Here is a 144,179-nt window from a genome sequence, read left to right as displayed (position 1 = left end):
TTACTCCAAAAGTTGACAGTGAAGATTGAGGCCAGAGAGGTCACGGCGAAGATAAGCTGAGAACTTGTAAATCCTGTCAATCTGTTTTCAAATTACTGCAGTAGCAGCATGCGAGGTGTTGTTTCCGTGTATTATGGTAATGTAATAGCTGAGGCAGGCCTTGGTCTGCAGCTCCTGTTTGTACGCAGGTACTGCGCTCGCTGCGTTTGGCATTCTGCTCCACTTCTCCCACTGAAATGAGTTCTCTCTCTCTCCCCCTCTAAACTTACAGAGGATGCGGCGCCCACACAGCTGTTCTCCCCTGAGCTGGCGTACATAAAACATAAAAGGCGAGCCTATATGAAAAATGCACAGAGCGCTGGAATATAATGTGCTTGATGCCCTGCTGCTGTCGGGCAGGCGAGAGATAAAGAGAGAGGCCTGCCCTGGATAGATTCCTTTTCTGCAGAATTCCTTTGACTGCGGGTTTGGATGGCTGCCTGTACAAACATTTACTCACCGCGCTCAATCCGTGGATCACATTACAAAGATTGATTGTTCACTTGTCTCTCACCCTCCACTGTTTCTTTGGCCAATATGAAATCAAATGGGACTCTTGAAAGAGGCGAATCTGAGGGGTAGAGTTGTTATGCACAAAATAAGTGACTGTGCTTCTCAGGCAGACGTGAACGAGCTGAATGTGTGTGTGTGTGTGTGTGTGTGTGTGTGTGTGTGTGTGTGCCTCTTTCGAGCAAATTCCTCCCATTGTTCTTGTGCATTTGAGATAAATTGAAATGCTGAGTGTCAGGAAACAAATCAAAATTATTGTAACAGTTGAAAGAGTGGCACATCGCAGCGTGTCTCTCTCTCTCACATCGCCATGTAAATTAGCAGAGCTGCCATGTGAACTTGCAAGGCAATTAACTCGCGACACACACACACACCACATTACACACCACACACACCACACACACCGACACACACACACACACACAGGTGCCTCGCTACCGGCGCGTAATTGCAAAGTTGAAAAAGCGAAATTAAACAAGGGAAACACTGGATTGCGTGTGCTCTCTTTGGAGAATTTGTAGTCCAATCAAAGCAGTAGGTTTGAATTGTGGTGGCGCATCCTGTGGTCGTGCCAAACCTTGGCTCATAATCATCATTTCAGATCGAGCAATTGCCAAATATTGACTCAGTTGTATGTAGGGCCTCCGGGTACTGTATCGAGAAGCCTAACTAAGAAAACAATTGTTCAGGAGGCAGAGCGAGAAGCGAAAACTCATAACAAAACAATCCCGGGTCCCTCGGTGCGCCGCCGAGAACCAGATCGAAACAGACATTACTCTCAGTTCAAGGTGACCCACGGCTTTTACCCCAGTCTTTTCCGACCAACTACACCAGCCAGAGCCAATCACATGTTCAACATGTCATTCTTCGCAGCTGGCGGACACGTAAGCTCGCCTCGCGTTTTAATCAATAGAGAAGTGAAAGCAGGTAAAAATGAGCACAGACGAGGACAGGAGGTGTTGGGTGTGTCAAAACTGCTCAAGTGGAAGTAAAGAGGCAAGATCAGGTGCTTTGACCCCGGGGATGGAGGGTCAGCACACGGGACTCCCTGATTTCCCCTCAGCTAACCTGCTTTCAAAATAACCAAACTGCTCCCAGAGACCCCGAGCAACAACAGATTAGCCCCCCTCGGATGCATCTTGTCCTCCCCTGCCAAGGAGCTCGCGCTCTCTTTCCCATTTCCCCTCGGCGTGGCTTCCTCCCATCATCATTTCCCTCCTCTCCTCTCCTCCCCTCCCCTCCCCTCTCTCGCCCCCTCACATCGTTAGCATTTAGATAGTTGAGAGCAGAGGAGCTTGGGTAATAGGCTTTTCCCTTTCCTCCATCCATCTCTCCCATCTTGCTCAAATCAGCTGAAGTAAGAGGGATTAAATCAAAAGAACAACAGTGATGATGAGAGCGACAGCGAGGGAGAGAAAGGAGGAATCAGGGGGGCGGCGGGGGTCCCGGTGCATAACGCTTGATCGGCTGTGAGCTCATTAACCCGGGCCTTGGCAGAATTGATGTTAGAGGTGATTGGAGATTATCACATTTAGGAGATACTTCATCCCCTTATCTCACTCAGCCCCCTCCTCCTCCTTCTCCTCCTCCTCCTCCTCCTACTCCACCTCCCCTTTAATCTTTTTTCTCTCTCTGCGTTTCTCTTTCTCTTGATTTTATCCAGGTCAGCTGTCCCCCGGTTCGATTTCCCATGCGCGGGGGGCCTTCGCGGATACCATCAGCGCCGGCTCCTGTGTCTGCTTGATCTCCTAATTCTGCTTCATTTAAACTTCATCAACTGTTCCACTGGACCGGAAGCGGAGAAGAATGAAAACAGCTTATGTGGAAACAGTTTTTTCTCCCCAGCTCCTCTTTTGTTGTTCGATCTGATATGATATACCCAAAGCTGCTGCTGCAACGCCCACACACACACACACTCACACACACACACACACACACACACACACACACACACACACACACACACACACACACACACACACACACACACACAAATGTCGACCTTCATTCAGTATTTGTGTCAATAAAGTCCTAAAAGTTACACAAATCTGCCAACTTGTTCCAGAAAGTGTGTTTCATTCTCTTGAAATGTAAACCTATCTCCACAGCGCTGCGGAGGAAGGTCTGACTACCCCACACATACACTCTGGGCTGTTTCTATGTCTTTCCACCAATCACAATAGTCTTGGGCGGCACTAAGCTCCGGAAACAGAGACGGTGGTCTCAGGAAGGAGCTTCTTAAGGTGGAACATTTGCACCCTGCAAAAGAAAACTTGCCATTTTCAGCATGTGGCTCGCTCGCTCAAAGTTTGTTGTCGTTTGCCGTAGCGAAAGGATTTTGAGAACGGCAACACACAGAGAGTGGAAGGTGAGGGGCAAAGTCTAACATCCGGCGGGTAAGCCACGCACCAGATAACAGGCTTTATCCTGGACATGTACTTGCGTTGATCCAGAATTCTTGAAACAAGACAGAATAATGGTGCATTCACATGCTCCTCGGATGGTCAAATTTCCCGAGTTGGGAAGTAGTTCTTCCGATTTTGGTGTGTGGAAACAACATGGACACTACAAAGCATGTTTTGTATTGTATTGCAATATTATTATTTTTTTCCCTGACTTGTTGCTTCACCAGTACATTCCCCACTAAAACATTGCTATACTTGACTTGTTATCAGCTAATAAATAACTTTTCCATCTAGGTCACTCTACGTGGACAGCAAACTAACAGTTTCAACATAATAGTATATTAAAAATGACATGCGAGCACAAATGCAATACCTAAATTAATTATTTATTAGCAATATATTTAATTAATTTCGTCTGCCATGTTTCTGCGTAACATGACGTCGACTCAGCAAATCCTGTACCAAAAGTTTCTTTGACTTTTCAAGTTGTTGTTCCGACTTAAGGGGCAGTTCACGTGAATTTACAAGTCGGGAACCCTTTTTGCACATTATCTGACAACACATAAATGCAGCATAAGACACTTGCTCAAATTAATAATCAATTATTCAATTTCTCTGTTTTATATCACTTCACATTGAATATCTTTGCGTTTTGGGCCATTGGTTGGACAAGACATTTAAAGAAGTCACCTTGGGGGGGTCAAGAAACTTGGTGTTTTTTTTCACTTGTTTTCAAGTTTATGACAACTCTTAATTTTTTTTTTAGGTTAGTCCACATTTTCTATCATGATAACATGTTATGATAACACTGTAATCAACACATTGATTGCTGAGATCCGTGAACGCAGCATCGCTACAACAAAGTCCGACCTGAGAGGTCAGACAATCAGCCCTTGAGGCAGTTTATCTTAACCAAATTTTATTAGGATGTAAAACTGAAAGTGAGCTCACCTGAAATGTCGGTACCTCATTGCATCATTGCACAGGAAATCTGTGTGTGCACAACTATGGCATGTACAGTAGGTCAAATTTGAACCAGAATATTGGTGTGAACGCAGACATTTTAGGTAATAATTAAACTAAAAATATTAGTTATAGTTAGTTGATATTAGTGTTAGTTATGAGCCTAATAATAAGCTTTTAGTTTTCTCTTCCACATAAGTTTGTCTACTCGAGTTTGTTTGCCACCCGTTTGATTTCTTTTCTGTTATGTCACTGCATTCCCAGATCTTAGCAAGTGACTTGGAGTACAATGTTATTATAACTAAAAGAATGATTGCCATAACTAGACAAAAAATTACCTGGTAAAATGGATGTTAATTTTTTTTGCCATGTGCCACCACTAGAACCCCGCAGATACGCATACAGATTGGGAAAAGTCACTAATCCTGCATGCCCTGGACGCCATGCACTCCCCTCTCTGCCTCCCTCCCTCCCTCCCTCCCTCCTCCCCTCACACTGGGAAATTTAGCATGCCCCCTCGGCTGAGGCAGAAAATGAGATTACTGTATTTAAATGACTATGGTAATGGCGAGCATGCTGCCGGGCCCCTGTAGGATAAGGGATTTCTCCTGTGCTCATTGTTAGCAGTTTTGCAAAGTGCCATCGTCCTGCTCGGGCTCACAATGGGGATGTCATTTAAAAGACATTTCTCTTTCGCTCCCCCCTCAGTTCTTTTTATGCTTCTCTGTTCCCCGTCAGCCCCATGTACCAGTCCCCAGGAGGGCCAGTCTCTGTGTGTGTGTGTGTGTGTGTGTGTGTGTGTGTGTGTGTGTGTGTGTGTGTGTGTGTGTGTGTGTGTGTGTGTGTGTGTGTGTGTGTGTGCGCGTGTGTGTGTGCGTGTGTGCGTGTGTGTGTCAACCTTCCAGACCCACCGGTCCAGACAGGAGGTGAATATTCTTCATTCAAAGCCGGACTAGAGTGATTGGACACGGTCAGTCTGTTTGGGAAGACATAATCCAATCTATGTTTGTAATGAAGTGTACTCTCTGAGGACTGACACCATGTGTCCACTGCAGAACACAGAGGCAGGTGGCCAATAGCTCAAGTGTTTGGCCTTACCTGCACGACTCGGAGCACTTTCCGAAGCCAGGGTATATTCTGTTGTGCTGCATGTTCACCTTTGGATTTAAGGCTTTGGTGTCAACTCATGATTCAGTATGATCAACGCTACACGGTTAATAGTTCATTACATAGACATCATATTTCTTTAACTAAGTTGGAATGAAACCAAACTCTGACCGTATGTAATGCATTATTCATTTTTAGGATTCTTAGGTGCAAAATCAGCAAAAACTGCCGTTTCAAGTTACTGTTGAAACAATTAGTCAATGAATCAATTAGTTAATTGAAACCATGGACAACTATTTTGATTATCGATATTGATAAAATGAACAATCTACCAGCAATAAATAAGACAGTGTGAGGGAGTTTTTTCATGATAATACATTAATCATTTTTATTATTACTATTATTAAGTCATTTAATGAGCTAAAATGTCAATTATTCTCAAGTTTTAGCCTGTGAAGTGTAAAGATTTGTGTTAACTCACTGGGAATTCAATTTGTTGGTATTTTGGACTGTTTATTGTACTTGTGATGAGCAATATTTACACCATTCCTACTTTTATGAAATTGCATTTTTATAGATTTAAGTCCAAAAATGTAAACATTGGCTTACGAGACATATATATTGTCAACATTTAAGGTAAATAACCAATGTCTGAACTTGCTTGCAGTCTCACAGGCTAATTCAGACTAATTCATACACATTTCTGGAGAAGGACATGCCTTTTTAAACCTTAGACAGTTCACAGTGTCAATGGATGGCAGTTACTTGTGCCAATGTATTTAATGTATGCAAACATGAGTTAGTACCTTTCAGGAATCACATATTGTTCATTAACTATAAAATACAAGTTTGAAGGATCAAACAAAAACTATTGCATCCAAAGAATATTATAGGCTATATAAAACAATTCAGTCATCAAATGACATGCTGAGCTATGGATGGATGAAAGGATTCAGAGAGGATGAACATGTGAGCAGGTTTGATAGTGACTTGGTGAGCTTGTGTCGGGGTCAGTGGTCTCACAGCTCGACGGTACAGTTTTATGTCAAACAGCTGAACACCATAAATATGTTCAAATCTCTTCGCTAATCTGGGCCGTAGCTGAGGTTACTGTATGTCTGTGGTATTTGTTATGGGAATTTGGGGTTTTAGCAACCTCGGGAAAGTCACTTCTACAATAAAAACCTATATATGGTGGGTCATTTACAGTATTTTTAGACTGAATTTACTTAAATTTGACTTCTCAAGGCAAACAAAATATGGATTTAAATGAAATAACTGAATTAAGGGCTGAGTATCATTGAAGTTTCCGTCCAAATTTCAAAGACTAGGAGTTGGACACATTGAGCTGCTGAACAGCTGGTGTCGCTAATTCTTCAGTCAGGTGCCATTAAACCATTTCAGAAGAAGAAGATGTAAGACTCGACGTAATTAAAAGAGTGACCTTTTAACCTTAAATGGTTTTCTTGCATGTCTGACATTTTTACTGAGATGCACCCTTTTTTCAAGTGTTCTATCAGTGCTCAATCCGTGTTAAAATGGACACATGAAAAACTCACTTCAGTGCTTGTGCAACTTCATTTGGATATCTAAATGCCTAACAACCCACGAAAGAAGACAACCACGTCCGTTTTATTTGGGCTGTAGAGTTTAGCAAACATGAGATTCAACAAGCCATTCAGATTTGGCTCCCCTTCCTATGTCACAACACGACCCACCTGACTATCTCCGCCCACGGCTAGAGAACTACCTTTGCAAAGGTGCGCCATATTTGTCTCGTAAGCCAATCAGAGCAGACTGGGCTTTTCAGGAGGGTAAAGAGACAGGCACTAAAACAGAGGGTGAATACAGGTATCATCAGACTGACAGTATGAGAAAAATAATGTTTGTACATTAAAGCATGTAAACTTGGTTTAGTAGAAACCCAAAATACAAATATGTAACTGAAAATGAGTAGCTTAGTCCTACCAGACTCTGCAGAAGTTTAAAACTATTGGATCTGCCCAGAGCCACTCTGGATCTGCCATAACCAGTCGCTAACGTTTGGTCGTGACGTCGGCTTAGCATCGCTAGCGTTCCCTTAGCCAACTCCTTCACCACTAATGGAGCGAGCTGGAAACTCAAGCCCAAGCCCGAAGCCCATGTGGAGGAGGGCCACAACATCATGGCCACCAACACAACTCAGCAAAGATTGTTCTTGCTCGGGCTTTAACTTGATGGATATTCGGCAGCGTTGCCACAACGGACCGAATGGCTTCGCTCGCATCTTTCTCCGCCGCCATTACGGAACTAGAACTCTAACTAGCGCACAACCTCAACGTCATCGTTCTCAGCCACTCCCTCTGTTCGCTGATTGGACCGCCAAAAATGTGACCGGAGAAAACCCGCGACTATGCCGCGAACCCAGACGGAGTACTGAAGGAAAATTAAAATTGAGGAGGAGGGCGTAGGAGGGCGGAGCCAGGCTACAAAATGAGCACGTCTCCTTTAAATTAAAGACCATGCCTAAATATAATATAGTCTAAAGTTAGAAAAGTTTAGTCGAGAGTCAAGCAAGTCCTCCAAACTAAATGACCAAAATTTGTTGTATTATAACTGCCCTACAGAATGACACATAAAACCATTTTCTCGTCTAACACCAGTAGACACAAAAAGAACTTGGTTAGGGTTAGGAAACAATCGTGGCAATGGTTAAAAGAAGGAAAATTAATTGCTGGTAGGAAACAGGAAGTGAACAGCGGCTCACAGTGATTAGTGGTAGACGCTTTGCTGACCCATCAAACCACTCCGACCTCCTCCCTCTGCAGCCTTTTTGGCTTTATAACAACGCCAAACTATGTCCTCCTTTGCTCCCCGACGGACAAGAGTAATTGGGGCAAGTTACACTCTTGACTTCAGTGTACTAGTAAAAACCTGGCTACGGCCCTGTTCCATTTCAGTGATCACAGGCTGCTGATCCAAGCTAATTGTGGAAATTATCCCTGTGCTAATGTTGAAATTCAGTCCTCATGGAGTTACAGGGAAGAGCTGTAACAAGGGATGGGGCTATTCATAAAGAAAAAAGATGAGAGTAAGAGAGACACAGAGGAGGACAGCGGAGAGAGGCTGCACAGAGATGGAGGAAAAGGCAGAAAGAGGGATGCGCTCGGAGGGACGGCGGGACGCCGACCGCGAGCTGTAATGTTGCTGTTGCTTTTCCTCTGCGTCACAGAGCACTTCATCATAGGTGGGTTTTTCTCCAGGTCCCCTCCCTTCCCATCCGACCCCCTTACCACCATTCCCATCCCCTGTCCCTCTCTGCCTCCCGGGCCCCCCGCCGCAAGCCTGATCTATTGGTTTTCAGCAGCGTGCCGAGCGATAAATCATGGGAATGGGGGCCGGTAATGATTAGGTTGCGGGGTGCAGAGAAAAGAGAGAGAAGAGGATAGAGGGGACGGATGTGTTGGAGGAGGAGGAGGAGGAGGAGGGGTGAAGGTGGGCCCAGCAGCCTTGTGTACAGCAGACAGGTTACTGATGGTGTTTGTTTCTCCCAGGCCTGTACCTGTGCAGGGGGCAGATTCTCCTGGGTGTTACATAAAGGAGCTATGGGTCTGCCGGGGCCCAACGCAGCCTCGAGGACACATAAACTGAGCTGGAATTACCCAGGCGCTGAGATATATATATACATAAGGACACGGCAGCATTGCTTATTCTTGCCAAGCCCATTATATCAGTCCTGCTCCTGAGACGAAGAGGAAGAGGAGGGAGACGCAGAGTGGGAGCGAAATGAGCCCATGGGAGCAGGAAATGTAGATTAATACTGTTGCATATTTTAGCACAATTAAAACTTCATTTGTCTAAATGTGTGGACTTTAGCCTCATTTAAGCCTCGGTGGCTTGGCAGTTTTTTTAACAGGAGAAATTAAGAGATTGAGCAGGCAACATTTACAGCTCGCCAGGAAGAAATATTTCAGATGATGTGTTGCTTCTGTGACATTTCAAAAATGGATTGTTACACCTTATTTTGCCCAACTTCTGGAAATTGAGCTCCCTGTCAATTATTGATAACCACCTTCCCCCACCCCCCACCCACCCCTACCAAATCAGATTATATAAATACTGGGAGGAATGTTGAGGAAATTTCTCTGGAACTTGAGCAAAACTTTTGAGTGTATTGCCTCATTGACAGAGATTTTTCCAGTCAAGCACCCTTTAGCCTGTCACCTTTTACTCAGGTAACAAATCTCCCACAATGCACCCAGCCGCAATGTCTGGGGCTGAGGAGTCGGGAAAAAAAAAAAAAAAAAAAACACGAGCAGGGATGATAATGAACAAGCTTGTGTGTGTGTGTGTGTGTGTGTGTGTGTGTGTGTGTGACTGAGAGTGTGATGTGCCACAACAAGCCCCCCTCACATTGTACAACTGGGTTTTACCGCTCGCCCATTTAATGGCTGTTCTCTGTTACTGTATGTTTCATCAGCGGCGCGCGGTGGCAGGTGGGAGGGATCCTGCCTTTGGAGGAGCGGAGAGGGGCTTTGTTTGCTTTAGTTTACACGCTCGCTCGTTGTTTGTTGCATGTTGACGTGCCAGCTCTCTGCCGTCAGCCTCGCTATCATCGAGTCTGACAGCTCCGCGGCCATGTTTTGAAGGGAGAGGAGGAATTAAAAGATAGAGGATGGGATGGGAGAAAGGAAGAAAGGAATCCAGGTGCTCACCTGCTAAGAGCTTACAAACTGATTTTCTATCTTTTTAGGATCACTGGTTTGAGGTTCAGGGTGAGGCTACAGAAGGCACCTTTAGAGCTAATGTGGGTGATTCTCTTCTTTTTCTTGGGTGAAGGGGGAGGGGGGGGGCAGGATTACAGAGATGATCCTGCCATTCATCCTAGCTCCAAACAGAGCCCCAGCTTCCCTCCCCAAACCCTGCTAATTCCCTTTTGATGAGGCGTGCTAAATAAATCCTATTTCCACGCCTTTATTCCCCACCGACTCCTGGAGCGTAGATCAGGGACGCAGATTTTAGGGGCTTCTGCCGCCGTTTGGGACCCACAATGGAGCCTGTCTGCATGGCGGCCCACACCGTCCAGTCAGCCTCATTATGCTTTCAACACATGCCCAGTGGCCCACAAACACACACATTTACACACACACACACACACAAGCTGACAAATTTACACATGTAGTTTCACACAAATACGCCATGATGGCTTTGTGCAATTGCTAGGACAAATGCCGGACATCATGTCATGTACTTCAAATTTGTGGTTGGAGTGTTAAGAAGATACTCCAGGTGACCGTGTGTGTGTGTGTGTGTGTGTGTGTGTGTGTACATCTCCCTCCTGTCCTGTCGGCCCTTCCGCTCTCACATGCTGAGCCCCTGCGCTCGGCTATGACGCTAACAAGCTCCTCCGTCTCTCCTGCTCTGTCTACACCGGGGCCCTGTTATTAATGGGGACCAGCTGGGAGTAGTGAAGGTACATGCACAGCCAGACAAAGCCCCATATATAATCATAAAGTCATAACAAACGACCTGATGTAAATGAGGATGGGGGGTGTTTTGAGGGAGGCAGGGTTTGGAGAGAATAGGGCCACGAATGCTGGGGTGCAGTAAATAAAGAATCGATGTGTCATCATTCGCCATCAAAATGGCCAGTGCCCTCTTGGCTGGCTGGCTGGCTGGCAAAGACCTGTCTACCTGACCTTTGACCTCCCCCCTGGACATAGCAGAGTGGGGGGTCAAGCCTTGAGAGGCAGCGCTGAGTGCCTCCGCGACGGCTCAGTTCTCCGCTGATGGGGCAGTTAGCCTGAGAAAAACGTCGCCTCCCTACGTGTCCAATCAAACAAAAGACAGCTTTCCAGACTCTTTGACATACGGCACCACCATAACACATGCTTCGGGACCTGGCCGGCTTGCACACGTCTTGGAATAAATTTTCCTATCGAGATAAAATGATGATTATGATGTTAGATTACAAGCGGTGAGAATCCTGGCCTGCTCATCTGGAGTGTGTCTGCATTGGCAAGGCTTACCCAGACACATGCTTCCAATTAGCTGGGCTTCTTCATGTAAATGCTCTATAAATTATCCCCCCTGCCCTGGGATTAGGTGCTCATAAAGAGAGTTAGCATCTCAATAAACAGCAAAGGTTGTGTACCGAGAGCAAATTAGAGGGACAGTGGGAGGGTAAAGAAAGAAGGAGAAAGAAGAAGGGAGGCTGAAACTGGGAGCTGGCAGTAGGTGTTGCTCGAGTTAGGGTGGGGGCGAACAGTCCAAACTGTATGTAGCTATAAAAACTGCAGGAGAGGAGAGATATTTAAAAGGTGTCTGGTTCCAGAAAAGTATCTTCTGACGTCCAAACTCTCCATATCGTTTAAAACTTGACTGGCAGTTTTATGGGCAGCTTGGTCACCTGCTGGTTTCTCATCTATTTAGGCTACGAAATGTCATTAAATATCCCCACTATTTCCCAGAGCCCAAGGCGACATCTTCAAATTGGCTGACTAAGATAAAGATATTAAATGTTGAATAGCATCAAACCCTCATGTTTGGTATTGTTATTGAAGGGACTTAAAAATGAGCAAAATTGTTGTTGATTCGGTTAACGGTCTGTCTGACTGACTACTCATTAAAGCACCAGTCGACCTTAATTTGACGTGTGTCATTTTCAAGCTGAAGCTAAACCTCTCAATACTTTGGTCCATACAACAATCAAACTGCCCACTTGTGAGAAAATACTTATGCAGAGCAACTCTCTCCTCATGTATAATACCACAACTTCTCCTAAACGGCAGCGGCTGTGTGTGGAATACGTGACTAGATCATTTGATAAAGCAGCGCTGCTCTGACCAGTCTAACGGATAATAGCCGGGGCATTACGCAAATTAGGCTGTTTGGTTTGTGCAAAGGTGTGGGGCGAGCTAAGGCTTTTTGAATTCTGCCGGGAACGTTAAAGCGTCTGTAAACACGAATCACAAAGAGCCTTAACGCACTAAACCTCGGTCCACACCGGCCACACAATGGACTGTCATATTGAATTGGCCCGGAGCTGTGGGAGAGAGCCTGTTTAAGAAGACCCAGGGTGGGAGTTAAGCTGAGAGAGAACCCGGCGTGACAGACACTTGTCCATGTAACAGCTCTGCAGAAACTCACGACGGGCTCTCAACAACACTCTGCTTTACTGTCGATCACCGAGAAACTCAGCAACACCGGCTGTCACCTATACATGTAATATAAATGCAATCTCACTTTTTCTCTGTGATATATATCGACCATCTCTGAGGGCCAGAAAGAGACTGACACACATGCTCAAACACACACTCACTTTTGAGTACACCACCATACAGACAGTCAATAACAGAATGGGGTGTGAGATTAAGCCTAAGCCCACCTTCTTTTCATGTGGCAGAGCAGCCGCTGCCCCGAGATCTGGCACCAGATGGCGCTGTGTTGGTTGGTGCCAGGAGATAATCGGGACAGATCGGGCCGCATTACTACCCATTATCTTCTAATTATTCTTGTGTGGAGCGCTGATCCTGCCGTTTGTGTAAGTGGATGGCACAGAGAGCCTGTCGCCCCCGGCAGCACGAAAATCCTCCCCACTTCCCACACCCCCTCTGGGGGATGGAGGGAGAGATCAGCCGGGGTAGGGGAGGAAGGAACGAGGAAGGGGAGGGAAGGAGGAGCTGGTGGGTAAGGCAGCCAACCTAATAGAAGGGAGATACGCCTTTGTCGAATATAACACAGCGCCTAATGTTCATGAAGTGACAGCAATGATGTCAGACTGAGGAGAGCTTTAAGGCTGACCTTTGACCCCTGCATCGGTGCGACATAAAGCAACATCTAGTCCCCGATGAAAACCAGAGCGCGAACAGCCTCTTTCTCCTCTCATGACTCTATAAAAGTGTGATAAGGATACAGTTCAAGTCTCCCAGGCTCCATTTGTACAGTGCCTGCGTGGAAACAGGCCCCAACCCCCCTACCCCAAAGGATAGCGCTTACTGCGCAGAGGCATATGGCTTACCATGTGCTGGGTCCCACGTGCACACTCTTAAGCACAATTCTACCCCAGAACATCTTCGCTTAATTATCAGCATTTTGTTCAGCATCCTGCTATTTTGCATATTAATATCTCTCAGCCCGCTATGTAATATGAGGAGATGGAAGGCTTAGGCTACGCTAAAACACCACCGTAAACACAGGCTTCACCGAGCGAGCATATACATGCTCAGCCGCATCAAGTCCCGCGGGGTGCAGAGTCCAAGATGATGTGTGTGTTTTCAATACCTTTTAAGCAGGTCTCAAGTGTGTCACGTATTGCATATATGTTTGTAAAATGTCAAAATCTGGGGGCGACGTGCAAGCTCTGTGTGTGTTTTTTTTTGTTCGTGAGTGTGTACCCGTCGCGCGCGCATCACAATCAGACCCACCGGTACACACGCCAGCATGTGCTCACACACGTGTGTGCCCATGGCATATGATAACCAGCCCTTCCGACTGACATGTAATAAAACACGGCATTGTTGATCAATCTCGCCAGAACCACGGGCCGCACAGCAAGGGCATGTACATGCAAATGAGAATAGCTAAATGCCACTGAGGGGGCAGGAGAGGGAGGCAATCACTTCAGCTGACAAAGTGTGCGGGAAGGGGGGATGCAGTTGGAAGGAGGGAGGAAGGGAAAAGCGGGGGGACTTGATATCCAGGGGGAAATTTTTAATGCAAGGGGATCCAAGAGAAATAAAGACAGTGGGCTTAATTACAGGAGGCGATGCGAGAGATGAGTTTATCTTCACCGCAGTTTAGAAGTACAGGTTAAAGAGAATCTTAGCATCTACTGTGCCGATCACTTTTGCCTGGTGAAAGATAAAAACGTGCGGTGTGTTTCTGTGTGTGTGTGTGTGTGTGTGTGTGTGTGTGTGTGTGTGTGTGTGCGCGTGTGTGTGTGTGTGTGTGTGTGTGTGTGTGTGTGTGTGTGTGTGTGTGTGTGGCAGTGACAGAAAACCACAGAGCTGTGATTAAAATGTAAGAGAGGCTGCAGCTAAGACGCGAACCATTCTCCGCCTAGCTGGGGTCAGGGAAACTGATCTGGGGGCCACTTGGGCAAATCCCAAACACAAACACGGCAGAAGAAAGGCACAGAAAGCGCAAGGGGGCTGTTGGTAAAAAGGACTGATAGAACGCGTCCATGGGAAGATGAACAGCCAGGGAGATCATGAAGGGAGAGCTGATTAACTGGCTTTTTAGATCTCTGGGAAATATCCAAAGGATTGTGCCTCCAGCTCCACAAATCCTGACCCTTAATGCCGAATCTATCAACCCTGGGAGCCCCTGTGCAACAATGAGAAGTCTATAAGCTGCTCCAAGCTGCTCCATTGACGGTTCATTAAGCAACAATGAGGACAGATAACCACTGCATTGCTGTATTGGTGGCTTTCGCTTTACGCCCAAGAAAGGGCTTTTAGTTCACGTCACCCCAGCTTTGAAGCAGGGGGCATTCCCCTTATGCTGAGCCGGGGTGGCTCATACGAGAAGCGAGAGGCAAAGATTGAAGCAGGTGTTTTTCTTCTCACACATGTGGATGCTGTGTTGCATGTTATAAATGTCAAACGCAGCATCATCGATATGTTTGTAATCGGCCTGTGGCGATGAAATGGCTGGACGATATAAAGAGGAGAGGGACGGGGGGTTGCACTGTAGCCCCGGGCTTCATCCCACTTAAGAGGACCTTTCCCCGATCAAAGATCCCAGAGCAGCTGGGTGGAATACTGGTTGCAGAGAGATTGTCCTGTAAATGAAGGCCGCAGGTTTGATCCCTGTAGTAGCCAGCATGCCAGCACCTGTCAACGGCCTGACGTTCCGAACAGTCAGCAGGCCCCTTGTGTGTCGTTAAGCATCAGTTGCTAACCCTTGCCGTAGTTTTGGTGATGTGTCAGGCACCGTTGGCCCTCGTCTGGCATCTCTTTAACTCAGCTACAAGATAGAGAATATACCAGGGACCCTCATGTACATATGTCCCTTGGAATAATATGACACAGCCTATTTTTTTTTACACTTCTATAGTTTTAGTTATGTGAAAGAACATCACTAGAGAAAAGTATTAACCTATTTGCAGATTCGAAGAGTTATTGATTTGTTAGATTAAAGGGCTCTAGGCTAACTTTTTTTTACTAGGAGCACTGTAGCCCCTAACTAAAAAAAAAGTGTTGGGGCACAGGCAGAAAAACCCTAACCCCCTAACCCTAACCTTAACCCTAACCCCCCTAACCCTAACCCTGCTACGCAATCTTTCACATTTCCCCCATTTGAACTGTTTTTACTATTGCTTTGGGGATAAATACAGAAACTACAATGTGCGGTTTTATTTTAGTTCACAGTCACGTTTTAATTGAACGGTGCTAAACAAATGCACATTCAGAAATGTAAACCAAGTATTATTGTAAATTTTAACATTATTATTGCCTCAGCCCCATACAGGGTCTTCCTCACTCCTCTCTGTCTTCATGATTTCTATGGAAACATGGCAGCAACAGCATGTGCGGACGCTGAGTGCGAGGCTACTAAAGCGAGACACGCGGGAGTAGATGACGTTACACATGCGGTTGACTAATCACTCACGGGCCCTCCCCCCTCTCAAACGCACTAGCCAACTCTGGCAGACTCGCTCTCTCCTCCTTGTCAACGCTTTCTTTGTGTTGGCATTCTAAACTGCGGTGGATTTCTGAGGACTATGGTTAACTGCTCCTCAGATCTCTGCAGGGTTCAAGTCCCAGTACGGACCAAAGTACAGAGTGTGGATTGGTAGCTGGAGAGATGCCCGTTCACCTCCTGGGCACTGGCAGGTGCTCTTGAGCAAGGCACCGTACCCCCCCAACCGCTCAGGGCGCTGGTCCAGCACTGGCAGCCCACTCACTCTGACATCTCTCCATTTGTGCATGAATTGGTCCTGAGCATGTGTGTGTGTATTTCAGGCCTGTGTGTAAAGATTTCTAACAAGCAGAGTGTAAATTGTAATTTCCCCACTGGGGATCAATAAACAATATAAATTATTATTATAAATAAATATAAATTATAAATTATTAAATTATTAAATCCAGACAGCTAGCTGGACTATCTGTCCAATCTGAGTTTTAAAAACTAAAACAACCTTTGAACGTACACATGTTCCACCAAAACAAGTTCCTTCCAGAGGCTATTTTGCGCTTAGCACCACCCATGACGATTGTGATTGGTTTAAAGAAATGCCAATAAACCAGAGCACGTTTTTCTCCCATCCTGGAATGCTTTGTGGACTAGCCAGACCCTCCTACGCAGCGCTGTGGCGGAAGGTCTGGCAATGCGAGACTAGGGTTAGACAGAAGACAGAAGACATTTTGTGACAGTTTGTCTTTGTTAGGACTGGCTCTTTAAGGAAGCTACATCCTCCACTTGCTCACATACTGCTAAGAAGGGCTGGGTATTGAACCTCAACAGGTGATGGTATCGAACAAAATATGTTTGTATCAGCTAGTATCAAAATATGTACAGTAGTACAGAAAGCATTAAATGCTCACTCAGATTCTTAATCTTGTTTACTTATTCTTTGATCAGATAGTTCTAGATTTAAGTCTTAATTTTGATGATTTTTGACTTTTTTTTAAGGCAAACATTCTTGTACAGCTGCTTGTGGTTAGATAACATTTAAGAACTTTTTGCAAATTTCTTTTCTCAAACAGTTTTTTTTGCACACAAAAAAATATATATTCCTCAAACTAAGGTATCATAAATTGTATTTCTTTGGTATTTGTACCCAAATGTATTACAATTACTACAGAAATATTTTAAATGATACCTAGCCCTGCCTAGTCTTTCAAAATAAGAGCCCTCTAAAATGCCAAAGCAAGCTATTCCTACAGTACGTGCATGTGCACTCATTGGTGCCCTTGCCATACATTACACGCTCCACTCTTTGATTTCAGGGCCCTGACCCCGACTCTACACCGCGCCAAGGCACACAATCGTTCACAAGACACCTGAGTGTCAGGTGAGGTTAACCTTCCCATGAGGCTTTGTGTTCACTCTAAGATCGGGGGTTCACGCGGAGCGGCAGGGTCCACCTCGCTACAAGAAGTCACAGCTTTTCCCTCTTTTTCCCTGCCGGTGAGCGTCAATCAGTGGCGAGTCACGACCCTGTGTGACAGTAATCAAAGTGAATAGAAGAGTGAGCCAGGTGGTAATTGTGTATTATTCAACTTGCGGGGAGCATGCCACACTGCTTTAGCCTGTTGATCGCTTATGTATAATTTAACGCAATCTGTGCATGTATTATAAATGAACAGGGTTTGTGAAGTGGCAAATAGAGTGCAATTAATGTCTCGGAGCTCAGAGCATGCAGATTGGCTGTCTTTAGCCTATTTTCTTTGCTCATTTCTCTCTTTTTAGTCCTTTTTATCTCTCTCCCCTCTCTTTCACTTCCCTCTTTCGCTCCCCTGTTCCCCAACCTCTGCTGTCTCCCTCTTTCTCTGGGAGTCAACTTTATAAAGGAGTATGAGTGAGAGCGAGTGAGTGAGCACTCTGGAGGCAGTCAATACCTTATCAACTCCTGCCGAACGCTGACACCTTGACGTCCCTGACAGCAAATTATTACTTTTTCATGACGCAACCAGGTGCAATTACAGCAACATCTTTGCGCTGTATCCTGCTGCTCCTGCAACTGTCAAAAGGTGTTCCTGGTGGGATCCTGGAGGAGCTGAGACATCAGTCTCTCTGTCCCTCCCAGATCTCTGCAAAGACAGACTGACAGACAGGAAGCCAGGTAGGTGGGGACGGAGCGCAAAGAGAAAATAGAAGGAGCCATTCAAACATGCCCAAAGATTCGGCTAATAGTTGCATTCGACTCAAATTCCTTTTCTGGGAACACTAAGAGGTTTGTTTAGAGGGCTGTTGACTGACAGCAACAACGTGACAGAGTTGTGTTGTTGTCGATGGCAAGACGCAGGCAGCGAGCTAGCTGCCGCCGCCGCCGCCGCCACTGCTAGCAGCCCCGGTAAACAACCGTGTTTGTAATGTCATCACACGCTGCTCGCTCTCCTCGCTTCACACTGTATAAACCCTGTAGGCTTGATTATAAAGTTTAACCACACTTGAACACACAACAACACTGAGGCAAAAAAAACAAAAAAAAAAACACACCAGGTAAACCTCAATTAAGACTTCAGAGTGTCACTTTCTCCCCGTAGCGCAGCAGCACAAGAAGAGAACACAAAGAGCCCACAAGCCTGTGATGCCACCCCTGTGAATATGGGGATGCTGGGTGGTGGTGGGGGAGAAACTTTGCCATCCTGGAGGTGGATGTTGCCTCATGTCTCTTTGTGTGTTTGGTGTGTCCCCTGGTTGGGAGCCGAGGAGGGGGGGGGGGGGGGAGGAGACATAAGGGTGGTGGTGGTGGCGGCGGTGGCAATAGTGTGTCTGTGTGTGTGTGTGTGTATGTGTGTTTGTTGCTGTGTATGTGTGTCATGGAGAAGAAGGACAGGTAAGGAACAGAACAAACTGTGAACGTGCTACAGAGACACCTGAGAGTCTCCTCTTTCATCTCAGACTCATCATCCACTGATCCTCACCCCCTTTTCTTTCCTTCCTTCCCCACTCAGCCAATTTCCTCAGTTCCCCTTTAACACTCCATGTGCCTGTCAGACACACACACACACACACACACACACACACACACACCTGACTTATGTAGGTAATGACACCTCAGTGAGCTGTTGGTTTTCCTCGGCCCTCTGTGTGTTTTTTCTCTCCTCCTGTCACCCCCACCCCCCCTCTCCCCCCCATCTCTCTTCAAGCACTGCCTTCTCTCTCCTTTGCTCCCTCAGGCCTCCCCACTCCTCCCCTCTCTTTTTTTTTTTTTTTTTTTTCCTGTGGTGTCAGACACAGATTTATTCTGCCTGTGATGCGTGTAGAGCAGAGGAGTGTGAGTGAGCGGAGTTGGGGGGTGGGCAGGGTCAACGGGGAGGAGGTGTGTGTGTACAATAAGAGATAAGATCATGGCTCCCCAGGGGCTTGTTTGGCCCTGTACCCGATCCATCAAACGCCGGCTCCAAGTGCCAAGGTCAACTCTAATGAGCATTTTCTGGGGTCTTATTCTCCACGCTGAACACCCCCACCAACACCAACACACACACACACACACACACACACACACACACACTCGCACAAGAACATGAGCACACAATCTCCAAACACACCTTGGACATACCTGCTCAGCTGTAAGATGGATTGTTGTGACACGAAATATAACATGCTTGCATGCATCCCAACAGGTATTTTACTCAGAAATCAGACATCGCTGCAGGAGAGCGAGACGCACGAGAGAGCCGGCCGAGGTGAGTGATCCCTGTCAGGTGTGGGGACGAGTATCCAACCTCAATAGTTTTTGAGTAGGGACCAAAATGTGTCTGTAGAGTCACTTATCGGACACTGTAAAATATCAAAAGCTGGTATTGGATGACTGGTCCCAATAACAGGTCTTGTCATAACTTTGCTATTTTTCTATATACAGGTAAAGTTACTGTATAGTCGCTTGTGTTAAGACAACATTGACTAACCCCTTAACACCCAATTTGCCCATTTATTTCTTCCTTAAAAAGGTTTTCAGGATGGAAAAAACATCTGGTTCTGCTGTCTGACTCGTATGACCTGTACTCTGTACCAGCTTGTTACAACTCTTCATTAAAGCTATATGATGTTTACACAGAATTCAGTATTGAAACCCAAAAGCATCATTCCCCCAAAGTTCACCCTGAAAAATGTGGTGTTTTTGGAAAATGTGGCATCTTTACTATAGCTTAAAAAACATACAGGTCAGTAAAGAGGTTTAACACTGATGCATTGGGAAGTTTGGAATAATAAAAAAAAGAATGGATAAGAAAAACTTATCCTCAAACTAAGGTATTAGTGCCAAAACTCGGGTATCATGTTGACAATGGTATCGAAATACTTGGTATGGTACTCGAATAATACTCAGCCCTAGGCTGGGTATCGTCTCATCTGCTGTAAGTTTTCAGGTGTGACACCCGAAAAACCCTTCCCACCAGCTTGCCCAGCTGTTTCCCCTACTCTCTGCATCACCAGGTTAGGCGCACACTCGGACAAAAATGGGCCACGCCGCCTAGGTAGGTGGGCTTTTAGCACAAAGAGTCCCTCATCATCGCCTCATCACGCACTGATCTGCCAAAAGTTGTTAGGGTTTGAAGGCTCGCGGAGCGTGGGTGTGCAACGGAGCATGTGGAGCATACTAATGAAGCAATAAAAGTCACTGCGGGAGGGGGGGGTGTAGGCATGTCGGAGGGGAAGGTGGCGGCGTGTGGAGGATTGGGAGCCTCTGACAGGAGGTGTGATAATTGAGATGTTGCGACCCCACATATTACCTGCATATTGGCCAAATCAGGAAGCAGGGAGTTTAAGGCCAGAATGGAACGCTGGAGCCCCCCCTGCCATGATCCATGCAGTGTGTGTGTGTGTGTGTGTGTGTGTGTGTGTGTGTGTGTGTGTGTGTGTGTGAGACAAAACCAGAACAAGGCCTGACATTTTATTTTCATTAACAACTGCTCAGTTAAGTTTAGGAGCAAAAAATGTGTGAATTAAAAAAAAAAAAAAAATGGAACTAGAAAAAGTTTGACTGTATGGTGTAGAGACGGAAATACAATTCACAGTAAAGCATTCACTGTAAATAGCCTTAAAATGTACATAATTATACAAACAACATCATTTAAGGTTTACAATTGTGTATGTAAAATTTGGCACAGGAAGCAGATCTGGGTAAATCAATATCTTAATAAGAACACAAATATGGCAAATGTATGCAAAGTTCACATCTATAATGACCAAACTGTTGTGTAAGTAATTGTAATAAGTAGAAGGCCTAAACAGGGACCAAGGCCATCTGTATTACTCTTGCATATGTGTGTGAGCATGTGTGTGTCCTGAGTGAGACTGATGATGTGATTCATGGAGGTAAGCACGGCCTCTTTCATGCCCCCACTTCCCCACATGGAGGGAGAAGGCCAAGGGCCCGCGCTGCCTCGGCCTCCCCTGGCAGGGTAGAGGGTAGGGGGCGAACCTGGACCCTGTGCCCCCCTCTGGAGCTACAGGAGCTAAAGGGGAAGTCTCCACACTGTCCACCAGCTTGTGTGTGTCTCCCTGTGGCAGCTGCAGGGGACCCCCCGCCCAATGTGAGCCCACCAATACATCATCACTCAGGGGGAGTCTCCATGACAGGTTAACATTGAACTATGACACCTTGCGTGGGGGAAAAACGACTCTTGTTTTGTGCTGGTTTGGCTGCTAAAACGCACCATTCACTGGTTCCATTTTATCAAATGGAAAAATGTGCTACCTTTCCGTTTCACATCATTGTAATTGAAAACAAGCCATTTGAAGAAGCCATCTTGGGCCACGTAAACTTTTGATGGGCATTTTTTTCACATTCCTACATTACTATATATAGAAGTAGAAACTATTTGACAGATTGATTAATATTGAACGTAAGTGCTACTTCCCAAGTAAGCATTCAATGTTTTGTCAGATTCTTGTTTACTTTATACACAAAATGGTCTTCAGTTGTTACTGCTGTAGATTGTTGGTAGTTAAAGGAATGTATGTAACGTTTTCCTGGCCAACACTTCTGGAAGGTACAAATGTAAGTCATTTTGGAAGGCAACATATTTTGTTGTTTAGTTTGGAGGACCTGTTGGCCAATATGATACCTGCTGTGGGACACTTTTTTGATTCTTTGTTTTGAGGAAGATACACACATTTTTCTACAAAATCCTGTTTTCATCAACCAAAATAAGCCAAACTTCTATATGATTTGTGATTAAAATCATAGTTTTGCTATTTAGTTTATTTAGACGTGCCTGTACAGCTGTTTGTGTTACGACCATAGTAACATTTTAAACATTTAAGAAGTTTGGCTTATTTGGTTTGATGAAAACAGGGTTTTGTAAAAAAAATGTGTGTATCTTCCTCAAAACAAAGAATCAAAAAAGTGTCCCAAAAAGTGTCCCACAGCAGGTAGCATATTGGCCAACAGGAGTGTTGGCCAGGAAAACGTTACATACATTCCTTTAACTGACAACAATCTACAGCAGTAATAACTAAAGACCATTTTGTGATGGGATCACACCAGCCCAGGTAATATATTGTTTTGTTTTTTATCGTCATCGCAATATCATTTGTCGCAATATACATATCACAAAAGGCTGCGACGTATCACGAAAGTCATTAAGATATTTTGTGTTAATTGAAAGAAAATATCAATAGAAAAATGCACTTTAACATGTCGTTCTTTTTTTTTTAGTGCCGTTTTATGTTCAATTCAATGTTCAATTTGTATAATAAAAACTTTTTGGAAATTATTTCCTTTCATTTGTATTAAAATCAACAAGCAATTTGTTGTACTAAAGCAGAATACAGAAAGCAGCTGAAATGCAGAACTGAGTACACTTTAGCGTCTGTTTATTTATCGCAAGAAATATCGTTGTCGCTATATTCAGCAACGTTATCGCATATCGTATATTTTCCTCATATCATGCAGCCCTACTTCCTACCGCCCCTACTTCTTGCGTAAAGTGCGAGTGGTAATGCTGTCGCGTTAACAAAATCTGGCTGCAGACAGACGGACATAAACAGCTGGCAAAGTACTCAAACTGCCACTGTGGTAGTTCCTGCTACAGTAGCTGTTTCTAGGACTACATTCTGCAAAGATGACACACACACACACACACACACACACACACACACACAATGTAAAAAACAAAACGAACAACCAAAGCTACCAGTGGCTAGCTGGCTGCTAACTAGACGCATAAGGCAACGTTTCAATTACTTTTGGTAGCGGCTAACTGCCTCCCTCCACCTCCCGCCCCGTCCCACAGCAGTCTGCCCACTGAGCGCACAGAGAAATGATATCAACCATCCATCCAAGCGCTGTTGAGATAGCAAACAAACCGGCCCTCAAATGGTAAAGTAACAAAGCGCTAGCAATGTAATATCTGAACTTTAAATAGTAATCTCTGACACTACTTAGTTAATGAAAAATGTAATCACATAACTATTAAAAGTTACTAAGTAATGCCTTACTGCCAAACACTGGAAATAGCTGTTACAAAAAGATTCATATTAGTGTTTCCTGATCTGGTTCTTGGTTATGTTTATCTAAGGAAACAACGTATTCATGGGGTTAAGGGAAACATCATGGTTTGGGTTGAAATAAGTACTTTGTTATAGTTAGGAAACATTCAATTTGGTTTGAAAGAAACCAATGATGACTGTTGAAAGAAAACAGCAAACAAATTAGTGGTGTCCCATATCCAAGTCACAACTGTTGTCATCCCATCCAACAATCCCAAGCTCCTCCATACCGCCATACTTCTGCCTTAGCTCCTGACAGAAGAGTCAGAATTCACACGGCTGCTCGTGGTCTTTAAACGTAATATACATGTGCTGTTTAAGGCATTAGAACACCTGGGATGGAAGTCCTGCGTGGAGAACAATTGGACTCATTGGTAATTAAAATAATAATCAGATGAAGCCCTACTGCTAATTAAAATACCTAACACTTACTAAACAAATCACTTAAAGCCAGATCCCCTCCATCTCATTCCTGGTGGCTCTAATCATCTTCTTGGTTTAGGCCCAAGAGGGTCAAAGGTCAGCGAAAGTAGAGTTGGCCCTAGTTTGAAGGAGCTGGCATTCCTCATTAGGGCCGGTTATGATGGATGGTTGTAGGCCCTTGTCCTCCCCCTGCCCACGCCCCTCCCCATTGGCTCCTCACTCACCTCTCCGCCTCTTGGCACCGTCCCTCCATCCCCTCTTATCCTCTGACCAGATGTGTTCGTTGAACTCTGTCAAGAATAATAAAACACTGGCTGCAAGGGGCACGCATGCCAGGGCCGACAGCGCAGGGCGGCTGGCTAGGTGCATATTCAGATGCATGTGTGGACCTGCAATTAGGAAATACACACACATTAGTCAAGAGAGCCAACTAAGGCATCCTAATTATTATAACTATTCATTAATTGTGGTCTTTGTGAGGCCGGGTTAGCTTAGTTGGTAGAGCCGGCGCACATGTATAGAGGTGTACTCCTCGACGCATCGGCCGTGGGTTTGACTCCGACCTGCAGCACTTTTCTGCATGTCATTCCCCCCTCTCTCTCCCCTGTCATGTCTTCATCTGTCCTGTGGAAATAAAGGCCTAAAATGCCCCAAAAAATAATCTACAAATTACAATAAACTGAAAGTGGACCGCTACAATTTACAGTATTCTCATTAACGGGTTCGTATATTTTACGAAAAAGTATTCACAACGATTTGTTTGATATCTTACCAAATATGACGTTCTATTTGAAATGGCTAACCGGTACGTGACCATCACCGTTACGGTTAAGTTTAGGCACCAAAACGACTTGGAAAAACGTTCGTGGTTTGGGTTATAATAAGCACCTTCGGGACACAAACACCGGCCCCCTGAGGGAAAGTCCTTTGTTTTGGGACCCATCCACCCGACTTCCTACCTATGCAGATTTTGGCGTTTTTATACTACGTCTCCTGATCTCCTTCTTTGCTCCGGCCATTAATACTACGGATAGTAAGTCCATGCCTCACAGCAAACGTCAATGTGGGGCTTACAGTAATAAATACTTGGATTACATTCAAATTACAGTGCATTACTTTTCATAGGCTACCTGACCAATATCGGGTCTAAAGCCCGAGACACACCGAGCCAATAATCAGCCGTTGGACAGTCTGGCGCGGTCAGTGACTCGAGTCTGTTCGGTGTGTTCCGTGCCGTTTTGGCCGATTTGACATGTATAATCGGCGGGGCGGGCCCTGCCGGCAGTCGGACTCAAATGATACATCTGATTGGTAGAGTGCTAACCCGGAAACGGGGAGCAGGATGAGCGTGACTAGAGTCTCTCAAAATCTGACGAAAATCTTTCAAACTGACCTTTGTCGATCTGAAATGAAGACAGATTCAGCAACTGCACGGCCTATTTCGAGGCACTTTTTGACCAACTCGGGGAGACTGATCAGTCCAGTTGGTGTGTCTGGGCCTTTAGTTTGACCGTGAAATTGTAATTTTAAGGTGCTGCTTCAGTGTCTCCTAGTGAAATCGCGAAAAGTGAATCACTCTTGTCAAAGTGCTCAATGGCCGATAGTGCTTTGTAGAGACTATGAAACAACCTAGATCACGCTTTAAAACCATTAAAAGTGCTATACGTCTCTACTGTGCCGTATATACAATAAGACCCGAGACGTGATGCCATCTGGACAGTATAGTTTCATTAACGGATGAAGATATTTCAGAGTCACTTGACATTTGGTTGACACTTCAATTGCACAACAACACATTGCAGCACCATGAATGCAAATATTTACTAGAGTGTAAGTGGCCCCATGGGAATCCATACGTGAGGCGGTAATGAGCTACATACGAGCTCCACCGTTGAAAACTGTCAATTAACACAGTGCTAGTGTGGATCCAGTTCCAAAAGTACACAGACTTCTCCAATTCTGGAGTCAAACTAATTATTTTCCCACAATGTTTAATCTTGCCTCTCCCTCTGTTTTCATTGTCAAAGAGCAACGATAAAAACATCCAAGTAGTCGTTTTGCTAAATACTATAACTGATTTCAGGCTTTCCACCGGATATTGGAACCTGGCTTCAGGGATTGCTCCCATTAGACCTGGGCAATATATCGATATTATATCGATATCGTGATATGAGACTAGATATCATCTTAGATTTTGGATATCGTAATATTGTGATATGACATAAGTGTTGTCTTTTCCTGGTTTTAAAGGCTGCATTACAGTAAAGTGATGTCATTTTCTAAACTTCCCAGACTGTTTTAACTGTTTTAATTTTATTTGCCTTTACCCATTTAGTCATTATATCCACATTAGTGATGATTATTTATCAAAAATCTCATTGTGTAAATATTTTGTGAAAGCACCAATAGTCAACACTACAATATTGCTGCGGTATCGATAACAAGGTATTTGGTCAAAAATATTGTGATATTTGATTTTCTCCATATTGCCCAGCCCTAGCTCCCATTCAGCCACACGAGCATAAGTGGGTGGGGGTCCAACACTGGCTCTGTTCAGACTTGGCGTTAACATGTACCTTGGGTGATCCGGTCCCAAGTGGACAGCTTTTAGTACGTCACATGCATCTTGAGTGACCAGTTCCGATCAGATCTCACTTCACGGATCTATATTTTAAATAAATCATCATTTCCGTTTGCAAAGACCAAATGCGTTGTTGTTGTTGTTAACCGATGGGAGGCAGCAAAGCACTTCCCCTGCCTAGTCTTCTGGAAATTAAAAGCAGAAAAAGAAAAATCAAAAGAATTGACTGGGTCAATTTATTTGCGTGTTCCAGGCAAACCAAATCGACCCAAGATGTTTGACACACTCAAAATATATTTCTACGGGCATTTACATTTTTTGAGATGTCCTGGACAAAGCCAGTTTATGTGATGTGGTTTGCTACGCTTACGCAGTGGACGCCACATACGCACTGCTAAAACAATGTGCCAATATGTGGCCCAGACCAAGAGCGATTGGATCTCAATGCGTCCTCAATGCGTCTTGGGTGCGTTCGCACCTGTACTCTGTCTGTCTACTTGTGCTCTGATCACCCAAGAAGCCTGCTAATGCCAGGTCCGAGCAGGGCCACTGATGCTGGCTGATAAAGGCTTGCAGTCAGTGATCCAGTTCAGCCCAAAGGTGTTGGATAAGGTTAACGTCAGGGCTCTGTGCAGGCCAGTCAAGTTCAACCTCTTCAAAAATAACTTTTGCTTTGACTTTTAGAAACAGAAATTCCTGATGTACCTGCTCTTGAATGACAGTAACAAGTTCCCTGCCCAGGTCAAATCAACAAAACAAAAGAGAGGCTACTAATTTAGGGAATAATTTGAAAGCTGGATTCAGATACACTGAACTACTCCTGAACCCAAACCTGCTTTTGTCTTCATTTCTGCCTTATATTCCATTTGCACTTTAACATCAATTATTTTCACATTCCCCAACATTCAGCAGATACATCTTTAACGAGCACACAGAGACAAAGCAGACTATAGAGACTATACAGTCGCTTCACTGTGACATTTCCTCTCACGGACAGATTAAGTTTAGGATTCACCGTTTCCTCCGGTCTCAGTCGACGGAGGAGCACGGGAAATGTCAAACATCGCCCGTCGTGTTTTGAAAGGCCGGCATCTGCGGCAAGAACCCAACTCCGTTGATGGAGGATGAAGAGAAGGGGAAAGATGAAGAAGAGGGAGAAACCGTTCTCTGCTTTGATGTTGCTGTTCGGAAAGCCCTCTCGGGACAGAAGCAAAAAAAACTTGGCTCTCCCCCCTGAAACCCTCTCACCACGGGGCAGCCGGTGACCACCGGCCCCCAAAGAGCAGCCAAAAGATGAGAGGGAAGACCAGGAGTGATGGCGAAGATGGAGGCCGGGCGAGGACATTGATGGCTAGAGTGATGATTTCCTTCACACACACACAGACACAAATGCCCCCAGTCATCCTTATACCTCCTCCCACCTTCCCCTGGCCCCGCAGGCAACACACACACACAGACACACACACACACACACACACACACACACACACGGTTAGGCCTCCAATTAAATCAAAAGTGGTTTGTTTTTATTGGTCTTTTGCGCTGACAAGTGGGCTATCATTCTGACGGCTCTACCTGTCAGCGAGCAGCTGAAAATCCTCCGTTGACAATGCCCAATGCTTCCAATTAGGGGAGAATCAGACTCCTGGCGCGCTAGCCATCTTTCCACCCCCCCAGGCCCACCTTCCCTCCCTTTTCTCCTCTGCACTCGCTCCACGATCCTCTACCATTCCCCTCTTTCACTCTTCCACTCTTGCTTTCCTCCTTAATATCTCCCTCCTCCTCCTCCTTCTTCCTCTCCTCCTCCTTTCCACTTTCTCTCCAGGAGAAGGGGGTCTGTCTCCGCTGCAAATTACCGACACAAAACGAAGGTGGTGGCGGCGCTGGCGCTGGGAGCTGCCGGTCCAGGGCCCTGTCAGCATTAATGAGACGATGAAGGTTTATTTCGCCCGCATGCATGTGCTAAATTCTTTCTTGTGTGACAGCTGACTGGGAAATGTGAGTGTTAACCTTATAAAAGATTCAGCGAGTTCTCATTATTTTCTGTCAACTCCAGTACCTGATGGCGTTAAGGTGCATCATTTGCATCCCTGACTGGTCCAGGGTGCAGCACCAGCTCCAGAGCAGGCGCCTTTTCCTTTTTTCTCTGCCGTTTTTTTAATGCTGTTTGTTTGTTGAGAGGAGTCATCTTTTTACATACATCCCCCTCGAAAGACACGCTTTACTCGATGTTCCAAAACGATAGAGATGCCAAAGTTTACTCAAAGGGGACACACATTTTTACAAAACATACCTGGATATATATTTAACACACAGGTCTGCTCAATCGAGCAAGTAAATAAAATCTAGCGCAATGTTTTCTCTTCTTTTACCCCCACAAAAGCCCAGGAACATAAGGAGGCCCAGCAGGCATTATTAGTAGGAAAGCTTATGGACAGGATTCCAATAATGCAGAGAAACAAATAAAAACTAAATAAAGCAGCACAGATATAAATTATTAACACTGACAGGTCAGCATGGACTACGATGATGAAACTGCACCTGATGTTTTAGGCTTTATATTATTGATATTTTAGTAAATATTCAAAGACTAGTAGCCGGATCAGAAACAATATTAATATCAATAATGGTCTTAAATACATGGAATTAAATTCAACTGTACAGCTGTCAGCCTAGCCAGAATGGCCCAAGGGTTGCTCAAATGTGAGCGGAAGGTGTGTTTAATGCGGATCAATAATAAAGTATGATTTCATCATAAAATCAGACGGAAAGAGGGGTGAAGAGGCAGACAGCAATGCACCATTCACTGACCACTTCCTGAAAACATTCCTTCATTTCTTCTCTTTAACATGGATCAATAGTATCCTCCCACAACATCAGCGTGTGTGTGTGTGTGTGTGTGTGTGTGTGTGTGTGTGTGTGTGTGTGTGTGTGTGTGTGTGTGTGTGTGTATTGTGGGTGGGTATTTCATTATTGGGGTAACAGTTGCACTGGCCCTCAAATTCAGACCACTTCCTGGAGAGAAAAAAATGGAGCTTCGCTTGACCAGAGGGACACTTGTCCAAAATAAGCACCAGCATGAGCCAAATCATTACACACACACACACACACACACTCACGTCTGTCTGCACTGTGTTCTGCCAAAACAAAAGAGAGAGATTTTAAAGGATTCATAAACTTTACCAGAAGCCTAAATAGTTACATTTCATTGAACAAAACCATGTTATTTTAATGCACCTGTACACTCTCAGTCTATTAGTGCTAATAAAACAATTATTTGTTTACTCATTTTTTTGACGAGGCAACTAAACAGTTTCTCCAGTTAGAGAATTTGCTGCTTTTTTTTTATGAATTGAATATTTGGGTTTTGGACTGTTGATTGGACAGAACGAGAGACATGCAGACGTCCTCTTGGGTACTGACATTGTTTTTACTTTTTTCTTGACTTTTCTGACATTTTAAAGACAAAGCCATTATCGAAAATATTATTAACAAAATTAATTATCAATGAAAATAACCCTTAGTTGCAGTTTCATTCTATATAATGTAGTCTAAAATAATCACACATGCTATGGCGTGGTGGGGCTTTTATTTTTTAAATCTTTCAAAACTAATCATTTTATTGTGTCAACCTACTGGTTGGTTTGTCAGAAATTTAAACCAGTTAAATATCATGTATCCCTTTTTTATTTTACCCACATTTGTGACATAAAAGTGTGGGGGAAATTAAGAAAACTCAAAGCCGTTTGGGTAATAAATTAACAAATTAAAATCAAATAAATTAGGACTGTCTGGTTCTTTCAAGAAACAAATGAAAATAATGAAAGCTCCTCTATAAGTTGTACAGGCGCTGTGATGATCACGAAGAGGAAGAAGCCAGTTTAATCCCCGTATGATTTATTTAGGATGGTGCTGGAGCTGTGGTCATGCGGCACAGCGAGGATAAAGACAAGAAGACAATAAAAAAAACTGTGAGAGAAAGCATCAAACCACTGCTTCTTTTCATGCACCAGCAGAGGAGAAAGAAACAGCTAAGTCAGGGTTGGTGTGTGTTGCCTTATATCTGTGTTGTCCCCGCCTCGTATGTGACAGCTTGCAGCCGTGATGGGACCCCATGGGAGCGGGGAGCGGATTCACTAACCTGCCGGTGTCTGAGACCGACGCGCGCCTCCAATCTGGTGGTCTGTGGTCACATGGGGTGGAGAAGGAGGAGAGGGGGTGGGGGTGTCGATGATGATGAGAAGGGGGTTAGTTAGATTATTAGGGGCTGTCGGGGCCGTCGCGCGGGGCAAACTGTTTGTGCATAGTGGAGCTAAAAGTGCACACAATGGTATTTTACGCATGTTAAGGTGCGCACAATGGCAAACGCGCCTTGAAGTTTTGCGTCACGCTCTGATACAATTGGACTATTAGAAGGTTGTTATGCTCTAAATGATGACTGCTCTGTTCCTGCTCAAAATAATTATAATAAAAAAAAATAAAAACTTTTTTTTCATTAGCCTATATTTACGAATATTTTTCTTTGACCGATTTTCTTGAAAGGCACCATAAAAAGATATTGTCGGGGTGTATGCAAAGATTGTTTGGGGATTTGGACTGAAGGCAGACGATTTTAAAATAATAAAAAAATAACATTTCAATAATAACAATGTTTTGCAATAATAATAACAAATTAGAGGCCTCTACAAATTAACATAAAATAAAAATTATTTTAACAATAAAATAGGCCTAATAATAAAATAAGAAGAATTTGTCCGTTTCGTCCATTTTGCAACATCAAAACATTTGCACCATAACAATGTCAAATCTAATAAACCGACAAATAAAATATAAATAATGAAATGTGTGGTGATGATAAAAAAAAATAAAAACATTGAGTAAAAAGAGGAGCTGTGGAGGTGGGAAACAAATCCAGAGAAAGAAAGGGAGTCGAAAAGAAAAACAGCGAGCCGCTCCACATAATAAGCCCATTATAAGCCTCATCAATGATGTAATGAAAGCAAACAGTGGGAAAATTGCCTGTAAACAGTTGGATCTGAGTCTCCTGATGAATTCAGTGTGTCTTTTATCAAAGTGAGGATGAGCCAGGGAGACGAGGGGAGGATGGGGGAGGCAGGCAGGCAGGGAGGGAGGGAGGCAGAGAGAGTGGGCGTGTAGGGAGGTCCACTTCCAGCTCCACCTCAGCCAATGAAGGCTTGTCACAGGGGACTCACGTGGACGAGGCGCTCTTAAAACCTAGCTCCTGACTTTTCCTCAAGTTCAATTTTTTTGGGATTCCCTCCCACCCCTATCACATCTCGTCCGTTTACTTGCCAGTTGTGACTATTTAACCCACTTTACCTCTCCTTTTTTCGATTCTGCGGCGCGCATCGCATCGTCCCGAGTCTTCCGCTTCTTCCTCTTCTTTTCCTGTTCCAGCTCTCGGACTCCTCTCTCTCGCTCTCTCGCTCTCTCGCTCTGCTTCGTGTTTGTTTTTTTACGGTTTTGTTTGTTCGACTTAAAGGAATGCGAACAGTTTTTCCATCTGTCGTTAGTGTGGCCACATGACGAGCTGCCCTGAACATTTCCCCTCCGGTCCTGTCAGGTCTGACGCGCCTGTACCTGTCCATGGTGCTGAAACGCTTTCCTTCCGAAGACACGGGTGCGCTGCTGCTGCTGCTTCTGCTCCCAAATTTCCAGACAGAGTCATTATTTCCGCATCTTTTCGAGTCCTGCAGGTGAGATAATTGCAGCATCTTCCCTGTGAGGCGTCTGGACTCAAACAGAAGGAGTTGGGCCAAAGGGAAGCAACAAGAATCGACTGTGACTCTGCCAAAAGAGACTACAGCGGCTGCATCGACTGCAGGAGGACTCCTCTTTCTACACTTGACAAAAAAAAAAAAAACAACCAGAGAATCGGATGCATGGACGATTGTTGTAACGCAAACTTAGCCTGGAGATATTTACTCTTTAGGGAACCAGTTGGGAAACTGGAAATAGCGGAGGAATAATCTTCATTTAGCGTACCCATAAACATTTGTTTTTCTTGGTGCGGGGAGGGGGGGTACTTTCTCCTCTGCTGGATCAACCTAGACTTAAACAACCCCCCCCTCCCCCCTCTCCCTAAAATAAAACTTGTCCTGAATACCAAATGGTAGTTTGAGGAGGCCTCGATCAAGACAATGGAGTCGTCCGCAAACGGGTCCAATTTTGGCATCGACTCGCTGCTGTCCCACAGGCCTGGAAGTCCGCTGTCCAAAGGGGACAGCCTGGCGGGGGAGTGCCGCTCGCCTCTGGAGTTCAGCCCGAGATCAGACGTGGAGAGCGGTTGCTCGTCGCCTCCGTCGCCGCGGAGGGAGTGCGTAGACGAGGCGGCCCAGAGGCAGGGTCACGGCGTCGGCCTGCCGCCGCACCTCCAGCACGCGCAGATATCTGCGGGCTCGCAGCAGAGGACCGTGACCTCTTCGTTCCTCATCAGAGATATTCTCGCGGACTGTAAGCCCCTGGCCGCATGCGCGCCGTACTCCAGCAATGGCCAGCCGACTCAGGAGGCGGGGAGGCTGGCCTCCAAGATCGCGGAAGACTTTATGGAGAAAATCCACAGCAACTCGTCGTCAGACAGCGAATATAAAGGTAAGGACAGACACGGGGAGGGAGCCGCTCTGCTTTGGGAGTTGAGATTGGAGGTGAAAGTGATCTGGCCTTCAAAAAAATATTTGCTCTTTTGAAAAGTGGTTCTGGTTGTGTCTGGAGTAGCTCCCTATATTTACCTTTCTGGGTCTGTCGTTTTTTATGTTGTTCAGCTGCAGCTTGTCTAGTCTTGGTGTTTTTTTTTCTGTCCTAATTTCTAATTAGGCTAACCCAAATAAATACTGATTCAATAATTAAAAAAAAAAAGGGTCAGAGAGATAAAAGTAAAAAAATAAATAAATAGCTGTGCAAGGTGGAAAAAAAATAGAGCATGAAGTTAAAACAACAATAAATTGAATTTCAATGAAAGCCAAACTGCTGTTCAGAATATAATGTAGCATTTAGCGGAGCTGGGTGATGACAAAAAAATAAGACATAAAAAAAAAACACAAAAAATAGGTAGCCTATTTTAAAGGTGTTTAGGCCTTTTCAGATTATTTTACAAAGATAACAATAATAATGATAATAATAATAATAGGCTAATAATAATAATAATAACAACAACATTAATAACATTAATAAGTAGGCATAGCTTAGTGTGTAAGAATAATATTTTTCTAACTCGGCTTGAATATATTTATTTTTTTTGGGGGGGGAGGGGGAGAAACTGTAACATCTTTATCAATAAAGTGCAATAGATTTCATCAGTAGCCGGCCACCGGAAGCCATCACTAAGGAAACTCCAGCCGATCCTGTGCTGCTGCACGGCGCTGGTGGAAACACGAGATGTGACCCTGCACGGTGACAGGCTAATGACTCCAGCTTTTCATTACCTTTTCTACATTTAAAAATCAGCGGCTGGCTGCGTGCATGCGCGGCGTTGCGCGTTTCAAGCTTCGCACTATAGCAGAAGATCCAGAAAGCATCTGTTGATGTCAGGGAGGCGAAGGGTGGGAGAGATGACAGGGTCGCCTCCAGATAAATGCCATCAAGGGCCTCTCTGTTTCCAATCATGTCAGCCATAACAGACATGTCACCTCCATTGACAGTTTAATGAAGCGGTGCCTGTAAAGAGGCCGACCGCTGTAGGCTACGAGGGGGAATCTAAAACGTATACTCCAGCCAACATCCTTATTATTTCATTAGTTGGTGCTTTTGAATTTTTGTTGTATCTACTTATAGGCTCACAACGGGCTTCTTCCCAATTCACTTTTCTTCAGCTATTGATACGGCGTCACGTCATCGATCCGTTCGACAAAATTCAGTGCGTGCGTGCGTGTGTCCGCGCGCTCCCGCGTGTCACAGTGTGGATGGAGATGCTCATCGACGCGCTGATTGATTGAGGAAGCCGCGGGGCCCACAGAGCGCCTGTGTACGGCAGCTTTGATTCCCACCAATCCGCCTCCTATAATATTTCGGGGATTTGATGCAATTTGTCCCCGGCGCTAATCAGATTTGTAACCGCGCGAGGGCCGCCCGGCTCTTGATTTCCACTCATTTCCACGGTCCTGTGAAGTTTCTCCGCTCGCGGTTGAAAGGCCCGTCCTTCCCTTGTGGCTCAATTAGGCGGATTATTGTGCTCCTTGAGACGATTCAACTATTCAACTACCAAGATCTCTCGCCTCGCTCGGTCCCCCCCCTCCCAATCTCTCTTTTCTTTTCTTTCTTTTTTTTTTCCACAGAATTGACTATAAGGACTGTATATCAATGCTCGCCCTGACATGACACCACGCAGTGGAAGAACAAAGACTGCGGCTCTGCTGACGGGAAAAAATGTCAGATTGGAAGTGCGAATATTGGAAGAGCTTTTCATAACAATTTAAGAGCGAATCAAATAGCTCCATATAGCCCATAGGCCCTGTTTCTAGTGCCGTGATTTCACACTCAAACACTCGAAATGAGCTGTTCCTCAAATGTAGATGAATACTTACAAAAACCCAGCATGCTGTTAAAAATCAGACTTTTTTTAAATTATTTTTTATATTTTACCAATACATGTTTGAAGCGTTTTTGCCACTTTCATGAAAATCCGCAGTGAACAAATAGTAGCCTTTGGTTTACTTGGGTATTCAAACCAGTGATTTAAGTTATTCAAAATAAAATTCACGGATTTATTTTCACGGATTAAATTAAATTCACAGACCTTTAGATTCGATTTAGATTCTCTAACACTGACGTAGGCTAAAACTTAATAAAATGAGGTGACATTTAAAAACAAAGAAGCCCCTTTTAGATCCAAAGTTGGGCTTTATCGCGTCTTTTGAAAGGGGGAGCAAGATTCTTTTAATTATTATTATTTTTATTATGGGCTAATATTAAATCTAGCCAACCAATTAAGCCTCTATTTATATATAGCACATTGCATACAGGACATGCAGCTCCAAGTCATTTCCATTTAAAAGCACAGACATTGAATGTTAGTAGAATTCTGGTTTGCCTCCTGATGTTTTTTTCCTTGATCCAACTAGAGTTTTTCATATTTTACATATTTTATGAATTAAATGCCTGATTAAAAGCAAGAAGCGTCACACTAATGAAAAGCTACAGGGCCATAAAAGTGACCTTATATATATATATATATATATATATATATATATATATATATATATATATATATATATATATATATATATATATATATATATATATATATATATATATATATATATATATATATATATATATATATATATATATATATATATATATATATATATATATATATATATATATATATATATATATATATATATATATATATATATAGGGCCATAAAAGTGACCTTTTATATATATATTCCTTGTTTTAGTTGACACAGTTAGGCTATTTTGTCAGCCTGCTGCATAGATTTTTTCACGCCTCCGTGTATCGAGGTTGAACGTCCACACAAAGATGGACGTATAGCGTTACTTGACGCAGGATGAGGCCTTGGCTCGGTTTTCACCTTCTTCTGTTCTTTTTGTCTCTTTCTTTCTTGCGTCCGCCAGTGAAAGAGGAGGGGGACAGGGAGATCTCCAGCAGCAGAGACAGCCCGCAGGTCCGGCTCAAGAAGCCCCGGAAGGCCCGGACGGCTTTCACGGACCACCAGCTGGCCCAGCTGGAGCGCAGCTTCGAGAGGCAGAAGTACCTGAGCGTCCAGGACCGCATGGAGCTGGCGGCCTCCCTCAACCTCACCGACACACAGGTCAAGACCTGGTACCAGAACCGCAGGTAAAGACACGGCTGCTACTGCTGCTGCTACTTAAGAAGGGGGTTTCTCGCGGCTGGCTCCGGACTAGATGGACCCAGGGACGCCATGTTTTCCTGTTTTCCTTTCACCCTAAAAGGTGGCATGAGTTCATTCACTTAACTGCACACGAACAGCTGCCACTAGGACTGAAACATAACGTTATTTTAGTATTGATTAATCGGCCGTTTTTTTCTCGGTGAATTGATTAATCGTATGGTCCATAAAATGTCAGATTTGAGTGGACAACCCCCCCTCCACCACCACCACAGTTCCCCCAAAGCACAAGGGGAATTCATTCAGAAGAAAGTCAATACTCACTCACAGTGATAAAGTGGAACATTTTGGCATTTTAACTTAACAATTGATTAGTTATCATAATAGTTTCTGATTTAATGTTCTGTCAATCAACTAGTCGATTAAGCGTTCAATTAGTTTCAGCTCTGACTGTTACTCCTACATCAGGTAAATTTAACAGGAGCAATTATTGATTGGTTTATTTGTATTTTTTTTTTTTGGCACCCTTGTTTATTTCGATTATAGCTCTCTGTTAAGAGAACAGAAAACACTACAAGAATACATGGAGACATACGTTTCTTTCGATTAACATAAAATCCGATTTATTGGGGGTTTGTCCAATGTCAGCCCTGAGTTTATTTCGTCAGTTTTCAGCATCTTCCTGCAACAAGAACGACTTTTTTAAAGCTCCTATCCGATTTCACTTCATTTCATACAATAACCCTGCAAATAGCTTGAAAAGCGAGGCGTCAACGTTTTGTAAATAAATTAAAGTCCCATGCATGCACCGCGTAGAGAACCCGTCTCCCGCAATATTTTCTGCAGTTCGATTGAATTAACTTTGAGCATTTAGTTGTCTGCAGCTTTGACTCTCAGGCAGCTAAATGACATAAATAAATATAAAACAACACTTCGGAGTATGAATAATGCATTGTTGCATGTGTGCATATCAATAATTCAAACAAACCACTATATCTACTCAATTATCTTTATTATGAATTATTCACCTGCATGGAGTGCATACTGCCAATCTGACAGACTTATGGGTGTGAATACAAGTGGCAAGCTGGAGATTTGGGTGATTTAAAAAGAAGAAGAAGAAGAAAAAAAAAACAGATGTATTCCTGACGTTTAATTGGACCGCAGGTAAACAGATGGGAGTTATTTTGCTAGGTGTCAGATTCAAACACACTCACTTAATACTAGGTGTATTTACCGCTACACAGAGGCTAAAGCAGCGGGTTCTCTCTCTCTCTCCTCCAGGACGAAGTGGAAGAGACAGACCGCGGTGGGACTCGAGCTGCTGGCCGAAGCTGGGAACTACTCCGCCCTGCAGAGGATGTTCCCGTCCCCGTACTTCTACCCGCAGAGCCTGGTGTCCAACCTGGACCCCGGAGCAGCCCTCTACCTGTACAGGGGCCCCTCGGCGCCCCCGCCGGCCCTACAGAGACCTCTGGTCCCGCGGATCCTGCTGCACGGCCTGCAGGGGGGCAGCGAGCCGCCTCCGCCTCTGCCCCCCATGTCCGGCGTGCTTCCTCGGCCAGCTCAGCAGCGGTGAGCCGGCTGCTGCGCATTCCTTTTCTTTTTTTTTTTTTTTTTTTGTACGGCGATGGCAGCTCGGGACTCAGAGGTAGAAATAAAAACAGAGACAGAAGAAAAAATAAAAACGTGACGAACAAGAGAAGAAAGAAGAAAAAAAAAAAACAGTTGGAGGCCTTTATAATGGTGCGAAATGGCCGATTTAGGCTGAACCCTGTGGACGGAGCTTTTGGGACTCAAACTGTCTGTGTGGAAGGATTTTTTTTTTTTTGGGGGGACATGAGCTTTATTTATAACTTATTTATTTTTCAATATGAATCTAAGTTATGTATTTATTTGATACACGTTGCAGTATTTCCAGTGTTTTCAGTTCTTTTTTTCTCCATCAACAGATACAATTGTTGGTGGCACTTTGACCTACAGTTCAATGCCAATTAGATCCCCTATTATTATTATTATTATTATTATTATTATTATTATTATTATTATTATGTAGGCGTTCATGGATAGTGGCAGAGGCAGAACATCCTTCCATAATATGAATATAATGTAATTAGAGGATCCAAAGGAACAATGAGTAGCCTAAATCTGTCATTGATTTTTCTTTACACGTGAAGAACAAGACGATCAGCAGTCATAAACCTGTAAATAAGAATATTTTGCATTTTATCCGAAAGAGACTGATTTTAAAAGAAACTTGTTTTTTTTTCCTCCTGTTGGTTTGATCCATTAGTGCGTCTTTTTCAGACCACGGTGATCCAGTTTAACGTATTAGGCTAGATTAGCCATCAGAAACTATACAGGCGAACGAGTCAGAATAAAAAAATAATAAAAATAAGCATATTTGTCGGAGAAAGAATGCCTGGACCCACATTAAAAAAAAGGCACAAACACGAGAGCTACGGAAAGAAAGAAATCTATATAAAGTCTTTTTCTTGTTCTTAGTTGGAAGTTTTAGCGAAGTAAAAATGTCAAGTAATTTATATAAAAAAAGCAGTTTTATCCCTGCAGAGGGGGGCAATGGGAGACGCAATCACCTCAGTAAGGTTTTTTTTTTTTTTGGATAAACAAATGGCTCGGACCCGGGTCCCCGTCCAGGTGGAACTGCCTGTTGGTTTGCTATAGATGTATTTGAACAGACGTTGTGCATTACTTATGTTACTTCATATGAAGCCGTGATAACCCTTACTTGTTCTACTTCTCCTTTGGTGAAAATGTATATTGCAGATATCAAACTTGTGGAGTGGTTCTCGTATATTTCCTGGATCGTTTTTTTTTTTTTTTTTTCATTTCTATCTTCCGTTCCTCTAGCTTCCCCTAAACTCTCTCTCTCTCTCTCTCTCTCTCTCTCTCTCTCTCTCTCTCTCTCTCTCTCTCTCTCTCTCTCTCTCCCCATTTCGTGAAGTTCATTTTTTGGGGGGGTGAAATTCACAGCAACAGTTGGACAGAAAAGGAGGGGGAGGGGAGGGGTGGGGTGGGGATTTGATGTAAAAGAGAATTACTTTTATAAATGTGGAAATAAAAGTCTTTCATTTAATCACGTGGCTGCTTGATCATGTGTGAAAACGGAAATGCCGCGGGGCCTTTCAGGTGGAATCAACACGTGGATGTACGCTGCAATAGACCCTTTCTTTCACGGCAGACATGTTGACATGTCATAGTAGGAAAAGCACAGGTGTGTTCAAAACCATTAATGATGGCTGCATTCCACTTGGGAGAGACCCTGGTATTGGGCATGCTGATTCACTGAAATAGCTTACTGGGACACTAGATGGAACTGAGCCATCGTTAAGGTTATCAATTTCAGCTGGGCTTTTCCTACTATGACAAGTCAAAATGTCTGCCGTATAAAAGGTCCATAGGTGGACAAAAGAGCGGCAACCCCATATCTCTGTAACAAAGTGTTGGTTGGCCTAATGCAGCTCTAGCCTTAAAGCAACTCATTTCTGGATAACCTTCCTATGTTGAATCCCACAGGTAACATGTGGCTATACAAAAACATTTAGTTTAACATCATCTCGACGCAAAAAGAAAATATTTGGTGTATAAAATGTATACATTTTTTGATATTTTAGCACTCTGTTTGGTGCCAAAATGAACGCCATCTTTGACCAAATGAAAAGAAGAGAATAATCGAGTATTCATAGCCAAAAAAACAGAAAAATAAAATGATAAGAGGCCTGCATGGTGTTTTTTGAGACAGAGGGCTTGACTGGCCACTGTAAAAAAATAAATAAAGTGTTTTTAAAGTGCTATGGACACATGTCGGTGCCAATGAGCAAAGGATGACGAGATGGCTGCTGTCGCTTTAATTAAACAGCGCCACTTTTCTGGGAGCATGCTCGAAAATCAACACCATTTTTAGGGCTGGCGGCGGGTTTCTATTAGAGGAAAACGTGTTTCAGTGAATTTGAACATGTCTGTCAGACGGCTTCCCCCTCCTCTGTTTGGTTTAGTGTCGTTGATTTAATTTGTTTAATGTTGAGATGAAGGGCGTGGAAAAAAAAAAAAAAAGTTAATAAGAGCGTCAGCAGTGGAGCAGGTACTTTAACATCCGTTTGGTAACCTTTTCAAAAGAAAAGCGGAGATTTGCGGAAAGATTCCACAACTAAGTTCAATTCGGACAAATGTTAATGTTATTCTGTGTTAATTATACAAAACATTTTGACTTTTATTGGGCTTCTTATACACTTTATTTTTTTGTACTTTTTGGAAAAAGAAGAGTGCATGAACACATGAAAAGGGGGAAAAACGTCGTTTGATTGGAAATTGAAAGCAAACAGCAATCGCGCACACACACACACACACACACACACACACACACACACACACACACACACACACACACACACACAAAAGTGCAATCAAAGATCAATTCCAGCTAATGTCTTTAGAGAAAGGCCAACAAAATTCTCTTCTTCGCCATTCCCACTTCCCTAAATTAACAGCAGTAACTCCGATTCGTTTTCCATAAACAATGCAGGAGATGAAATATTAATGTGATGTGCGCAATTGTTTAAGTGCCCTAAATGATCCCATTTTGAAATTGATTGTTTCCATCCTTCTTTTCCTTGAGGGTGCTGGATGTGGGCTCCTCTGCCAAACGGCCCCAACAGCTGGTGACCGGGCTGGAGCTGACTACAGACCGGGGATCAGCGTGGGGACAGCTGGTCAGCGGCTCCGCCGCCCCTCCCTCCCTCCATATCCAAGCACCAGCCTCGCTCTCTTCCCCCCCCTCCGAGTCTGCGAGGACCCGGGTTATCCGGCCGTGGCGCGTTGGGGGTTAAAGGAGTTCAGGCTGACGGACAAGACTTGGCGTGTAGGATGTTAACGATTAGACAAAAGACTTTAATAGGTTTTAATTGAAAGTCGATAATGGGTTTGATAGCCAGCTCCCCCTGCTGTCATCCACGCATGGCACCTGTTATCTGGGGCCCCCACTTAGTGGCTGACCACGCCGTGAAATATCAGACTGACGGCCTGATAACTGGCGCGTTTATGATGCGTAAAATTGCATTAAAAATACAGTGCATGTGCCGAGCCGAGTTTTGACGACTGGGAAAGTGAAGAGGGGAAAAAGGGAAAGGGGGGGGGGAATCAAACACCTCCCAACTTGCCAAGATCATTATAGTCCCATCATGAGGATCCGTGACCGATTCAGATAACGACGACCCTCTTTATGAAAAGGGGGTTATTCTTGCAAAGTGCACAGCTGATTATATAAGGAAAAGCCCCGTGTGTCTTGTTGGGTGACTCGGAGAGTTTTTTTTTTTCTTTTCTTTGCATGTGAAAGGCTGGTGGTAAATCCCCCGGCTCTTACCATGGATTGTCCCCGGCTCAGGGTTAATGAAGTGCGGATGGAGTCTCGTTGAGCTCCCGACAGACAAAAAAAAGAAAAAAAAAAAAAAAGGCTTAGGCCCAGAGGATCAGTGACTCTGCTTAATCCCGTGGACTCCTAATAATAATAATAATTCAAAAGAAGAAGAAGAAAAAACTAAACAAAAAACAACCTTTTGATGAAATTAAGAGTGAATCAAAGCGTCATTTGCATTGTGCTCGTGGTGTGAAAGCTTTTATATTTCCTTTCATTCCTAGCAGTGGACCAATGAGGCAAATCTGAAGCTTGCATTAAGATTGTTTCAATCCACTGGCGGCGGGTTTGCTTACAAAATCCGGGGGAAGATGAAATATAGATCAATTAAAATGTTCAAGAAACGCATGGCCTATTTTGCCGTTTTTCCTGAACAATAGCCATAAACGAAAAGAACTAATTCTCTTTTTTTTTAACAGTTTTTTTTGCATAAGCGAAATGTGCCTTTATGGACTAGTATATCTGTTATTCACAGAAGAACTTAGGTTACATCAACTTATTCCCACATGCCCTCCATATCCTACACACTACCTATTTAGGGCCGTTTGGAATAACCTTTGAAGCCATAACGTATTTCAAACAGAGCAAAACCACTGTATTACACACATGTACCCTCATGGGTAATACTCACAACAAAGTGTTTGACTTTGACTTTTTTGGAAATATGGCAGTGTGTTGTAACTAGGAACATGATTAGGGTTGGGCATCGTTTTGATTTTAACTATTTTGATTCTTCCTTTCGATTCCGGTTCTTATTGATTCTCGATTCTGATATTTTTTTATTTATTTTTTTGGAGGGGTGGAGTTGAAACGGGTCACAGGCTTATTTTACAGATAAGAGGAGAATTTTATTTTGATACCATGGTGATTTACAGTTTTACTGGGCTTTTTCAACGGAAGATAAAGCCACACGACACAACGCTTCGGAAACCAAAACGTGCACGTTAAATTTGGAACCGACGATCGGATTGGAAACCAAATTTTCCAATCGATTCCAAATGATTCCAAGTTGGAACCGGTTCTCGACGCCCAATCCTAATCGCGATGCTTCACATGGTAAGAGAATGTAAATAGCTTTTATAGGCTACAGTTGGATGTTCAGTTTATGTTTGCTGCATAGAGTCAGGCAGGGAAAGGTATAGGACACATTGTGTGTAACCTATTGACCCTGGCAAAGTCCAAAAAAAAACAAATTCCAACTAGCCCATAGGCCTATTTTATTTCTCCTTCATATTAAAATCTAAAATGAAAAAGTCACCCAGCTCCATTCACCTAACCAACATTTCCATGGCTCGATAGCTGAAAATAAGGAAGAGAAAAGGAGGAGAGAGAGGGAGAGAGAGAGAGAGAGAGAGAGAGAGAGAGAGAGAGAGAGAGAGAGAGAGAGAGGCTGGCGTTAAAATTAATCTGACTCAGCAATGAACAGAGACATTTAGAGAGATGAAGTACATGATAAAGTATCAACGAGTGTAGGGGGGGCGAAAGGAGAGAAGCAGCCTCCCGGTTAGAGATCCGCTCCTTGCCTGGAGGTACGGGGGCCGTGAGGAGGAATGAAAGCCTCGCCGAGTGGAGATAACCCCGCTAATCATTTCCCCAATATGAGGGGGGGGGGGGAGGGGAGAGACACGACTACAAACTTGGGTCAGGGGCGCAGGGATTGACATCCCAATCTCAGCAAATAATGAAAGCTTTCCTCTCGGATCAGAAGGAGGGATAGGGAGGAAGACAGGAGAGGAGAGCGGGAGAAGGGGGGATAGACGCGGGGAAGAAAGAGGTGGGGCTGCTGCTTCACAACCACACACACACACACACACACACACACACACTTCACTGGAAAGCTCTCATTCCTTTATTTCTACTGGATTGCATAGGACGGTGAATATCCAGATTGACTGAGTGAAATTAGCATAATATACACAGGTCATCTAGAAGCTGTTACATATTATGTAACAGCTTCTAGATGACCCACTCAGGCACCCATAAAACTGCCAAAAACATGACATTGATAAAATATATAGAAGACAGAACTCCCAGCTTTGAGAAAAGTTTCCCAGTGTCTTACATAATACCTAGCCTATTAACTGCAACTTTTGAGACCATAAGTCAAATTTGTCCAAACAAATGGCCTACACATGTTTCAGTACAGTCAGCCTCGTCTGGCTGAAATGATTTCATTTGTTCAGATGGCATAGCTTAGCTAGCTAAGCTAACAGTGCTAACATAGGTAAGCTAACTTAACAGGTAGGCTAACTAAAGCAATGTTGGCAGAATGGGAACAAAGGAAACACATTATTCCAACATGGCTACTCCAATTGCGACCCTAGTATCAGCTAAAGTCACAGAATGTTTAATTAGCTTTTTTATTTTTATTTTTAATAGCATTTAGGCCTATTACAAAACAGTAACAAACCAAAAGTGTGGCTACAGCTGCCTTTCAATTAGCGGAATTGAATTAGTGTTAATGTTGGATTTTAGTAAGAGGTTACTGCCAGTGATGGTTTTGTTGACACTTTTGCAGCTCATTTTGCCAAACGAGAAACATTGTAGCTGTCTGAAATTCACAATATTTCCAACTTGGAATAGCAACAGGAAGACTGGTTGAGAGTTTTCAGTCTGAGTTACAGTCTGAGCTATGATATTGAGGAGACATTTCTACATCTCTAACTGATCATAAAGAAACAGGATAAGCCTGCATATTTTTCGTAATTTCGTTTAGTTAGTTTTCTCCTGAAAGATGGATCACTAATAATAGCTAACATTAGGCTGAAATGTCTGAGAATATATGGTAAATACGACACCTAACACTCAGTACTGTGGTGTAATTATGTACTGTACATTTCATATTGAAATTATTTATTGGAATATAAAAATTCAAAACCCATTTTTCTTTTAACAAAGGAACTGTGCAATGTTCTTAAAAGAAGTGAACAATACTAAAAGAATTTGACTCAGTGCTAACTTTTGATACTTTGATAGATCTATCTGGCGCCCATTTCAGTTGATACCCCAAATAAGGACTCAAGTTCGATAACCTGTCCTGATAACGGCACGGTTTACTTTCAACGGTCACCAAGAAATCAGAGACCTGTTGTCACCCTGTGAAGCAACTAAGTCGAGTTTTGGCTCGATACTGGCAATACACAAGTAATAAAAAAATAAAAACAACCTTATTGTTAAACATGTATTGGGTTGGTCCTTCGTTACAATTGCCGAATAATCCTTTCAAGCCACATTTAAAAAGCATATTTTAAGTTCTTCTTTGAGTTCCTCTTGCTATGACTTGCCTCCACTTTTCCCAGGGAGGGATGAAAACTGTGTAGTTTGCAGTGGGGGGCTGTGTAAGCCACATCACTATCAGATGACACAGAGATTATTCAATCAATACCTTGTTGTGTTACGACAGGCTTCGCCGCCTGCCACACTGCGCTCTCAGCAGTCACTTTGACCAGACGACAGGCAGGAAAAACACACACGCATACGCACACACACACACACACACACACACACACACCCCCGAGGCCCTGACCCCCACCGGCCAACCAGCCCTGGAAATGCCTCTGGGACCAACAACATCAGGCAATTAGTAAATCCCACACTGATCTGTAAATGACTTCCAGAAAGTTATTCATCTGCAGAAGACACAATGGGATAAATTCAGCAAGAGCAAAACAATAAAAGGGCTACATAAACTGAAAAATAACAACTCTGTGTGAAGCCCCAGACTGTTTGATGTACGCGTACGAAATTGGTTTGACTGCTACCTTGTGATTCACCGTGATGCTAAATGCATCTGATGGAGGACTCGAGGCATTTCACAACTGCATCTTAATTGATGTTTTTGTGATTTTCACATTTCTATAAACTGAATGGTTTACATGGCACTTAACCGATTGAAATGACAAGTAGTTAAGACTATTTAAAAACACATTTTAATCCCATTATACATCCAAGGTTAACAATCTCCTGTTAACGCTGAAAGAAAAAAAAAAACATATTTTTCTGGAAACTTCACAGTGTTCAACACAGCAGAAATGTACTATTTATAGGTGATCCCCACATGCAGCTTATAAATGTGGAAGAGTTTCTATGATCTGGTCTCATTTGAAAGGCGGCTAAATTAAAGGGAACAGGCAGTTTCTTGGACCCCTCGGTGGATCCTGGGGGGGGTCACTGACCAGGGCCACAGGGAGGCCTCTCACCTCATAAACATAAAGGGAGGAGAGGCCATCAATAAATGATGAGGAGTGGTATACATGTATTTTTAACGGTGCTTCCGTGTGATGTCTGGGCAGCCCTCTCCCACTCGGTATCCTGGTGGAGGGCAGAGAGCAGAGAAGGACCACGCATTTTTTGAATTAGGCCTCCCTCTCTCTCTCTCTCTCTGTGTTGGTTGGGGTGAGGGAGGGGAGGGGGCTGAGTTAGGGGGCCAGGTGGTCTTTGTAAAAAAAAAAAAAAAAAAAAAAAAAAAAAAGGTATCGATGGCTAACAGGTTCCTGCTTTTGCCAGCAGGGTCATTGCTGTGTGTCAGTGTGCATGGGAGCGTAATAAAGCAAAAGAGAGTGTTTTGATAGAGATGGTTTTTAAAAAAAATCCTAAAGCCATTAAAGATGGGCATCACAAACACTTTGATTATGTAACCAGGACTGAGATATGTTAGTAGGGCTTGGCGATATGATTGATATCAAGATCACTGGGTCAATATTCTTCTGACATCCATATATGTTATGGCAAATATGTGACATACATCAGACAAATCCCTTCACACACACACACACACACACACACACGTAAAAACAAACTTAGGGCTGCAACTAACAATAAATTCCATTATGGATTAATCTCTCAACTATTTTCTTTTTTCTTTTTTTACAGTTTATGGATTGTTTAGTCTATAAAATATCAACAGAAACAAAAGCAGCCAAGGAGACTCATATTTAAAAAGTTAGAACGAGAGAATGTCTGACCTTCTTTCTACTTACACCATTAGCAGATTTACTCATCGATTAATCACTTAATGTTACGGCACGACAAAAAAAATAAAAATTCAAAAACTTTTTTTTTAAAACAGCATGCTTGAATCGTCAATAAGAAAATATTATTATATATATTATATTATATAAAGTTATTATTAACAAGCCCTGCATGTAGGAGACGGAGGTGGAGTATTAAACAAATCATACATTTATAGCCAGGATTTTGTTTTTTTAAATTTGGTTATATTGAGCGTTTTTTCAAATCTCAATACTACATATAAGTTATGGGAAAGTTGCCGAAACGCCAAGGAAGCACCACTGTGGTTTCTGGCAGGAAGGAAATGATTGATGCTGCTTGTAGCCTACAGGGGAGCAAGCAAGCACACGGCAATCGATTCAATCAGCGATGGCAGGCCGGAATAACAACACAGCCTCAGTTTGATTTACACGGCAAAAGGTTTCACGGAATCATTGTCCTCATCAGAGTATAGGGGCGGGCATTAGACTACTAATACATCTCTACCAGCACGTTCAGGTGCTAGTCCTGACCTCTACCCAATTAACACATCAGCTTTCGATTACCTCCGAGTGTGAGCAAATGAACGCAATGTCCATTTATATTCACAGCTGTGGGAATGGTCTCAACCGATCAGGTGGATCGGAGCTCTGTGATTGGATGAGCCACTCACCAGTCAAGTCTGGTCAACTGCAAATAACTGTCACCGACTTATCGCATTACTGATTAGCCTCTGCAGTACCGGGCTCTGCAAGACTTATCACAAGTTGACGGCAGCATCTTCAAATTGCTTGTGTTGTCCAACTAATTATCAAATCAAGTCAATTCATGAGTTTAGAACAAGAGTCAAGTCATTCTATTTGACTTTAATCAGCTATGTATGTCCTTAAACTACTCGAATGTGTGCACGAGTGCCCGCATGCATGCACAGACAAGGCCACTGCTATTTTGTGTGTGTGTGTGTGTGTGTGTGTGTGTGTGTGTGTGTGTGTGTGTGTGTGTGTGTATGCTTGTTTGCCCACACACAAGATTGATGTGTACCTGTGCTCTTGCAGGGTATCAGGTGTGTTCGTCTAGAGGCCAGAGATGTTGGAGTATCAGTCAAGAGTGGACTTAAAGGGGGAGGGAGGGGGTCAAAAAGCCCCTAATTGGACAAGTGAGACTGGTGTCGCTGAGGCTGACTGTGGGGAAGACAATCTACCTCAGTGACCACTCCTTGACATGCCATTTGCCTCTGAGGACCCCCAGGGCTGGCCGAGCAGCTGCCCGACAGAGCCATAACTCCGGGGCCAAGGCGAGGACCTCGGGCTAACAAGGCGATAACGAAAGACTAGTGGAGCGTGAGAGGCAAAGACAGCAGAGAGCGGCAAAGCCAAAAGTAGGACTAGACCGAGAAGTCAAGAGGAAACGCGGGTGCGCCCCGACACTTTTCTGCTCGCGCAAACTTCATTCTCTAACGCGCACAGAAGCCCGAGATCTGTTGCTGCTGAGAGGATGCCTTTAATCGCAAAAGAAGCGGCGTGGTTTCCCTGTCTTGCTCCGGATCCTAATGCTCATTTCATCATCAGACAAACTGACACCGATATATTTACATGGAGCAGGAACGGCAGAGGAATTTGGAGGCATGTTGCCTGGGAGATCAGAAGCCTGGTTTATAGAAGGGAGGCAGCACAAACAAACAAACAAACAGTAAAGGCCCCCGGCTCCGCGCACGCACACACACACACACACACACACACACACACACACACACACACACACACACACACACACACACACACACACACATAAACACAGACACCCACAGACGCCCACGACTATATACACCTGAGTGGAGGAAGACACACTCTCCCAGGTTTGAAGTTTGTCTGGAGTGGCAAGCCGAATAAAGTGTGTGAAGCGTGATGCCAGGTAGGAGAGAAAACCAGCTTCAAACGGTTATCAATACAATTGGCTGTGCCAGGCGCAGCAGTTTAACCTCTTTAGCGCGCCGGATGTCTGCTAACTGGATGTGACGCCTTCTCTGGAAGGCGCCTTCTGTGGTGTCGTCTTCACAAAGACTCACAGGGGCCCTGATGGGTACTGAGAGTCCCAGTTTAACTGTGTAGCGCCTCGTCCCTTTGACAGTCCCCAAACTCGACTATAATAACACCCCAGGAAAACACAACAAATTCTCCCACTTGCCAGAGAATAATAATAATAAAAAAAAAAAAAAGAAAAACACAGGTTGTGATGTGCAGTGGAAATTTGCAAAACAGTAAATAGTGATTCAAGTGCTTCTCACGACAGATGTCTCAAGTTAGCCTGTTTATGGGAATCAACTTTTCCTGACTGCTCTCATAACACTTTTTTTCCCTAAGAATATCAACATCTTCTTACACACTGTAAAGGACAGACACCGGGAGCCACACAAAAATAATTCTAACATATTTGTAAGCATTGACACAAGTACAAACATAAACAGGCTCCCTATGAACAAAAAAAACAAAACAACCAACAACACATCAAAACATTATTCTACACAGCACTGCTGCATGATTTATATGCTGCAAGTCCATCTTGTTTGTTGTACTTTTTTTTTTTTAAATATATTATGCAATTACTTCCAGTGTAATGACCCATAAAACACACGATTTTAGCAAGATTTAAAGGCCGAGCGGAGGATCACTGGTCAAACCTCATCACCGAATGGCATTAATGCGTGTCACATATCGTGAGGCGTGAAGAGGAGAACGCAGGAATAAAATCTAATTCAGAAGGAGGAAGCTTCCGGTTTTTGCTAAGACAGAAAAAGCTGGGGAGGAAAAAAGGGCAAGGGGGCGCAGCCTGCCAAGGATGTGGCGGAGGCATTAGGGATTGCAGCTGGCGCGCACCCGGGCTGGCTGGGCGCGGCAGCAGCAGCAGCCCCGGCACCCCTTGATCCTACGCAGAGGCAGGTCTCAGCAGACCTGCTGGGTGCCAAGACACCGCCATCCCAAACCTGGAACCATCAGCCTCCACATGGACACATGAAAACAACAAAAAAAAAAGAAAAAGATATGCACACGCGTCTGCAGTATGTAGATGCATGCAGGCACACAAACATGTCTTCCTCACTCCCCCACACACACACACACACACACACACACACACACACACACACACACACACACACACACCTCTGACAGGCCGTACACAGATGTTCCCGTGATAACTATGACAATGTCAACACATGCTGCTGCCTAACTCACATCCTAAGTCATAATGAACTAGAGGCACTGAGGCTACATTTCTTCTTCTGGGTTTCTCTCTGACAATTTGTAGACTGCTGCCGGCTCCAGGTTGCATTCCGACCTCCGGGAGGAGAAAGAGGAGAAGAGGGAGGAATGGAAAAGAGGCTCAGACAATAACAGCGGCTGGGTATATATAAAAAATGGAGACTCCATTTTTTTTTGCGGTGTGTGACCCTGCAGACCGGCTGTCCTTTTCAATTAGGCCTGGGAGAGGATTAGCAGCGAGGGGAGGCAGGGGGGAGGAGGGGGGGTGGAGGAGGTGGACAGGTAAAGGAGCGGGGGGGAGATGGCTTGCAGAGATAGAACTGTAACTGCCGCCACTAACGGAGTATTAAAGAAAGGGGAGGTTGAGTCATAAGATGCAGCGGAGGGAAAGGTGAGGAGTCAGCGGGGGGTGGGGAAGATAGACCGGCTGATATGAGGACCCAGGCAGAGTTTGGCGAGGAGGCACACGCACACACACACACACACACACGCAAACAATACAGAGGAGTAACTATAGCTCCGCTGCATCATGTTCTGCCCAGCATGCTATAGAAGCGTGACACACGCATGTACGCACGCACAATTTTGTGTAGGAAACAAGTCCTGTGGTGGGAAAGTTGTAGTGTAGTAGTAGGGTTGGGTTGTTCCTTTCAAACAGGGTCCCATATTACAAGTCATTTGATCCATACCTGCTCAAATATAAAAAATAAAATGTAAAATCTATTTTGAGTCACTATGTAGCTGTAAATGTAAAAGCTGGATCTAATGTGCAGAGGATACAGCCAGCAGAATCACATCAACAAAGGAACCTACTGTATTCCCAAACTGTATCTTTATTAGTTTATTTGGAGTTTCGGTGTGTGATAAAAAAAATAAAAATACAAAAATAAAAGAAAAAAAATCTAGACAAATCCTTTGTTTCACCCCATAAACCTGGTTGATGCTTTCAGATTTGGTGTCAAAACAGTTTAGCGATTTAATTCAAGTCAGTTGTGGCAGTACATTTTCTTTTTTTAATAATGACATGACAGATTTCTCCTTTAATTAGCCTGTGCCCGATACCTGAAAAGTAAAAAAGATACTATCACCATTTGAAAATCAGATTAGTTGTTGGATGTTTGAGAATGCCACAGTCGGCTAAAACACCTGTGAGGCTTTGAGTATCGGAGCATCGGGTGCTAATTTGAAATATTTCACAATGAAAACACAACCACGAATCCTGTTTATTTAAGCACGGCCTGAGAAAAGTGAGAAGGAAGTGACCTTTGCCCTTTATTCTCACATTTTGAGCTCCAATCAAATAAAGCTGTTGCGACTCTACCCTGAAGAAAAGCCAACAGGAAACGACAGCACACTGCTTCTGCTTTCCTGCTGCTCATCTCCATTACGGCGAGCCTCGACCGCGATTACCAACAAGGGAGCGCTGCGAGCCCTCCGCGCTGAGAGAAACGGCTCTGACAGCTCCACTAAACGAGACGGAGAGGATGACGGAGCGAGAGAAAGCCGAAAAAACAACCACTGTACAGATTCCAGCATCATACGCATGCACACACAGTTAAATCAACTGCTGCTTTTTTATTTTTTTTATTTTGACTGCCTTTCATCACTTTGGAGCGCTCACCTGAGCTCCCCTGCAAGCTATTAATTTTAAGCCACAAAGTTTACTGCCAGTGCATCATCGCCTTACATTACCGCCTCCGCTAAGAGAGGGGAGGGTAGAGGGGAGGGAAAAAAAAGGATAAGGCAAAGAGTAAGTTATTGTTTTTATATGAGATCTATTCCCCCGGTGTTCTGGTCAATAATGACTTGATATATCAGTGACTGCCTTGCTATTTGCCCTGTTTTGGGGCGTGTTTTCTCTGCCTGTGATTGAGCGGAGCTATTTTCACGCGTGGAGAGAGGCGGCTGAGGACCAGGGAGGCTAACGTCTGTTTGAACAAAGTTTATGGGAAATTTTCCCGGGCTCGCCGGGGGAGTCGCTGTTTATGAACTGTAATAAAAAGAGTCATTTTAACGGCGTGACCCCGTTGCACAGGCAAAGGGGTGGGGTGGGGTGGGGTGTGGGGGTTTGGTTATGTCTCTGTTTGCAAGGAGGAGGGTCCTCTCACAGGCCGTGGAAAAAGAGAGGGAAGGGTGGAAGGTAGGGGAATGGAAAGCGAAAGCAAGAAGTGAGGAAGAAGTCACAGGTGAGGGGCTGAGGATATGAGTTAAGGAGACTTATGGAAAAAGGATAGAAAGACTACCAAAAAAAAAAAAGGAGGAAGGAGAGAGAGTGAATGGGGGAGGGGGGGGGATTACACCCCCGTGTTGTTTTAGCAGCCAGCCAACAGCTCTTAATGAAACACTTTGGTTCAATTCCTGATCCATCTCGCACAGCGGGCTCAGCTCTGTCCCCAACAATCCTCCTCTCATCCGAATGTAACGCACGGTAAATGAGAAAATTAGAACGCACGCAGTGCTGCAGACGACTCTCAAAACGGGAGGACAAAGAAAAAGGAAAATGAACGCGCCGTTTTTCCCGCGCCCCTTAAGTACGTTATGAGAAAACGGCACGTCGATAAATACGTATAAATAGTAACCCCCTTGAGAAAAATCAAATAATGTTGACCTTTCCCGGAGTCGATAGCTTGTAATCCTGCGTGCTCCTGGCTGCCTGTGGAGACACTTGAACAGTATCACACTTTTAATGAAGAGATGATCGGTCTCCAGGTTGAAAAGCTTACAGCTGCTGGACAGATGCTCTCCAAAAAGGCATACTAAATGATTAGGTTAACGTCACATCAGCTATTCCTCTCGCAGGATGAAAGCAAACCTTTATTTCTATCCATCTCCGGCATTTGCCAGCTTATATATGGCAAACTGAGCGAGCTACTGCAAGGGGGCTTTCTTTTTCTTGACTCGTGCACTTCAAATTAAAGATTACAACCCAATGCAAGAAATCCATGAAAATTCTAATGGGATTGATCGATACACCCGCCCTCCCCTCTTTCAGCCGATGTTCAGCGGAGGTGGAATTTAAATATTTAGCAGCAGGCGTTAACAGACGAGACATTGCTGTGCCACTGTGCTCGGCGTCTCTAAATAACCCCTCCCCGGGTCAGCAGGAGAAATCACGGCGTGATCCGGGGGGAAGCTCTGCTGTGACAACACTCCTGTCTAGTTCCTGTCTGAGACTTATCAGAGGTTTTCACAAAAAAAAATCAATGCGGCTCGCTGTCAGAAAAGATCACAGCAAACACTGGAAAGCCATCAGCGGTAATAGCCGTCTCGACACGGACGGGGGGAGAGAAAGAAAGTAAAAGAAAGAAAAAAAGGAAAAGAGTGTTTGTCAGAAGTAGCGGCGAATTACAGAAAAGAGAAAAAACACACGAGACAATGAGTTGACATGTACAACGTGTTTTCACATGACACTTCTTCTGTCGACGTAATGAAGGCCGTTTTGTTTAAAAAGATAAACTCCTGGATTTCAGAGCCAGCATAAGATTCCTTTTGTGCGTCTATAGGTTGCACACGCGTGATAAAGACATGTGTGTAATGTGTGTGTCCAGGACTTCCTGCAAGCCCGAGCGCACACACACCCATCACACAGAACACCTATGAGGTCTGTGGCTGCATCGCACACACACACACACACACACACACACACACACACACACACACACACACACACACACACACACACACACACACACACACACACACACACACTCTACACACACACACACACACACAGGATTATTGAGGTAGTATCAAACAGGAATAATAAAGCAGGTTCTTAAGATTTTAATAAGAATAAAATGAAACAGTAACCACCGAGGGGCCAGCAGGGTTAATCCCTTCTATATTACTGAAAATAAAAAAAGGATAAAAACAGACAGGAGGGCAGAGCGGGAGCCGGAGAAGAGAGAGACAGGGAGGGAAGAAGAAGAAGAAGAGGAAGGAGAGGAAGGAGAGGGGGGCTGTGTGGAGATGAAATATAAGAATAGTGGTCGGCTGCTATCAAAAACAGGGATAAGAGCCAGTTAAAAAGGGATTGAAATTAACAAGCAGGTTTAAAATAGCACAAACGGGATTATAATAATTTTACCTCTATTTTATTCTCTGACACGCACACGCACACACACACACACACACACACACACACACACACACACACACACACACACACACACACACACACACAGATGACACTGTTTGACTGGGTTTAGACTTGATGAAAGCTCGGTTCATTCCCAATGCGTTGAAACACCCGTGTCGGTTCAGCAGCATATTTCCAATGTCAAAGCACGTGCGCCGGCAGCAGATGGCATGAAACAGTTGGCAAGAGTGAGCGAGCGTGAATATCTGTTTACTAATAACCCTTTAATTACTTCAGATGGGCAATGGGATCAAACATCCAGAGCCACGCAGGAATTAGCCTTAAATGAGACTGGACTGAAAATCTAGGCTAACCCCTTTATGTTGCCATAAAGACCTTTGCTGTGAGGATTGGCGCTTAGAAATAACCCGTACAGACAGAAAGCTGAGATCACTTTGAATATTCTCTTTTCCACTTAGAGGCGCTTTCATTTATAAGAAAACATATCGGATGATTATTTTCATTATCTGTAGATTTGTGTGTTTTTTTGTTTGTTTTTTTATTCATTGGTTAATTATTTAATCTATAAAATTTGTTAATCTATAAAATGCCCATCACAAGTACCCAGAGCCAAATGTGACGTATTTAAATATTTTTAACCGACTAACAGTCCAAAACCCAAAATGATATGAAACAAAGAAAAAGCAGCAAATCCTCGATAAATGACTTCAGAGCTGCAATTTACAATTATTTTAATTAAAAATGGATCTGCTGATTATTTTTCTCAGTGCATCAATTCATCATTTGGTCTATAGAATAGTGAATAATAGGGCTGTAAGAAAAAAAAAACATACACTTGAGTATCGCGATATTTTATTTTGCATTACTGTTTCAATTTTCAAAAAGGCAATATTGATTTTCTTTTATTAAAAAAATGTTTTATGTTAAAAAATATTCATGTAGGACAGGGGTTCACGTTTATGTTGTGATTAAAACCCCTACCGCTAGATGGCTATGCTAAAACGTACCACTGGTGTCCCTGCCTAACAGTGCATAACAGTGCCTGACTTTTTGCTAGAATCTAACAATGTAGCTATGGCTACTTTAGCATACAGTAATAACATTAGCTCACTAAGAACCTGGGAACCACAACCTCAAACTGGCAGTTTGTTTACCTAAAGTAAACTTCTTTGACTTTTATGAACATCATGTCATTTTTTAAATATTAGTTTTTCTAAAATTATACTTTAAAAAAAAATCCCAATATATCGCCTTACGTACAGTATCGAAATATATTGCAATATATTGAATCGTAACCCATGTATCGTGATACGTATCGTATCGCCAGATTCTTGCCAATACACAGCCCTAGTGAATAATGCTCATCATACGTTCCTAAAAGCAAGGTGACATCTTAAAATAGCTTATATTATTATTAAGCAGCAAATTCTCACAACTGAGAAGCCAGAACACATAGTTTTCTGGGAAAAAAAGGGACAAATAACCAAAATTGCTGCCGACTAATCAACTAATTGTTTCAGTATACTGTTGGTGACGGGAACTTACAGAAAGGACACCTTTGTCTTTCACAACCTAAAGACATAACCATTTCTATGGCCGCCCAAGAGACTTGAGGGTTAGTTATGACTGAATTCCAAGCCGTATATATACTGGCGGTGTAATCTGTGTCATGTCCTGCCTCCTGCACGCTCCAGGGAGAGGGAGAGAGCTCAATGGTGTTCAAATTAAGTTTGACATTATATAGGGCATTATTTTATCAGTTTATTTTGTAATGTTATTTTGTAATGTTAATGTTATTTTGTATGTCGATTTGTGTTGAAATAAATATACTTATACAAGTAGTTAGCCTGCGCCTCCCATGATATTGGCTTGTCCTCTCATGGACATAATGCACGAAAAAATAGATATTTTAATATATTTGAACCCATGCGTTTTTTTAGAAGGAATATAATCGAACGTCATTTCCGGCCAATTTTGACAGAAATAATAAACGCAAAACAAAAAAAAATAAGGATTTCTTATTATTCTGTTATTTGCTCATAATTGGTTATCATGACCAACAGATACTAAGCGGTACATTTAACAGCTGAAAAGTGAACTTGTCAGAGCTCTCTGGTGGACAAACGCTGTAATGGCGACGCTGGTCGGCTCTACACTTTCTTATTACGTAATGGCCAACATACACAGTAGTACACAAATACCAAGCCCAAATATGTGAAATTCTAAAACCAACCAACTGATTAAGCTAAAAAAAATGTAAGCCCCCTATGTTAACCATTTCCCACACATTTCTTTAAGGTGCAAATTGAGCAGATTATATCATTAAAAGTGTGTATCGCTTCCTCAAGAGTCTGTGCTTCCTGGAAACAAGAAGCAAGAAGGAATTTTTTGTAAGCTTAATACATATGCCACTGCTCATATGCTGCGTAGTCGAGTGTTATGAGGGTGCTCCCAGGGAGAAAATCCCCGCTGTGTGTAAATGTCAAGAAAAATGCCTTCATCTGCCAGAATAACGTTAACCTTCTCCATTTTGTTCCACTGAACCCACCTCTCGGGCAAATGTGTTACAAAGACGTGCAGCGTCTCCTCAGCCTCCAACTCCTTCTTGCTTTACGCCTTTCATTACGTGAACAGAGAGGGAATGCAGTTCGCCGGCTGACCTTTTTCGGTTCGGTTGCATTGAGAAAGCATACATTTTAATGACGGGACCTTTACTTTTCAACAACGGTGAGGAGGGAAGAAAATAAATTGCTGTTCAAAAGGAGATAATACTCTTGGCATTGTGGGATTGCCGGGGATTGGGCAGCTGTGTGGCAAAGACCCCTACGCTGAGACCAACCCGTATAAATTAAGATATAAATAGCCTCATCTAGAGTAGTATTACCAGGGGTGTGCTTGAGTGCTCCAGCACATGCTTAATATATGCATGTAGGTGTGTGTGTGTGTGTGTGTGTGTGCACCCTCATGAGGGAAGCAGAGAGAAAAGGAGCATGCATATGTCCATAGTACAATCTGGTGGCATGACAATAGTGCGAGTGTGTGTGCGCACACACATACTTGTGACAGAGTGCTGGGGAAACCTAAATCCCGCTCAAGTGTAAGGCAAACAGTGGTGGCAGTGTGTGGTTATTGTATTTTCTTTGCTTGGATCCCAGTAAACACCCCCAGGCCTGCCTGCCTGTCACCGCGGCCATCCTGCCATCAGAGGCCAGCTTCACGCTGCAGCCAGAGCCCTGGCGCAGGCCCCACAAAGAAATTAAAAAGGGGATTAAGGCTGGCTGACACTTTGTGGCCGATTACTCATTTATTTTTTGTGTGTGTGAGAAGCGTAGGGTGGCAGAGTGGGGTGGCATCTTGTCTTGGCTGGGAGGAGCTGGGTGGGGCCTGGGGCCCAAGTGTCATAATTTATAAAACAACGCATCTCACGCTAACGTCAGCATCCTTAATAAGGTACGAGGGCTGGGTATTGTATATAGTATAGTAGATGTTTTGGTATCATTTTTTTTAATCTATTTTTGATTTAACAAAAGAAATTCTGAAATGTTAAATGTTGTGTAAACATAAGCAGGCGAACTTCCACTGAATAAAAAAATGGCCTAATGTTGAATTAAATCAGGAACTATCTGTTCAAAGAATAAGTGAACATGATCACATGTCTGGCCAGACATATGACGCCAACAGTGGGTGCTTGACAGATTTTAATACTATTTATGAATAGGCAGCCCTATTCTTTACCAGTGAGGGGAGAGAATTCAAATCCTTAAAGAAAGTGAAAGTGCTGCAGCTATACCAAAGTGCTGTTACAAATAAAAAGTACTACATCTAAAGTGTTCTGATTTAGAATATTCTCTAACCTCTTTCTGTTTCTAACCCTTTTAGACCATGTTAAACAAAAGCACTGGGATTGAAAACCAAAAATCAAACGTTAACATTTTTAAAACACAGTTTTTTCCCTCTGACAACAGCATAGTTGAGATTATCTTACATTAATTGTAAAATTTGAATCTGCAACTCTAGCTTGACTACAGCGGTCTATGCAATACAGTGCAATACAATATTTCCTTCTGAAATATATTGAGGTACAAAAGCGTGTGCATAAGTACATAAGCAGTGCTTAATTAAAAGTGACTTCCCACCTCTGTCCTTTGCTGATCTTACAACAGATCATCTATCCTTTTGAAAATTTGGATTTGCCCTTTATTTGGCCTGTGTGGCGCATGATCCTGGCATTAAGTATGCTTAGCAGCAAGTCCCCTTTTGATTGTGATGCGCGTCGGGCAGCTCAGGTTTACTGCCTCTTTGTGTTAGAACTCAAGATCATCGCTGCAGGGAAAACAAACTGTACAGATGCCAGTGTTTGGTCTGCTAATTAGCAGTTTGTATTAGTAATTAATAGGCATTACCAGTCAACCGGGCTCCTGCTCGGCAGCCTCCAACAGCCTGTGAAGGAGATCCAGGCAGCGTGCTGCCCCGCAGCGCTGCATCGTAGTCAGGACGAGGGAGAGACTGTGTCTCCTATCTGAAGGCAATCGTCACGAAAGGGATAACGCAGCATAAAGCCAAAAAAGCCTGGAAGTTAGGGCTGGGTATTGACTCAGTACTTTAAGGACTGGTGTCTGTAGCCTCAAGTATCAAAAACTGTCAAGCAATAGTTCTTAGTCTTAATTACTTATTCTTTGCTATATCTTGATTAAAAAAAAAAAATCATTATTTTGCTAATTTTAGCCTGTATTTTACTGGTTTCTGTGTTACTTTGTTAAATGGAGGGGTAGGGCAGGGCGATATGGAGATAATCAAATATCACGATATTTTTGACCAATTACCTCCATATAGATACCGCAACAATATTAACTATTGGTGCTTTCACAAAATATTTACACAATGAGATTTTAGATGAATAATCATCAGTAATGTGGATATAATGACTAAGTGGGTAAAGGCAAATAATAGAACAGTTACAACAGTCTGGTGAGTTCAGAAAATGACATCACTTTACTTTAATGCAGCCTTTAAAACCAGGAAAAGACACTTAAGCCATATTATATAAGTCGATATCTAGTCTCATATCACGATATCGATATATTGCCCAGCTCTATGGAGGGGCGGTTTGTAGAAAAAAGGTATTCATATTGTTCAAACCAAGGAAGGATTTGAATAAAGTATTGTTATAACATTAGTACTGAAACTAAAGTGCTGTATTGGCACCGGTATTAAAGAAGACAGAAACTCAACACACCATTAAGTCTGGTACATATTTTTCACCATTGCTTCTGGTGTGAAAACGCATTTCTGCAGAGCAAAACAACCTGGCAAGCTTTAAAATCTGTACAGTAATGTGTCCACCACTGATGTGGGTAGATGAGCTGAGGGCGTTTTGGGCGCGAGGTGAGGCGAGCTGTGGTGGAGTGGCAGAGTTATCAATTATCCAGGGCGCAGTGGCACTCTGGCTTCCTCCAGATCTAGTGTTAAATTAAGTTGTCAGCGCTGTCTCTCCGATTTCCCCCATCACACAAGCAGACGGTGATAGCGCATGACGGCCGCTCGCCGGAGCTCCTCGCCGGCTGCCGCCCCGCATCTCGCCTGCAATTCATCAGCTTCTGAGCACACTAGCCCAGCCTCGATCCACGCCAACGCACGCCGCGTTGCACCAGAGCCAGCCAGCCCGCCAAGCGCAGTGGCAGAGGAGAAAAAAGGATCGGATCACCTTCCAAAAAAAAAAGCGCCGTAGAGGACAGGGTGCAGTGGACTTTTGGCCCCCACGTCTGGGGCAGGAGTGGACGTGGTGCGTGTTTGAACTTGGAGGGGTTGTTTTGTGTGGGTGTGTTTGTTATGTTTGCGGGAAAAAAAAAGAGAAGAAAAGAAAAAAAAGTGTGGAGGGGACAAGTGTTAAAAAACGGTGGAAGGGCATCGTCTTGGGGAGCGCATAGTGCACAATAAAGCCTCTGGCCCTGCTGTCCCGTTGGGGGCAAGGCCTCAGGTGAGGGCAGAGAATATGGGACACAAAGCAGGGATGCTTGGCACATGGGCACCAGCCACCAGCTCCCTCCCAGCACACTACTGAGTTGAAGGGCACCGGAACATTCAGTCACAAAAAGGGAAAGAGCTCCAGCGAGGGGAGGAGACAGGAAAAGGACAACCAGGTGACAGAAATAATGGATAACTGTAAAGCAGCGGGGTGCTAAGCTCTCAGTGCTTAAGTATTTATTTGTGATGAATAGTAATGACGGCACACTTACAAAGCACTTGTTTAATATGGAGAGGGCTCGAGAGGGGCGAGGGATCGTTCCCGCGCTCCTTTAACAGGGCCGGCGTGCTCTGAGGCGACCGCGGGGAGATGCCAAACCCTGCCCAGCCCTCCACCTCCCATCTGCGTTCAAAAACACTTGCCGTCCCTTAACACTGTCCCTGCCTCGGTGCTGAATAAAACATTAAAAAACACCATTCTGAGATATTAACCTACTTATTGAAAAGAAAAAAAAAAAAAGTCAGTGAATTGTGTCGATTTTGTTGGCTTTCAATGCTGCCCAGCTGTCACCGCCGAGCCTGTAACCTAAATTACCCAGCGATGCTCTTTCACTGCAGTTAAGGGAATAAGCACTCCTTTAACACTTCAAAAGGCCTGACTGGGCTAACTTAGAGTTGCTTTATTTTTTTTCTACACTTCTTAAGTTCAGTAATTATTCAATCTGGGTGATAATGAGCGCGTAGTTGACCTTGCGGATAAAGAATATTTTCTTTTATGTTTATTTATGCATGTTTTCCAGGCTAATTAAAGAAAAAACGTGCTTAATCTTTCACCAAAAGCGGCGAAACACCGGGCCCTCGGATTCTTAGCGGCGCAGTGGGAGGACCCCTGCGATTAATAAGCAGCATACAGGCCCCGGTGCATGACTGGCAAAGGGTTCGGCAGCCATGGATCAAACAGTCATAACCTCCTGTTCCAAAGATAAGCTGCAATCAGATCTGTGGGGGATCTTTAACCAGGGAGGAGAGAGTGTGTTTGTGAGAAAAAGAGGCAGAACAGACGGGGGAAGTAAGCATGAAAAAGAATGCGAGGGTGGGAGGAGTGTGTATACATGGGAGTGTGTGTGTGTGGTTCATAGGGAGGATGGCAGCCCGCTCATCAGTGACGTGCCTGAACGGAACCCAGAGGGGGACCCGGACTGAGCCCCTGCGCTTAATTGGGCACTCAAATGTTACCAGGTCCCTTTCCAAACGACTTGGAGGTGACACATGGACAAGTGAGGGAGTGGAGAGGAGCTTGTGGAGAGAGGAAATGGAGCAGAGGGTTTAGCACCTCCTGTGGCCAAGTTTCTTTCTTTTTTCAGTCAGGACGGTGGACGGCGTGAGTGATAGTGCATTTGGCCTCTTGCTGTGCCAAGGATGACAGGGCAAAATGAACCCCTCAGTCATCGGGACAGATGGAAATGAGGCTAGTTTCACTTTCACTTTCTCGTTTGTAGCCGAATGAACACATTCATCTGTTGCAGAGGCGAGAGCAATTGTAGAAAAAAAAAACAAAAAAAAACACATAACCTCGTAAAAAAATCTCACCCCTGAAAAACAAATCTGTACTTTGAGAATGGAGTGTAAAACGATATTCAAAACTCACTCTCGATTATTTGATCACGGCGAAAAGCCGAAAAATAAACTGCAGTTTTCATTTAAAAAGACAAGGACTTCAAGAGTGTACTAGATCAAGATGGGAGCAAATTCATAAATTTTTTTCCAGTTCATCAAAGCCTCCGCCGGCTAATCCCTTTCTTATATAAATAGCTCTTTTGGTGGAGAGGGTAGCTGCCGCATAGAGCTCTAACCCTTCTGTCCCTGAAGCTACAGCCAGGATAAGCTGAGTGTTGGATTGGCACATCGGGCTGCCTGGGGCCTGCTGCTGCGCTGGCCGCCAGTACAGATGGAGGGCAGGGCTGGGCAATGCCAGCTTGTCAGTCGGATTAAAACGACTCATTTATTCACTGAAGTATCGTGCAAAGCGACCGGGCCAAAGCGGGGTGAGGCGAAAGGGGGAGAGGAGGGTCGAACAGCGGCGAGATGGGGGCAGTTGGATGTGAGAGAGGGTCCTCTGCTCTCTGGCCCTCGGCCCTCCCTCACTCTTCATCCCGCTCTCCTGCCTTTTTTTGCCTGTTACTTATCTTTCTAGGGCTGCCAGAAGCCATTACCGCAGTGTACGGAAGGCGGCCGGCAGGGTGGCTTCTCCTAGCGCCCGGGTGACAGATTGCCGCTCGGCATTGGCGGCGGAGGAGGTGAGGGGTGGAAAGCGATTGGCTCCGATGGTCAGGAAGTGGGCACCGAGGGCTGTAGAAGGAGGAGGAGGAGGGCCGAGAGTCAGGGAGAGGATGACAAGACCTGGCTGTGTGACCTTTGGTATGGCAGGAGTTACTTAAAGGGGCGCGGGCTCTGCTTTTAAGGGCATGCTTGGCAGTGGTGGCCGCCGTGGTGGATGCAGGCCGAACACGGATGCTAGGTCAAGAAGAGGTGCCCTCGATACGGACTTCTCTGGTTGTGCCCAGGACCCCGCTGTCCCTGCGAAACCTCAGTGAGGATAAGTAGAGGACGACTGGCAACTTCGGCAGAGATAGCTCACTGTGGACAGACTCACCTCTGCAACTTCACAGCCGCTGCCAGCATCGTTCTTAGAGAGCTCAAAGTCAGACTTTGACCCAAAAGAGAGACAAATCCTTCACCCAGAGAAGAGTGCTCGATATTTTACAGAGGCCAATATAATCAAAGTATATAAGCCCCTAATTTCATTTTAAATGAAATTACTTGACTAACTGTGAAGACAAAGATCTACATTAATAAAAAAAATTTGGTTTCTCAGGGCCTGCAGCCTTCTTTCACAAAATGGCACACACTCAGGTCACTGACAGGCCAAAGCTGTGTGTGTGCGTCTGTGTGTGTGTGTGTCAAGGGGGGTGAGGCTTGGAAGGGTTTTATCGGGTCTAATTACTCCCGATAGCTGTAATTTACAGGTTGACAGCAGCGAGAAATCGGCAAGATTCACACTTCTGCGGGTCAGCATCTGTCGCCATTACTGCGCGGAGCACACTGCCGGCCAGTCGGCGAGCAGGAGGAAACGGTAAACAACAAACGGTGTGTGACAGATTAGCAGCGCGGGCTAAAGGACCTTCCACTGACACATCATTTCTCTCGCTCCGCGAGTTTGTTTCGCGGCAGCTGTCACCAATAAAATGGAAAAGCAGGAGATGGGGAGGGGAGGTGGCGGCGGCTGAGGTGGCTTTTGTTCCAGATCCAGAGAGGTGGGTGGTGGAAGGAGGAGAAGGAGGAGGAGGAGGAGGAGGAGGAAGACAGGGTGGAGGTGGAGGAGGAGGATGAGGAGGAGGAGGAGAGAGAGAAAGGTGGAAGAAATGGAGAAGGGAGGGTGGGTTAGTAAAGGTGACCTGTTTTAAAAGTCTAGGCTCACTTTTTAATGGAGTATTATGGGGAAAACCAGGGCAGGCCAACGTCAAACTGTATTTTTCCGCTGACTGCAATTAGCCTCACTATTTCTCCCTTTTTAGGTCTGCAGTACAAATTGCCAGTGTCACCGTGAAGTGGTAATTTTAGTTCCGTTTGCATCAATCTGTGTGGTACAGCCAGCAAGGAGCACAGAGTTATTCCAGAGGGTAAGCATTATCTCAGTGCATACAGTATGTGAACACATTTGTTAACACTGCAGAGAGCTCTCCTCCCATCCCACGTGGCTCTCCTTCTCCTGGTCCCACGCAGCTCAGAGAGGAGCCAGGTCGGTCCGGTGCCAGAGAGGGCTGGTGGGCTACACTGCTCCCCCCCCCCCCCCGTCCACCTCGTTGCCTACACATGGCCTATCTGGCCAGCTCCTGTACACAGGGCTAACACCGCGTACATCCTGGCAAACAGATTTTTCCTTGACCTCCAACTAGAGGACGTTCCCCAAGTTGTTGGCTAAATAAGCTGAACTGGGTTTTTTTTGTCGACCAGCTCCACGGAAATGAATGTGAGGCCTCCTCAGAGTAGTTACTGCAAACGGAGCAGGAAGTCTGACTGGAAATGGTAGCGTTACTAAATAACGTTGTGCTGTGTCCACATACATTTGGCACTCCATACAGTACCATGTAGTTTGCATGCTTTTTTTATACTTCAGAATCGCATTGCATTTGTTGCAGCATCGCAACACCAGATAATTGTGTCGCACGTTGTCTGTCTGTTTCATGACCAATTATTACACAGTACACCCCGCAAATAACGGCGTTTACATTCAAGGGGTGGACGACTCCGAAAATGTCACGATTCAATTCCGATTTTTAGGCTCACGATTCGATTCAACATCGATTTTCGATTCAAAAAACGATTCACATTATGTACATGTAGTTACTTTTCCCATGTATGTATGTATGTATCTTATACATCCCTTACTACATTCATGTGGAATTTTTATTTAGTTTATTTAGTATCTTTTATTGTCCATATTATTCATGTGGATTTGTTTATTTGTTATTTTAACATCCTGTTATGATGTATGTGTATGTTGTGTGTGATGTCTGTAAGCTACTGGGACCTTGAATTTCCCCTTGGGGCTCAATAAAGCATATATCTATCTATGATGTGATTGCAGTAGACATACAATTAAAATAAAAAATAAAAAATATGAATAGATTTTTGGAATTCTATGAATCGATTTTGAATCGCGATTCGAATACAAATAGATTTTTTTGCACACCCCTATTACATTCTTTCAGTCCCTTTGGAGAAGAAAGCAACAATGGGAAAATTTGCCTTGTGTAGCTACTGAGCGGGAGACTATTTCTGTTCAATCATTACTAGCCAAAGTAACCGTGTTTACATTCTATCTTTCTCCGTGTCATGGAGAGTTAGGATTGTAGTGAAAAGATTTGCCGTGGAAATGGCATATATGTCAAAATATTGTTAAGAGTTATTAATAGGGAAAGGACTATGGAGCCTTTCAACATTATGTGTAATTTTGTCTTCACTATCAACAGTATCTAATGACAAACTACTGGAAAACTCTTTAAGACGCATTTTAGCGTTTGTGCAGATGACATACTCTTACTCAAGACCAAAACCACATTATTCTACTCACAATGCTTGGGTTTTTCCAACGGTTTGTGTCCCGGTTTTGGTTTTCACACAATAATGCTTCAATCAATCAATTTACAACTTCAAGAGGTGAAGTGGTAAATGTTTGGCAATAATGACAAATATAAAATGTATAGCTGATGGAATAAATCATCCAAAAACAATGTTATGGTCCTTTCTGGGCAGATGGAAGCCTCTGGTGCAGGTGTGTCTCGATCCCCATCAGCGAGCACATCCATAATGCTTGGTGGCCGTGGGGTGATCACGTAGGTCTGGCCCTGTCCTGTTCCATTTCTAACGGGAGACTGCCTGGTGACTCCACATGCCAACCTCCAGAGTTCCCAGTTCTTCTCACAAGTGCCATATGGGCGGCCCAGCCCCATTCCATTAGCGGGGCCTGAGCAGAGGCAGGAGCAGGCCTGGACCCCAGCCCTCCTGGCCTTCCCCTGGCACTGCCACAGGGCATGTCCAGCCCACTGCCAGCTGCCCACACTAGGTCAGAGGACGCAACAGCCGTTGCCTACCTGAGTCTGGCAGCAGCCAGCTGCGGGTTACAGTGAAACAAGATGCATCAATGGAGGAAAGACCATCCAAAAAAAATCATAACCAAGACTGAACTCACAAAAGGGAGCCATCTCACACCATCAGCTAAATAAAGCAAAACAAAACCAGTTCCTGCATCATGGACCAACCTGTAACCACTTGTTACAGTCAACATATTCTACTTCTGTGCCTCCGAACAGACCCATGTCCACTTCTAGCTCTCAGATAATCCAATTGTATTGTTACATCATATCAAATGTATATATTAAATCAAAACCGATTCTCGTTAACTAAAGAAACTGTGTAGAAGTAGTGCTAAAATATCCAGAGTAACTAACCTGTATGATGGTTTCTACAGGGTCTCTCCACAAAATGGTGGTTAGGGTGATACAAATATGTGTTTGCAAGCATGTCACTGCAGCTCTGCACCCACTAGCAAACAAGTTCTCCTTGCGTGGTCCATTTGTGTTGCAGACTTATACCGAGCACTACCTATCATTTTGACTAAATCTGCAACTCTGCTTTAACAGCAGTCATTGGATTTCGTTTTGAAATCCACCATTATACACATGACCTTTTGAACAACAATAAGCCAAAAATGTGGAGTTTGAGAGATCCATCATTTAAATTCACCGACAGGGTTGTGCTGTTTGACAATCTACTATTGACAGTTGAGGATACCTTTTTTTTTTATTGCTGATGCCCCTATCAGTTTTAAATGGGGTAAAATGTGATGGGATAAAATGTATTTATGAATTGTTTAAAATCTTAATCCGTCTTGCTGTGGGAACCTACTGGAGTACCAACCCTGTTACGCTGCATCTTTCTTTTCAGTCAACGCATGGTAGAATACAAAACTGCAACATACAATACACACTTTACAGTCCTATAGGACAATTATGCATCATCGCATCTACATAGAGCCAACTGAAATATCATAGACCCCACATAGGCTAAAGCACGCCATGAAAACTATTTGAACTTGACCCCCAGTCTGCGTTTACATACGATTAGCAGGCCCTAGTCTCTCACCTCTTGTATTTGTGAATTAGGTTAAAGTGTTGGGTGCACAGGCATGTAACGTGTGTGAGGGCACTTTCCCTAAAGACGTGCAGAGGAAAAGCAGGAGGAGGGCGGTGGAGGCAGAGACATCCAGCACATCACATGGGAATGTCAGCGTGTGCCTCGGCAGCCTGTACCTGCCACAGGACCTGGGGCCTTTTTTAATTAATCATTACACAAGATGAATAATTCAGCCATTATCGCTGGGAATAAATAGAAAGGCCGGTGTTACTCCTGAGTTCCACCCAATCAGTTTGCATGTTTCACTTAATAACCCACAGATTGGGGCCTGGCCTCCAGTAAACATACCCCCTAGCTAATGGTTAGTGGCAAGTTTTCTTGTAAAATAAACAAATAGTCCCTTGATTCAGCAGTTCTAGAAAGTTACTTCTTAGATTTGAGAGTCCTGTGGAGAAATATTAGCATGCAAAATGACCACAGGTGATCTACTGCTAGGCCAGTGCTCATCATTTACCATTTGCATTTGTTTTTATAGGGAAAGGGTAGTTTTAAACTTAGTTGTAGAAAAAGATCTGTATTACAAGACAAAAGACATTTTTGTCTTTTTTTCATTTATCAGTCAACTAACAGGCATTTGTTTTGATATGTCATTAATATGAAAAATAACAAAGCTCCAATGGCAAATGTATGCCATGTTAAACGCACTTTGGTAGGCTTCCTCTGTGGAGTCCAATAAAAAAGCGTGTCCACAGTTGTTTGGTGGTTAGAAAGCTTGTGAAAATGGTATGTGAGCAGCACCAACAAAGGACACAGCAAGTGTTTGCACCAGTGTTTGAAGAGAGTGACAACAATATTCTTTCCAAAACTGCATTTGACGCCAGTTATTATGTGAAATGTACCATGGTGTCACCCAGAAGCACCAACCACTTTGTGGTCTTTTTCCAACAAAGCACCTCCAAACATTGCACGGAATACACAGTGCAAGACAGTCCCTTCTTATGCAGTGATACGTTTCCCACTACGCCGATACAACAGGTAATCAATTATTTGAAAAGTCTATGTGAAATATTTTTGACATTATGACATTATTTACATTACATTATTATTTGACATTATAATGTCATTTAGCTGACGCTTTTATCCAAAGCGACTTCCAATTAAGTGCTTTCAACATTTCTACAATAACTTACAACCACAAGTAATCAGCATAGCTACTACCAGAAAACACAGCACATCTATCTATAAATTGCAGGAACGTCTGTCTGTCTGTGTGTGTGTATGTGTGTGTGTGTGTGTGTGAAAAACTTCTTCTGGGACATATATACCGGTGTGTGTGTGTGTGTGTGTGTGTGTGTGTATATATATACACACACACACACACACACACACACATACATACTGTACATATATATGTACGCAATAAGGCGGACTATAAGCAATAAGGCGGACTATTTAAATGTCATATATATATATATATACGTATACACACACAGAGTTATCTATGTCATAGAAGAAGTTTTTCACACACACACACACACACACACAATTTCTCACTTACCATGCGGATAGCTTTTAGTCCAGGGTTAAATCATTTTGTCAATGAGATTTCGGCCTAAAGCCCACTACAACGGAGGTGAAGAAAATTCTATTTAAAAAATTCATAAGCAATGTGTTTCAAGAAGCTGCCGTCATTACTACTCTGCATTATTACACGCTATCTGTCTTCGGTAGAAAGTAGTTTCTCAGTAAGGTGTTTTTCATGGGTTTTATTTTACGTGTTCACTTTGAACAATCGTGATATAGGCTATAGCGTGTGTACAACTCACATGTTGGCTTTCACATGTGACTTTCTTCTCCTGGTCTAAAACCATCATCTGTGCTGATTTTGTCTGTTGACACTGTAAACTGAGAGAAGTGGCCGTTTGCCTCTTTTAATTAGCCTAAGTAAGCAAAGAGCGTTTAGATTTTCTTTTTTCTAAATACTAAAAAAGTAAAAGTAAATATGCTTATTCTCCCTGCATGAGGCAGATGTTAGAGGTTTCCTTTGCAATATTAAACATTGACAGAAAAGTGATCACTGGTTTCGTTGTGGCCTATGGTCTGTTAAAACCGTTCCCAGCATGTAGGCTACCATTGTTCCTGCATTGAAGCCTTCCCTCTGATCCTGACATGCTATCATCGTGACCTTTAACAGGTGACTGAACATCCCAGAGGGGCGCTAAATAAAAGACCAGCACTGTGTTTCCTGCTGATGTCACTGATGTGATATCAATAGTTTCTGATTGAGAGGAAGATTTACTATTTCTTCTCAGGTGTATGAAGCCCAGTCCATCTCTGAGCACCGCCTGTTAGAGGCTGTCAGCATGTATAAAGGGAGAGGGGAGGCTTTCCTTGTCCCTTCCTACTCCAAGGACAGCATGGGGGGGGGCAGAGGAGCACTGATTGAGAGCAACACCTGTCAGGTGAGGCTTTCGCAGTTGACGGGGCAGAAGGAGCGCCAAGTCGACCGCTACGACTGCTAATCTGTGACGTGGCAACCTGCCGGGCTCTGCCAGTCCCCAGAGGGGGAGCGCCGGGAGCCCGGGCGAGCGCCGAGGCTTTTCCCGGTGCCGCAGTCCTGCTAATATCTCCCGAAACAGAATGAACCACGCTGATATGCTCTAAATACATTTCATTATCATCATCATGATTATATCACTAATTGTGTGTACTTGGTAATGTGGTGCAGCAGCCCCCTCGTGGGAGGTTTCTGAGAGACTGAATGATTAAAACATGTACGATGAACCATGCATCAAAACGTCCCTGCGGGCTCCCCTCACAAGATACATGTAAGCAGCTCCAGTGACACTCGGGAGCAAGCAAACAGCAGAGGATGTGGTCTACCGAGGGTTGAAAGGCTGAGGAGGAACCTGCGGGCAATAACAAGACAGCAGGAGGATATTAGAGAGCAGGGGATTGACCTGAGCTGACCCCATCCATATCCATAAACCCACACTACATAACCTATACACCTTTAGACATGACTCCAGCGCAGCCTAAATAATTCCACTACAACGCAATAAGTAAACCTAAGGCTTAAGATCGAAACACGGCTGGGCTACTTTGGCCTGCGCAGGGGCCTGTTTCCGTCTTTATGTGTGGTTGACAGGAGAGGATAAAGTTTTTGTGACAGCATTTGATGAATGTTTAATCCAACATTCATACATGCCGGCCTGGGATTGAGTCCCCAGTCAAAACCCACCAAAGACACACAGAAGGTGTGTGAAATATTCATTCACTACACACTTCATTAAGAATGAAACATACCATGGTCCCCGTTCTTTTATTCATTTCGATTATCGAAACAAAAGACGGAAAAATGAGGGATTAAAACATGGTGGGCGCGCTATTCTATATTTGTCTCACAGATTTGTACCAATTTGTTTTGTGACAAATAACTCCTGCCTGTTGAAACCCCGCTGTCATCTTGCTGAGAGTCAGGCACGCTACTGCGAGAGGAGCTTTCATGTGAGGGCTGTAACAAATCACTGTCTGCCTGGGAATCTCCAGCTCTGCAATCCGACTGCAGCAGTTTGACCTTTGACCGGTCCAGGAGCGGCCGGTGACTCATCGCACGAAGCCTGCTGATACATATCTGAGCCATCAACGGCGGACGCGACAGTATTCATATTTTTATTAATTAACGATGAAATATGAGAATTAATGATCGCTCTCTCGGTGACGAGCGGCTGCACCATCGGATAGATGAAATGACTGATGCCGTGCCTGTCAAGGATTGGGCTCATTCTTCTTTTCTCTCCGACTGGTGAATAAAGTCATTGTTGAGTGCCAGTGCTGTCTCAACATAAACCTAATCTCGTTGAGTGAATGTGTCACACGGATGGCAAAATGTCCCTATGGAACACATTAAAGTTTCATCTAATCTAATCTAATTAAAACAAGGATGTGCAAGTCCTGACACACTGCCCAAGGCTGAATGGGCTGTTTTGCTCCCAGACATTATGGCTTTGCCAGAGTCAAAACACACGTCGCTATTCTGTATAAAACACACATGGAAACACGTTTCATCATTTCATTAGAAATGTAATACATAGTTTTTTTTAAAAGATAAATATGCCAACAAGGTATGTCACTGTTGTTAAGTAGTGCGATTACAAAGGTATATGTGATGTATGTTTATTGTTACAGGGAATATGGTGCTGTCCTTCTATAAACAAAGAAATCTATGGAGACAAATATTCCAATGCAAATTTTGCAGGATGAAAAGTTTGGTGGCATATCATAGCTGTGATTTTAACAAATACCAACCAACAAATACCTACAGTAGTATAATTCAGTTAAACCTAATTGTCATAGCATGCCAATGCAAATTATTCATTGGCCTTTTGGGGTGTTTTTCCTATTAGTTGTAACTACAAAGACACTCATTAAAAAAGTAAAATATATACATTGCCAACACTGTGTGCACAGAGCGGATGGGTAATTACAACACTCATTAACATATGTGAGCAAGGTTATTGGTTGTGATTACTTTAGATGCATGCTGAGAGTCTGTCGGGGGGTAACAGCAGAGTGATTGGCACTCAAGAGAAGTGGAGAGTTCAAAGGGCAACATTTCAGAGATCAGAGACGGTATTTTCCACATTTGATCCAGTGCTAGTTTTTCTTATGGCTACAGAGGGTTAACGTACAAAAAACTGCAACTGAAAATAACCATATGGAGGGATGACTGTCAGATAATGACTGTAATATCATCACTACTGATCACACCGTCTCTTTTCAAGTGATGGGAAATAATTTTTGATTTACAATCAAGTGTGTAAAACCACAATATGGAATAAATCAGTGGTTACCGAACTTTTTGGCTTATGACCCCTTAAAATTAATGAATGTCCCATCATCACAGGTTATGGCCCGAGTGCACAACTGAGTTATGAGCAGCTCAATATTTTATAAGAAAAGTAAAAATCACAGAAACGTCTGAGATCTTAATATTAATTATATTTTTTTTTATGTCCGTATGTATCCCTTTAATCATTATGTGACCCCACAGGTTTATCTTGGGTTGGGTTGGAAAACACAGGAATATATGGGTTAAACTCTACTTATAAAATATAAACATTAGAAAAGAGATGAATAAATCTGAAGTTATAGTCTTCACAGAGATTCTGTGGATTTCTGTGACTGAAAGCTTCATGTAGCTATAACTTTAATGAAATGTATTGATCTGGCATGAATTGACTGACACCCATAGGGCTGGGCGATATAGAAAAAAATCTAATATCACAATATTGTTGACCAAATACCTCAATATCAATACTGCTGCAATATTGTAGGGTTGACAATTGGTGCTTACAAAATAATAGTTACACAATGAGATTTTTGATAAATAATCATCATTGATGTGTATATAATAACTAAGTGGGTAAAGGCAAATAATAAAAGCTAGAACAGTCTGGTAAGTTCAAAAAATTACATCACTTAACTGTAATCCAGCCAATAAAACCATGGACAGATAACACTTGTGTCATATCACGATACTACGATATCCAAAAACTAAGACAATATCCAGTCTCATATCACGATATCAATATAATATCGATATATTGCCCAGCCCTACCAATAACTCATATTTGCTTTACAGGAGTCCACCTAACTTAAATGACCATAGGGGCCTGATGTAACATTTATTGCTGTTGATTTCATAGCATAGACTGTTAATATTAATATGCTTCATACTCATTTAACTCTGCGGAGGAAGTCCCTCCTTCCTCTTCTCCCGCGCTCGCCGACGTCATTTCCACCGCAGAAAAAACATGGCGGCTGCCAGTCCCTCAGATTCGGCGCTTTCACTGCCCAGAAATGTAGTCATCAAGACCGAGCCAGAATCTGAGGATGATCTACTCATCAGCCCGGCGGACGTGCCGGTTAAGCGGGACCCCGTCGTCCCGCTCCTGTCCCCGGTCAGCGGGCTGCAGCCGCTCGCCTGGTCGCAGGATCACCGCCTGGCTGTGTGCACCAGCAGCTCCATGTCGCTGCTGGAGCTGGTGTGCGATGTCCACAGCAACAAGCAGGACCTGACGCTGCACCGGACCTCAATTCCGGTCCCGACCGAAGCGTTAAAACTGCGGGTAACTATCCACCAATGTTCACCTGTTTACGCCGTAATAAAGGGAAAAAGCATGGAGCCATGTAGCACTGTCACGTAAGCAGAGGACGTGCGGCTGTTGATAGAACTTTGGCTAGTAAACATTGAGGCTGTTGGCTCAGCCTGGAGCCTCAACCTGACCACTTAACTTACTGACTAATACAGACCGAGTAGCTACATCTCAGGAAACAACAGCCGATATAGCACTACCTCCCTCTCCAGCTGTCAGAGACTAAATCACTTAAAGGGGAGTTCCACATTTCATCCATATTTTCATGAACTGGCCTCAGGCTTTCTCCTTAGAACCCAGAGCTGTTTTATTTTTTACATGTATTTAGATGTACATGTAATGCCTCCAGCTGAAACCATATTCAGTTAATTAGGTCTTAAGTAAGATGCTACTGGGATGTGAAATCTCTGATTGCTGTAAGTGGCACTGGTTTTGCTCGTATGTAAACTGTCACGTTGACACCAAATAGAAAAAATGCAAGTTTGTCACTGTAGCATCTTAAACACGTATGAGGCATAATCAGTCAGTGAAAAAGTCTGGGTTTGTCTGTATGTGAAATGAGAACCATCCAGACATGTATTAAGACTCTAGTCTACTAACTATACTCTCTTTTCAACATTTATCAATGTTCAGTTTAGGGCTGGGCGATATGGACCAAAAGTCATATCTCGATATATTTTGGCTGAATATCGATATACGATATATATCCCAATATTTTTTTCCGCAAAGTGAGAGCAGTTCAGTCAAAGTCAAAGCCAAATATGACATGTCACAAGTAGTTTCATAGAAACCAGCAGTGCAAAATCAAATGAATAAATAATAAACAGGTTTCTTCACCTTGTTCATGATTTAAATGCTCAGCTGTTCAAATAACAATATAATGTAAACATAAATACTGTATAACAACAGGAGTACCTTTTTTTTTTTTTTTTTTTTAAATCAAAGCTCCAATAAGGTGCACATTTAAATAAAAAAAAATATCTTTAATAAAAAGCCTATAAAATAAAAGAGGCCAATCCAAAAGGAGTCAGCAGCTTGCTTGGAGCAAGGATGAAATTTGAACTATATTAATATATGTGACATGGTCTAATTTCATATCTCATTTAAAAATATATCGATATATTTTTTATATCAATATATCGCCCAGCCCTACGTTGACTTTAAGACATCAGCAAATATTGTATATATGTCGTTGGTAGGGATGGGCGATATGGAGAAAATCAGACCTCACGATATTCTTGACCAAATACCTTGATATCGATATTGCGGCAATATTCTAGGGTTGACAGTTGGTGCTTTAACAAAATATCTTCACACTTAGTGTGAAGATATTTTAGAAATAGTAGAACAGTTACAACAGTCTGATAAGTTCAGAAAATGACATCCCTTTACTGTAATGCAGCCTTTAAAACCAGGAAAAGACAACACTTATGTCATATCACGATATTACAATATCCAAAATCTAAGACGATATCTAGTGTCCTATCACGATATCGATATAATATCAATATATCGCCCAGCCCTAGTTCAGTTATCTAATTATCCTTCTATTTGAACTGGAGGCTTCAAGTTTCCACATGGCTTGTGTAAGTTGCATACATACTGTACCACGATTGGCTTCCAAACTAGATGTGATGTCACAAAGTCATGATTGGGGATACACGTTAAGCTCGTTGGAGATGAGCCAGGTCTGCGCAGAATCGATCACCGGCGATCGCCGCCCAACGCATGTCGGTTTGATTTGTGTCCGACTTGATCCCGACGTGCTCGGACGTCATGCACACGTGTGCAACGGTAACCTCACGAGATCAAGGCGGCCGCAGTTCTGAGACGCAGGCAGCGCAGTTGCTTTCCACCGACTGCAAGACCCAGGCGGTCCCAGGGCATGCTGGGAAACGCTGGCCTCTGGGCTGATCTAACAGAATCGACTCAACATGATGACGTTTTATATAAACTTTTTATTGATTTTGAGTTGGAGGGATTTTAACTATTTGTCTGATTTTAAAAGTTGATTGAGATAAATTCCGAAACAATCCCCCCAACAGCAAATGAATGTGAAAAACGGCATTTTTGAGTCAAACTCTGCACATTCATCCTTCTACACAGTAAAGGCCAAACATCAAAGTGAAGTAACATTGAGCAAAACATGGTTATAGTGGAGGCTGGGGATTTTAATCTTGAGCTAATATGGAAAAGTGAAGCTCAGGATCATAAGTACTGAGTAACCAGTCTCAAGACACAAACCCTTTTTACATTTTTAAGTGGTTGGCACTTCCTTGTGTGAAAAGATTTGCACCAAATTCCCAGTGGTTGAGAAACTTAAAAAAAAATAAAAATAAAAAAACTGAACTGAAAGAAATGCTGTCTTATCTACAAAAGTAAAGCCTCAATCATCAGCTGTAATGTCCTTAATTTGATTGTCAGTTTAACAAAGTTTTTGGACGACATTGCTTGCAACAAAAGTGCCAAGACATTTTAAGGTAGTACCACTGTTAATAAGTAACACAAGTGTTTAAAGAATATCTAATTACAAAATGGCATCTGTGAGCCTATTGGAGTAGTGTTATTTGTCTACTTGTTAAGCAACCTGTGTAAACATGCCTCAGTAAGCCGGCCAAGCTACTATCCACTTGTGTGCTATTAATTTGGCAGCAGTGGAGGGTTCTGTTGTTTCAGTATTTACTAAACTGAAAAAAAAGATAATTAAAGCGATGGAATACAAATGTTGATAAAAAAAAAAAGAGAAACTGAAAAACAATGTCTCTGCGCAGCTGCTCTGGTGTGTGTGAACATGATTGTTTATAGGTTTGTCTCCACTCCAAAAATCCACTTGGCAGATTAAATACTGGATGGAGCGGAATTTTATAATCCACTAGGCCCAGTGGCAGACGGGCAAAGTTGCTTTCCTGCAGTCATTTATATATATATATGATTTACTGCTTGTAAATAGGGGGTCGACGGTGGCACGCCAAGACGCCACATTCTGTCTGATGATAACTGCTGCATCACCCATCCATGTGTTTCCATGGCAGGGGGCCTGAAACCTGAAGAATTGCATCTATCGCATTTATTTTATTAAAGGGGCCGTGCACCGCAAAATCAAAAGGTCATATTTTCCCTCTTACATGTAGTGTTATTTATGAGTCTAGATTGTTGTGGTGCGAGTTTCCCAGTGTTGGGAGATATCGGCCGTAGAGATGTCTGCCTTCTCCGATGTGATGGGGCTAGATGGCACTCGGCTTGAGCTGCTCAAAGCTGGGTGATAAGTAGGGCTGCAACTAACGATTATTTTAATAATTGATTAATCTGTCGATTATTTTTTCGATTTATCGATGAATCGGATAAAAAAAAGCATTAATTTACATCAACTCAATACATCCATACTTATTGTTTTAGTTAATAGTTGTGTAAAGGTAAGTAACCCAAATAGCAGATACAGACCAGACAGACACACACACACACACACACACACTTATTCATTAAATGATTACCATCATTGTAGTAAGTGCAAGTTAAGTTCGTTTATACACCACACAATATTATATTTGTCAACAATAACTGATATGGGACAAAGCACATAATATATACATAACAGATGGCCAAAAAAGGCGAGTGAATAAAACAGTGTCTTTAGTCTTGCAAACTATACCACCCCTGCTTTATTACTGTTATTACTGAGCTAACGCTAGCTTGTCATGCTAGTCAGCTGGATAACGAGTAAACAGCAGCACCAGAAGAGCTACTGGAGGGACGGTACGTTCCTCACTTCAGAAAAGAACAGAAGTAGGATAGTGTAGTGACTTTACCCTGCTGTTGAACTCCCTTCCTCCTCACCAAGGACTCCAACAGGTTTACGTTTTAGGTGCTGACTCATCACCGCGGTGCGCCCGTGCCATGCCGTGTCGCTTTTGCTTATCTTGCAATTAACACGTTTTTGATTTATTTAGTGTGAAATGCTCCCACACCTTGGATGACTTGGGTCGTACTGATTTCTCTGCCTCCGCCGAGTGTTTCAGAACAACGTTACGGGTCTGTCCGGTCTCTCTCCGTATTTCCTCTACCCCCGCTCTGCTCTTTTTTCTTTTCTTTCGCTCCGCGCTGCTCTGCTCCGCGACTAGGTGGCCTAATAGTTGCGCGACACAACGAATCGATAATTATATCGTTGCCAACTTTTTTAGTAATCGAATTTTATCGATTTTATCGATTCGTTGTTGCAGCCCTAGTGATAAGGTTGGCAGGTGTATTTTGGTTGAAGAAAAAAGTTCCAACGTGGAACTGCTCCCAACCAGGTCTGTGGATTATCTTGAGTAACCAAGTCATGATTTCATATGTTAAAGTGGCTATATGTAACTGTGACCAAAGCGGTAGTGTTTTTACCGCACCGGCTGTCGTAAAGGTCTTCACTTTACGGTGCTGTATTACCCACTGTATTACTAGTGTTACCGGGAGAATGTTTTGCTCAGACAGAGAATCATTAATTTACAATAAGAGAATACGTTACAGATGCATCGTTGCATTTCAGGTGTTACATACGGTAACTTAGCCTATTTTGGACGTCTCGTCATCTGTGTTACGAGCCAAAGCATTAAGAGTTTGTTGTAGCAACCAACGCAGTAATAACTGAGATTAATATAGCACATTTCATGGAACCCAAGGACGCTTTACACTAGGGCTGTCCTCGACTAAAGAAATTCTTAGTCGACTAACACTTATAGGATTTTGTCGACTAATCGATTAGTTGATTTAATTGAGAGAGCTGTGCGCTTTGAGAGGTGGTTAAGACTAGAAAAGCACAATATAAATGTAGTTAATTAACCATCTGTAAAATTGAGTTTCTCCACAATTAATCCTGCAAATGCACCACTTTAAATCTTGTGTTTACCATAAATGTGCTCAGAAGTTTCTTGGAAATGAGTAATTAAGCATTAATAAGCATAAAAAATGACTAATCGACAAAAAATCTTCTAAGAAATCTTAGTCGACTAAGACCAAAACGACCGATTAGTCGACTAATCGACTAAGAGGTGGCAGCCCTACTTTACACAAGTAACGTTACAGGGGGACCAGGGAACAGAAAATAGTAGGCCAACACAAACACTGACTCAAAGGAATAAAACGTCCACCCTAAATGGAAAGGGGACGTCATTTTGTCTACTGATGTACAGCCACATCGCGCATTGTAAAGATTTTATGAATAAAATAGAGTTCTTACGTACCCGAGGGCCAATTTGGGGTCAGTTTTGAATCATTTACAATCCTGTAATTATCTCCATCTGTTGAAAGCCCGACTGAGATTGATTCGGGTTTTGCCCGTCATCTTTCACTTTCCCTTTTTAGCTTTTAGTTGTTCTACATTTAATTTCCTTCTTTTCTGTGATGGTCCTGCCCCAGTATCAGCCATAACTACAGCAGATAACTTCTAAAATAAAATTAAAATACAGCTAGGCCTATATAAGGCCTAAGAAATCTCCTGCTACCCTTTACCCGACTGGATACGATAACGCAGGCTTTTCCTGCGTTACGCCAACATTTGTGACCCGTCAGAGTGTGTGCTCTGTATCGCCGTGTACCTGCCGTACCATTTTGTGACTTTGTGGGAAAAATCTGACCCGGGCAGAGGCAGTAGTAAAAACCACATAAAATTAGCGTTCTTTTCACTGTTGTTTGCTGTTGGAGGTCATTTATGATCGTGAGGATTGAAAATTTAAAAGTTACATATAGTCACTTTAAGTGGGTATGTATGCTGAAATGACCTGACCTTTCTGACCTGTTCTTAAATATTGCTTTCATCTGTGCTTTTGTCTTTTTTAAAGGTGGGACCGGCAGCAGAGCTAGCTCAAGCGAGGGAGAAGTTCTCGACACATCCGGACCCCACAATAAGGCAAGTTTTTCTTGCCGACAAAGATATGAACCCATCGATAGGACTGCACAAAGGAATACAATATGCCAGTTGGTCTCCGTTAGGTTGTGACTCGAGCGGGCGCTGTCTGCTCGCTTGCCTAACGCTTGACCACAGACTCACCATTCATAACAGCCTCAAGCGTCTCGAGTGGAACATGCTAGTCGATCTCACCAAAAAGTACAGCGAGAGGCTAAAGGAGCGAGGCTACTCCAAGAAGGACGGCAAGCCTCCGGAGGCAAACCTGCAGGACTTCGACGAGCTGCAGCGGCGCTTCGGGATGCAGACTCCTCTGAGGATGGAGTGGTCGAGCGTTTACACCACCAAACAGGTTCAGCCGGACAACACGTGCAAAGACATGGAGATGGTGCTCCTCGCCGTCTTAATGGAGAACGGCGACCTTGTTTTGTGGAAGTTTGTGTTGCCCTTTTTAAGAGCGTCGGATGTCGCGTTTTATGACATCGTGGAGTCCGGTGTGACCCGTCCCAGTGACTTGGCGTGGTGGGAGTACGAAAGCGCAGATCGGCGGATGAGCGGCCTGATCGTCGGCAGCGAGGTGGGACCCGTCAAGATCATGCCGGTCAGCCTGTCGGGAGTGAAGGGCTACTTCACCCTCCGACACCCCGTCATCCTCTGGAAGGAGTGCGACGAGATCGCCGTCGAAAACCTCAAATGTGTCCCGATGATCCACCCGATCCAAAAATCCAGCTGCAGTCTCATCGTGGCCTCCCGAGGCTGCTACGTCTTTTGGTGTTTGCTCATGATTTCGCCGGCCGGACTTAACGTACACAACTCTCACGTGGCCGGGCTGCACTCGCTCCCCGTGGTCTCGCTGGCGATCAGTCAACACGGCGTCGCAGTGTACACGTGTTCTGTAGACGGGTGGATCAAAAAGCTGACGCCGACGTTCACAGAGAACACTTTGATTTTCAATCAGGAGGATATGTTGCGACCCGAACACCTAACGGGGAGGAGGATACACGGGATCGCGGTGAGCCGCAACGGCGCGTACATTGCGCTCGCGAGCACGCAAGGTATGATCGGCGGCCATCATCCGGTCAACCGGACCTACCAGGTTCACTTTGTGACCTTGAAAACGTCGGAAACGGCGGCGGCGCTGCTGCTCAAGTCCCCCGCGCAGAACTTGTACAAAACGGCGGACCTGCTCGACCTCGTCAGGTGGCAAATTTTGAAAAACAAGTGCATCCCTGCGTCGCTGCTGGAAGAACTCGATCAAAAGATCCAGGAGGTAGACTCGCCCTACTTGTGGCGTTTGAAGCTCTTTCTGGTGCGAATACTCCACCAGTCACTACAGACGCCTCCCACGGACCACCGCTGGAAACCCACGCACACGGAGAACAAGGTGTTCGTGAGGGACGAGGACGAGGAGGACGGAAAGGACGGAGAAGATGGCGAGAAAGAGGAAGATGAGCCGGGCGGAGTAAAGAAGGAGAATCGGGAGGAGCAGATGGAGGAGGTGCAGGCTTGGATCAATGCGGTAGAGACCCACATAATGAGAGAAAACATGAAGAAGGTGCTGGGGGTGGTGTACCTCAACACCTGGATTGCCCAGAACACCAGCATACCCTCCTGTGGCCTGGTGGAGTACCTCGCCAGAGACTCTAACGACAGAGCTTCAGAGGTAAAACTCAGCGATTCGCCTCAGCTTCTTACCACCAATGTTGTGATCTTTGCTTTCTAGTTTGTTTTTTTTTGCCCTGATCAGAGTTTGTGTCGGGTATATGGTGACGATCCCAAAGTACACTTAAAGCACATTAAAGTGAGTACATGGACAAAAGTACGTTGAACACTAGAATATTACAACCGTATGTGGTTGTCGAACATTATATGCTGCCGTAGCATTAACATTTCCCTTAAAGCTCCCATGAAATGGTCTCATTAGTTCCTTTCAATCAAATGTGTAACCCAGTGGGCTGTAAGTTACGTAGAGAAGGGCAGTTTGATGTGATTGGCTGAGCAGAAAGGTGGGGTTGTTGAAAACTTTCTGCTGGCTTTTTCCGTTTTTAGTAACTTTTTAGTAACACCCAGTAGTGCGCCACGGTTATCCCGGGAAGTGGCCATATCATGGGATCTTAAATTAGAACGTGGAGTATGTGGAGTGTCCACATAGCATAGGCTTCAGCATTTACCAGCATCTCATAATTGCCACCGTGGCTGCTGTTCAGATAAAGTTACATAGTTTGTTGCTTTTTTGTTTACATTACATTACATGTCATTTAGCTGACACTTTTATCCAAAGCAACTTACATTTTCTATATATGTCAGAGGTCACACGCCTCTGGAGCAACTAGGGGTTAAGTGTCCTGCTCAGGGACACATTGGTCGATGTATCGCAGTGGGAATCAAACCCAGATCTCCACACACCACAGGCATCTGTCCTATCCTATGCGCCATCACCGCCCCGTTTTTAACAAAATGACAAAGTAACAAACTACAGAAGTCTTCCAAATTGTTCTTGCATTTATAAAAACGTTGAACCTGTTTTTCTCTTTAAGAAGCTGTTGAATTTTGTTGAGAGAAAATCCCGCACACTGACCATTACGCAAGCAATAATTTATTTAGAAAAATACAACGTTTCGGTCCCAGACCTTCATCTGGTAAATTCACACATTCACCTCAACCATTCATCATTAAGACGCTATCGCCAAAAGGTCTTAATGAGGAATTTAATCTCAACATTATGTTGGGCTAATTTGATATTGATATATATGTCCTTTTTAACTTCCTTTTTTACTTCCTTTTCTTACTAGTTATTATTTACTAGTTCTTTTTTCCTTATTAGTTTATCCTCCATAAACTTCTTATTGTACATGAGAACATGGACTGTTACAATATAGTCTAATTAGTGTGATGATCCACTTTTGAATGGACTATGTCCTCCTTGATTAAGTGTAGAAAAATATTGGGCTAGGACAATGTACTGATCATCCATTGTTTTCAAATGTATTGAGTGGTACTTACTTTTTTCCGCCCTCAAAGTTTGTGATGGGAGTGCCACTTTTGTGAATGGATGACGTCATTCAACGGCTGGACTCGATTGGTCCTGATTAGTCAACCAAACTATTTTAGGCTACGGTTGAGGTGAATGTGTGAATTTACCTGATGAAGGTCTGGGACCGAAACGTTGTATTTTTCGAAATAAATTATTGCTTGCGTAATGGTCAGTGTGCGGGATTTTCTCTCAACAATTTTTGATCCGTTACCTTTGATCATATCCTACGCACCTGCCCGACCAAAGAGGTGTGCAAAAAAGTTTTCTCACGAATTTTTCACTTTAAAATGATTTCAGCCATTTCTGTCTTTAATGAATGCCTGTTTATGACATATAGTGTACACCATCACGTGACGATCCTGTGCATTTGGGGAAAATCCACCAACCCTTTTTTGATTAGACTTTGAACTGCGACAGCTGCTGATCGGCTCTGACATTAGTGCTTTAGTTACAGCCTTTATGAGATTAGCACCAAACTCCCATTCATGCTGTCTTCTCTGCAAACATGACACAAGTTAGATTGCCTTCCCTTACACCGTCTGGCTCTGTGTGTGTATGTGTGTGTGTGTATCCTCCTTTCTCAGGTCCTGATTGGCCACATCAAGAAAAAGATGAACAAGCAGTCGTTCTCGGAGCGCTGCAGCCTGTGTCAGGCGGTGCTGCCCTTCTCGGACCACCGACAAGCAATCTGTGAAAACGGCCACATGTGGCTCAGGTATAAGAGATCCTTCTCCTCCACAAGTTCAAATCAAATCCACGAAAGATGTTTTTTTTTTATTTATTTTTTTTATTTATTAGCTTTAGCAGCAACGTGCCTGAGGGGACATGGATTGAATCTCAATGCCAAACGCCTTCTTTGACGGTTTGTTTATCTTCACAGAGCAGTAATCAACCCTCCCACCTTTTGATATTTACCCATGCACCACTCTCATCGTCTCAGAAATATCGGCTGTCAGACATTTCGCCTGCCTTCTCGCTAGCGAGAACGTGGTGCCTCTGGTGGGCACTGGGAGGGAACTGTGTGCCCGTCAGTTGTACCTCAGTGCTGTGTGTGTGTGTGTGTGTGTGTGTGTGTGTGTGTGTGTGTGTGTGTGTGTGTGTGTGTGTGTGTGTGTGTGTGTGTGTGTGTGTGTGTGTGTGTGTGTGTGTGTGTGTGTGTGTGTGTGTGTGTGTGTGTGTGTGTGTGTGTGTGTGTGTGTGTGTGTGTGTGTGTGTCTGAGCCAGCCCTCTAATGCCTTTCTCTCGCTCTCCTCCAGGTGTGTGTTGTCATACCAGGCCTGCCAGACGCTGACGTTCAAACGTTGCCTCCTGCTGGATTCCATCGCCAGACTGCCAGAGCCTGAGGGTAAGCGCCACTTTCCATCTCTCTCCTCCTCCATTTCACAGTCCCACTCTCCATCAGCCATCCCCTCCTGTCACCTTCAACGTCGGCCTTTATCCCGCTCCGCCGCCCAGATCCTCGTTTGACATTTTTGGATTTTGAGTCTGTCAATGAACGAGATTGTAGAAATTAACGGCTGTTTTTGCGATGAAGGCTGCCTTCGACAGTTGAAACATTGGTCAGAAAGCTCAGTCCCCCCCCCATGTTATACAAATGTAGTCTTGTCCCAAATGTCACAAAGTTCAAAGTTTTTGTTGCGCTCTTAAAGCAAGTTGAAAAGTAAAATGCAAACAATTTTGAGAAGTTTCATTATTATACTTGACAAAAGCAAACGTGCACTTGAAACAAGTACGCAGCCCTAATTCAGTTGCCATGCCATTTGGGCAGATGCACAAAAGAAAGATTCTCATGGATTTCAAATCTGTCTCATTATACTAACTTTTCAGAAGGAGAAAGCCGATTTCTTTGCCAACCGGGTTTCTAATTGGCTTTTCTGCATGTGCATGACAAAGACTTCAGACGGGGGAAGTATCTGGCAGGATGACAGGAAAGATCAATACACTACACGTAGCGATACATCCTTGTGTTCTAAATGATTCCATCCATAGTGCACTACAGTAACAAGGTTACTTAAGTGCATGTAAACGCACTGTCCAATCATCTGTGTAAGGCCATATAACTGTTTGATCTTTAAATTGGCCAATACTGAAATGTTACGTTGAATTTGGATTTTAGCATGTATTCCCTTAATTGACTTACTTTAACAGACATATTCCACATGTTTTCTGACATCTTTACTCTGCATTTGTCCTGCAGCACATCATTCCATGACACATAATGAATTTACATCATACGCGTGCAACATTGGGTGCAATCACATCCATCTTTGATGGCAATAACATGCAGTATTCATACATCAATCAAGTATTATGATTCATACTGAAAGGCTTAGGGGCTTAGAACTAGAGATGCACCGATTGATCGACCGGTGACCGGAATCGGCCGATTTTCACGTCATCGGCCATGACAGGCGACCTGCCGGTCAGTCTGACATATGTCAATTTTATGCCGGTCAAATTCACTCGGGCGCCGCATGATTAACATCGTGCAACATTAGCACCACACGTGCACATGCAGGGTTTCCACTATATGCATGTAGCAGCAGCGCACTGCCATTCAATCAGCTGTTTATGAAATGTCATAAAGTCATAATTATACACGGCTCTGCAGAGCCGTCTGCTCTACTGATCTCAGGCGAACAGTCAGCCGCTCTCTCTCCCCTCTGAGGCTGAAAAACTGGAACATGAAAACCGCACTCACGCGGGTCCCATGAAATATGACCGCTACAGTTTATTGGAAAATAGCGTTGGGCACACTGATTTTGATGAATTTACTGTTTATCAGACCCCAGATGAGACAAGAAGCTAACGTTAGCAAACGCCGTGGTCCCTCTGATGCCTTGCTGGCCCCTGTAGGAGACACTGTTTAAAAAAACAAAAACAAAAAACAGACGCTGTATTCCTCCGACACGCTGTATTAATGTTACGGTTTAAAACGCTTTCCAGGTTAGTGGGGATGCATGTGTGTGTTTTGAGAAATATCTTTATACTGCATTAAGGCTATATTTATTTTATTTTTATTTGTTATTTATATATTATTTTATCGCCATTACCTGTTTTCTCTGTTTTCATACATACAGAAGTTTAGTTTGCTAAATATATAAAAAAAAAATGTAGTTGGATATTGGATATGAAAAGAAGGAAATGGTTCTTCCATAACATTGCACTTTAAATGTGTGTTAATTTCCCACACCACGAGTAATTTATAATATAGCGATCGATTATTTGTTCAAAAAATGTTCTATGTAAAATTTTCTATTAAAGAAAAGATAGAAAATAAATATTTGTGTGTGCTGTAAAGTGGTTAGAAAAAATGAAATCGGAATCGGCTAAAATCGTTATCGGCTGGCCTAAGTCAATGAAAAATCGGAAATCGGAATCGGCCTAGAAAGTTGTAATCGGTGCATCTCTACTTAGAACCATAGATCATGGCTTTGTTTCTGAGCTTAAAAAAATGCCTAAGGCCGGTTACACACTGCCTGCGTGACACACATGTCTCAGACGAGGCTAAAGCCACGCCATAAATGCGTGCCTGCTAGAAATAAAACCGGCGCCTATTTTTCACGCGACATGCAAGCGTGTTGGAAGCGTTTCCAGGCAAAATAGAATAGGAAAAGATTTTTGTCATTTAGACACAACTACATATTACTAAATGACATGTTGATGTTTGAAAGTCTCTAGGTTTTGATATAAAAGCAGATATAAATGTAATTTTTAAAAAGAAATCGATTTTCTAATATTGCACCTGTCAATACAGAACGAAATATCCTGGAGCCTATTTTTGCCGTCAATACTGCCGACGTTGTCTTTGCTGTAATCAGATCAGTATATATTTATGTTTTAACATGGTATTTCATTTTATCAATGGGAAACATACATGTGTCCAGACAAGGCTAGCAGCAGACACGTTTCTGGTGTGTAAAATCAGCGCAGCTGACGCAACAGAAACGCCACGCTCGCGCCACGCAGCCAGTGTGTAACCGGCCTAACAAACGAAGGGGTCCGGTGCCTACAATGGACTTCCTGCAGTTAGTTTGATGCTACGTGCATCCCAGGTCTGGATCAGTCCTCTGGTCATTCCAGCCTATCTGAGCTACACACTGACAGCTCTGAGCAGTTGTGGCATTTGTCAGAATCAACATCAACCCAGCTCCTCCAAACCTTTTTCAGACATGGAACATGGCTGGCTTCATTTATCAGTAAAAGTAATAGCTTTTTGGGCTCTGAAACCTAGATGGCCGTTACATAAATGTTCTGTTATGGCTGTATTCAAACCTATTTAGAAACCTTCGGTACCAACACAGCTTTTTTTTTTTTTTTTTTTTTTTTCTCCCCGCAGATCCAGAGTGGATAAGGAAGATACTGCAGGCGCCCTGCACGCTCTGCGACTCGCCCATGATCTAGAGCTGATCGGTGGGAGGAACCTCAGGGCTTTCCCTGCGTCCTTCAGAGCTTCCCACTCTGACGCAGGGTCCACTTTTGTCAGACATCACTGCTACGATTTTTTTTATTTCATGTACTTTGTTCATGTATTTTATTGCTTTATATTGGTATCTTAAAAGTTCAAATAAAAAGGTTTTGATTATACGTTCTAACTCTTATTGAGTGGAAACTACAGAGAAGCTGCTTCTGCCATGTCTTTTAAATTAATCAATTTAAATGTACGGAGGTAAAACCTTTTGGACTCAACTTTACAGATATCTTTATTTTCTCAATCTAAAATAAATTCTGAGGGTGCAAAGAAATAAGTTTCAAATGTGGTTATATGTGGAGGTTTCTATTATTCAGTAGGACTGTAGAGCACCATAAATAAGCTCCCTCATTTTCCTTATGTTGACTATATATTTTTCCCAGCCTTTGGTGTAGTTTTTATTGCAAGTCAATAAGTGGAACTTACTCTGCTAGTCCTATTTTAGTGAGTTTTTTTTCTTTTCTTTTTTTGAGCGCAACAAATAATACACTGAATAATCCATACTCTGGAAAAAATTCAACATACCTACTTTAATTGGCACTGTAAAACAATTTCCAATGTCTGGGAGGAGGAGGAAGAGGGGGAGGGGTGGTGGTGCTCAGTCATTCTCTCAGATGAGGACTTCCGCTAATGTAAACGCAGAAGAGAAGGAGCGGCGAGGCACATGAGATGAGCAAGCGGTAGGAAGAAAGCGAAAAAGTGTGCTTAAAAACCCGGCGCGCTCCTTCCCGCGGGAGCAGCTTGTAATGAGATTCAGCAGTAATGAGGGACAGGACATGGCGCCAGATGTGATTCTAATTCTAATCAAGGAGGAGAGGGTGGTGGTGGGGGGTAGAGAGCATATTGTTAAATACAATTAACCCTTTTCTCATATTTGGAAGGAACAAGGGCTGAAGGGAGGGGATACAGGCTCAGCGGCGTGTTCCCGGCCTCGGCTTCTTGTTTTGGAGACATAAAGGTCGGTGGCCCGCTGATCAAAGTGGAGCTGGACCTGAGAGACGGCGCCGGCAGCAGAGCCTCCTCCATCCAGCGCCGCCTCTCATCCCCTTGCATCAGCAGGCCCCGGCAGAGGCGGGGTCTGCCCTCCCTCTGGTGTCACCGGAGATGATAGCCTGCCCCGGGGCGAGGAAAGAGCAGGGAGCTCAGCTCCAAACACACAGCACTTCATGAAAGGGGAAACTTCCACATTTCTCTACCCAGTGGTGGCATTTATTGGCCCAAGACTCAGTGAAGTCCTTTCGGGGAAGAAAGGGATGTCTCCCGCTTTGCTAGAAAGTGAATCATTTATCACATTATCCTGTGCAGAGCGATAGTGGAAAGATTATTAAAGAGTACAGTTGAAAAAAAGCATCCATGAATGAGCAGGCAGGGGTGAAAACAATACCAGTGAAATATCCTATTAAGAAGATTTACTACTTGTTTAAACATAATGGTAATTTACTGAAACCACCCACTGTTTTTTGTTAGTTGATCTGATCTCTGTTAATTCATATTTTTTAGTGCAAAGATTTCATCCGAGATGTGCAAAAACAAATGGCACCCTACGTGGCTTTTTCTTTTAACAGCACCTCCGAACGAAAACGCTAGTAAGTGTATCTTGAGTTTTTAAATCACGTCAAATGATAAAACTATCATCTTCCTTGCGATAGCCTTCGTGATTTCCTGGCTTTTTACTTTTAGCTGCACGCTAAATTGTAAAAACTGACACGTCGAGCGACACGTCTCTGTGACTGCTCCCTTCCCCACCCTAAACCAAAACAAGTTATCACAACCTTTGCCAAAATAATGAAAGTTTATGTTCTCCCCGTGGCGGCAATATTTGATTAAGAGACATTTGCAATCTAGTTACGGGAAAATAGAGTGGTGTGTGTTTTTGCAGAGGAAGATATGAAAGCAGGTGGTTTCCAAAGGGTCCAACTGATTTGGTTCAGTGATTCTCTCTGAAGTGGCGGCCATCGTAGCTTTCATAAGAACGCTTTCTCACAGCTTTGCAAACAAAGGAATAGAAGTTCAAAGGAAAACATGAATCCTCCTGATTGGGCCAAAAACAGCAACCTCGCTGAGTTCAGCACTTCGTTAAAACTGCTCAAAGTTTAGTAACAAGTTTTACTCCAAAAAGCGCAAGTTAATGGGAACCTAAAGTAACTAAAAGCCGCGTAATGAGCTGTTCACCCGCCCTGTCTGTGGGAGGTTTGCCGTGTTTGGTGCCTTCATGGCTGCCGGGTTTGTGTTGTTTTTTATTTTTTTCCAGCCGGGGGGGAATTTGGTGCTCCGCGTTACAGTTTGTCAAGTGGAAGTGGCTTCTCGGGTTGTAATGTTCCTGTCACTGATAGGTGGAGACCAGCACTGTTACAGAGGTTAGCTGTGTTTGGTTGATCCTCCTCCTGCTTTAATATAATAATCCGTCAAAGTGCAGCTCCTCCAGTAATTACCTGCTTCCCCTCCCTTTCTCTCCCACTGTCTTTGCTCTCAACACTTCAAACGGGGGATTTTTCTCTTTGCATACAATATTTATACCCTTTATGTCAGTGGCTGGCTGGCATAAAACATTCATGGCACCTTTTCACACCGTAATTTCATGTGATATTCCTTTTGTTTTGTTTAGATTAGATTTTTTTTTTTAACACGATAGTCTCTCAAGAGCATCAATTCATCGCTGCTTCCGAAGATTCCAGTTGTACATTGTGAAACGTGGCAGCTGCTTCACCGACTCTGACATGTGAGCGCGTCACCTGGTGGGATCGCGGCGGTGTTTTATAGGCCTGCTGCTTTTAGGAGTCTCCTGTTGATTTGTCTCACATCTGAGTAAAGATGGGGAGTAGTTTAAGACGATGAAACGCCAGGAGACAATACGTATTTGTCAAACATGAGATGCCATTCTGTCTACATCGGGGTAGCTTTCAAAACAGAAATTCCTGGCCAGTTTATCAATCCGACAGTTTCTCAATTAATAATAATAATTAAAGAATATGCCACATTCTTTATTTTGATACATTCTGGTTGTTTCTTAGGCTTTTCTCTGAAATAAATCTCCATCATACCAGTATGTTAGGTCTTCTATTGAATCTAAAAATGTACAGGTGAGGTGACATCTGTCTCTAGATTAGGCTTGATAACCGGTGTGCGGCGATCTGTCAGGAAAACTCTTCGAAGAAGTGAAGCTCACGTGCAAGATTATCCTCATGTTTTGAATGACCTTTTCCCTTAACGGATTCAAGCTCTTTTGGAGTGTGCTGAGAAGGCTTGATATTGAGAATTATGCAATTTCTAACAACAGAAGTAAACTTGCATGTTTGCGTATGGTACCAGAAATGAACAGTGAAATTGCAGGGTTAGGAAACATGAACTAAAATCTATATCATGATCAACTGCAACAATTAGTTTGATAAATGTAATGGTAGGTTCATAAGATAATTAATTAGATGTAGAGCTGCAAAGATGAATCGATTAGTTGTCAACTATTAAATTGATCCTCAACTATTTTGACAATCGACTAATTGGTTTGAGTCATTTTTTATGAAGAAAATAAGTAAGACTTCTCAAAAGGTGAATATTTTCTAGTTTCTTCACTCCTCTGTGACAGGAAACTGAATATCTTTGAGTTGTGGACAAAACAAGACATCTGAGGTCGCTAGCTTGGGCTTTGGGAAACACTCGTCGACATTTTTCTTAATTTTCTGACAACCAATCGATTAATGCGGAAATGATCGACAGATTCATCCACAATTAAAAGAATTGTTAGCTGCAGCCCTACTTTAATGCCCAGCCCTTACTGACAGAGCCTAATGAGCTCAGAATTGTGACTTTGCCTTTTCTTAATAATAATTGTGTGTGTGCACAGTAGCATCCAGGCAGTAAGCAGATAGGCCTGGCCGTCTGTAAAGTTAGAGGCCCACAAACACACCACAGTAAACACTTGGGCCCAGAGACTAACCAGAATTGCATCATTGCACTTCTGCAGCTGCTGACTCCCTCCACCTCCACCTCCACCCCCCTCTGAGGCCTCCGTTTCTTAAGTCTTCTACACTAAGCCCCATCTCTCCCCCCCCCCTAAACTTGTCAGTGCTAATGAAGTCAGTATGCAAGGTTGTCTTCTGCTCTCTCTGAAGCGATGGGGTAACATGGTTGTCTAACTGGTTGACTCCCCCGCTCCGCTCTGCCGTCCCTGGGGAGCGGAGGGAGGGAGGGAGGGCGTTGACCCGAGACCAGCAGAGGGGTTCTGTAAGGAGGATGGGGGTGGGGGGTTGTATTGTCCATCATTAGAGTCACTATTTGTTCCCGGCTTTGAGAGCACTGAAGTGGAACTAATACTGAACAGCAGAATGGACATGGAGAGGGAGGGCCACTTTTTACTGCTACATTAATTAAGCTCATTCTTAACATGCTCCCTGTCTCCTCTTGTTCTGCTGTAATTAGTTGGAGGGGCTGCTTCGTGTGTGCGGCTGCTTTAACCTTCTCTGGCGTTTAGCACTGCATCCCTCACTGGTGAGAAATGAGTACATAGGTTACTGTGCTTTTAGTACAACTCTATGGTAGGCTACTTCCATTTTTGGAGAATTTTGTACTTTTTACTCACTACATTTGAGAAGGAAGTTAACTGTTTATAGGGCTGGAACTAATAATGATTTACATGATTCATCAATTATTTCTGTAAGTGTTAACAGTTAAAAAAAACAAAAAATTGAAAATAGTGAACAATGTCCAATACAAGTTCCCAGACCCCAAAGTGAGGTCCTCAAATTGCTTCTGATTTTCCGACCAACATTCTAAAACCCAAACGTATTATGTTTCCAATCATATAAAACATTGAAAAAAAACTTCCCATTGGAGAAGATGGAGCCAGAGAATATTTGTTGTTTTAGCTTGATAAGTGACTTTGATGCTTAATGGATTATACTGATAGCTCCATCAACGTAAAACAGCTACAAGGTCATGTCTGTACATCCCGATGTTTCATCGTGTGTAAAATGATGCTCCCAAAAGATGTATTTAGTGAAGCTACAACTAGAGCTGCATTACCAACCGGGCAAAGCAGACACCTGCCCCCATGCCTCCAGAACCTCCAGGGGCCCCAAGGTTCCAGTTTCACCATGTGGCAATTAGTTTGTGGTAATTTTTATTGTTTGTTTGCACATTTGTTAGTTAAAGGCCCTGAAAACACATTTTACCAATCAACTAGTTACTATTGGCTGAGCTTAGCTGATGTCATGCACTTCTCCGTACACCAATCACAGTTTAGCAGCAACATACTGTAGATAATAACAAAATGTGTTTTTTCATAACTTTGATTGTAGCTTATTTAGTCATAAATATTGAATAAGATATAATATTCTAATATATATAATATAGAGAAATACTTGTCCCATATTATACATATTTTCATGTTCATACTTGTATTTTGGGTTTCTACAAGAACATGTTTACATGCTTTATTGTTCTAAAAACACATTCTTTTTTTATCATTCTCTATGTCTGACTATAGCTGTATCACACTGTATAAAACGCTCCGTTTTAGCACCTGTCTCTTTAAGCCCCTCTCCCGAAAAGCCCAGTCTGCTCTGATTGGTCAGCGTGTCTGCACTCTCAGGTGTTTCTGCACCTTACATTTGCCTTTCATTGCAGCAGGGGAATGACTGTAACGGCACTGTAGTGTCACCTTTTCTTCCTATATACCCTATAGTATAGTTGTGACATCACAACCATACAGAAGTATGGACGGCTCGTATAAAGGCACAGTTTCTGAATACGGGCTGTGTGCATTTCTCTGTGGAATGAGCGATTTAAAACTTTCACAGTATTTATATAGCATCTCAATCTGCTTTATAATAATAATGAAAAACATGGACATTTCACTTTTTACAATATAGGACCTTTAAGATTAAATGTTTTCTGTATCCACCAGTAAAGCACAATCAAAACTGAAATGACAGGGGCCTCAAGTAAGTCAAAATAAAGATGATGGGCTTAATGTAATAAATAAATATGGGCTGAATCAAGTTACCACAAACTAAGTATTAATAACTAACTAATACAAGCACAGTGCACAGAAGGAGGGGGTCAGAAGTGGCCCACGGTCCATTTTTTGATCTAGGGGCCCCCTAGCAGCCTAATCCGGCTCTGGCTTCATTTCAATATTAATGCTTTCATCAGGTGTCCATCAATCAATTATCAATGACATCTGTCTCAAGTTTAGAACTCTTAACATGAACCATTTGTCTAAATCTGTGGTTTCCAATTTGGGGACCTTTTGAACTCAACTGCCAAACAAATACAATCCCCCCTTCAGAATCAACGCACACAGAAAATAGAGAGCTGGGTGACCGTGAGGAGATATTTGCTGAATTCGCAAAAAGTGTATTGGATTAACATCCCTTACTATACATTTAAGGAGGCACAAGCCACACGGGTTAAGAACTAAGTCTAAAAAGTCCAAATCAAGTACATTTTAGCACCAAAAATGCATCTCCAATGTTTTGGATTTTCAATATTGATTCCTTAACGTGAGCCTATAATTTAAAGCTGTGACAGGAACGAGAATGTGTGATACTTACATGTATTTTACAGCTAATACTTCTATACCAGATGCTTTCTATTAAAGTACTTGTCAGGTAAATGAGATCTGTGTGATGTAGCTTTGAGAGTGATTGATGGACTTATTTCTTTATCGCTTCAGAACTATATTTTCTTTTCCCCCCTGAAGACGAAAGGGATAAGTGAAGAAAAAGCACTCGTGGCTGTGCCTGAGCGAGTTTTCGGCAGATCTGAGGTGAAATATACTGTTCAGCAGGCCTGCAAGACATCAGGTAGCGTGTTCATAAACGCGTTGGGTGATGGATGTCTGTCTCCATCAGCGCTGGCACCGTGAAGTGACAGCTCTCTGTAACAGTGACAAGTTAGGTTCCAGCGGAGACAGATTGCCTTCAGGTGGCTCCATTTTCAAAATCTCACCAAGAATGTGGAGCGCTTAACTTTCCTTTTGAAGGCTGAAGGGCTCTCTGTGCCTTTTATACTCCACAATTTGGCAGGAAGAGAAAGTAGGGAAGGAGGGAAGGAGGGAAGGGGGTGGAAATGGCTCATTTGAGAGTTTGCTTTAATATCTGTCTTTCAGAGATCAGAGGGTGTCATATCTTCACACCTCACATTTCATAACATCAATCACAGGCCATGTAAAATTCCCTTAAAAGTGCATTATGCAATATAATAGCAGGTTTGGGTGACATTTATCTGCCAAGGGGAGGAAGGCTGGTTACAGACCTATTGCCTTTTACAAAAAGGATTTCATCACACGGGGGAACCTTTGTGAATATCTCCGGTTTGTCTTGCGATTGCAGCCGATGACAATTAAAAATGAACTTTGTGCTTCTTCAATAGATAAATATGTTTTTGCACATGCAAATAATCACACCTTAAAGCAAACACAAGATGTTTTTGGGGTAGAATGTTCATAATAGTTCTGCTGACTTACTGCTGAAACATTGTCTGAACAGTTGATCTAGATCATCTTTGGCGCAGTCTTCTGTGCCTCAGCATGAGAGTGAGAGAAATTATTTCTGGGCCTGGTTATGCAGAATTTGTAATGAGTATTTTTGTTTAAAATAAAGAAAGAGGAAATACCGGTAATAACTATGTGCAAAACCATTAGAATGAATATTTATGTTGCTCGTTATGAAATATTCATCAAGTCTGTGTAAAAAAAGAACACGGAATGGGACTGGGGAGAGAGATTGTGTGTGTTTACTTATGTGTGTTTGTGTGTGAAATGGGGGCGGTGGGGCCCTCACCACCTACTGCACGGGACTACTGACAAAACCCCTGGATTGAATATCTGACATCTCTTAACAAAAGCAGCAGCAGTAGCATCTTCCTTCCTGTGTTTGTTTTGTAAAATTTCTTCTCTACCATCTCTCCCTCTTTCTCTTTCTCTCTGCCTGAGGTGATCCGAGTCCCTCCGTTCATCCGATCTCCATCTCTCTCTCCCTCTCTCTCTCTCTCTCTCTCTCCACCTTTCATTCCCTCACTTCCCCTTCGTTCCATCTACCCAAATTAAGAAATTAATGAGGGACAGGTTCTTCACCAACTGCCCCCGCAATGTTTACCACTGATGAAATTATAATGTAGGCCCTGCTGTATTATTTATAAGCCAATTAGGGGAAGTGTTACTTGATTTGATGGGGAGCCGACACACAGAGTACATTTAACTAATGGAGACCAAGAGAGTAAAGAGAAGGAGGGGAGGGAGGACAGCTGAGGCGGACTATTCCGTACGATGCTCTAGGATTACGTGGCTAATTGCCCTGCTTTATCTGTCTGTCACGGATAGCCATGCATATTTTAGCGTTCCCAAAGACTTTGATTGTTTGCACTCGTGTTGGGGCTGTAACAAGTAGAGCAGAGGCCAGAGTGGAGTGTAGTTAAAAACTGGCAGCAGGGGAGGCAGGGAGGGGGCGACGGAGAGGAGGAAGAAGAGGGGAGTAGGATGGAGGGGGGAGGGGGGCGGCCGTGCACAAAACTCCGACACTGTGACAGGTGGAGGAAGAGTTTTGACAAGGAGCAAAGGGGTGTCGAGGTGGGAGAATGTAAGAGGGGGAAAAAAAAGTTGAAGCTGTTCATTGAAAAGCTACAATTAGATGGCAGCACAAACAGTAATTAATTTCACTTATTGTAGCCTGTAGCCAAGCGCGGCTCGCTGGCCTCTTCTGCATATTGTTAAGAAACAATTTCATAATTCTTTTTTTTTTTTCTTCATTTGCACGCCTCATTTGCACAATGTTGGCATGGCAAAGTAGCGACATCCAAGGAGACAACCTGGGATAAGAATAGGGCTGGGTACCAAATTCAATACTTTTTAGGCACCGACCGAAATGCCTCTAAAGTATTGAGTATTGAAAAATCCCTCGTCATTCAATACCCAATTTCAATACCTCACCCAGAAATTCCACCAACTGTGGAACGGCTGCGGACCGGCTCCGCTGCGGTACAGCTGCGGCCATGATTGACAGCTGAAGTCACGAGGACCCACGAGATCTCGCGAATTCACGTAGAATAGAACCACAAAACCAACAGCAGTTTGTTTCCATCCAGAGGAGTAGAGGGGAAACGACTCTGTGCTGGGTTTTCAAGGTGTAGTTCAGGGTCAATATGTCAATATGATCCGCCGTGAGCACGGTGGTTATTTTTAAAATTAACCGGATGTTTTATGTTGCTTCTGTGCTCGAATTAGTGTCCCGCACTATCTGCCCTGTGCTGAATTGCTGCGGACGAGAAGCTCTGCGTATCTGCTCCGGAGGGCTACGGACCGCCGGAGCTGGGACGGAGTCGGGACGCAATCAGTGGAAATACACACACTGACTTTAATGGATAACTAATGACTCCGCAGACGTTCCGCAGCCGGTGGAAATTGGGGATAAGGAGTAAATCTCATCAGAGTCAGTGAGCCAATAAGGATGCAGCATGCTTCTACCAAGATCTAATAATGCTGGTGATTGGCTGTCTAACGTTACACAACGTAGAGACCAAGCAGGAAAAACTCTACGTTACACGGAGAGACGGGGCTCACGTAGTAGGAGCTGAACAATAAATACAAAGATTTGTGCCGTAATTTATTTTTGTTTTATAAAATTGGTATCAAAAAAAAGTATTGTTTAGGAACCGGTATCGAATTTGTCACGGATTTGGTATCGAAAATGTTTGAACGATACCCAGCCCTAGTCAAGACTTCTTCCAGTGAAATGCTGATGCACACCAGCAGCAGCTGGAGAGCTGTGGCTAAAAACTGATGTACACACAGGGTAGCTGAATGAAGCGATTAGTTGGTTAATCAATTAGCTGACTCAAAATGAATCAAGATTTATCATTTAAAGTCTTTTATCCAGTAAAAATGTAAAACATTAGCATGTTCCTGCCTCTCATATGAGAACATTTGCAACTTTTCTCTGTTTCATCACAATGGCGATTGTGCTGAAGTTATCAGATGATTAATCAATTGCTTGATCAACCGCAAGAAGGCCAAAATTTTTGTGTTGTGGAATATTGGTCAGAAAAAACAATTCATGAAAAGAATCATTAATTGAAGATGTAAATTAAATTCCTTTGGGTTATTCAGACATAGCAAGTGAACCAAAAAAGGTCACCGTTTGATGATTTTTTTCCGCGTAAACTAATCAATAGATACATTAAAAATGGAAATATTTATTCATCGCAGCTCTGCAAAAGTTACTCATGAAATAAACTCCAGGCCTCAAATATGTTACAAAACAATTATTGATCCTGGAACTGTCTGTTTGCTGTTGGCTGAATCTATCGGAATAATAATGATAATGATTTTCAGCAAATTTATTTGGGTCCTCCAGGGCGAGCCGCGGGCCAAGACCCCCTGGTGAAGATCTGGACTCGGGCCGGTGGATCCTGGAGGAACCGGCTTAAGCCCCTGGAGTGGAGCGACTCTGACTGATGAGCTTTTTGAAAGTTGATCAGACACTTATGCTAAGAAGGGGAAACTGGAGCAAAGGCATCCTTAATTATCTGATGAGGGGAAGCTTATCTGAACGGTTTCTTTTTCTCTCCTCTTTTATTCTGCCGGATCACATGGCAGATCTTTACATGACAAAAGAGCTACCTGGCTGGCCCGCTTCATTTAAAACTCCATCCGGATCCTAGAGACACTCTGCGTGTGTGAGTCCGGGCTTCTGGTCCGACGGTGATCCACAACAAGTCCCTCCTTCACGTTACGTACAACAACACGTTCTGGAGTTGTAATTTTCCTGAAATACTGTGCCATAAAGATTTCAGGCCCGAGCATATTGGAACATTTATGGGTTCTCTCCCTGTGATAAGTGTGTAATTAATTCACGATTAAAAGTATTAGTACAGGCTTTGTGTGGTGATTTATTTAAAGGCTGGTACTAACACTGGCTCGGTTTCGTCCTTTAGGAAATGAGTAATAAGATCCGATGCCAGGCATTCTTTAGCATCCCTCTCCACACACACACACACACACACTCCATATTCGTGTGTCTCCTCCATTAGAAGCCCACACATAAGCACAGGAGCCCTGGTACCACTGCCGTCACAGTCACCATGTTAACTTATTCATCCCTGTTAAAGCCCATGTAACTGGATAGCTGTTAATTAATAAAGCTGTCGGGTAAATGGTTGCCACCGGACCATCGCCACCATCCATCAGTAACATAATCTCAGGCTTGTTTTCATGCCAGGCCTTGGGCTCAATTAAGATAATGCTATGCAAACGAGGTCTCTCACCATTAGCCTACCCACTGAGGGGCCGTTTATTGGCATAACTGGGCCACTCCAAAGAACAATTACCGTGTCACCGCCCCCCCCACCTATGAGATCAGCAATCATCTACGAGCATGACTGAGGAGTCACGAGTCTTGACCGCCGGGCGCCGAGTCGTGGATGCGGTTTGACCCGGGAGGTCCAACAGGAGCAGCTGGAGAGCGCAGACGGTCGACTGCAGCCAAGACTGCAGGCCTGTGACCTGTCTGATGGTCTGTAATTATCACCAAGTGATGCGTTTATTTTGATAATGATGATACTGTTTAGGGGGGGAGACCAAGTCAAGTCTCAAATCGTTGAGTGCAAGTCATACTGTGTCAGATGGTGTAATGTCATCAACTGGTGTAATCCATCAGCACCACTTTCATTGTTTGACGATGCAGCACAAAACAAGCTTTTGCCAAAGCGCTGTTCTAACTTTATTCAGAAATGCCGCCAACGCGGAAGTGCCAAACATCTGCAGTTCCTTGAATGGCCACTTGAGGCTGGCTCCAAAAGGGAGTCAATCCACGTAGACCCCATGTTAACCCCATGTTAAAATGCCCAACCTTACAGCATAAGTCAAACATGTTTATATCCTGGTACAAAACAACGGTTTTGGTCTCTATAGCTAATTTCTCTCTTCATAACAACTGTACGAGAGATGAATTGTTATAGAACTCACCCATCAGGGTTAAAGTTGTATAATTAAGGGCGTGCTGCTTTGTGTGACAGGTGGGCTGCCATCACAGGAGGTGAGCGTAGACTGTAGGCTTCATTCGGCTTGCCTCAGCGCCATCCATACTCTACCTCTTTGCCCATTTTTGGATTAGCTGGAAGCAGGCGGTGTCAGGCACTGCCAAGATGGTCGACGGCCGGAGCCATTGGGAGCCGCCCATTTTAGGCTTCATTGTTGCTCTTTCGAAACCTATGACGTCATAGTCCACATTTCATACAGTCTAGGGTTTTTACGAGTGGGTGCCTGTTTTGTTTGTATAGTGCACAGACTCAAGCCGAGCAATTCGCATTCTGAAGTCCGTTTCAAGTTATTCCACTGGTTGACAATTTGTGGCAGAAACGTGCCAAGAAAGTTTATAAGGCAACAAAGGCAATGAAGAAGAAGACTGCTAGCTAGTAAACATGGATGTAAACAATGTGGAATTAAAAATTTTTGCTTTGCAAATGTTTACGACAAAAGAAATGCATTTGTGATGTTTGTTAGATCTCAAGGACACACAATGTGTTTCGGTGAGTTGCACAGAATGACATCTGGTTGCTTTTTGACCTGAAAATCACCATACTTACTGAGGAGCTGGATATGAAATCAGTAAAAGTGTTTCTAAAAAGGAGAGTAAGGGGTGACAGGGGTCCGATGTTGGTCCTGAAAGGTGGGGGAGACAGGAGGTTGATGTTGGCAGAGTAGTGTCGCCATGGTGAAGGTCAGTGAGGTAGGAGGGTGGGTAGTTATGGAGAGGTTTGTGATGTGATGAGAAGAAGTTTGAATTAAATGTGTTGCAGGAGCCAGTAAACCTTTTTAAGACACTATGGATAATGCAATATTAATAAGAGATTAGTAACTATCTGGAAAACAGACAGCAGTATGTACAAATAGGTAATGATAAATCTGATTTAAAGAAAGTATCATGTTGGGTTCCACAAGGATCAGTACTCGGTCCAAAGCTGTTGATATTGTACATTAATTAAATCTGTAATGTGTCTAAATTGTTGAAATATATGTTGTTTGCTGATGATACAGATTTATTTTGCTCTGGTGATGACCTGAGGCTGCTTTCGGATACAACAGAGAAAGAGCTGAAAATCTTAAAAAGATGGTTTGATGTTAATAAGTAACTTGTCTTTGAATTTAAATAAAACTAAGTTTGTGATATTTGGAAATAAAAAAATCAATTATGAAGCAAATATTATGATAGAAAATGTGGAAATAGAAAGAGTCTATGAAAGCAAATTCTTAGGAGTGATTATAGACCACAAATTATGCTGGAAACCATGCATCAAAGTGAAAACAAAAGTATGAATGTCCATTGCGATATTACATAAAAGGAAAGATGTGCTCAATTCAAATTCATATATATATATATATATATATATATATATATATATATATATATATATATATATATATATATATATACACATACATATATTGTACAGTTCCTTAATATTGACATACATTACATATTGTGGTGAAATATGGGGAAACGCGTACAAAACAATCACTAACCCTATTTTTATATTACAAAAGAGAGCAATAAGACTCATTAACAGAGCAGAATACCTTGAACCAACAAACCGATTATTTATAAACTCACACACACTTTAATCTAGAGACTTGGTGGAAGCCAAAACAATGCAAATAATGTATAAAGTCAAAAATAGGATGGTTCCAGAGTTTCAGATTAGAGAGGGCAAGTATGAACTGAGGGGAATGTGCATGTTCACAAAGATAAAAGATTAGAACAAACGTAAAAAAGATGTAAATCAGCAAAAGGAGTAAAAATATGGAATCTTTTAGATGAAGAAAAAATGTGTTACACTCTACAAAGATTTAAAAAATACAAAAAAGTAGGATGATAAACAAATATAAAAGTGATGCATGAATGCCAATGTGTATATGAATTGGAATGTATTTTGTTTTTGTTTATTTTTTTACTTCTGCACATATACAGAAATTAATAATTATACATTTTATAAGACTGATAATATCCTGAGGGACCTAAGAACAAAATAAGAATAAAACAGAAGGTAAAAAGGGTAGGTGTAATAAGCAAACGCTCAAACCTACACCTTTTCAATCAGTATTGATTATAAACGAGTTAAGATGACACTGCATGAACTAAGGTGAAACTTTGTTTTTTTATTTTTATAAAATGTATGTTATGTATGTGATATTGTGTATTTATGTGATTGATTGATTGAAATAAACTAAACTGGGTTAGTTTGGCAACATTCCTCACAAAGTATTTAATATCAATATACAATTTAATGGGTTAATGGGTTGTAGCAGAGTGATGCGGTCATTTAACATTATTTTTCATATTGGTGCATTTGTCTTTGAACTATGAAGTGTTTTTTGTGCATATTTTGAACATGATCACTGTAATAAGAAAATTACAGCAGAATGGTCCTTTATTGAACAGATGTTGGCTATCGTGTGAGATGATTTGCAATGCAACTTGTTGCACGAATCTTTTCATATCAATTGATGTAGTTGCAAAGTTGGAGGAGCTACTGCATGTTGTAGAAATGTTTTTCCTCACTCTGACTTGTGACGTAGCATTTAAAAATGTTATTAAACCCTTTATTTAATCAGGAAGCTTTGACTTCGACCAGGAGAGTTTCATGTCCATCCAAGACTTGAAGTGTTCCAACTGTCAGTCACCTAACACTGCTTACACGGAAACTGAACTGGAGATCCCCTCGTGAACCCTGAATGTCTGAAATAACTCCCTCCACCAGGGAAATCGGCACCTTTGTAAGAGCTTTGAACAGGCTGTTACACCGAAAATGAGCAAAATTGTCATTTTTTAGTGAGATCATTATTCTAAAGTACAATTTACGACTAAATGTAACATTCTGAATATAGCAACGGGCAAAGTTTCACAGTCCTCACGCTGTGAACCTGCCATCAGAATCGTACACATCCAGGAGACGTTCTGTGTGCTGAGTCACATTCCCACGCATTTTCCTTCACAGTGCGTTTGTTGTTGATTTTCAGGTTTTCTCCTTTTAGCTGGAGAGAGAAAAGCCACATCTCTGCAATACTGAGGCCCTTCCCATCTGTTGTCTGCTCACACCTCCACTTTGCTACATGACTCACATTCACTCACACACACACACACACACACACACACACACACACACACACACACACACACACACACACCATAGGCGGGCTTCAGCACTAGCACTATAATGATTCCTCTGACACACATTGGGGCACATCATTCCACAGCACAGCACAGCTTTGCAGCTCAAGGCCCCTAAACCTCACTCACACTTCTCACTAGCAAGATGCTTTCTGTGTGTGTGTGTGTGTGTGTGTGTGTGTGTGTGTGTGTGTGTGTGCGCACGTGTGTGTGTGTGTTCACGGCCATACGGCTGAGAAGTGAGCGGCTCCTTGGGAATTTTAAGAGTCAAGCCCCCCTAAATCTTCTTGTTTCAACTTTAGAAAATCAATAGGATAAATATCCTGTTTGGCCCTTTCGTCCGCAGCCGCCCACCTCCAGCTCACTCAGGTTACCGGAGCAGAGAACCTCGCTCTCACCTCAGGCTATGTTTAAAACAATCCCTGTTTTTTTTTTTAAGCTCTGAATGGCCAAGTGTCTCAGGTGCATCTTTTTTTTTTTTCATTTAAACAGCGAGCAAGAGGGAAAATCATGTTAACATATGCCATTGGAGAGCGCCACCGGCTAAGTCCTCCAATCGACCTGCTCCGTGTGTGATTAGGCTAGTGAAGCAGAGCCCGGCCCAGACACAGATCGAAGAGGGTACACTCTCAATATGGATGTGAGCCGTGCCTGCCGTGGCCACATCCAGCTGCTTCTATTGATTTTCTTGTCCTCAATTATATAATAGAAGCTCTGTTCTGGATTTGAACTTAAATCACATAGTTTGGCGAGCGAGCATGTCCCATAAATCAAGAAAGCATTTTTGACTCATATGAAATAGGATTTTTATCGACTGCATTTGTCAGCCCCTATGGAGAGATTTGCGTGACTACTGTGTGAATGTGCGGTACGAACGTGTCTGTAGGTTTCTTTTCTTTCTTCCTCTTATGTGTTCCAGGTGATTGAACTAAAGACGAAGAGTCACTGACACAAAACTTCCAAGTGTACAGTTCAGCAAGCCACAACTCAAGCTCTCACAAATCTGTTTTGAAAAGCCCCCTGGATTAGTTCTCCCAGTACACAGTTGACTCTTCTAATTGGAAGACAACCACTTTTTTTTTAGCCATTTGATCCATTGGCAACTTTGTTGAAACACATCCCCACAGTCTTTATCCTCCAAGGCATGTCCATATCGATAGGATCATGCAGGTTAGGACATTGTGAGTGAAAACACAACAGGACACTTACCCTGTTTCACGGCAAAAATAATATTCAGCTCGGCATAGCCATTTACACTTCAGTCCAGAACAATCTGACCTCTCTTAAAAAAATAGAATAATCTACCAATAAAAAAAAAAAGATTTGAAAAGATGCTTAGCTTAGCACAGAGACAGAGGGAAACAGCTAGTTTGGCTCTGTCCAATGCTAATAAAAAAAAAAAAGTGTAAAAACAAGAGTTTTACTGGAAGTTACGTGCTGTTTCGATCTTCTCATAACTCAAGTAAAAATCAAGTACAAGTATTTTGTTTGTTTGTGTGTGAAAAAGCATGTCTGCAAATATCTCTCTACCGCTCCGTATAAGAATGTAATTGCTAAGCCACGCCCACTTCTAGCGATTCAATCAAATATGAAGGACTTACTGTAAAGCCAGGGCTCGACATTAAGGCTTGTCCGCTTGTCCGGGACAAGTGGATTTTTTGTAGGGCAAGTGGAAGAGAAAGTTACTTGCCCCACTGGACAAGTTAAATCTCAAACAAAATAAAATGCCATGTTAGTTCACGTTATGTGGCACTCATTATGTCTATGTTACCGATTTGAAACGAAACATTTTTCCCCCCGCAATCCTGGGCAGCGGACCCAGCGGTAGCCGGTCAGCGGGCCGCTAACGTTAGACCCAGCCCGCCGTTCGGCTCGTTCTCTGTAAGCGAAGCAGCATGAAAGCACGGTGAACCTGCCGGTGTTAGTTAGCTAATGTTAGCTTGCTAACTCCGCCTTAACGTTACCTCCTCGCCACATCGTTGACAGAAAACGAGAGACCCGGTGCTAATACGGCACCGGTGCCTTAACAACCGTTATCTACCGGACCGAATTGCAACGCAGATTTCGGTGCAAGTTTAAGTCACCACTACGTCTGGTCAAAATATTAGTATCTTAGAATATAAACTAAAAATCTCAAAGTAATGAGAAAATGTAAAATATTGACTTAGAATCTCAATATATTGACTTAGTATCTCAAAATATTGACTTAGTATCTCAATATATTGACTTATCTCAGAATACTGACTTAGTACCTCAATATATTGACTTAGTAACTCAGAAAATTGACTAAGAATCTCAAACCAATGAGAACATTTAAAATATTGACTAAGAATCTCAAACCAATGAGAACATTTAAAATATTGACTTACAATCTCTATAAATTGACTCAACATCTCAAAGTATCGACTTAGTATCTCAATATATTGACTTAGTAACTTAGAATATTGACTATGAATCTGAAAGTAATGACAAACCTTTAAAATATTGACTTAGAATCTCAATATATTAACTTCTGCACACTGGCGTGCAACATATTACTTTGTATTATGAAGTCTGGAGATCCTTTTTTCTTGTTGAATGGGAAATCTATTGTTGGGACTCGTTTGTTTCTACTGTTTCAACTGAATGTTATTAATGCTGATAGAGTTTGGATGCTTTCAACCGTTTGTTCAAATTCTGCATTAGCAAAATTTTTTATAAAATAAAATGAATCTTTACCCGGACAAGTGACTTTTGTGCATGGACAAGTGAAACGCAAATGTACTTGTCCAAAGGACAAGTGCCTCAAAAAGTTAATGTCAAGCCCTGAAGCCATCTCGAAAGTAAACCCTATCAACATATTCTGTTTCACTCAGGATTACATCACATTACTGAAGCTAAAGGCGCTTTTACTTCTGTTTCACTGTGTCTTTAATGTTTTATTTCATTAAAGAGTATGAACCTGTGTGATGTTAGCGGAAGATGTCTTTGTCGGTTTGTCTACCACGTTGGTCCATGCAATTTTGTACAGACGTTCATGGTCCCCAGAGGATGAATTGTATTCACTGGGATTGGCCTTTACTAATCTTTTAGCGGTCCATATCCCTTCAGACATTCAACCTCTGGCTACGTCCTCGATTCTTGCGCAGGGAACCGGAATGCACGAGGGAGCTAACCATTATGTCTTGATTAACCTACCTGTAGCGTTCTCTTTGGCAGTGTAATTATTTGTCTGAACACTAGAGGGTAGCCTATACATGTGGGTATATTAGGCAATAGGACTGGGCTGTTCAGACTTTTTAAGGTTGCAAGTCTATTTATAGGTCAGTTTTTTTACCCCGATGTCACTTGGCGTACCCTAGTTTGGGAACAACTGACTCAGGTGCATAATGTGTTTAGCGCAAATTAGCAAATGTTAGCATGCTAACATGCTGAACTAAGATGTTTCGGTAAACATTATGCCTGCTTAGCATTAGCATAAATTATCATTGTGACCATGTCAGCATGCTGACTTTAGCATTTAGCTTAAAGCCCCACTGTCCCTAAGTACTGCCTCATAGAGCCACTAGCGTGGCTTTAATGTTAAAGGACAATTCTGGCGCAAAATGAACCTAGGGGTTAACAACATATGTGTACCGAGTTGAACGTTCTCTGGGATATGTTTTCATGCTAATCGAATGCGTCTCTAGCTTTAAACAAGCTACCGCAAAACCGGTGGTTACCTGCTAATGCTAGCTTTCGGGGCACTTTGTAAATCACTATTTTATACCACTAACAAGGCTCAAAATAGCACCACACTTATTAAACGGTAGCATAATGAGGGTCCCTACATGCAAACTGAAGCATTGAGAACTTTGTAAGAGTACAGACAGTTTACTAAAATGACAGATTATAAACACAGTAGCGTTCGCTGTGTTTGAGCTATGTTACTGGTTGCACGGTGTTTGTGGTTCGACTCGGTACTAGAGATGCACCGATAAACCGGCCGGTGACCAGAATTGGGCGGTTTTCACGTGCTCTGCCATGACCGGCGACCAGCAGGTCAGTCTGACATATGCCGATTTCATGCCGGTCAACGCTACAATTAACTGACAACATAAGTTATACAGGTTACAGTTCTCAAGGACACACACACGGACACGACAGCACAGTCTCTTTTTCCTTTCTCTCAACGTTGTGTGAAGCGCGTTTCCGCGCTATTCTCGCACATGTAGGGAACCTCGTGAATTAACCTGCAACATGTCAGCTGTTTGGAAATTCTTCAGCGTGTGTGCAGAAGATAACATATTTGCAATATGCAACACCTGCAAGGAAAAAGTAGGGCGTGGAGGGACGACCCCAAGTTTTAGTTGGCTATTGGATGTGAAAAGAAGGAAATGGTTCCAACATTGCACTTTAGATGTGTGTGAATTTCCCACACCAGGAGTAATTTATATAGTTATATAGTTCTATTTTATAGTGATCCATTATTTGTTCAAAACATTTTCTATGTTCTGTGCAAAATGTTCTATTAAAGAAAAGATAGAAAATAAATATTTGTATGTGCTGTAAAGTTGTTAGAAAGCATCAGCTGGCCTAACTCAATTAAAATCGGAATTGGCCTAGAAAGTTGTAATCGGTGCATCTCTACTTGGTACACATATGTTATTAAACCCTAGGTTCATTTTTGCGCCGGAATAGTCCTTTAAGGCCAAGGGCTGTCCACACCAAGAACTAGAACTATAACAATGTGACCATCCACACTGCTGAACGATAACATTATGTAAACAGCAAGCTGATTATAATACACTAATACAGCAGACGTGGCAACGTAGGACTACAGGAATGTCTGTAGTATTATAGCCTACATATTGTGAATTCGGCTACATTTTATGAACCAAAAAATATAAGGTTATTGTCTCTGGAGATGCCGACAATGCAGCCTGATCCAGGAAACAGCGATGCACAGAGCTCCAGAGTGCCGGGGATAAGAGCAGGGGGGCGGCTGTAACATCTGTGCCGAGCACCGGAACAAAAACACCGACACATCACGGACAGTATGACGATAACATCCAAAACACAAGATTCACTCTCAGTGGTTTCTGTAGTAGTGCTAATGTTAAAAATAGATCGTAGCCCCACTGAGTGGAAAAGCCACGGCACTGACCCACTGATCTCTCCTCAGTGTCATGTGCCGAGCCATGTTGTAAATTCAGATGGATTTTGATTTGCCGTCAGTGTTTCTATCGCTCATCAAATCAGTCTGAAAGTGATCCCAACAATATTGTTCGCCTCTGTCGTCGTTATAGTATAGTGGTGTGGACTCTGCCATCCACAATTTTTAAAATTATTAAAATTAGACTAAATATTTATAGTTAGCGTTCCTGGTGTGGTGTGGAGGGCCCTTTAGTCTTGTTTTCTGATTAGGTGCCCCCCTCGTCTGCTACAAAAGGCTGCAGGGATCCCTGTAGTCCACAGTAAATGAGGTCTGCTTGTGATGAGCAAAGCTCAGAAAATCTACAAACACTAGAAAGTGAAAAATGGGAGAAAAATCACAAATGAGCTTCTTATTATGCAGTCCTGCTATGTAAGTAAAAAAAAAAAAAAAGTGGTTACATGTAAGTGTTTGCATTGCAAATGGTATTTTTTTAAATCCAATTTTCACCCAGTTTTAAATTATTGATTCTTTTCAAATTTTCAGCCACTTTTTAGTATTTAAATTAAACAGCTAGAAACAACAACGCTGTAGCCTACAAATACAATATTTTTTGCAGTGGCCAGACCTTAGGCGCAGTGTAACACCCCTTCATCCGTTTAATAAAGACACCTTCCATCACTGAGTGATATGACTGCCACCGTAAACCCAAGTATTTCATGCCCTATAGACCCGGTAAACTGACACATCGTGTTCCGCTCGGGGAGCACGAACATCGACCTCATTTCAGATGGCCCGTCCTTCCTGCAAACGAGAGCACCGTCATTATCACAGAGTGCCATCAGACACCTGGAGGAGGAGGAGGAGGAGGACGGAGAGGCGGTGGACGAGGATGGCCGGGGGGTTCGGTTCGGTGGGTAACCTGAGCTTTAGATGCTAATCTTGCTACGCTCGGGCATTTTGGGGGATAATTGTAGCTCTGACTGAGCTCAGGTGATGATGCAGGCGATCCGCTGGAGTTAAGCCCCGTCGTTATCGCCAGTTTGCTCTTCTTCCCCTCACCTGTCCCTCTGCCTCTGCTTGGTCTTAATTCCTTTTTCTTTCCTATATCCTCCCCTCCTCCCTCAATATGAATATTCCCCAGAATGCCTGACAAACCCGCAGTAAGAGGCGGTGGGGAAGGGTCGTGAGCGTAACTTTAGCTGGAGTAATGAGGCCTAATCCCCTGCCGACTGGGGCCTGTTTAAACAGCTCCTGGCTGAGCCACCCAGTAATGGAGTAATTAACCCCAGCGCCCCCTTCTGCCCAGCAGCTCCGGTCCTCCTCAACCAACCCCCGTATTCCACTCAGCCTGCATCGCTGCTCTGTCATTGTCCTGGATAGTGATAGGGAGGAAGATGACAATTGATGGAACAAAAAAAAAAACATCAAATCAGTACTGATAGGGAAATAAGCCCAAGATGGAGCGCACAGTAACGCAATGCAGCCCTTGGCAGCCTATTGCTGTACTTCCCTGACGTGGTCTTTGTAGTGACTTGTCGTTATGTGAGGAAGCAATATCATATGTGCTGTGTGAAGAAACAGTAATGGGAACAGTTCAGGGGTCATTATAAGCGCCGCGCATCACTCGAGGCAGACAAGAGCGTTTCAGGTGTGAAACATATCTCTCTCCACTGATCTGACTTCCAATCATACACGGCAGATTCTTTGTATTTGCTTTAGGTGGGCACACGAAAACAATCAGCACAATCAAACAGCATACACTAAACACGGGCATCCCATCAACCCAATAGGAAAAGCCTCATGTGTTCATGTGCCGGCTCCAGCCGGCTTAAGGCGGAGAGGCGCCAAAGCGTTTGAAGTAAGCAGCCACCACACATTATGCCAGATGAAATGCTATCATGCGTGGTCGCTGAATGGTTTGTGTCATTAAGAGAATAAGGCAAACAGGGAGCAGAGCGCGCTCAGAACCTGCCTGCTCGTGCGCCTTTCTGAGGGGAAGGCAAGATTAAGGGGATGCTCAGAGGCTCTCGTCTGTCAAGACTTCAAAGATGCCATCGACACTCCGTGTTTCTGCCGGCGCGGCGACCAAATCGCACACTCTCTGCCGCCTATGTGGCTGTCAAAGCTCCTCTGACATCCCCTTTATCAGGTATACAGGCTTTAATCCAGACACAGATAAATAAATCAACACACAGGGGTCCCGCTCTTCTCAGCGCCTCCTGGTGGCAGGGTATCTGCACAGCCAAGAAAGATATCAAGAAGTCATTAGTCGTCTGCTGGGGACAACAAAGAAGGGCCAATTACACGGAGCAGAAAGGATAATTAATGCACCATTGTCAAATACAGACGAGCAAAGAAGTAAATTAACCAATAAGCAGTGCATTCCCTTCTCTTGGCAGTCATGTCAAATGATACAGTGCAGATAACAAGCAAGAAAATGAAATCTGCATGGCATCAAGGCTTACACACGCTGAATTGGGCTCATCTCCTCCTGCATGCCTGAATTGAATTTCAAAGTGTATCTATCAGTTTCTACAAACAGAGAAATGTGTTGCTTTCCGCCTATTTCTTTTTTTTGGTGGGAGCACGGATACATTTTGACACCCAGTGCAACATCTGGAGCAGACGGATGAGAGGAGAACAGAGGAGTTTGAATTAGAGTTGACACGTCGACATGCAGGCAGACATGACGCACATCAGAGTCAGCCCTGCGCGCCGGGATGGACACGTAGGTCTGTTTGGATATCGGCGAATCCTGAGCACGGAAAAAAAAAAAAAACAGCTGAGTGGGACCGCGGGAAGCATATATCATCGACAATGAAATAAATACAGAGAAACAAACCAAAGGAACAGAAGTGTGTACCCAATATGACTGCTTTAACTCGCAGAGAACTTCCCGGGAAGGAGAAGAGAGAAAAAAAAAAAACACACACACACACACAGACACACAAGCTGGAAAGGCATAGTGTTGTACCTGTCTTGGTGTATTTCCAATGGTTCTTTTCATTTTATTTTAACTGCAAAAGCGAGGCAGACAGAGATCACCACAACAGAAATATGATGTCTGAACTGAGAAGAGAGATCTGTTGTTCCATTGTTCTGTTTGTTTGTTAGAAGACCAGTCTGGCAGCGGAAAGCACATCCCTTTCAGAATACCAAAGATGCCTTAGAGGCAACATAAGTGAAGTTTTATGCTGATGACTGACTGTTTGACAAACATCGGAGGTGAAACTGCAACTCTGTTCAGCGAGGAGGAGGAAGAAGGGGCTGGAGAAAAAAAAAAAAAAAAAAAAAAAAAAACAGGGGTACCTGGGTAATGTGTAAAAGAAAAACAGAAAAAAGTGAGAGGACAAAAAAAAAAAAAAAAACTAATTTATATCCTATATAGAGGAAATAAAAAAAGGGGGGCCCTGTAAGATGTGAAAAATTAAAGGAGACGGATTCAAACTGTCCAATTTCCACATCAAACAAACCCCGGGCTCCATGCTCCTGGAGAGGCTGCCTCATATCCAACACATCACCTCATCCTCCCCCTGCCTCTTCATCCCCTCCATGAGTCCACCGCTGCAGCCGCTGCGTTATTTTATTTTATTTTTTTTACAGGTACTCTCCATTTCCTCAATAACCCTGCTCTCTAATTCCCCTAAGCACTGTACTGGTTACACTAGCCACTGTCTCTCCCCTGCCTAATTATACCCTTGTGAGTCTATTAATCAACTTGTGAATTATTTAAGAAGGAGAGCTCCTCTGCCTGTAACTGGCTTTGACAGTGTGAAGGAGAGACGAGAGGAGAAAGGCAGCGGGTAGGTGGGGGGAGACTAAAGCAAAGGGGGGGAAGGGGGGGACGAATGTTAGGAAGGAAAGAAGGAAGGGGGTAGGTGGGTGGATGGCAGAAAAGAGAGAACAGAAAGGAAAAGAAAAGAAAAGAAAAGAAAAGGGAGATGGAATCAGGGTCTTCTTGCATATGTCCCCTGAGGACCGGGCTGCCTGTGCAGCGCTGCACCCAGACGAGACAAAACCCCCATCAACATTCACCCTGTTTTTTTCTTCTTTTTTTGTTGTTGTTGTTTTTGTTTTTTTTTTCCCTCCCCTTTTCCACCCTCTATTTTCATGCATACGTTTTTCATAATAAACAGGAAATTCATGAATATATGGAGTGATACAGTGGGAAATGGAGGCGGGGGTGTGGAGGGGGGGGGGGGGGGACAGAAGGGTGAGGTGAAGGAAGAGAAAGTGGAGTGAACAGTCAAAGCCAAAGAGTGAGCCGAGACTGGGAGGGAATTATGCAGTCAGCAGGATGCCCGCACACACGCATGTACACACACACACACACACACACACACACACACACACACACACACACACACACACACACACACACACACACACACACACACACACACACACAAGCAGATGCAGTCACATATATTTAAACACACAGGACTTTGCAATGCAGTTGAACCGGGGTCCTTCCGCTGTTTGACAGGAGGTAGCGTCTCCCCGGAGCAGCAGGTATGCGTGGCGATAGTGTGATGGTTGTTAGCGTACCGGAGTCTGTCCTCCTGCTGCTCCCCTGGTCGCTGCTCATCAGCGGGAGAGGAGCACCCAACCCTTCTAATGACTCCCATCGACACTTGACGCTCGCCATAAGCAGCCGGGGCAGGAAGAAACAAGCGTGAAAGTGAGATCATTATTATTTTCATAATGTTTTGTGCTCTGAGTCGGACCCCTGGCGCATCGCCGCGCTGCCCGCAGAATCGTAATGAACTCGAGGCGGAGGAGTGTTTTGTGGGCCGAAGAGAAGCGAGTTTATTTCAACGATGGCGTGCCAGTTTAAAAGGGTCAGCGTGCCCAAATTACTAAAAACTATATATTTTCTCACTTCTCTAGTGGTATCTCACCTCGCAGATAGTTTTTTTTTTTTTTTTTTGGTTTTGCTCTGCCCGAGTTTTGAGACATCCACCTCTAACATTTCTGCATACTCTCCAATAGGATGGAAGTGAATGGGGTTTCATCAAAGCACTGAAAAATGCCCTTTAAAAATGTAAACGCAACATCTATTTCTAGAAACAACGGCACTAATCTACAGAATAATAACAATTTTCAAAAGGGCTATTTCTTTGGTAGTTCCAGAGAAGTGTTCACCTTTATACTTATCCACCTTTATACTTAAGGTTACCTGAATTTAGAATGGGGTGCTCAAAGCATTGAAAAATTAGGAATCCAACAGCAACATCTGTTGTCTAGGGCTGGGTATTGATTAAAAATGTTCTGATATCGGTGCTGATAACACATCTATGTTTTAGTAGATACCAAAACAATGCTTTCTCACTTTGGCGAAGCTAAACATGTTTACTTTATGAAATAGACCAACCTGCTCAATGCATCAGTGTTTTTCTGAATTACATCAGAAAAAAATCTGATTAAATAATAAGCAAGCAAGCTTCATTCAATGCCAACTTTTGATACTTGACACTTTTTACTTGTTTAGAACACATTTCGGTTGGCACCAAGAAGTATTGAGGCTCAATACCCATTCCTACTCCAGAAACGATATCCTCGTTACACTGGATAATCCACAGAGTTTGTAGTGAAGCCCTTTTTTTTTGAAAAAAAAACTTCCATTCACTTTTAGTGTGTTGGGGTGGAGGTAGAAATCTCAGAACATATCTCAAAACTTTAAATAAAACCAAACTACTGGCTAGAGACCACAATAGGAAAAAAAAAATGTTTCTTGTAGTTTAGGTGAACCGGCTCTTGAACGCTCTGTCCTCTGGGCGGCATGCTTGTGTGTTTTCAGAAAGAGTGTGTGCACATTTGGTGTATGTGTGAATATGTACTGTATGTGTGTGAGTAGCACATCTCATTAGGCCCGAGCGGTGCGGTTGTCTGCGAGGGTACATAAGTCCACACTGCTCCGTCTCTGCGGGATGTTTATTAAATTAATAAAAAGTTGCTCAAGGCGAGCTGTACCGGGGAATGCCCAGGGCTCGGCCGTGATTGGCACTCTCCGCTGCCCTGCGTTCTCTCCTGGGTCCGCCTGCGTTTGCTTTAACTAACTGGCCGTGACTGAGGAGAGCAGGCTGACATGAAGCCCCTCTCCTCTCCCCTCTGTACCCCCCCCTCCTCCTCTTCCTCCCATCCATCACACCCCTCCTCCGTCTGACTGGGCCCTGTTTGCTGGGTATGGGGGTACAGGAAAACACTGAAACCTCCAGCCATTTATTGCTTTCTTGTTACTGTTTACCTACTCATTTGAAAAGCTATAAATTAGCCAACCTGAAAAATGGACTGGGTGTGTCCTGGGAAAGTAGGCATCAGAAGTTTTGGGCAAGTTGGTCCTAAACTGTCTGCCATATGGTTCTGAATACATCTGTGATGAAGTCTCCTGCTATTGCTGAATCTTTAATTCTATACGTGTATTTACAACGCCTAGGTTAGACCACAAATTAGACACACAGGCCCCTATTTGATAAGATTTGTCCCAATGTCCCCCATCTGATAGGATTTTTGATGATGTTAGATGTTTTATTACAGAAGGTGTATAAAACCCATGACCAAAATAGTCATACATTCTGTCATTGTGTTACTTTTGGATGGAATTATAGTGGAAATAATGATTCCCCTTTTTGCTGGGGACCCACTGGAACTCCCTCAAAGACCACTGGGGGTCCCTGGACCGTACTTTGGGAACCACTGATCTAAACCATTCCCTGTGAGCTGAGCTCATGAGATTTAAGGTGGCAAAGTTAGTGCTACTAATGATTAACTTGGGGCGCCTGGGTAGCTCACCCGGTTGAGCGTGCGCCTCACGTACAGAGGCTCCGTCCTTGTCGCAGCGGCCACGGGTTCGGTTCTGACCTATGGCCCTTTGCTGCATGTCATCCCCCTCTCTCTCCCACTTTCCTGACTTAATCTGTCCTTTAAATAAAGGCAATACAAGATACCCAAAAAAAGTTTTTGATCCACATGTGAACCGATTTTTTTTTTTAGCATGGATCGAATTGTTCATCAGTTTCCATTTACCCTAATGTATAGCTAGTAGCTTGGAGTGCCTGGTGATATGATATTAAACCCAACAAGGCCGGCTGAGCAGGAGGCTTGTGGACGAAAAAAGAAGGGACCCAGACAGAGAAGAGGTCATGGAGGGGAAACAGTATTTATATCGAAAGAGAATAATCAGACAGCCAGGCGGGGAAGACTCCTGAGAGGAGGAGGAGGAGTCTTGTTTGTTGGAGGAAAAAAAGATTTTGGCATTATACAACCATTTCTCACTTCAGACAAACACTTTATTTAGACTACCGGCATTATGTTCCAATTAAACACAAAAGAAAAGTCTGACATTTCAAACTCAAAAGAGAATCTACATATCGCCTTTCAGGAAAAAAAAAAAAAAAAAAAAAAAAAGACAAAAAAAAAAGGGAAAAATTAAAATATATTATCATCTTTTAAAATCCTTTTAAAAATAAACAAGACAAACACAAACAAAACACAACAAAAAAGCCCCACTCTGTCTCCTTCACTTTATAGCTCTGTCTATCTGGCTCTCTCTAGCTCGGCTGGGCGACTCTCTGAGGAGGAGGAAGCTGAGAGAACTCATTTGCATATAAACTGTGAGAGGCAGGGATTGTCATCGGGCGGCACATTAGATGCAAGGAGCGCGAAGGGAGAGGATTTTCATGTGCAAATTTCAGCCTCGCCAACTCCGTGCATTATTATTTCATCAGCGCCTAAGAAGGAAACCCCTCCGATCCCCAAAACCCTGCCATCATCCCCACAGACGCTTCAAGATTCAGACCAAATCCCACCGCCGCGCCTCTTCCCCAGAAGGCCCAACTACTGAGTAGCTGTTTACACCGGGGCCCGAGAAGCAGGAGGAGTCAATTCGCCTCCGAGACGTACGTGAGATCAGATAAGAGGGAGCCACAGGAAGAGGGAACAGATATACACCAGTTGTGACCAGCAGTATTGGTGTTCCTTGCATTAATTGCTTGTAAACTGCGAGGCTGGAGGCTCGCTGGCTTTCAAGTTTAAAAAGGAGATTACAGCCAATTAGCAGGGCCTCTGAAAACCCTTTACTGTCTGGGGAATAGCAGCTGATCCCTAATGTGGGACAGCTGTGAGCAACAAAAGAACAGTCGCAGTCCTGCTTTTGAAAACACACTTGCAAGCAGAGCACTTTCAAAACACACACACACATATCGTATGCACTCACGTATATAATCTCACATGCAAACAAACCACCCCCCACCGATTGATAGCAATAGCTGCAAAGAAGTACTATTAAGAGTATGAAAAATGAATGAGAACATAAATGCAAGCATGCAAACAGGCACAAACGTGCACAAAGTATGCACTCGTTCCCAAAGTGACAAAACGGGAACAGACAGGGAGGTAAATACGTTTTAAAAGGTGAGGGGGAAAGAAAAAAAAAACGTTTGTGGGTTGGGGAATGTATTTCATCCTTTTAAATCAATTTGTCAGGTTCTTCTTAGAGACGCGTTACCAAAAGAGCCGAGTGTTTCCCTGTAAACTGCCATCTTTAATTTCTTTGTCTGACATGCTCCACTATACCACGACACACCAGAGACCGAGCATGAGGTGAGCAAGAGGTTCAAAGCCCGGATGGGGAGCAGAGCCTGTGTACCCCTGAGCACCGTGGATTACCTCATTCACTCGTATGTCAAACAGAAGGCAGGGAGAGGAGGAACACAAGTCAAAAGATCTCCACAGTCTCCGTAATCGACGACGATTTATGCCGAGCCCCGCGACTCCCACTTACGAGCCACGCTCAATGATTTCCTTCTTTCTCTTTATCTTTTTCTCCCCGTTGTTTCATTCCCCATTCTGTCTGTTTTCGGGCTGCGTGCCTTTCTGTCACGTTCGTCGCACACCTGCACATCCTCAGCTACACCCCGCCATCTTCCTCCTCCGCCTCCTCCCTCGTACCCACGAAACACGTTAGCAAAAACATCTGTGTGCCAAATATTCTGACTTCAGGTAGAAATTCAGATATGTGCCAAACAGCTTGCTTTATAGTCACAAAAATGTTTATTAATGTTCAGCAGGTGAACTCGTTCTGGTGTTGAAGAATGTTGTATATAAGTAACCTGTTGTTAAAATTTAACCTTAATCCGCTCGCCCACAGGAAAAATAAGAGGTATCTGCACACTGCCGAGCATGTGGAAGCTGACAGGAACATCAATAAACAATGGTTTAGAGTGGGCTGATTTAGCAAAAAGGAATTTTTAAAATGAGAATATGGAACTTCTGAAGGAAGAAATAGCAACAAAAAAAATATCCTCTTATACTTGAAAAGTTGAATTCATAAGCAATTAAACACACCCGCTCAATTCAATACACTCAGGGGTTTTGTGGATATGCCTTGGCATTAGGGCTGCACAATTAATCGAAATTTAATCACAATCACGATTTTGGCTTCCCACGATCAAATTTGCGTGATCGAGCGATATTTAAAATGCGTCATAGAACGCTCCTTATCAAAGTTTTTGCAAAGCCACTCTAGCGCTCCATAAACCACTGTCTGATCACATGCCTCTGTGAGCCAATCAGAGTTGTTCCCTGCACCGCGCAGCTTAGTTTCTAAATGTCACAGAGGACAGAGTAACGTGAGGAAAATTCCACAACAGGTAGCAGTCGGTCATCATAAGCCGGTCACGATGTTTACCAGTTTACCAGTAAACGCAACATTATGTCCCGTATGTTTTGTTTTTCAGACAACAGCAGTGACCATAGTGCTAGTTTGTGTCTGTTAGCTCGTAGCTTTTAACCTGACTCCGCCAGATGGATTGTTTCGCATTTGCTCGGCATATCCATCTGGGAACTTTCCGTTGGAGAACGTTTGGGAAGGGGCGGAATACTGGTTATTTGATTGGATGAACCATCTGTCTATCACCTATGTTGGTGATAGGCGGGCTAAATCAACCAATCAGATCCACGAAGCGTATGAAAATACAACCACAAGCCCACCCCTGCTGCTGCAGGCAAAGCATAGCTCGTTAGCTCAGCATGCAAGCAACATGTCGGCAAAGGAGATTTGCCGTTTGTGTAACGAGAATTTAGGAATAAAAGACACCATTTCAGGTTCCCGGACCTTATTCCAAAAGAAGGATCCAAGAGAAAAAAAGCATTAGCGAGCGGCTAACAGAATTAGGGCTACCGCTGTCTGATAATACTGGTTAGCTGATTGGATAAACCATCGGTCTATCACCACCTAACCCACCTCAAAACCAACGCTGATTGGCCCGGTCGTTTGGCTAACTGCTCCAAATTTTTTCTGCCTCAAGATGCCAGACTGATCTGCGAGTGGAAAACTGGAGCTCGCTACGTAGCTTTAGCAGCAGACTGTTTGACGTCCCGCTGTTGGAAATACAGTCACACTACACCGTTTCGCTGTCAGCTTTTTAGCTGTGTTTAATCCAGTTACTACTGTGGCTAACAGTAGGCTAACGTTACCTGCTAACGTGTTATTAGTGTTTACTAGCGTGACATGTAGCGATGTTTACGTTGCCTCTAACGTGGGCTTCGGAGCATCAGAGCGCAACGCAGACACGTAGGTAGCAGTGTAATGAGCCAATGAAATCCACGTTGCTATTTCGTCAGGTAGATACCTTACGGCAAACGTGCATGTATGGAAAGCGGTTGCAAAACAGCTGAAATGGCATACTCCTTCACAGTATCCTTCAATAAAGGAGGAATTTGTTTTGGTTAAATCAACAAATAATAGTGATAATTAATCGGGATCTCAATATTGATCAAAATAATCGTGATTATCATTTTGGCCATAATCGTGCAGCCCTACTTGGCATGACCAGTAGTTTATGGTTGAGAATGTTAGCTAACGTTAGCAAACTTTAGAATGCATTTCTGCAGTGTAATTACTGAGACATCTCACTGACTATATAACTACAGTATAGCTCCACCTGTGCTACTGTTCAACTATGGTTTAACTTGTCACAGATTATAAAAGTGTACGGTTTTATCCAATGACTGTCAAAAGAAAGTTTTATCACAAAAGTAAAGTAGAAGTAATTACTGCTTGTGACTATTTTTACCAAAACCAGTGCACAGCCCAGCCATCAGAGACACTGTCCCCCACAGAAAAACTAAAACACACTGGTTGTTAGTTCAAATTCTTGAAACAACCGGTGTTTACTACAGGTGTACAGTACATGCACACATGCATCTTAAAGATGCTCTAAGCGATGTAACGCGATTTTTAGGCTACAACATTTTTTGTCACATACAGCAAACATCTCCTCACTATCCGCGAGCTGCCTGTCCCCAGAACACACTGTAAAAAAATGCGGTCTCTGAAGACTGGCTCCACAAACAGCAACAAAACCAAAGTGGCCAACCTGCACCACCAAACATAACAAACAGCGTTCCAGCCAATAACCGACAAGAAGGATTTGGGGTGGGGGTTGGGGGGTTAGTGAGCGGAAGGGAGGGGGACGGGATGAGGAGGAGGGAGGGGCGAGCTAGCCTCCGTTTTGTTTGGTTGATTGCCAATGACCCCCGAAACAACATATGAGAGTTCTATTTAACGCCATAATACAGCCGCACAGTGCTCATTTTAAACATGTGACCATAACATGTAACTGTAACATGGGACTGTAACATGGGACCGTAACATGTGACTGTAACATGTGACCGTAACATGGGACCATGACATGTAACTGTAACGTGCGACTGCGGTGGCCATTTTAATCACATGACTGTTCTATTTAACGACGCCTGTGCAGTTTGCCTGTGTTGTCGTTCGTTGACTACATTCTAGCATCCAACCTTCCCGTCTCCTACCTACAATCAACTTTGTTTTCTTTTATCAATGACCACGATCTTACCCTAAAGTAAAAAAAAGACTAAATGTTGGCCATGGAGGTGAGAAATAAAAAAAAATTACTAAATTGTCATTTGTGCTGAACCTCTTGGGAATCAACCAGGTAACCAGGTATGTATAGAAAAAGCAGAACGGAAGCAACTCTGTCTCCTAAAAATGACATTCATTTACTACTAAATGGTTTGGCCTAATACATTTAGGAGGAAAAGCAACTGCTGCATGGGTTATGGTAGATATCTTTTCAGTCCTGGAAGTGCTATGTTCTTAAACCACAAAGAAATCTTTTGGAGATGGTTGGGTTGAATGGTGGTACAAGATAGCAAACTCACTGGGTGGATAGCACTGTTGCCTCACAGCAAAATGGTCCAGTGATCGATTCCCGGTCAGCCTAGGTCCTCTGGGTGTGGAGTTTGTCACTGTTGGCTTTTTTTCAATCAAGATCCCGATGCTTTGAGAAGAAGAAGACAAAGAAGAGAAATTACATTTTTACACTCTGTAGTTACAGTTACAGACAACACACACAGGCCCCAAATACACACACACACATGCCCAGGACCTATACATGCACTAAATGGAGGGAGGTCAGAGTGGGTCGGTTGTGCTGCCCATGGACAGGTGCACAGAGCAGTTGGGGGTTTGGTGCCTTGCTCATGGGCACCAGGGCAGTGCCCAGGAGGTGAACTGGCACCTCTCCACACACCTTTCTTGGCCGGTACGGGGCTTGAACTGGCAACCTCTACGGACTGAGCTACTGCCACTGTCCAGTCCTGAACCTACCCGTAAAAACACGTATTTGTCGATCGATTTATATTAAAGTATGAACACCTTTTGACTTTGTAGATTCGCTCAATTATAAGGTCTCCTTATAACGTTGATAAAAACTGAAATCCGGGTAGCATTATGTTAGTCTAATTTTTAGTCGGGGTTAAACAAAAGGTTCATTTTGTGGTCCTACACATGTTGAGATATACCCAATAGTATGTCCAAAAAAATTAAACATAGCACTCCTTTCCAACAACATACTTTAATCACCATTAATTTATTTTTTTAAATTTAATTTTGAGCTTTCATTCAATTTCATTTTCATTCAGTAGTTGTCCAATCATCTCGCTGTGCTCAGGAGACTATTTGTTTATAGCGTGACCCTATCTGGAAAGTCAACAGCTGTTTCCAGTCGGGCTTAGCGGCGACACTGCCATCCTTCAACATGATGGGTTTCGCCTTTTAATGCATCGCAGTTAACCACATCCTAATTAGAACTAATGACTTGCTCGTTAAAGAGCTCTACAGCTAATTGGCATACTGAACTGCAAGCGGGGATACACCACAAGGAGGTCAGGAATTAAAAAAAAAAATAGAATATGAAAGTTGTAAAACGGAGCGAGGATGACCAGAGAAAGCTGCTAACCTTATTCAAACTGCATTTTTAATTAGGGATAATCAATATTCAAGGCAATGGATTTACCACAGTTTATATAGCCATCAAGTATCATAAATACTTAATGCTTTATAAAAAAAAAAAAACACCATCTCAAACCCCAACACACCCAAATTTTTATTCCCCAAGTTTATGGCAATCTGGCATATCAGATATTATTAATTATAAATTGAACCATTACAGCACGCTTCAGAACCTCACGTTCACAAATTGCATCCACAACTGGGGTTGAACATGAATTTGCTCTCCTGGTATTTCTGAAGCTGGAATGCAGAGTCCCCGGGTCTGATTCACATGCAGGGTCAGTCCTGCACCCTGTAGTTTCATTTAGATCAAAAAGACTCAAATAGACGGAGAATATCCAGAATTTCTGATCATTTTCACCTTGCCTCTGAGAATCTCAGCGGCTTCAGAGACGATCTCATTAAATCAGAGATGTAAGAACCAGAGAGGGAGATAACAACAGAAATACTCCCTGCTTATGTCTGTGCTTTAAGACAAAGTGAATCCAAGTTAAGTGCTCCGACAATTCTCCATGTGGGTCCGTTCAGGAGAACGGCAGACACAAGTGGGAAGCTGTGACAGTCACACCACATTAGTGCAGTAACTGTAAAAAGGCCTTCCTGGGATTTGTTCCCTAAAAATACTCTCTCACCAGTGGAAGCCGAAGCCTCTCAGGAGCCTGATTGTAAACCTTGCAGCCTGAGGACAAGGCAAGCAAAGGCAGCAGTAAATAAAGACAAAAAAACATGCCCCCAAATCACTCCTATTACAGACACAACATGGCAAACAGTGGAAAACAATAGAGTTATTTCAGCGCAGAGCAGGACGGAGAGCGATGGCATCTTGGGGCCCAGGGCTGCAGGGCTAGGTGGGGGCCTCCCGGGCGGAGGTGGTAGGAAGGGTGCTCTAATGGGCTCAGGGAGGCTGGCTAGAGCCTGCTGGAGGCCCACAGGAGGCCCTAGCCTGTGGTCTTGCCTTGGGCAGGCCTGCCACAGCAGCAGTCAGGTGGGCTGACAGACTGAGGCAGAGGAGGACCTCCCCATGTGGCTTGCCATCAACCCCCCCCCCCACCCACCCACCCCGAGTCCCCTCCCTCTGCACGGATGTTCGGGGTTTGGGGAGCAACAGACAGAAACAAAGACCAAGATTTAACATCTTCAAGTTGCATCTGAGTGATATCTTTCACCGCATTGCTCCGAGTCAATTTCTGGTAGCTTGAAATTCAGACGAAAGCGTGTGTCGACATCTCTGCTGCCAGATTAAACTCGCTCATGCAACATGGAGAAGACTGAACTATGAGGTTTATTAATTAATGGTCATTTACAGGGTTGAATTAAACATCACCACGAGATCTCTGCCTCCACACATACAGCATTAGTACAAAGTTTGTTTTTGTGCCGCGTGTGTATAAGAGAAGAATGGCCAGGCGTCGCTGTGAATCTGAGCATCAACACACGCGAGGCTTTTCTCTCAGCTGTGTTACGAAGTTGCTCTGTACTTACACAGTCAACCTTTAACCCCAAAGCTCCCTGAAGCCCCATCCATATAGCCCACTGTAGGAGGTAAAGATCAGGGCGGCCCGGCCTGGAGTCTCCCCTCCTGACCGGCGAGGCGTGTGAAGCCTCTGGCATGACTCTCAGCATGGGAAAAGTGCAGCTTTATCACTGCTGCTCAAACATTCATCACACAACCTCTCCTGCAGAGAGCTCCAAAGGGAGACAATAGCGCCTCCATCAACTCCCATCTGAAGCTGCAGATTTAGGCAGAAGGTGGCAGAGAGGCAACTTCAAAGTTTTTCAAAGGGCCTGGGTCGACGCACACATCACACCAAAGAAGAAGAAGAAGAAGAAGAAGGAGGAGGAGGAGGAGGAGGAGAGGGACAGCCAAGGAGGGGCAGCTTTCCCCAGTCAGAAGGGAGGTCATAATCAGGCCATGTTTACCACCAGCACAGAGCACATGCTGTTTTAACATTTACAATATAGTACTGCAGCCATCACTGCAGGCAAAATAGTTTATGCTGCTGTGTTTGTCTATGTATGCGTGTGTGTGTGTGTGTGTGTGTGTGTGTGTCCAAAAGTCTACCAAGACGACACTTTAAAAGGTATTTTCATTATTTCCTCCAGAGAGCCGTGAAGGTCAGTTTCCCCAGCGAATATCAACAACTTTGCACAAACAGCTAAATAAATACTTTATACAATGGCGGCAGGAGAATACATTGCAAAAGTTTACCATATATGGAATTTAACAAGTCATTTGGTTTGTTATGGGCTCCTAAAACTGTCTTTAACACAATTTTAGTTCCTGGTTCCAACAAATATCTATAGCTACAGTATATTATACATAATATATAATTGATTGAAGAATGATGTTGACAGGAGCACATTGATTTGCCCTATTTTATCTTGTTTCTATTAACACGTGTTACTAGAATATTCTGGAAACATGAAAAACTGCACTAAACTAAATGGCAGTGCGTTTATAATTGTACTAAACTGTGAGATGATCAAATGAGCCTTACTCGTCACATTTAATGAATACCTGTTATCAATTATTGACAGGATAATTGTCGCGAGTTCACTACTTCATCCTCCCACACACCTGTCTAACAGGTGTGTGTTAGACAATAGCTAGAATATGAGGCCAAAGTATGTGCATTATGTTATAAACAACTTGAAGAGGCTCGTCAGAGGCTAGAAAGGACCAATTTCATACCAAAGATGTGTGATGAACTGCAGGGGACTTGTTCAGTGTGAACGTGCGCGTTGTGATTGGTTGATCGATTCATCCCTTCACAGTGTGACATTAAAAGAGGTATGTTTTTTTAAATGCGTAGTGTGAGTTAACTTCACATAGAAGATTAATAAAACAGTACTGTGTCTGCCCACCATTATGATAAGTAAATTATTCTGTTTTGCACTATATGGGCATTAAAAAAATGTGTTGGAATCCTTTTAACAATCGAGAACAACAAATGTGCAGTTATTTCTCTCGATGGCAGAGATGTTTACAGACCTGCTGTGCCTCTCCTGTATCTACAAACCAGTTAACCCATATTTCATAAACATACGGCGTTACTGAAAACAGAAAAACAAAGTCAAACCATGCCATATATCTGGTGTCAAGTGAAGTATGATTGCATATTTGAATTGGAAATCTGGCAAAGTGACGATAACAACCTCGTGCACCCTCTCGGAATGCGAGAAGAGGGTTAAATGAACAAAGCCTTGAAAAAGAGTCCAATTCTCCAGCTCCTGCCCCAATCCTCGCAGTTACCCCCACAAAGTACACAAGAAAAAAAGAAAATAGCATCATGCATATCATTCATTAGCAGCAAATAAAAGAAATTCTCTCTAATACTGCCCCCAAATCCCCGAGCTCCCAGCACCACGGAGCGGGGAACTAAAGAAATGGGGGAGAGAGAGAGAGATGCAAAAGGAAGCCGTCTCCCTCAAGTGCTTGTTAGGCCCAAATTATTATGGCGATGAATAATTTTAAAAATAAATAAGAAAATAAATAAATAAATAAAAAAAAGGGAAACATTTATAGATCTAAGTATTATCAGAGGAGCCGCGGGTCTGTTGCCAAGCTCTCTGGGCCCGTTTGAAATCCGCCTTTGTTTTTCCACTTTGATCTGTAACTGCTAACCTATCCATCGCTTCACCTGATCCCCTGTTAGCGCTTCTTCACCCACTTCCTCCCGGTAAACTTTTCTCTACGTGGGCACGCGGCACTGCCCGCGCTAAGTGGTAATCATAACCGCATCAGCATCATCATCTTTCTCCTCGTTGTCGTCATTAACTTTCCGTTTCTTTCACAACAATAATTAACATAGTGCACGGGGAGCGAGATTAGGCGGAGAGATGCAGGAGTAAATGAGGGAATACAGAGGAACGCAGAGCAAAGAGACGAGGAAAGGAAGCCATGTTGGAGGAAAAAAGAAAAGAGACGAAGGAGACATGAGAGAAAGCTGCAACCAGCTCCTCTACTCTTGCGTCCTCTCATCTTATCACCATTTCTCTGATTTCCTTTCCGTGCCTTTTTGATTTGTCTATTTTCATCTCATTTCCTTTCCTCTCATCTACTTCCTGTATATCTTGTCTCCTCGTTTTCGCTTTCCTCTCCTCTAATGTTATTTCCTCTCCTCTGGTCTCCTTTACTTGTCTCATGTCCATTCTTATGTACTTTCTTCTCCCCATTTGTTTGTTTTTTTAATTATTTCCTCTACTTTACTCTCATTTTTTTCTTTTCTCTTCTCCTGTAACCTCTTTCTTATCCTTTAATTTCATATCCTCTTCTCTTGCTTCCTTCTCTCCCCGTGGTTTCCTCTGCTCACTCTCTCTCCTGTCAACCACTTTCCTCTTCTAGGTTTCGTTTCCTCTTCTTTCCTTGTTTTTTTTCTGCTCTTGCTTCTTTTCCTCTCGTTTTCCTTTTCTCTCATTTCATCTACTTTCCACCTCAGCTCTCGGTTTTCTTTCCTTTGCCTTCCTCTTGCTTGCTATCCTTGTTCCCTTCCTCTAGTCATGATTTCTGTCATTAATGTTTGTCTCGTCCACTTTTTCTTTCCTTTTGCCTCATTACCTTTCTTCGTTTTTTCCTCTTCTCTTGCCTGCTCTCATTTCTTTTTCTCTCATCTTCTTTGTTTTTTTCTCTCCTTGCCTCCTCTGGTTTCCTTTCCTCTTGCCCTTCTCTCTACTTCTATTTTCTCTTCCCCTTTTGTTTCCTCTTCATTCCTCATTTCCTTTTTCCGCGTTCCCTTCTAGTGTCATTAGCTCTTTTTCTTGCTTCCTCTCATCTACTTCCCTCTCCTTGAATTTGTTTCCTCTTTTTTCCTCAACTCTCATTTCCTTTCCTGATATCTTGTGTTCTCACCTCTCCTCCCTTCTCTTCTCTACTGTCATGTCTCCTCTCATCTCCTTGTTTCCTTCTCTTCTCCTTCCCATCCTCCTCCTGAGGTTTCTGACCTCACAGTGCACAGACATTCCAACCCTGTGCTCTGTGCCCGGCCTGTGATTGATATTGTAATGAGACTTATCCCCAACATCACCTTCCTCCCTGTACAACCCTACAACCCCTCCACCCCCCTTCCTTACTCCTCCTTTTCTGGTTCCATACCCTTCCTCACCCGCTCTACCCCCTTTGCTCCCTGAGCCCCCGAGTGGCTCGCTTGATTCTGTTTCATCACACATCAAACGGTCCCGACTCTCTCCACGCAGGCAGGACCCAGGGACTGCAACATCTGCACGGGGAGGCATGCAGGGGGTGTGTGTGGGGGGGAGTGGTGGGGGTGACTCCGGCCTCTGAGGGGGTGAGGGAGGACACGCCATGCTACGAGCAGATGTCACCGGGACCCGAACAGCAGGCTGGGGGGGCGCCAAGGGAAAAGAGAGACGTAGTGAGGGACCCACCCCTGCAGCCCAGTCTGGGGAGTCTCTCCAAACACTCCACCTCTGCTCCCCTCTCCTCTTCTCACCTTGCAGCCCAGCTCCCTCCTCCTGCTCCCCCTTTTGACAGTACAATTAGGTAATTAGTCACCTCGGCGCTAATAACCTAATCATTACTTGTCTGCGTGTGTTTTCTCTCCATTTCAAAAAAACCCTGTCCTCCACAGGCACTCCCCTGAGTCCTGACGTGGAGGTGGAGGGGCAGAGGAAGCGCACAATTACCTCTGTCTGGCTACTCCCCGTGGCACAGAGAGAGCCCAGTCTCTGATCCAGACCAAAGTAAAGGCCCTTTTTTTAATGGGAGACAGAGAGCCTGCTCTTTGTGGCGGGTCAAGATTGCTCTCACATCCATTAACACCACAGCTACTTCATCACTGCCACGTTCTGGCAGGCGGGAGCTGTAGAGGGACTGTGATCAGCCTCCGTCGAGCGCCGACGCTGACATTTCCCAGTTAGTGAAAGTGGCAATCGGGAGCTTCCGCTGTCAATGAGTCATCAAAGGGCTTGTTTGAGAACAGCTGTTGACGCCAATGCACTGCCACAAGCATTAACCCTAGTTGAGAAGTGAAGTTTTTTTTTTTTTCTGGATTGCTGATGATCCTTTCATCTGCATGGGCAACATGCGGATCTCAAAGTTCACAGAAATGTCATCTGTCACCAAAAAAGGGATCATCTTTTGACAGCATTTTTAGAAGAATTTGGAAAGGTTGAGCAGAACATTGAATGTTGTTAATATAATTTTGCATGCCTAATGCTTTACATAGCTGTCCAACATTTTTCAAAGCTTACAATTATACACTTTTTTTTAAATTTTTTTAATGTTTTTTTAATGTTCCAGGAAGCTACTGTATTCCATTCATTTCAGTGCAGTGCAGTATGGAACTCAAACTTAGCTAATGCGTCATTGAGAAGACCTTTTTCTTTTTTTCACTTATATGTCTACTTTTTTTGAAAGGGCTCAAAATGGGATCGTACATGCAGAAACATTGGCACCGTCTTTCAGCTGACCTTACCCAAATGTAACTCGAGACACCAACCACCATCTACTTTTTTGGAATAATTTTTTCAAATCTCCACAGAATACAAGTTTCCCAAGCAGCACAGAAAAGTGGCTCATCTTTGCCATGAAACCACCCTCATCCGTTCTTCATAATCTAGTCTCATGTTTTTGGTTTGTGGAGTGTGGCTCCCCCGCTGTGCTCGCAGCGACAGCCGTCGTGTCATCCTCTTTATTATTCACATTTCTTCGAGCCAAACAGCTGTTTTGCATGGCAGATTGAATTAGAGCTCGTCCTGACTTCTGACACTCAGGTGGCGGATGGAAGGACTGGGGTCTTGAATTATAGCGCGGCACGAAACGCATAAAGAGAAGTTGCTGTCGAAAACTGGCTGATATAGTAATCCCCAGTACACTGATGAAGAACTGCAACAGACTCTACTTTTAAAATGTACTGTGGGGGTTGTTAGTGTAAAATCTTCACAAAGTGTACATCCTTGCTTGTATATAAATTAAGTTTTACAATGAATAAAGCATCTAGACCTCATATGTAGGATGTTTTTTTAACTAGGGAGACAAGCGTCAAAGCACAGAGAGAGAGAATTAATCGCTTCAGCCAGTAACAATATTTCTCCTCCGTAACAAACCGCTGCAAATGGATTTCACGAGCAAGTGCTTGGTAGGCAGCAGCCTTTATTAGACAGAGCTGAATGCATTGCTTGTGCTTGACGGCGAAGTCGGTGTACTTTATCACAGTCCGGGTAATGAGAGATAACTTCCCTGCGTCTGCGGGAAGCGGGTCTGGCACCACAACCCCCAAGCATTTTTTATCAGACGCAATTACTCAGAGCTTGTTGATATTTGTCATTTGTTTCATTTGGGAACATTTGCATCGTATAACCAGAGGCCTGCTGTAGGGCTAACTGAGCCATGCTGCAGCATATTATAGGTCTCCGACTGTCCCATACCAGAGGATTTGCAAATGGCCGGGCTGCAATAAGAGAGGTCAGGCGGTTCCTTTTGACATTTGGTCTGTTGACAACTCCCCGGGTTCAATCAGTTCAACTATTCCTAGGTCAAAACCTATGACTAGTGTCTTTATATGCTGCCAACTGTCCAGACGACGTGTCGTGGTCAGGAGGTTCTGTTTTTGGTCATGTATGTCTGCTTGTTTGGTAGCACCTTAAAAGCTACTCAACATATTGTCAAAGTTATGTTAAGTTTGGGCCAAAGAATTTTTCCCACAAAATTCCCTGGTTTGCGCGCGCGCGCGCACACACACACACACACACACACACACACACACACACACACACACACACACACACACACACACACACACACACACACACACAGTCAGCAGGATGCTCGCACACACTTGCATACGCATGTACACACACACACACCCACACACCTGTCTGACCATCAGAAGCCATTTGGGGTACGGTGCCTTGCTCAAGGACACTTCTGACATGTGGACAGCAGTTGATCAAATCACTACCCCCCCAATAATGGACTACATAATAAACTACCTCCTACTCTTATCAGATTTCATCCAAATTCACCAGATTTATTTCTAATTTGGTCAATAAAATGAATTAAAATAACTGGATGACCTCCCAAACGTTTTTAATTAGCTCGACTGGTGTTCCTAATAATTTGTTGCCAAATTCCTTTAGGTGTGGCCTATGTGAAATATAACTGGCATTACTCTAAAATGCATTGTGCAACTACATCGAATATGGCACACATCTGCTCGGAGTGAATGGCCTAAATTTAAAACACAGCGACACTACACCTACACTGGCCATAAATCATGTCATGTGTCTGAATTACTTACTATGTTTGCACCCTCTATACAAAGTCCTTATAATTCCAGACATCATCAGTTTGTCTATAGCAATGTGTTTTTCATCCAGATCCAGACTTTCTAGTTTATCCCTGATTTCCAGCACGCTTTACAAGTTGAGTTTCCTTAAAACGGTGGTTCCCAACCCCAACAAGGAAGTATTAACAGAAAAGGAAAGAAAATTCTTTCTGTCACACAAAATTAAGTATATTTTTAAAGGTCCCATGACATGCTGCTTTTTGGATGCTTTTATATAAACCTTAGTGGGCCCCTAATACTGTATATGAAGTCTCTTTTATATAGGCCTTAGTGGTCCCCTAATACTGTATCTGAAGTCTCTTTTATATAGACCTTAGTGGTCCCCTAATACTGTATCTGAAGTCTCTTTTATATAGACCTTAGTGGTCCCCTAATACTGTATCTGAAGTCTCTTTTATATAGACCTTAGTGGTCCCCTAATACTGTATCTGAAGTCTCTTTTATATAGGCCTTAGTGGTCCCCTAATACTGTATCTGAAGTCTCTTTTATATAGACCTTAGTGGTCCCCTAATACTGTATCTGAAGTCTCTTTTATATAGACCTTAGTGGTCCCCTAATACTGTATCTGAAGTCTCTTTTATATAGGCCTTAGTGGTCCCCTAATACTGTATCTGAAGTCTCTTTTATATAGACCTTAGTGGTCCCCTAATACTGTATCTGAAGTCTCTTTCCCGAAATTCAGCCTTGATGCAGAATTACAGCCACTAGAGCCAGTCCCACAATGAGCTTTCCTTAGGATGTGCCATTTCTGTGTCTGTAGCTTTAAATACTATTGAGGAGGAAAGAGGGGGGGCAAGGTGGAGGGTGGGGGTGTGGCCTTGACCAACAGCAACTTTGCTCGTTTGCAAGCCATGATGTCTCTCTCTCATGGGTGGGCCAAATTCTCTGGGTGGGCAAAGCAGAGAAAGGGGAGGTAACCTTGCTCCTTATGACCTCATAAGGTGAAGATTCCAGATCAGCCCATCTGAGCTTTCATTTTCTCAAAGGCAGAGCAGGATACCCAGGGCTCGGTTTACACCTATCACCATTTCTAGCCACTGGGGGACCATAGGCAGGCTGGGGGGAACGCATATTAATGTTAAAAAAAAACTACATTTTAATGCCATGGGACTTTTAAGGCTTTACTCTATTTTTTTTTTTCCTCCTGTGAATTATTGCATGATTTTGCCTCGGGTCTAAAAGTTAAGACATCCGCAATAAATGCATAATACACGTAACCAGTGACGTGTGGTCACAAGCCAAAAAGGTTAGGAACTCAGAGTAAAAATAGAACATTGCATTGTGTGGTACTGAATTGTCGGTTTCTATGTCATACTGCACATTCTCTCATCAATCATAATTAGCAGCAGTTCTGATCAATTGATGCTGCAGTCTTGAAGTAGAGATGAAGGGCTGAATATCAATATCTCCCTGACAGGACAGGGCATATCAGGGTTGATTGACAGGCAGACTTCTAACCCGATCAGGGTTCGGAGACCAGGGTGGCTGCTTCCAGGTGTCTCAGATTTGTTGTAATTGACAGGTGCAGAGAGGCGTTCGGGGGACCAGGTGGAGCTCTGCGCCGTTTATGCAGATTAACACGTCAAAAGTACAAATGAATAAATAAACTGGTAAGCACAAATCAGGCATTTAGCCTGAGGGGATGCCATCATTACCAGATTAAACAAAGTGACTAATCACAAAAACAATCCGCTTCAGAAGTGGAGGAAGTCAAAAGACGCCAAAGCTTGGGGGTAAAAAGCTAAGTCATCTTAATTATTCAGCTATAGGCAAACAAAGATATGAATTCCTAATGAATAGAACAACGACAGATATTTTTATTTGTCAACAGCTACTGTAGATTATGAAGCTTTGAGGTGACTGCTTGGGTGAAAGAGAAAGTACTCGACTTTCTACAATATTTACATGAGGACGTATAGGAGAATCTGATGTTTTTGACGATGGAAATTGCAAAATTCAAACCAAAAACGAGCCTTGAGGACTGGATCACAGGGATGCCACAAATTCCCAAAGCAGCCAGCCAGCGTGGGTACCTGAGGTAGAGGCCTTGTGGGAATACTTTGGGTCGGTCTAAAGAAGGAGGTGGGACAAGAGAAAGAACAAACGCGTGCCATGCAGGGGGTTTTGAAACTAAAAAGGAAATCCTTCTCCCTTTGAAAGCCAAATAAGCGGATGCAAGGTCCTCGTTCCAAACACATAGCCATGCCACTACCCATGAATCAAATCCTTAGAAGTTTGAGTCTGAGCCAGAACTGTAGGTTTTATTCATAGTGTTTTTTTTTTGTTTTTTTTATATCACCGAGCTAACCAAAACAGCCATAACCTCAGCTTGAACTTCCTTCATGCCTGGACACAACTCAGCTGTAAACACATCACTTCTCTTAAATTGGCCTAAAAGCGCCCATGGTTTCCCGACTTCCCTCCACGCGCCGCAGACACCAGCCTCCTTTGACCTTCAGACCAAGCCGCGGCCCGAACCTCAGCTATTGATTTTTCTAACTATCTGTTTACTCCTCGTCTGCACACTTTCCCAGCTGCTTGGAGAGCAACGTTCGCCCCGAGGCGATCAGCAGGGCTCAGCTTGTTCCAGTCTTTGATCATCGTTCAGCCAGAGGATTAACATATGCACACTCTCTTCCTCCCTTTGTCGCTGGGCTTGATAATAAATCTACGGCCTCTCTCTCTCTCTCTCTCTCTCTCTCTCTCTCTCTCTCTCTCTCTCTCTCTCTCTCTCTCTCTCTCTCTCTCCAATATGGGACGAGCCACGAATCAATCACCCCGCTTTACGCCTCGTGTCCGACATGGATGCAAATCACAGAAGGATCTGTGGGTAAAGCTCTGCTTATTAAACCCCGATGCCTGACTCATTACAACCCGCTCATGCACATGCATGTCGCCAAGATGAACAGCAGGTAGCACGCGTGAAATACAGCAACGTCGGTGGAGATAAAACACAGACAGACGAGATTAACCGATTTCTGCGACTCTTATCTCAACGGAGGCCAAAACTAAGCCTCACCCACTTTGCCAAAACTAAAGGAGAATCGAAAAGCTAATGAAGTTAATTACCGCATCATTGTGGAAGGTTACAGCCTCGTCTAAAAGAGGCTTAATCGGAGGGAAACTGCGGTGCAGAGGCTCGCCTTCGTACTTGCCCTCGCTGTGCAGTAAGTGTACTAATTAAGGTTGGTTTGAGCCTACAACCACCCCAGTTAGCTCACTTTAAGGGCCAGGGCTTCTGGGGGTTTAGAACAACACTCATAAGGACTCTGTAAGTAGGACACTGAGTAAATGTGTGTGAGACCGAACAGGGGGGCGAAAAAAAAAGGGAAAGTGTGTGTATTTCCACGTAGACAGGTGACTTTTTTCTTCTTAAAATGCAACCTATGTGGTTTCTCTAATGGCCACTGTTGAGACACGCCCTCGCTCCCCGTTGCCTTTCTTATTTATTACGACCTAATTATATCAGTGTGTCAAGCTAACGCAAACAGCTCCTTGCCCTAAATGCCGCAATGCTCTCGCGGCTGAGCTCCTACTCGCAGACCTTATGTTTCCGAGCCGTGTACCATTTAACCACTGCTTCTCGAAGGCACACGGGGTTGTTTAGCGTGCACTTTTTTTCACTTCCACTCAGTCCATCAAGAATGCAATGGATGAGACAGAGGAGCACATGTGGTGGATAAAAATACAGTAACAATATGAGCTGAGAAATGGCAGGAGGAGGAGGAGGAGGAGGAGGAGTGAGTTACCCTCCTCATCATCAGCGTGTCGGACCGAGCGGGCCTGCGAGGTGCCGGAGCACGGGCCCTATTAAAAAACCCGAAAGCCCAGCTTGCCGAAAGAGATCCGTCCTCTCACCTCGAAAAACAACAACCCCGCTCGCCCCGACAGCGAGACAATCAGCCGTGCGCTGCTCGGGGTGAGGCGGCGGTGACCCGGCACGCTGAGATGAGGCCGATCCTACACACTGATGAGAGCTTTCACAGACATCAAACGGGGTGCCGCAGACCTCCCCGCGACCTGCCTGTGCTGCCTTGTCTCCTGCTCTCTGCTTTTATTTGAGGTTGATACGGGCAGACGGATCGGCAAATATCGATCACGGCACGCTCTGTAAAATTCTCCCTCCAGGTTTGAGAGGTGATTACAGGCCCTGGATCCAGCTGATGCAGACGGGCTGTGTGTGTGTGTGTGTGTGTGTGTGTGTGTGTGTGTGTGTGTGTGTGTGTGTGTGCGCGCGCGTTTAGTTTTTTTCCTACCCCACCTGTCAGACAGGCCGAGGACAGCGGACCCTATATTCTTTGGTTCGAGTGTCTCCAATCATCTGCAGAAGAGAGACATCTTTAAAAACAACACCCCAGACAGACAGACAGACAGGCAGGCAGGCAGGCAGGCAGGCAGGCAGGCACGCAGTACAACACAGAAAATAGGTTGTAAAGCGGGGAGAATAATGCATGGGAATCATCGAAATTCAAATGATTTGGATGCATCCCCAACCAGCCCTCCTCTCGTTGTCTGCCTTCTGTCGAGGCCTCAGAACTCACCAATAGGATCGGAGGGAAACAGGCTGCAGATTCAGAGGGCTTGCATTAGGAATGGCCCGTTATTAATTAAGCTTGTGGAGGAGAGGTTTTTTTGACAGCGGCTCCCGAGGCGGCGGCGAGCGGTGTGGATCTTGCGCTGACCTGGCCCAGCAGGGGTAGGAGCTGTGTCTTTGAGGTGGTGGTGGTGGTGGTGGTGGTGGGGGTAGCGGGGTAGAATGGGCGGTGGGCGGGAGAGAAAGACGAGGAACGGGGAGAGAGTGGGGGGGGCTGGCTCCATGCCGACAGCCAGGCCTGCCACGTCTGCGTGCCCGCTTTGAAGTGTCACCTTGAGGGAAGAGCCGATGGCCGGGAAGCCGGGAGGGCGGGAGCCGCGGAGAGGAGTGGCACGGTTGGCACTGCCAGACATGGTGCTTTAATATTGCATGGGCTCACGTCCATCTCGGTACACACTCAGGACATTCCTTCTGCTTGATTTAGTTTGAAAGTAGATCTTTGTTTGTTTTTTTGTTTTTTTTACCCCCCCCCCCCCTCCCCTCTCGCCATGCTGTGGCTCAACACCTGTGCTGGTTTTGTGCTCACTCTTGCCTGAACAAATGTCAAGCTCTGCAGTCAAGAGGAACTTTAACAGCTCCCTGCATTATCACAGTGGACAGTGTTGCGTTTGGCCTGCTGAGTAATGTAAAGTAGATGCACATGGCTTCTTGTAACCACATTGAATAATTGCATTACAAAAATCACCTCCATCTTATCAAGTCAGTTCTATCTTAAATTGATTTGACAAAAGTAAAATATTACATTTTTTTTTTTTAAGTGAAAAACTCTGCCAGTGCAGTGAGGATATTTAAACATGTTTCAGCAAACACAGAAATGACCATCTGTATCTTGAAACACTCAAGAACGCATTACCAAACCGTCCGTTTACTCCCCTGTGTTACAAATTAAAAGGCCATGATTTGATTGCACTTGATTTGTACTTGCTGGACTTAACTCTATTTCCCTCGACCTTCACGCATATTGGACCAAGAAAGAATAAGACAGAAATCTAGTTTTAGAAAATGCATGAGAGGAGTTCATCTGCAGAGGAAGCTGACCGACTTCTTTTGACTAGCTTTAAGAAAACAACACCTTCAGCACTGATAAAGAAATGATATAAGAAGCAGTTAATGATGATCTTTTGCCTCAGAATGAGAACGCAGAGATGTGTAAATCGACTGCCTTATTCCGCAAAAAGAAATAATTGTGAATGCTGCTTTCATCACTTCCTCAAATGGCATCTTACTTTACAAAAATTAGAAACCATATCACCGGGGACTAAACTTAAACTTTTAATACTTCTCTCCAGTCGCGCTGCGTTTGCCTGACCTGCTGCCAGCACAGTTACAGAGCGCGGCAGAGAATCAAACATGGCGTTAGTTTGAGGAGATGCATGAGAGGGAGTTTTATCAACAGAGGCTGCAGGAAGGAGGTGTTTTGAAGTGAGGAAAAACGTATTTAAAAAAAAAAAAAAAAAAAAAAAACACTCACAGTGCACACACTTTCTACCCACTTTAACAACCGTCCCAGTTCACAAATAGCAGTTTTAACTCCCCTGATTAGCACTGACATCTGCAGCCTTTCATCTCTCCCTCCATCTTGTTTTTTTTAATCAGATTAACCCAAACGGGCATCCTTTAATGGCCTCTTTTTTTAGGAAAGCTGAAAGAGGAGAGATAATTAAAATAATTAAACCACTGGGACCCGTCTGAGCACGCTCATCTCTCTTTTCTTTTCTTCTTGCCTTTAAGTTTTGATTCTGCCTTGCTTACGGATTCAAGCAGCACAGAGTGAGAAAGACTCATCATCCTCACTTAATTGCATTAAGTTGACTCTCGGAGGTCCAATTTTTCTCTCTGAAACCAACAGCCAATGTAGGATGCTGATCTTTAGGTGCATGTCAGCTATCTAAATGTGGAAGTAGAGGGGGGAGGGCACGTTTCTAAACAGCCTTTATGGAGCATATTTATTTAGTCAGTGAGCGTATTTTGCATAAGGCCGAAGATAAAAAAAAAATATATCCACTTTAATGATTATTTATTCATGGACTTTTAAGCTTTTAATGAGGACAAATGAAGCCGTTTTCCAGAGTGTCAGTATGTAGTATGCTTACCAAAAATATTCTTGTTTAGCATTTTCTTTTGCACTGTGTGTCCATGAGGAATAAACACCAACATTTAAATATAACTAGGAGTTTGGAGCGAGACTTAAGCGATCAGTTTATCTTGATCTTGCATGAATATAAAATTTCACACAAGTTGTGATCACACTCTGTGATGATGACGACGATGATTTATTAATTTTCCGTAATGCTTATAATTGAAGCTAAATTGATCAAATGTACTTAGTGACCACTCAATTTATAAAAACGTGTATATCAGAGTCTGGATGCTTTTCAAAATAAAATGTTTCTTACTTCTTTCAAACTAAAACACACACAGCAACTTTATCAAGCAATGGCCTCTCGAACTTGACGAATGTATGCTCATTTAGATATCAATTATTCACTCCTGTGTAATTTATTTTTATTCGTATGAACACACGTGTCGTACGTTTGTACCTTCTAAGTTCTACACTGACAACCCGAGTGAAAAAAAGAAAAGTAGGCTATACCGCATCGCCTCGAGTTATATTTTGCGTTATAGGTGTACACATCTTGAATATTATAATTACACGACTTCAGATGAATTCCAACTTTACTTCCTGTCAAAAAGAATCTAATGAATTCTTGCATGAGGATTTTACCGAGAGCAAGAGCCCTCGCATCCTCCTCGGAGTGCAGCCTCAACTTTACACATCCTCCTCGGAGTGCAGCCCCAACTTTACACAAGCTCGGATGTCTTACCCCCCTCCACCCCCCTTCCCCCCCACCCACCATCATACACTTTCACTTTATTCAGATCATTTTCACAGGGCTTCATTTTAAGTTGGCACCAAAAAAAAGGAAAGATTCCCTTTGCTGGAAATACTTAAGATTTATGTTTAAATTTTCATAGAATCTTTGAGAACATTGAGGAGCAATTTCACATTTGCACTGACATCTAATTTCTCAAGTAGAGTCTGAAAGCACAAATTGCCAAGGATTCCCTATGTGCCCAATTATCCTGCATCAATTTCCTTGACCCTGCGGAATGCTGGTAAATTAATCATACCACTTTTTTTCCTTTTTTTTTGGACTCTCTCATGAAACACATAGCACATTTGATAAACTAATCATACTTGGTCGGTTATACTCACAAAAAATGATTCCGTCCTGGAAGCAGGATGAGAGTTAACAGCAAGGCCCAGGGAATTTAGAGCTGATAAAACACACACACACACACACACACACACACAGTCACCAATGTACATACACAAACCGAATACACGAAAAATATAAAAACACATAATGACAGAATGCTGTTAGTTTTTCTACTTTGTACATATTTGTATAAAAAAAGTCAAATTAATGAATTAAAACAGATTAAATTGTATAAATCTGCTGTCTTCACAGAATGTGCGTGAAGTCGTGATCATATTTCCTCACAAATGAAATATTAAAAGAAAAAATACATGGACGGAGGAAAATAACACATAACACCATTCTCTTCAATACATCATCAATTCTGCTGTAATATATTGAACAGCACCGTTAACAGCCTAAGCATCTGAATCATCTTCAATCATCAACTGTGTAACGGCGTATTTACTATACCTGTTGATCCCAACATGGCTGCAGAGTCTGGTGTTTTTGGAGCAACAGTGCCCTCTGGTGGAAACACGACAACAAGCAGAAGGATAAAAGTAAGTACAGACATGGAAATAGGGATAGCTACAGTATCTGTGAAAATATGATCACAGAAATGTACGGGTAAACCCTTCTGTTTGGAAAGTCAGCAGAAAAGATGGGATATTCTGGCAATGTCAAACAATAAACTTTTACGTCAGAGATTTAAAAGAGACTGCCTTTGGTATTAGACGCCATGCAAGATGCTAGCTAGCTATATAGAAAATATAGAAAAGGCCATAACCACCATCAGCAACTTTCTGTTTTTCTATCCAGACACAAACCCTCAACAAAGGCAGCACACACTGAGTGCATATTAGATAAGCTAGCATATGTAAGGGATAATGTAGAGCGAGGCGGTTGTTATAGCGAATACAACCCCGACAGGGTGATCAGGACCCCCCTCGCTCTACATTTTCCCGCTTATTACATGGCTACTTACCCAATAAATCAATAATTTGACTAATAACTTGACAAAATATTGATTTAAATGGGAGTTTATCGATTTAAATACGATTGTATTGCTTCCACTAGAGAAAATAGTCCGTTCCGTCTCTACGGTTGGAATCCTGCGTCCATAGCAACGTCAAAACTCTGTTATCCGGACTTCTTTCAGCGGATTGATCGATAGCGGTCCTCCAGAGTGAACAGAACAGCGTCCATGGCAACGCTCTGCTTTTGCATGGCAGCGGTCTGTTATCAAGAAATAACAGACCTATGCGGTCTGTTATTTCTTGATAACAGACCGCTGCTAAGGATAGCAGCTCTTTTCTATTGAGCTGTAAACAAACAACAGAGTTTAGGAGGATGGACTGACTCTTTTCAATCTGCAAACATCTGAAAGTGTCCAGTCCCAGAAAACAAACAACCTTCACTAGACATAATGACAAAAATACCTTGATGCTGCATTTCCACACAAATGGTACAAATGGAGGGGGTTACATTCAGCAGCAGAAAAAATAAAATAAAAGCCAAACTCAGAATTGTAGTGCAAAACATTGAAGACGATCTTTATTGTTCACAGTTAAATACAAGCCACTGCTTTAGGAACTTCCTTTTTTGCCATTTTATCCCAGATTCTCCAGCTCTGGTCAGAGTCCTGGTTTCTTCAGTTTGTGCTGATTGTACCTTCGGTCTTTGTTTGCGGTAGTTACTACGGGTGGCATTTAAAGTGGATTGTTGAACATGCTTTAGATAGCGAGGCAAAAGGAAGTGACAGCAGGAGTTCTCGGTGGACAACAGGATTTGGACGACTTTCAATACCGGAGGTTACTTCTAATACTCTGTAGAAACGAGGTAACTCCCTGTTTATCAGACCTGCGGAAGGGAACCTGATTGGACAACATGTTTTTGGTTTCGTTTCACACCCTTTACCTGAACGTACACGCAACATGAGAAACAACACTTCTGTTAAAGCATAACTCTGGCCAAAATGCAACCTAGGGTCTTTTGGTGAATATACCCAAGTCAAAGATTCGTTTAAAAGCATATTTAAGACGGAAGCTGGAAGATTTACCGTATTCTCGTTTTTCTACACCTCTACACCTTAACAAAAACAGTGAGAACATAGTTTGTGTACCCAGAATTTACTAAAAAAAAAAAAAAAAAAAAAAAAGGTTTTGAACAACTCACCGTGCTCTTGTTGTTTCCGGCCGCTACCACCTCGTCAGTCAAAACGAGTCGATATGAAAACAAGTAGCCACAGATTTAGTGTATCCCTTGTGCACCGGTGTACGACGTGTAGAGCCCCTGGTGATACTTTGAGCAAAGTTTCATGTTGTGTCGAGCCTTCTTAGTGTTTTAAAAATAGTGATTTTGAGGCTAGCATAGAAGTGCCCCTACCACTCCCATTCAAAAGACCATTTGACCAAAAAACCTAAATCTTAAAAGTGGCTCTTCCAAATCCTTGCTTATGTGCATATATATATATAATTTTAGTATTCTAGTGTATGTAACATAACTTAACATAACTTCTGCGTTCCTTTTGCTGTGGGGAGGGGGGTGGGGTGATGGATGTGCTGTGTACAATTGTTCCGTTCGTGCATGCTGTCTGCTTGGGTTTCTCTTTTTGTGGTTGCTGTACTTGCCTTTGTTGTAAAGAAAACTAAAACCCAATAAATACATGTTTGAGAAAAAATAAAATAAATAAAAAAAAAAAAAAAAAAAGCTCTTCCGTCCTAAATATGCTTTTAAACGAATGTTTGACTCGGGTACATTCACAAAAAGACCCTAGGTTGCATTTTGGCGAGAGTTATGCTTTAAGAGAGGTTTGAATTCAGCCAGAACACAAATGTTTGTATGGCACTTCAAAAATGTTCAGCTCGTAGTCTTGAACAGTAAAAGATGATATATATATATTTTTTTTTTTTTTATAGCTTGGACTTATGTCACTTGGCAGGTCTGATTCAAATTCAGGATATGTACTTGTGAGCGCCCTTCATAGCTGGTATATCAAAAATTAAAAAAAAAAAAAAAAAAAAAAAAAAAAGTACAGAATGTGGAATTAATAAAAATGCATACAATTTCATCATCATCTAAATTTCACACACTTTCCTCATCGCACCTTTGCTGAAACCAACATGACTGCATCACCTACACGCTTGCACAGTCGCAAAGAAAACACATTCTCCCTTTGACTTATTTTGGACAAAAACCTCAATGGAGTTTTGTATAGAAATGTTAGTTTTCCAATTCAGTCCTCAATTAGGTTTCCCCAAACCAAAAATCTCTACGTACTGATCACCTTCCACCTCTCTGATGTAACACTCAACATGCACTCTGATATCAAAAACATATTTCGGTCCGTGGTCAACGTCAAAGCTTGCCTAACAGATGATCGTGACAAATGTAACATCTCATGCTCTTATGGTTTTTTTTTAAAATTTCCAATCGGATTTTATTAAAGGGTCACTACACCCAAACTTTATTTGTCCAAATGTTGCGAGATTTGTCTCCACGATTCCGGTCTTCACGGGCAACACAATGGAGGCGAAAGGAACTTTATTTGTGGTGCTCACAGCATTTACAAATCCAAAAATTAAAACAGCAACTTGTCTTTTCAGAAACTGTGTCCCCATTACTCTGGATAATACACAGACCTGTAAACCTTTTATCAGAACTGTAAACTTTTCAAAGGGACTATTTCTTCAGTAGAAAATCGTTCCAATTAAAACTCAGAAAGGTTTGGGGATTATCCAAAGTAACTGCGACACTCCAGACAAGTCACTGCTGAGTTGTTTTAAAAAAAAAAAAAAAAAAAAAAAAAGATCTTTCAATGCTGGGAGCACCACAAACCAAATTCCATTTACTTCCATTGTTTTGGCTTTGGAGGCAGAAATCTCCGAGACAAAAAGTTTGGGCTAATTTAATTAATTAAACTATCTGCATGGCTGACACAGTTGGAGCCAAGTGGGCTTTTTGTGTTTTGGGTGAACTGACTCTTTAAACATCAGACTCGCGTGCAAGTTCTTGATAACTTCGATCACATCCTGTTGGCGTATCTTTGAGCGTTTTTGTCTCATATCCAAAAACAATAAGACTAGCGTCTCCACTTATAACAACACATAGACTTTGTATCCTGTCACATTGTCAAAACTCTTCATGGGAATGACTCAGAATAAATTAAAAAATTAAAAAAAAAAAAAAGGTAAACATTTTGGGAAATCCTGTTGTCCACTCAGAGGAATGGAACAAATAACACTGAATTCCAAAGAGTTGCTGACGTGTTACTCTCTCTCTGACTCGTAGCTCTTCCCCATCATTAAACTTCAGTCTCTTGACGTCCGCCCTGCGTCCCGGCTCAGTCCTGGGTCTCTAACTGTGCTCGTGATGGGTTTCGTTATAGTCCATGATCTTTAGCTGTTGCTGCCGGGGGCGCCCTGAACTCGCCTGACCCCGCCCTCCACCTGACCCCGCCTTCCTGCGGGGGCTTTCCTGGCTGGAGGCCCCCTGCTTGGGCTCAGAGGGGGGCTCCTTGGTGGGCACAGTGAGAGGAGTGGCGTGGGCAGGGCCAGGGGCTGGGGGCGGAGTCGGGATGGGGGAAGGTGCAGGGCCAACGGGGGCGATATAACCTGGGCAGGGCGGCTCAACGCACAGCTCAGTCTTCAGGCCGTGGGCGAGGCCCGCCAGGCGCGCCTGCGGCTGTTCCTCGTCACACTGGCTCTCGCTCTTGTTGCGGAACAGCTCGCGAGCCCTCATGCCCAGGAAGCTCTTTGCGCTCGGGTAGGAGCCCACGGTGAGCGGAGCGTCGGAGGCCGGCAGGGGTGCGAGGGAGTTGCCGTAGGGACAGGATGGGGAGGGCTCCACCAGCAGGGGCGGGGCCAGGTCCTGGCTGCCGTTGACCGAGTTGGCTGTCGTCTTGGAAGGGTTGCTCGCCTGTGGTTGCTGTGGCGATAAAGTGCTGCCGTTGTCGTGCGGTGGGAGTCCACTGTCCACCTCCTTGTTGGTGTGAGGTTTGCTTTGTCCATCTGGCACCATGACGCTGGGGGGAGGACAAAAATATTCACAGGTAAAGAAAAACACCTGAGGACCCGGAAATGTATCGATAGATCCGGTGATGCCGAGTCTTCATGTGAGCATCAATATAATACCACAAACGTTTACATAAACACATGCACTACATTTATTCATACAGTAACTGCCAGAACTCTGGTTTATCGGGGATCGCTTGGTGCTTGTTAGACACCTGAACCTTTGATTATCTCCTTTGGGACAAAGTGATATAATAAGTAATATCAGTTGTGTACAAAAACACAATTCAAAATGACCAAATTAACCAAACTGAAAGAGCATAATCTAAGATATATTTAAGGGGTCATGGGATGACTAACAAGATTGAAAATGAGGGGGAAAACTATTTCTGCTACATGTCGTGGCTTCTAAAAAGTAAAAAAAAAAAAAAAAAGAAATTGGAAAGCAACAATCAGATTTCTTTGGGTGAACTGCTCGCAAGTGATAGACATACTGGCCAGTTTAAACTGGTCACAAGCCAAAAAGGTCGGGGACCATTGTGAACCGTAAAGTAAGTTAAATCGTGTAGCGAATCTGGCAGTGTTACCCTAACACAGTACTATGCAAACTGAACAGCAACCTAAAACAAAGAAATAACCAGCGCTGAGCTTGACCTGCTGTCAGCGTGAGTGTGTGGGTCAGCTCTGCCCCCTGGTGGTGAAAAGGTGGAGGTAGTGACTGGAGCCTCCATCTCCACGCGGCTGTAGAGCTGCAGGAGTTCGGTCTGCAGCAGCTGAGTGACTCTCCTCTGAGCCTGATACCTGCTGTCAGAGGCCTGCAGCTCCGCCCTGCCCAGAGAGAGAGAGAGAGAGAGAGAGAGAGAGAGAGAGAGAGAGAGAGAGAGAGAGAGAGAGAGAGAGAGAGCGAGAGCGAGAGCGAGCGAGAGCGAGAGCGAGAGCGAGAGAGAAAAGATGAGGTGGGAAAGAGAACATAAGTACAATTGAAATACGTAAAGGAAATACAATACAGATCATGTCGTAATGACAAGGGACAGATGAGAAGAAACAGGTGACTGACTGCAAAATATTTTCACAGGGGCTTTGTACCTGTGCATTGTTGTCAGAAAAGACAGTATTTCAACTTAGCATGTTTCCTTAATATCTGATGACGCATTGGGGTCATTTTTGGATTTATTACAGTAAATACATTACATATTGGACCATTTAACATGAATCCAACATATTATTAGCAAATATATATCAGCCTGTGGAAAAAAACCCCATTGATGATAGGTTTTACTGGCCTGGCTACAGGTAAGGTAGTCACTAAGGTAGCCATCCACAAATATAGTTCATCCTAAGGATACACTCTGCCACATGTATGCGTAACATTTAAACATGATTTATAAAAATCATAGCAACAATTATTACAACTTATTGTAGGCCCAGTTTAATTTGCAACTTAATTTGATACGATATACGTAGTGGGGCGTCCCTGCTCCGTCTCTCTCTAAGGCAGGGGTGTCAAACTCATTTTCACTAGGGGCCACACTGGGGAAAAAAAAAAAAAGAATCACACCAAGGGCCAGCTTTTGTTACTGCATGTCACTTTTTTTTTTTACATATTGGTAGCTTTTTTCCTCATTTTTATTGTTTTTGTTCTAACGTTTTTCTGTGTTTCTCAGACATTTGTCACCTTTTTGTAAATTTGTTGCTTTTTCCTACATTTTTGTTGACATGAAGCCCTACAAAAGTCATCAAAAGAGTTCCTTCTGGGGGAATGTCTGAGTCTCTGAGTCGGCAAATCTGCCATATTTTGCTTTGAATGTCACGTAATTGCATTTTAAAAAACACTTTCCTGTGTTTTTAGTTTGGCACACAACTTGGCGGGCCAAAATGTATGGTGAACCCAAATTGATATACGGGGTGGATCTAAATCTGCAAGGGGCCAGATGTGGCCCGCGGGCCTTGAGTTTGACACATGTGCTCTAAGGGGTCCGCTGGCTTAAAAAAACGTCGAAGCCCCCTGGCTTAGACAACGGATTCATGTCCTACTGACTAAGACGCTGTTGTACCGATGCTGAGATGCATAAAGATATCAAAATATGTATGGACATAGTTTTCAGTTTTGCTAAAAAGTGATGATCAAAGAGAATTACAATTTCTTTTGAGGACTTGGAGGTTCACACTCACTTTGCTTGACATTTCACATCCTCGAGGAACTTCTTCTGCTCTGCGATGAGGTGTTCCTTCTTGGAGAGGTGCGTCTCCAGCTCGGCGACCCTCTGCTGCGCCGCCTCTAGTTTCTGACCCTGAACCAGCAGGCTCTGCCTCAGCGACTCCACCTCTTTGCCATAAGACAACTTCAGCATCTGGGCCTCCTGGGTGGTGGCAGGCCACTGAAATGAATGAGAGGGTAAAAAAATAAATAAAAATAAATAAGACACCAATGAAGCATTGTGGACCGTTACTAATAAAAGGTTTTCAGCCATGTGAGAGCAGCTTGGTCTTTCCATCGTAGTTCTAGGAAGAGTTTTTCAATGTGTATTCTTATATTTTTCCACATACAATAAATGCTATTTTGTGCCATTATGCCGACACAATGTTTTCAAATTAGCCTTTTTTCCCCTCTCTTGAAAAACTACAGTTTTGGACATACAAGGTTTTCACCCCACAGCGACGATATGCTACTTATCACACTGACAAATTCACTTTTATCCGTGCTTTAGGAAAAAGAATGGATCTGCCATACAGGTCCAGGAGTCATATCCGAAAAAATATTGGTACCAAATACTGAAGATTTTAAAGCAACTCTCCCAAACCATCCCTGATAAAATGCCCTGCTACTGTAGGTTACTGATGCTAATAGTCATATTGGCTGCCATGTGAACTTAGTGAGTTTTCCAGCTCCATTAACTGATGCAATACAATGCATGAAACTGACTATGATGTGCATTTCACTAAGGATGTGAACATTTTTTTAAAAGACATAAAACGATGCAAAACCTTTGATCAGTGATTTATTTGGAAAATGGATAAGACTTCAAAAGGAGAAGCTACTAAAGCACATGTGTGTGAGGGGCAATCAGAGTGGAAACATTTAAACACTAACATGTGGCAGTTGGGATCATTGCTTCCCTTTTCCAATTGTGACATGATTTTCAAAAACAAGGTAATCTGAAAGTGCTGTGTGTTTTTTCCGACAGTGTGTCTGGTTAAATGGCAGAACTGAAAACATTTGGTTTCAACACTGGACCAAAGCGCCCCCCCCTTGACTCTATCCTCACATTTTGGAGAACTAGCACCATCACATTAGATAGACGAGTTTACGGTGAAGCTAAAAACGCTTGGCAGCACCCAACAAACCCAGTAAGTGTCCCTTTTCTCACCTCAATATGTCGTCTCTGCAGCTCTCCGCATCTGTCTCTCTCACAAACACACACGGGCATACATGCACTTCCTTCCAGCGTACCTTTGCATTATCGGCGCCTGTGTGGTG

General features: G+C 43.4%; 3 protein-coding genes and 2 long non-coding RNA genes across 7 annotated transcripts in view; 3 read left to right on the top strand and 2 right to left on the bottom strand.

Moving 5' to 3' along the window:
* Positions 1 to 32,318: 32,318 nt before the first annotated feature.
* barhl1b (BarH-like homeobox 1b) lies at positions 32,319 to 39,005 on the top strand. The gene is made up of 3 exons (XM_028602078.1): positions 32,319 to 32,787; positions 35,772 to 35,994; positions 37,292 to 39,005. The coding sequence occupies exons 1-3, from the start codon at positions 32,337 to 32,339 to the stop codon at positions 37,584 to 37,586; spliced, it is 969 nt and encodes a 322-aa protein (XP_028457879.1). The 5' UTR covers positions 32,319 to 32,336; the 3' UTR covers positions 37,587 to 39,005.
* A 33,203-nt stretch (positions 39,006 to 72,208) lies between these two features.
* gtf3c4 (general transcription factor IIIC, polypeptide 4) lies at positions 72,209 to 86,100 on the top strand. The gene is made up of 5 exons (XM_028600827.1): positions 72,209 to 72,574; positions 78,415 to 80,142; positions 82,098 to 82,228; positions 82,770 to 82,858; positions 85,853 to 86,100. The coding sequence occupies exons 1-5, from the start codon at positions 72,260 to 72,262 to the stop codon at positions 85,915 to 85,917; spliced, it is 2,328 nt and encodes a 775-aa protein (XP_028456628.1). The 5' UTR covers positions 72,209 to 72,259; the 3' UTR covers positions 85,918 to 86,100.
* LOC114570524 (uncharacterized) lies at positions 82,733 to 136,571 on the bottom strand. Its single transcript, XR_003694545.1, has 5 exons — positions 136,480 to 136,571; positions 136,161 to 136,214; positions 135,704 to 135,765; positions 118,454 to 118,572; positions 82,733 to 82,998 (listed from the first exon to the last, which is right to left on the bottom strand). It is a non-coding gene; the product is annotated as an uncharacterized LOC114570524 (long non-coding RNA).
* LOC114570525 (uncharacterized) lies at positions 87,433 to 96,852 on the top strand. The gene is made up of 2 exons (XR_003694546.1): positions 87,433 to 87,570; positions 96,334 to 96,852. It is a non-coding gene; the product is annotated as an uncharacterized LOC114570525 (long non-coding RNA).
* A 3,083-nt stretch (positions 136,572 to 139,654) lies between the features above and the next one.
* The window catches only part of tsc1b (TSC complex subunit 1b), a 36,674-nt gene continuing 32,149 nt past the window's right edge, over positions 139,655 to 144,179 (bottom strand). For all 3 annotated transcript variants that reach the window (XM_028600824.1, XM_028600826.1, XM_028600825.1), the window contains exons 19-22: positions 144,153 to 144,179; positions 142,874 to 143,079; positions 141,356 to 141,529; positions 139,655 to 140,712 (exon numbers count right to left, since the gene is read on the bottom strand). The exon at positions 144,153 to 144,179 is cut by the window's right edge and continues 96 nt beyond it. In XM_028600824.1, the coding sequence (XP_028456625.1) occupies positions 140,046 to 140,712; positions 141,356 to 141,529; positions 142,874 to 143,079; positions 144,153 to 144,179 (1,074 nt within the window). In that variant the 3' untranslated portion in view covers positions 139,655 to 140,045. The remainder of the gene's footprint in view (positions 140,713 to 141,355; positions 141,530 to 142,873; positions 143,080 to 144,152) is intronic.

Source organism: Perca flavescens, chromosome 16, assembly GCF_004354835.1.
Source record: "Perca flavescens isolate YP-PL-M2 chromosome 16, PFLA_1.0, whole genome shotgun sequence".
Lineage (NCBI taxonomy): Eukaryota > Metazoa > Chordata > Actinopteri > Perciformes > Percidae > Perca > Perca flavescens.
The sequence above is the reverse complement of the archived record's forward strand: the minus strand, read 5'-3'. Positions and strand labels throughout refer to the sequence as shown.

Bases quoted from the DNA above. Each gene is read 5' to 3' on its own strand.
- gtf3c4 (XM_028600827.1), top strand. From the start codon at position 72,260: ATGGCGGCTGCCAGTCCCTCAGATTCGGCGCTTTCACTGCCCAGAAAT. The intron at 80,143-82,097 runs GTAAAACTCAGC...CTCCTTTCTCAG, and splicing joins CTAACGACAGAGCTTCAGAG to GTCCTGATTGGCCACATCAA. The intron at 82,229-82,769 runs GTATAAGAGATC...GCTCTCCTCCAG, and splicing joins AACGGCCACATGTGGCTCAG to GTGTGTGTTGTCATACCAGG.
- barhl1b (XM_028602078.1), top strand. From the start codon at position 32,337: ATGGAGTCGTCCGCAAACGGGTCCAATTTTGGCATCGACTCGCTGCTG. The intron at 32,788-35,771 runs GTAAGGACAGAC...TGCGTCCGCCAG, and splicing joins GTCAGACAGCGAATATAAAG to TGAAAGAGGAGGGGGACAGG. The intron at 35,995-37,291 runs GTAAAGACACGG...TCTCTCCTCCAG, and splicing joins ACCTGGTACCAGAACCGCAG to GACGAAGTGGAAGAGACAGA.